Source organism: Sparus aurata, chromosome 13 (assembly GCF_900880675.1).
Source record: "Sparus aurata chromosome 13, fSpaAur1.1, whole genome shotgun sequence".
NCBI lineage: Eukaryota > Metazoa > Chordata > Actinopteri > Spariformes > Sparidae > Sparus > Sparus aurata.
The window spans coordinates 29,591,232-29,719,172 of NC_044199.1; the positions used below are offsets into that span (position 1 = coordinate 29,591,232).

General features: G+C 41.4%; 8 protein-coding genes, 1 long non-coding RNA gene and 1 pseudogene across 13 annotated transcripts; 5 read left to right on the plus strand and 5 right to left on the minus strand.

Moving 5' to 3' along the window:
* Positions 1-367: 367 nt before the first annotated feature.
* Positions 368-1,579, plus strand: LOC115594551 (uncharacterized). The gene is made up of 2 exons (XR_003986514.1): positions 368-440; positions 1,029-1,579. It is a non-coding gene; the product is annotated as an uncharacterized LOC115594551 (long non-coding RNA).
* A 7,036-nt stretch (positions 1,580-8,615) lies between these two features.
* On the minus strand, positions 8,616-21,334 carry sar1b (secretion associated, Ras related GTPase 1B). Of its 2 annotated transcripts, none has more exons than XM_030437359.1 (7): positions 21,275-21,334; positions 16,794-16,869; positions 13,040-13,159; positions 12,732-12,797; positions 12,424-12,527; positions 11,756-11,887; positions 8,616-10,332 (listed from the first exon to the last, which is right to left on the minus strand). In XM_030437359.1, exons 2-7 carry the CDS (start codon positions 16,849-16,851, stop codon positions 10,216-10,218), a joined length of 597 nt encoding a protein of 198 aa, XP_030293219.1. In that variant the 5' UTR covers positions 16,852-16,869; positions 21,275-21,334; the 3' UTR covers positions 8,616-10,215. The 2 variants fall into 2 exon arrangements, with proteins under 2 accessions (XP_030293219.1, XP_030293218.1); XM_030437358.1 differs by lacking the exon at positions 21,275-21,334 and adding an exon at positions 19,841-20,032.
* LOC115593741 (protein transport protein Sec24A-like) lies at positions 20,516-40,628 on the plus strand. 2 transcript variants are annotated; one of them, XM_030437356.1, is made up of 24 exons: positions 20,516-20,897; positions 24,074-24,694; positions 27,301-27,465; positions 27,957-28,034; positions 28,854-28,916; positions 30,083-30,249; positions 30,631-30,818; positions 31,258-31,360; positions 31,972-32,098; positions 32,715-32,824; positions 32,911-33,023; positions 33,405-33,523; positions 33,686-33,741; positions 33,960-34,166; positions 34,485-34,608; positions 35,129-35,287; positions 35,754-35,927; positions 36,036-36,146; positions 37,576-37,751; positions 37,899-38,036; positions 38,331-38,435; positions 38,761-38,853; positions 39,064-39,167; positions 39,271-40,628. In XM_030437356.1, exons 1-24 carry the CDS (start codon positions 20,837-20,839, stop codon positions 39,383-39,385), a joined length of 3,477 nt encoding a protein of 1,158 aa, XP_030293216.1. In that variant the 5' UTR covers positions 20,516-20,836; the 3' UTR covers positions 39,386-40,628. The 2 variants fall into 2 exon arrangements, with proteins under 2 accessions (XP_030293216.1, XP_030293217.1); XM_030437357.1 differs by lacking the exon at positions 27,957-28,034 and having other exon boundaries at positions 20,517-20,897.
* Positions 40,629-45,408: 4,780 nt separating this feature from the next.
* On the plus strand, positions 45,409-51,815 carry camlg (calcium modulating ligand). Its single transcript, XM_030438548.1, has 4 exons — positions 45,409-45,758; positions 46,936-47,393; positions 47,576-47,641; positions 48,283-51,815. Exons 1-4 carry the CDS (start codon positions 45,605-45,607, stop codon positions 48,472-48,474), a joined length of 870 nt encoding a protein of 289 aa, XP_030294408.1. The 5' UTR covers positions 45,409-45,604; the 3' UTR covers positions 48,475-51,815.
* A 1,627-nt stretch (positions 51,816-53,442) lies between these two features.
* On the plus strand, positions 53,443-69,440 carry ddx46 (DEAD (Asp-Glu-Ala-Asp) box polypeptide 46). Of its 2 annotated transcripts, none has more exons than XM_030438395.1 (23): positions 53,443-53,601; positions 53,867-54,037; positions 54,566-54,685; positions 55,071-55,158; positions 55,254-55,422; positions 55,770-56,011; positions 57,037-57,147; positions 57,377-57,542; positions 58,798-58,918; positions 59,282-59,457; positions 59,843-59,964; positions 60,993-61,071; positions 62,249-62,331; positions 64,310-64,474; positions 64,631-64,793; positions 65,136-65,329; positions 65,434-65,571; positions 66,581-66,730; positions 66,865-67,092; positions 67,303-67,521; positions 68,502-68,646; positions 68,754-68,827; positions 68,988-69,440. In XM_030438395.1, the coding sequence occupies exons 1-23, from the start codon at positions 53,585-53,587 to the stop codon at positions 69,033-69,035; spliced, it is 3,189 nt and encodes a 1,062-aa protein (XP_030294255.1). In that variant the 5' UTR covers positions 53,443-53,584; the 3' UTR covers positions 69,036-69,440. The 2 variants fall into 2 exon arrangements, with proteins under 2 accessions (XP_030294255.1, XP_030294254.1); XM_030438394.1 differs by having other exon boundaries at positions 53,479-53,619.
* Positions 69,441-69,755: 315 nt separating this feature from the next.
* Positions 69,756-79,194, plus strand: c13h5orf24 (chromosome 13 C5orf24 homolog). Of its 2 annotated transcripts, none has more exons than XM_030438628.1 (2): positions 69,756-70,055; positions 73,859-79,194. In XM_030438628.1, exon 2 carries the CDS (start codon positions 73,865-73,867, stop codon positions 74,480-74,482), a length of 618 nt encoding a protein of 205 aa, XP_030294488.1. In that variant the 5' UTR covers positions 69,756-70,055; positions 73,859-73,864; the 3' UTR covers positions 74,483-79,194. The 2 variants fall into 2 exon arrangements, with proteins under 2 accessions (XP_030294488.1, XP_030294489.1); XM_030438629.1 differs by having other exon boundaries at positions 73,862-79,194.
* A 969-nt stretch (positions 79,195-80,163) lies between these two features.
* On the minus strand, positions 80,164-81,820 carry LOC115594515 (E3 ubiquitin/ISG15 ligase TRIM25-like; annotated as a pseudogene).
* A 4,320-nt stretch (positions 81,821-86,140) lies between these two features.
* LOC115593625 (tripartite motif-containing protein 16-like) lies at positions 86,141-88,972 on the minus strand. Its single transcript, XM_030437207.1, has one exon. The coding sequence runs from the start codon at positions 88,938-88,940 to the stop codon at positions 87,267-87,269; it is 1,674 nt and encodes a 557-aa protein (XP_030293067.1). The 5' UTR covers positions 88,941-88,972; the 3' UTR covers positions 86,141-87,266.
* Positions 88,973-95,065: 6,093 nt separating this feature from the next.
* On the minus strand, positions 95,066-97,493 carry LOC115593564 (tripartite motif-containing protein 16-like). The gene has a single exon (XM_030437120.1). It carries the CDS (start codon positions 97,451-97,453, stop codon positions 95,780-95,782), a length of 1,674 nt encoding a protein of 557 aa, XP_030292980.1. The 5' UTR covers positions 97,454-97,493; the 3' UTR covers positions 95,066-95,779.
* A 15,329-nt stretch (positions 97,494-112,822) lies between these two features.
* Positions 112,823-115,090, minus strand: LOC115593629 (tripartite motif-containing protein 16-like). The gene has a single exon (XM_030437213.1). It carries the CDS (start codon positions 115,088-115,090, stop codon positions 113,417-113,419), a length of 1,674 nt encoding a protein of 557 aa, XP_030293073.1. The 3' UTR covers positions 112,823-113,416.
* Positions 115,091-127,941: the final 12,851 nt, after the last annotated feature.

Genomic DNA, 127,941 nt, shown 5'->3' on the forward strand with positions numbered 1-127,941 from the left:
GTCCTGCAGTGTGTGGATGCCACACTTGCTGACTCAACAAAAGCAATTTGGCTTCATATTATCAGTTAGAATTATCGGCTATAATATCGTTATCTGCAGATTGTCATGATTCCCGATTTTGCCTTGTGTTTTTTGTGTTTGGATTTTTCATGCTTTGTCCCTTTAAGTTTTTCCTGTGGTCTGCCCTTTGTCTCCCTCTGTCTGTCTGCCTTGTTCCCTCCTGGTCTGCTATTCTGTGCTCCTCCCCTTCGTTAACACACCTGGCTTCCTCCCGCCTCTCTCTCCTCACCTGTTCCTCGTTTGGTAATCAGTGTCTGTGTACTTAGTCTGTGTGTTTCCCTTCATTCCTCGTCTGGTCATTGTATGTCTTCCGTTTGGTTCCTCTGCCCCTGCGCATACCTGCTACTGTCTCTGTTCCCGTCGGCTCCCCATTCCTTCTGGTATGTGTTTTGGGATTTTGAGTTTTGCATTTTGCATTTTGATTTGAACTTTGGTTTTGGTTTGTACTTTGCCTTTTTCCTTTGCACTTTGTTGTTTCGCTGTTCAGTTGCTACTTTGTTCTTTCGTCCCTGTTTTGTCTGTTTTGGGTTTTTACATTCAGCCTTTTGTTCATCCCTGATCCTGCCTCTTGTTCCCTGTTTTACTGGGTTTGGGTCTAACCCCTTCCTCCTGAGTATCTCCTGTTTCCCGCGAACCTGACACAGATGAATAAGATGATAACGTAAATGTTCTGTTATCAGGGCAATAATTTATCCATCTGCCTTATGTATCATGCATCCCTAGCTAGTAAATTTAGAGGTGAGTTTAAAGTTGGCGTTGTATTGACAAACTTGACTTGTCCAACCCTACCTAAAACACAGAGAAGCAGGTCCTAACACTGTCCTAACAATGTTTACATCAAGATCATAAAGTGTAATTACTGTAGCCAAACAGAAAACCTGAGGAAAATGACCCTAATCATCGTTATCATACGAGAAACTACAATTATAACCTACATCCTCTTAATGAAGTAAATAAATCTGCTGTAGGAATGAATGCTTCGGACAAACAAGTGCCTCATCACTCACAGCCAAAAGGGACAGCTGCAGAAGGACTACAAAGATGGGCGATGATGACAGAGATCCTCAGCTGCCTTCCTGTACTGCCCTCTGGTGGCAGAACACGATATGATTGCCTGGTGAAAAATACTCTTTCCCCACAGATCCATCAGCTAACACTGCAACACCCAGTGCCAAGAACACAAAGCCAATCATCTTAATATAGCATTGCTGCGGAGACAAACAGCTTACAGGGATTTGTTCTACATGCTTAAAATGGAAATACAAAAGGACGCCACAGCATGAATACAACGATCAGTGCATTCTGTAACCCCTGTACAAGAAGCTATATCTCCTGTCTTTATTGACAAAATGTTCCTATGATGCTGCAAAAATGTAATGAGGGATAATGTTTCACAGTTAACATTAATTTGTCCGTGCGCACCTGAACACAACTCATTTGAATGTCTGTATGGTGAAATGTCACAATTAGATTGTAAATCATTGCTATGCAGATGCTTTACACAATATCTTCATCAGAATCATAGAGACAAGTATTCATATATCTCAACAATATGCTTTATTTTACAGGTCCCGTCATTTCCCAGTAATTTTTGTTTCCCGTTGGTATCACGGAAAATGTATTCAGAATATGAAGTTGAACATTAGCTCTTAGTAGAACAGTATGGTACCCACACAAATACAATTTGACCCATATTTGGCATAAATTGGACCAATCTGCTGCACAAAACTTCCTAACCAAGTTGCACGGGGTCAAGATTTCTCAAGATAATAGTACTTTGAGGTCATTGCATATAAAATGAACACCTACAACAATAGTAACACCCGTGCAATGATCCTCTATTCCTGTGTTAGTAGCTTATCCCCATGGAGAGTAAACTTCCAGGGACACAGACGAACAACTCAGTTTTTTACATTCATATTTTTCGATCTTTCTCAGCCGGTGGAAAAACCGAGCTCTGCGTGCATAAAAGTTGTCTTGCCTTTCAAGCGTGTTGTGTGCATGTGTGCAAGTCTACGGATGTCCCTTTACTTGATGAATGCTGCCGTCGTATGTCGTATGCCTGTACTGTCATCATCACACCAACCTAACTGAGGTCCCTGCATGTCTCTGTTGAGCTCGGGCGTATCTGTGAGTGTGTTTGCGTGTTTTGTTTGTGAGTCTGGCAGGCAGCATTGTTCACAGCGGCGGTGAAGGACACATCTCCATGGCCTGTGTACCTTTCCCCTCCGCCTGCCACTATAAATAGCTTCAAGTGTTTCTGCAGTGCGTGTGTTTGTGTGCCTGTGCTGTGTGTGGCATATGTGTGTGTTACCCTTGCTTTCAGAGATGAGGGATGTTTACCACACTGTTGGTTAAGGGAAGGTGAAAGAGACACACAAGGAAAGAAGGGGAAAATACAGCAGAGAACATCAGAGCCCAACAGCAGGTCTATTTAACTGGCTGCCTGCGGACCACATCCAGTCCAGAATAAACCTCCGAGTGGTATAATACTGTTATATGATTGTGGAAACTAACTGTGCAGGGCATGTGTCCATCTACAGTGGGGTCAAATGTCTCAGACCACATTGAAAATCTCTAATATTGTCATGTAAACCTTGAAATAATGAGTAAATCTGAGGATTCAGAGAGTAAATGAAAGTGTCGGAAGTCAATTGTTTTTTTCTAGGCAAAGAGGAGCTTTTCTGTCATCAAATCATGGCTAACCCCCTGAGAGATAAAAAATAAAAAGTAACTTTGCCACAGATTTATAATTTGCTAAATGAAAAACTCCTATTAGCAGACGTACTGTCAGAGGAAAGATGTATGTAGTCGTCTTAGAGGACAAGGAGCAGTTTCTAAAACCACTTCTGAGGAGGGATAATAAGGCCAAACGCTTGAGGTTGGATAAGAAATACCAGAATTTTACAGTGGATGACTGAAAAAAGTTATATTCATTTATGAATCCAAGTTGGCATCTGACTGGTTGGCATCTTTGGAGAGAGAATTCATACTGCAGCTGGACAATGACCCCAAACATATAGCTCAAAGCTTTGCAAGCACTATTTGAAGTACGGCCTGACCAAGAAGACGTTTTTGGGCCAGAGTAGGTAAAATATCCCAATACCAATATAGCGACCGCTATATACACGTTTTTTGCAATGATTCCTCGACTGTGGTTATCAAACACTTGTGCCAAAAATGTAATGGAGGTGGATGATTTTACAATTTAACAAAATCTTTGTCTAAAGTGACATCAGTGAAAGTGAAATCCCTCCAAGCATTGTTTTGTTGTGGTTGTTTTTTTATCCAAAGAGTTTCCATAACGACAACATATACGCTGATACCGATAAATATCTATATATGCTAGGCCAATATCGCCCAATGATATTGGTCGGGCTTAAATATAGAGACTAAAAATGAAGGGAGTCCTGACTGTCATGGACTCTCCTCCACAGTCATCTGACCTCAACCCCCATGAACATTTATGGGGGAGCTTGTAGATTAAGCCGGGCATTGTTTGACACTGTCTAATCAAGCTGGGATGCATTATGGAGTCCAAGCAAGCTCAAGTGCATGCTGTTATTAAAGCAAAAGGGGGCCATACCAAATACTAAAAACACAACACAACACAATTTAGAGGTCTGCTGATCAAAAGTATAGTGAAATATCTAAACAGTCTGTTTGTTTTTTCATCGTTTGAGGATGATTTTTAAAATCCCTCTGGCTGGGGATTCAGATCGCCTGGGTTGGGAGACTGACTCCTGATTGAGGAGTGGAAGCAGCTTAGGGGATTCCCCTCCCAGCCAGTCATGGTGTGACAACGCCCTTTTTGTGAAGGCTTCAAAGAGGTGGGGAGTGGCACCCAGGTGGCTCTCACACTCTTTCTGAATCTGTCACTTAATCACTGAGAACATCATTCTCTTAGACTGCCAGCCAGTAACTCTAGTCTGTTAAGGTCCTATTGTGTTTACTGTGTTCATTCTTGAAACCCAAGATCCTATACAACTTCAGTTTTGACATTTTATTTCACTGGGGCTTGTAGGAGCACCTTTCAGTCTGATTATTCCTGAAGAGGCCTTTGTTTACTGGTTTATAGTCCAAGTAGCTGACATTTGGCATCCCGCCTAGATTTACATGTTTTTTTCCTTATATTCTTATGTAGGTTGGGGCTGGCCATAAGCATTGTACTGCTAGTACTGCCACAGGTCAAATATAATTTCAAATCTATAACTTTAAATGGGTGACAGGAGGACAATCATTCAAGCCATTTCAGGGCAGGACAACATGCAGTACTGTTATAACGGGTAATTGGTTAACTGACAATAATAGCTAGTTTTTAAAATAGCTGCATTTCCAGAAGGCCACATGGGATCTGTGGGCGGAACAGTCTGTTCCTCGCTGTATGTTTATACATATTCATTAAGACACATTATACGAGGATTTGCAAGTGTAGCTGCTGTTTTAATCATTTAATTGCCTCGCTTTTCATGTACGGTAATGTTTCCATCGTTTGATACGTGATGATGCATGATGGATGCAAACAGCCATGCTCACAGCATCAGACAATTTTCTCAGTAAAAAAAAGAAGTCCCACGCTTCCTCACCCTCTCCATCTGAAGCAAGACTTTGTTTCGAGAAGGAAACGAACAATAAAAGTGTTTATATTATCTCTGTCTCTGTGTGTCAGTGTTTTCTAGGTCAATTTGTTTTCTTTCTTTTTGTGTCCCAATGAATCCCTGTCATCCTCTGTCACAGCCCGACTCAAGGCTGGATACAGAAAGGGAGGAAGTACATGAAAAGAAACCAAAAGTGAGTTTATTTGTCAAAACTAAAAGAGAAAGGAAATAAAAGAAGCTACACAGGGGGGAAGTCAGTGGAGATGTGATTCATGTCTCAAGTCCAAAGTCATTTTTTTCTCGGGCAGATTAAGTCAAGATGAGTCCTTAGTTAGGGTCCTTAGTCAAGTCATATTGTTAATCACCTGAAGTAATTGTGCTCCAGTCCCCTTTCTTCGTCTGCATTTTTCTGGACAATGTGCAGATAACCCTGTTTCTGATGTTTGCTGTTTGGTGGCCAGTCTAGTTAGACTGTGAGCAGAGGGCCCGTGGGCCTCATATGTTAAAATGTCCTGTAATTGAATGTTCTACTTCATCTCAGGATCATTTTATCAAACCGTACATTCACCTGATTTATAAGAATGGCTTCAGATGAATATAGCTGCACTCGCAACATTCAATCCATAAATTGAAAGTACCTCAGGAGTGTGAGGGCTTCAGCTCCCAGGGGGAAATTCTTTATGTCCCATTCAAGCACTATAAATAAAGGTATTTCCACTTACTCACATTTCTAGGGATGATCTTTAGCCATAGTAGCAATGGTCTGCAGGGATGGTAGTGTTGGTCTCAGTCTGTCTGACGGTCCACCATGTCCAGACTGAAATATCCCAACGACTGCTGGACGGATTTAGATGAAAATCTGTACAGGTATTCATTCCATAAGCCTGTTGGTGCCATTTAAACATCCTCTGTCCATGGACACTATCAGACCATCCACCAGGCCGGGGTAGGTGCTCAAGGTTCCACGTTCCTCTCAGACCCATCAGCCGCGTTAACAACTACATTTTCCTCGCAGGCAATATGACGTCTATCCAGACTGTGCTTCAGCCAAAACAGCAACAGGGGTCGCAAACTAGTTCCAAACACCCACCGACAATTTCTTGACCTCACACTGAACCCGGAGGCCCGGGAGACAGGGACAAAGATGCAGGAGCAGCTCAGAGAAAGAAACATCACTGTGGGGGTGTTTGGGCATCTGCTGCTGGCCGCTGGCCTGGCTGTCTTCTCCCTGCTGGTAGCTGTGGGAGTCTGTGTGACAGACATGCATACTGGAGAAGCTGTAATGTGCACGGGAAAGACGTGGATGGCTTTATATTCATATGGAAGAGATTTTCAAAGTGGCAGACAAACCTCCCCCAGGGGGCGCCGAACAGTTTCAGAAGAGGTTCAGTTGAATGGAAATTGAGAAATCTCACAAAATGCCAATTTCTACATAATGTGACTTTTAAGAAGATACAGTAGTTTGGGAGAATTTAACAGTTTTCAGCTATCTAAGAGGCAAAAACTAATAAATGCAGTAGTAGGACAGTCCTTCCTGATGTATTTGGTGCAGTCTCAAGTTATGTCAAACAGCAATATTAAGTTATCTTGCCTCAATTGTTGGGTGTCTATGTGATCAAATAACATAATCATGATCTCAAAGGCATCCAACAAGTGAGCGAAACTAAGCAAGGTGTTTTCGAGCTCACAGTCTCATAAACAGCTCGCTGATTGGATATCCTGGTGTGGTCTAGTATTACTGCATGTGACCTAACAACAAAGTTCTGCCTTTTACCAACTATTTCTGAGCACTGATAAAGATTTACATTTTTTAGATAGAAAAATCTAAATTGCAGAAACTGATTTACGAACTTTCTGCTGTTTTGGTTGAGCACTGTATGAAAACCAGCTTGCAGAGACTTTGATTGAGAGGGAGTCCACTGCAGGTTTCATGTTAAAGCAGAGTTTGACATGAGATCCATGTGATGCATTCAGGTAACCTCCAACATTCAAGTACATAGAGTGGGCTGTACAACATTATTGCTTACACAGGTTTTGCCACTGGAAAGGGAAATCTAGAGAGAAAAACAGTGACACCAACTGACACACCAGCTGTATTACTGTGTTTGTTGCATTACTGCATTTTTCTGTGAATGGCTGCCTGGGACTTGATCTAAAATGAACACGAACGAGGCGTTTAAGATTAGCATCTCATTCAGATAAAAAAAACAAAATGCTATGATACTTTTCAGTTAGTGGTACACCTGTGACAGATTTGATCTTCTCAGCAATTTTATGCTGCACGTCTAAAAATACACTTCTCCATGTCATGTGCACCACCCAGTGGCCTGATAGTACAGAGATTGTATTGAGGCTAAATTACATGGTGCCAATATGGGTTTTACATAACCTCCAGTTAACTGTCTGTACATGCTGCTGAGTCATCCTGCCCCATTCAATTCATTTCTAGCTGTCAGATTAGGATAAACAAATATATCATCTCATCTCACTCAGTTGTGGGGAGTAACTTAATACATTTACTCAAGTATCATACTTGTGTAGATTTTTAGGGTACTTATACTTTCATATAAAATGATACATTAACACAATTCATACAAAATACAACACATCATTGAAGATTAACCCATTGCTTTCCAACATTCCCCTTACAAAAAACGCTGTGTATGAATTGTGTCACTTTCCAGATGTTACTGAGCTGGTATTTGTGGGATTTCCCGTCCCAGTTAACCCTAACCCTGACCCTAACCCAACAACCAAGATTAATAAAGAACTCAAACGTCAGAACACAGTTGTGTTGCAGAACCTTGTTTTTTCTTTAATCCCACCCTATTTATCATCTTGTAACTCCTTTGATTTGTTATTTGTTTGGAACCCACTGCACTTAACTACCATAATGTAAAGTAGTTCTAAGTAGATCTGTCTTGACCGGCTACAACAGTTGGATGAGCACGCAGCGATGCATCAATATCAACAATCTATCATACAAGGTACAATAATACAGTATATATGTCACTGTGGTATTTTTACTTTTAATACATTTTGCTCATATTTTATCACACTGTATTTTAACTTACTTAACTTACGTGTTTTACCTTAAAATAACAGTTTCAAAATCATCTTGATGGTACAATGTGGTGAATGGTGTCCGTCACAGCCACTCAGTCCCTCAATCATTTATTGTTTCAGACCCGGGATTCATATTTATGACAGTTGTGCTCCACTCAGAAGCTGTTGAGGGGCACCTAATCACAAAATGACGATCAATGATTTACAATCCAATGTTATGGAATATGGAATGTGGAATAGTAATAATATAGTAGTAGTTTTAATATTTCTGGCTAAAACAATTTATAGTGTATTATTATTATATTGCTGTAATAGTTTTAATATTTCTGGCTAAAATAATTTATAGTGTAATATTATTATATTGTTGTAGTTGTACTTTTACTTTAAGTGGTGAACAGTAAACCTTTATATTAAGGTCATTTTAATAAGTCTACCATAATAGGTAATAAGGTCCTAATTAAAGGTCCTTATAAGATGCTTAGTTGCATAATAAAGGGTTTATTTATCTTGATTAGGCATTGTTCTCACTTTGACAACAAAAAGCGTAGTTAACTACAAAGTTATGCATAATTAACTGTATTTTAATCTTACTAAAGCAACAAAAAAGCGTACTGACTGTTTTACCGACATAACAGGCAAGTTTGTTTGACTCAAAAGTGTTTTTAACAGTATTTCAAACATTCTTACACATATGTGAAATGTGTAAGTCTGTTAAGTGTTAATGATTCTATTGTTAACAGTTATATAGACTTAATGTTAATAAGCACTTTATAAGGGTCTTATTGCCTATTAAGGACCTTAATATGAAGCCTTACCAAAGGAAGTGAATATTTACTACCCGTTATGAACAAAGAAAATTGACCAAAAAGAAAAATCAGTCTGCATTGTGGATCAATGTTAAAGCCTGTTATTCATTGAAAACATTTATTACATTTTTTTTAAGATGCAAACAACAGCGAGAGTCCCACCCGTTGTTGGAACAGCTCATCACGTAGTCATGAGGGAATGAAAGAGACACAAAGGGACGGGGACAGAAAAAAAAAGTGTGTATTAAGCGCAATTCCATTGTTTCCGTTAAAAAAAACAAAATGACAATCAGCTCTCTTTGTAAATTTGGCATCTTTTCCCCTCCTGTTGTAGTCTCTGGAATATTGGTCATTAAAAATCAAAAGAACAAGGCATGCATAATAGGTTCTGGTAATGCACATAGATCAAAGGATACCACTTATAAATACAAAATCCATGTACGGTGTTCATGTACATTTCATATATATGGTCCCTTTCTTAGAGGCGTCTGAGGCCAATCTACCTGTTCCCGCTGCGGGACTGTGTCTTCCGCTATCTACGCTTGGTCACTATATTCACCCTGTAAAAAAGGTCTGCGCTGGAAATTACATCGATAGGATGGACTTCGCAAATTGACAATTACTAGATGTTACAACCATCTGTTCATTCCTCCCTTCATCTCTTACTGCATGTTTTTATCCCATTTATCTCAAAGTTTGATTCACTTAAATAGTTTCATTTGCACCCCCTGACCATTGTGCTATCTACATGATTTCGTGAAAACTCGCCTGGGTTATAGCCAGTATTATTTTCTATTAAAAATCTTCTCCCATCTGCTATACTACCACCCCATGCTAGTCTTTAAAAAAAAGGTGGGGGGGGGGGGGGGAGGGGACCGGCAGACTACTTGGATCCATTCAATGCTACTGTGCCCATGAGATGGAAGTCTGGAACAGAGGGATTTTAACTTCCAAGTAACCTGAAGAAAATGATTTAATTTCTGATACGCTAAGTTAAATGCACTGGTCCATTTTAATAAATGGGTGAGACAGCCATGCGTCTATAGTGAAGGCTGGATACGTGGCCACACATTTTATTTACTGAAATGTAAAGAAAAAAACCCAAGACAAACCAAAATGCATTGATTAAATACAATGTGGAATGAATGTCTTTACTGTTAAAAAAGTGTACTGCAATGTATACAACTATGTCACTCTATCTCATTGCTCGAAATGAGTTGAAGAGGGGTAAGAGGCATCAGGGATTGTTGATATACCAATGGAATCATATACAGATTTACAGTTATAATGCATCTATCATCACACTCAACAGATGGCAGGAAGGGAGGGGGAGCAAACGACAGACACAATATAGAAAAGATCATCCGTTTGAATTTGAAACACCCTTTGCTGTGGTACCAATGCTATGTTACTCTCTTAGAAAAAGACAGATGGAAACGAGTGTGTGTGCGTGTGTGTCTCTGTGTTTACAGGTATGAATTCTGTAAGTGCAGAACCAAATGTTCGACCAATAAAAGTCTATTGGGATCAAGTTGTACTGGTTTCTCTGAAGGTGGAGGCAGACTTGTTTAACCAAACATGGGGCTGAGTATGATGGTACTGGTGGCAACGGTGGGCGTCTTGAGTGGTTGGGTTTAGCGCCCCCCTCCTGATGGTGGTGGTGTCGGTGTTGGGGCTCGGCAGCTTTAGTCGATGTACTGGGAGAGCCAGCGAAAGCCCTCTCCGTAACCCTGCCTTTTCAACACACTGCACATGAACACCTCCAGTGGTCTTGTGTTCAGCTCCTTCATGGGAATGTTGCCCTGAGAGAAAAGCAGGCAAAGTCATACTAAATCCACATTCTTCTTTTTTTTCCCCTGAGAAAATTAATACAGAAAGCAATACCCTTTTCTGCCTTAATCAGGGACTTTGTAGATTTTCCACCAGCTTTGTATAACTACAATTTTGGTAGTACATGCAACTCAATAATGGTAAACCTCATCATTCTGCCAGCGCCCAGAGCTCTGCATTTTTGTTGTTACGTCTGTATATTTGTATGCCCGCATCCACAGACACAAACAGTATAGCACAACATCTCCCTCTCAGTGAGGCGTGTCTCAGAAAATGACAAACTATCAAACTGTTTAAACTAGGCAGTGCTGGATAAACTATATACCATGTTTCTGTAACTACATAGCCTATTTTTTTTTTTTAACCTAAAATGCTTTAAAAAAAAAAAAACAACATACTTTAGCATCCTGCTACATTAGAGAATGTTTGTCGAATGAAACAAGCATTATATTGTTCCTTGGCACCAACGCTGACATTTTGTACATCTTTAATAGACAGACAGCCCAGTTTATACAAGAGTCATGCTTCCAGCGATTCAATAACTCATTTAACTACTATCCAGTGTCAGATTGACTCTCATTATCAAAACATATAAAACAGATATCAGCTCTTGTTGCGTGGCTTGGCATTGTAATTTATAAGGATTTCAAGAGTGGGTTTGTTAATCAGCTCCCTAGCAGGTAAAGAAGGCAATACTTTAACTTAGCAAACTTAAACTTGATGTTTGGTCTGTGTTCTAAAGCTGCTTCAACATGAGTGAATACGTTTTCAGTGTGTGTCCCTCTTTACAGCGGCATTGGGTTTTTTTTATACTGAACAAAAAACTGTAAGATATTGGCACCCAAGTGTGTGGTCCAAGAATTAAAAGAGGCATGATGTGTAACAACAGTGTTGGCATTAGATGTGACATTTTAAATACCTAAAATTAGCATTTCTAACGATTTTCTATACCATGACATAACATGGCAATAACAATAATTTACAATCTCTGTTATATGCCCCTTGATCTTGTCCTCTGCTCTGAAATTAAGTTGCTCTGAGACATCACTGTCTTCCCAATTTGCAGACATTTACTCTTGCTATTTTTCTTCGAGGTAGTCTTGAGGTAGATTCAGTTCTGTTATTAACTCTGCTGATGGCTCATGGGCAGAACAATAATGGTTCCCCCTTCCGTCTTTGTACTATTTATACGCAACAATGAGGAGCAACATTCCCACCTTGAACAGGCTGTGTAAAAGGGGCTGTATTCTTTCTCCAGTCTAGTCTGGGCAACAGTTACAGGTGATATTTCTTTTCTTTTTTTGCTTTACATAACTGAACTATAATCCTTACGATCAGATACCCAACAAGTAGTAAAACGTACTGTCCTGACAGATACGTTATACGTCCACTCACCTTGCCTATTGTCTGTCCATACAATCCAAACAATTCCCTCAGCTTCTCCTCGCTGATGGCCTCTGGTCTGTCGATCTTGTTGCCCAGGATCAGGATAGGCACGTTTCCGATCGTCTCATCTGTCATTAATGCCTGGGAAGGTAGACGATATATCACTAGGCATTACTTTCATTTTTATTTTTTATAATAAAAAATAAATAAAAAGACTCTCAGTCACCACTATGTTATAATTCCTTAAAATGTTAATGATAACTGGTGCCATTTTGTGAGGACTTTACAACTTTTTACTTCTGGAATATCTCTATGAACTTAAAGAATTGGACAGAGCTATATATGAAAGTGGTAAAGAGCAAGATTTTTTTGTTAAGGACAAAGGCTAACAGTGAGGCTGCATTTCTGAAAAACTGGGTTTAAATCTCTTGCTTGAATACAAAATGTCTTGCACCACCTGCATTGCTCGCATAGATACATCCGCCCCCCCCAAAATTTCAGACGTTTTTTTAATCTCTTCATATTTTATCTTCAACAGATAAAAAAAAAGCCTTTTTAAAAACTAAACTTGAGAAACCAAGTACTTGACAAAACTGTTGTTTTTAATGGTTAGGAGAGTTCTGAATGCTGTCAAATACACTACTCTACCATCTCGCAGTGATCTAGCAGGTACTCACATCAAGTTCTGCTTTTGATTCCATCAATCTGGTCAGGTCTGCACAATCCACAAGGAAGACGATGCCATTGATGGCAGGGAGGTAGTTTTTCCACACTCTGCGGGCTGTTTAAATCAACACACCAACAAACAAGAACAAACATTAAGGTCAGCCCTGTTTGATTTCAGTGTCACCTCTGTGAAATATCATACTGTCAATATGTTAGTCGTAAGAAGTCAGTCATTTTATTTCCAGATCATAGAAGCAGAGAAAAAAGAATCAAATGGAGCTTCACCGAAACAGACTATGACATGTAAACAAAAACATACCTTGTGCGTGGCCTCCAAGGTCGAAGGTGGTGAAAGTCATGCCAGCAATTGTCAACTCTTCCGAGGCTAGAGAATGAAAGGAAAAATTATCAGGAACAAATCTGAAAAGTTAGACAGCTCAAAAATCCCTAATCCACAACAACTGGGTGAATATATCAAATCAAACCTTTGTATTACTTAATCAGACTGCAGTTGTTTGTCTAAAAATGGCAAGATAATTATCTGTGAAGAATCTGCCTGATTGTTTTTCAGCACACGAATGAGCATGTGTGAATGTGCATGTGTATTAGAGAGAACCACCAACTCACTTGGATGTAAAGTTGGCACATGCTGTCCCAATCTGTCATCTTTGAGCATGTGCAGTAGCGTCGTTTTGCCAGCATTGTCCAGGCCAAGGAATACTAACTTGCCGGATTTCTTGTACAGTCCTGAAACAAAGCCAGAAGTATTTCAGACTACAAGTCTGGACATTACAATTGCTTTTTTTTTTTTTTTAATTCAGATCATTTAATGCGTCACATTATACAATGCTTTATCTTGGAAAATTTCACACATGTGAAAACGTCACCACGTGTGAACTCTGGTGAAGTCTGTTACATCAGCGATGGCAGTGTGACACTTAACCTGCCCCCTACCCCCAAAAGCCAATCATCTGCTTCATAATAGCCAAAGCAGGAAACATATCGGCCAATCATGCTGTTGCACTGAATCCAGCACACAGTTAAGATTCACAACAGTTATAGACAAATGAATGCAGCTGCAGCTGGACTCCTTATAAGCACTGAAGAGGAGGATATTACACTAATGTAAAGAGTTACTTTGATGAAAGGTGAAGTTATTCATATATTAGGCATTAAACTTGCATTCGTTCTAATGCTTGAGTGGGATGAGCTGACTGAGTCCCGTCGAGGCACTCTGTATTGAGCCAGAACATGTTGGTGTTGTGAACCCTCGCACATGTGTTGGAGAAACAAAACCCGTGTTTATTTTTGGATAAATTCACGAAACTCTTCCACAAAATTGTATTAGATGTGACTAGTGATTCTATACATGCGTTTTTTATGTCACAGTGACCATTGAAAGCGAAGTAATTGCTCTCTTCCCATTCCTTTAGATGGAGCTTGGTCTTGTTAGTCCAAAATAACGGCCTGAATGCGCTGCCAAGATAGTTGCCGAGTAGAAAGACTTGCCTAAAAAGGACTTGGATGAAGGTCTTAAAAGCATGAAGATGAAAATCAACAAAAGAATTGCCAAGCTCAGACTTGTTCTCAGTCATGCAATGGATAATTAAGTCACACATATAGTTTCTTTGATGCATGATAAAAACATGCACAGGAGGCCGTCTCTGCTCGACATTATCAGGGTTAAATGAAACAAAAACTATTCCTGCCCAAGTTAATACACATTCTTGCATCTTCTATTGTGTGAAATAAAAATAAAACTACCTTTGAAATGAAAATGCATAAAAGTCTTTTCTGCTTCAAAACGAAAAACCTACATTGTTTTACTCTTATTGTTGTTTCTCTTAGGTAGGTGTACTGAATGAATACAGGAGAAAGGGTGCAACTTTGGTTACTGCTTTACTTTCCTGACAAGAATACAAGGCTTTGTGTTTAGCCACTGAGTCAGTGTAGTGATACCCAGCGGATTTGTGAAATTTCTCACTGTGTCAGCTCTACTAGATGTCACCATTACTCACAGCAGCACTGATACCTGTCCAACAGGAAGAACAGGAGAGACTGCTTCACAGGAGCATTGCTAGCCTAGAAACTATAACAGTACATGTTGGGTAGAGGAGCAGTTGGTACATAAGACAAGAATTTTTACCAGATTTTTTGTATGATCACACCTATCACATTTAAAAAGCTGAGGTGAAAAGTCACAGAATGTTTCTGAGAGACATTTGTTGTGTTTCCTTCATGTTCACATAACATTACAGTTGGGCAATTTTTCTGTAGTCAATCTGATCGCCTCAGGTTGAGGCAGTATTTATGAGCAGTGAAAAAATGTTAAACTACTTTCAACGTCTGACAACAGAAACTGAAAACTGTGCATGTGACAAACTATGCTGTGAATTGATTTCATCAAAACACAACGTGTGTGATCTCTTTCAAACATGACTGTGAATCTGTATTAAGACAAAGTCAACTGTCATGCATATATATGCTTTCACAAACAAAGTTCATACTTGAGCTGGTGCTGCAATAAATAGACATGTGGTAAAAAGATGAAGTGAGAAGAAGTGTTTCTGGGGTTAACTGTAAGACTCTCTCTCCTGACAGAATCTTGACTCTGTCTAATTCTTCCTTCACACATCAAAACAGCTCTATTGATGGGCATGTTACTAGCAAATAAACATATTCTCATACAATTCCACACCAATTCCACCATGGTTTAGAAAATGGTCGCATGAAATTAGAAAGCGAAAGGGGATCGCTAACAGGCTGTTTAAAGTTAAGGAGCAGAGTCACTTATACTGATCAACGTTGATCATCGCCTACACACACACAGATCCACCAGAAACATCTACTGTAAATACACAGTAGGAATCGGACTTTAGATTTTATCTTCTACAACAATTTAGTTTATAGATAGATAGACAGATAGACAGATAGACAGATAGATAGACTTTATTGATCCCAAGCTGGGAAATTACGGAATTATCATTATGGGCAGAAAGATAAACGATGAACAATTGTCTCTTCAGTTGTCAACAGTCGATCAGGTCACCAACCAGCACAAGACAACATTGCATAAACCATTTGGTAGATGCTTTTAGCCAAACCACTTTACAGGAAACATAAGCAGCATGTGTGGCCCCACTGGGAGTAAAGCTCATAAGCAAGCTTGTGTTGGTGCTGTAGCCATAGAGCTATCAAGGTTGTTTAATGCCAGCAGTGATGATAGAGATTCATTCCATTCTTACAACATGATTAGAAACTTGTCAGTGTGAAATGGCCTTGCAATGTCTCTGATTATGAAAAATAAGCACATGTGTTTTGCCCAACAAGGGGGATATTCTAGGATGCCCCTTAACATTAGGATGAGCGACTGCTGATGAACACTAGATGTCCAGCTAACTTGCGTGCATTTACATTTGATGCCTGTTCATTAATGTACACTGTTGCTAATCAAAAATAAAGATTTAAAGCTCAGGAGGAAGATTTGCTGAAAATATTTTATTACATGAAATCTTGGAGTGTGGATAAGCAGTTAAAGGGATAGTTTGAGTCTTTTGGTGTGGGCTGTTTCAGGTACTTATCCCTAGTCTGTGTATAACCTGCAGTAGATGACTGTCAGCTCTCAGCAACATTCCCTCAACTGTACAAGGTCTGTATTCCTATGCACAAGTGGAGGGCAGTGCCAAAAGAAAAGGCTGTTTGACGGCAATGTAAAGTACTAAACATATTTCAAAAAATAGCATACACTTCAACAGCTATATATATTTTAGGTCTGATTTTATCTTATTATCTTATCTTATTTTAGGTAGCTAAATTATGTCTTGTCTTATGGTTTGAGCAGTACACTGCCCCGCTTCCTGCTGCCTCCCTTGCACTCCCACAGAGGCGGAGAGATGGCAGTCATCTACTGTAGGTAATAGTACTGAGAGGGATAAGTATCTCATACAACGCCACATCAAAAGACCCCAACTTTGCTTCTTTCATGAACTTCTAACAGAACAGGGATGGATTTCTACAAAGAAAGCTGACTTTTGTGCAGAAGACTGTTAATCCCACTTTAACTGAACATTTTAGGACTACGGTGTGGGACGGACCACTTGTTTAAACAATTAAAGTATTTCTTGTGATCACTGAGGACATTAATCAATCAAATTACACCCCGACTAAATCCTCCCTCAAATGAACAACCGCATTACCACGTTATCTAACACTTTTAAAAATAGCTTTGTGTTTCACACTACAGCCACACCATTTTGATTCATAAACTTAACTTTAAAAGCATTAAAAAACTGTTTGCAATAAACTGTTGAAGCTTTAAAAACTTAATTTGTATGTGTTAGGGTGTGTGTGTGTGTGTGCGTGTGTGATCAGCAGCACTTACCTAAGAACTGTAATGCACTACTGAAACTGCTATAAATCCAATCAAATATGAATGACATATCCGGAGCTGTTGAATCCTGAAAAACAAGAAATGGAGACAAAAATCAGCGGGAAGAATACATGATTGCACACAGAAGGAGAAATAGAAGAGCTGGGAAGAATAAAGGCAACATTTTGGCTTTGGCATCCATAATTATCACATGGAGCATGAGCAAAGCTGAAGCAAGACCACATGACAAAATCTCCTTAAACAAGTCCTCTATCATATTTGGGCTTTTATCCATCACTTTCCCACTAAATATTTATCAACAAATTCAGTTTATGGAGCCTGTTCCTGCCTACAGACAGAGGTTGTATCTAGACTTTGGAAAGAAACAAATGTCAGCATTAAAACTTCTGCGTTAAGACAGTGTCCTTCATCTCCAGCATGAACAGAATCGTTAAGTGCAAAACAGTTTCCACAATGGCTTACAGGGAACACTCGTAAAATCTCTGAAACTGCAAGTTTACGTTTTCATGATGCTCTACAGATCACATGCTTAAAACACTGGACAGTAAGGAAAGCCAGATGTTTAAACTTATCATGTAATGTGTATATGTGAGATTCAAAATCTTGATCAGAGCATAAATATAGAGATAAACTGGCAAATTTCAGAACAAATTTGGTTACCTTTCGATCTATGGATGAGGATACTGTCTCAATGCTATGATTATAACTGTAACTGTTATTTACGTAAAAAAACATATCCAGATGTATTTACTATTCATTCCTAAAACCTCCAGGGGGAAAATACCACCGAATACCAAGAGACAAACAGACTCAGTTGAAAGTATCAGGAGACAGACAGTATGATCAATAGGAACCAATCAGGAGCCCTCACCACAAACCCAAGGCACTCAGTCTCTACATATGCACAGCTTCCACCTATCAAACAGATACTAGCAACTAGTGATAAGAACAATGATTGGCTTTCTACAGCCAATGATATGCTTGTTCCAGTAGGAGTCTTTGGACAGCAGGACTGGAGATTTGGAGCACTGATCACATACCATCTGACAGCTCCTCAACAGGCAACAGGAGGGTTTGTTCAACAATACCCATCAGCAAGGGACTTGGAAATGGGGCCTAGTCTTAGCCTTTCATGAAAAGCTAATCAGATTGTATTTCAATCAAAACAAAATGGATCTGAGATAAGACCAGCTGTAACTGTGTGAAATAAACAGTTCTGACTTGCTACATGCAACAGCTTGCTGTTTCTGGGTAAAATAAACTCTGGTGATGATCATTTGTTATTGTAGTTCACACAGGCTTCTAATTCTCCTCCTTTTAAGTGACATGTGATCAAATGTTTCATCAACGGTTATGAAAATCTGAGAAAAGGAGAAACCTTATCCCTTTGAACCAACATTGGCTTGCAACATTAGACATACACACACACACACTTTGACTATTACAGAGGAATCTGCATAAGGTAAGCTGATGTTGACCTCTAGCCCTGATTACGTAACATGCAAACAACTCAAGGGCTAAAGTATAAGGCGGCCAAAGTTCAAGACCACGCAAATACAGCTGAACTACACGTCAGCTGCTGTGACACTCCAGTCCCATATGCTCCAACGCCTGCACCTATTGGCTACTATGACGGTGTGGGCAGGCATTACAGAATCCCTACGCTCCCACGTGTGGCGTGATGCAGCTGTGAATGTGAACAGTTTGACAATATCTGACAACTACCACGGAAATTACAAGTTTATACAGATCCAATATATACACGGGAGCAAACAAAACCGCGCATGGCAATGACAAAGTCTGACTGAAAGCAGGAGTCATTTTTGGTTGTTGTTGACATGGTTCAACAGTGCTAACTCATCAACAAAAGCATGACCAGCCACATTTGAGTGACAGTAATTTAATGTGTGACCCAAACTGTTAGTTTACCAAGTAAAAATCGTGAGGGGACTTTGACTAGAAATGCTCTAAGATCCAACCTAATCAGTGAGACATCTGATATGAATGAAATCTCTAACATAATGAACATTATTTCAAATAAAGTCTTTCAGCACAGGATTATCTATGGCTGAAGAGGGGTATGCTTTCTCAAAAATCACCAAGCTACATGTTATGGCATTTTTCCGTTACCCATCCTCTAAACTAATTCTTCAATGTCTTCCAACAACTTGAAATAGTTCCCAAAATTCAAATAAGGAGGACCTGAAAATAGGTTAACTATACAAACGTGTCAGTGATATTTTAGATATGTAGCTCAGTTTTCAAATGAACATGATCAGTAATAGTTGGACCCATTTTTTCTTTAAGTTTCCGTTTATTAATTCCTACCCAATATAATACTTAAGGTGGGTGTTGTTAATCCTCATGGTTTAATGGGAAAACTGTAAATCCATTATCAAGTGAAAGGCGCCGGATGCGGCTTGACACGGCTGTCAAAAAAACTGTCCACTGTCAACGTAGCAGCAAAGTTAGCTAACCTTTACCTTCGCGGCTAACGTTACATGGATGATTGGTCTCCGACAGGCTCCGCGCAGGCCAACAAAACACCCTAAATGGTCTTAATATTAAAATAATATGAAGTCAAATCAAAGCCATGAATATAAGTCAAGTGTATTTTTTAAAAAAAAAGCTTGGGTGAGGCCGGCTAGTTAGTTACGCTAGGTTGGCTAGCAGGAAGCCAGTAGCTACGTGTCATATTCTCCTAAAGGCGACGTTGCATCGAGGGGTTACAGGCTACGTTAGCTAACCAGCAGTTAGCTTAGTAAATACTTCTTATACTCTAATAACAACAGGTACTCGTAATAGTGACTGTTTTCCTTCCAGAAAAAAAATAAAACTGTTAAAAAATACATAACAGCGGGTCAACTTCAGCTTTTATTCAACTCCAGGTTTTTAGATAACAAGGAGTTAGCCAACTTGGTGTTAGCAATGCTAACGTAGCATCGTACGGAGCCGGGACAATTTGCTAGCCGAGATGCCGAACGTTCACACAAGACTCTTTTCACATCATTGTTGAGAAAATGATACAAAAAGCTTACCCGTTATTCACGTGTAGAGTAATTTGCCGAATGTGTTCGCTCTTACAGTCATGTAAATTGGTCTCCCGGTCGAAAAATAGAGAGCCTGCGAAATGCCAGGTCTTCCTCTCCTTTTTCGTGTTTTGTTACTTAGCCACGACACTGCAATGGCTGTCCAACAACTCCCCTAAACTCTGCCCAGCCGCTTCCTGTTTATGTTTCACAGTCATCTTTCCGGCAGGTGAACTGAACTAAACCGATGGTCGAGTTTGTTCTTATTTTACAATTTCCACATATATCTTTTTTAATGCAATATTTTATTAAGGTAGCTGTAAATCTTTTATATAAACCGTGAAAGATTACCCACAAAATGATGGCTCGCATACTGTCAGATTATAGTATTTGCTGTCAAGCCAGTAAAGTCATAAAAAAACTAAAAATATCGGGTTAAATGTCACTTTTTGAAGATAGCAATTACTCTGGGGATCGATCCAAATAAATGTTGCTTTATTGGCAGGTATTTCACCAATCCCGCAACAACAACAACTAAATAAGTAAATGCTTTAAAAAGGCATTAATTGTACATCAGAGATTTTACTCCCTGCTCTTGTTTCCAGTAGACTGAAATATCGAGAGCACCAGAGGAAATGCCACGTGTACACACTGCGCATGCCCGACGATTTTTACGTTGATCCTGCTGGGTGATCCCAACTTCCGGTGAAAGAGGAGAAGTGTCTTACACGATTACTCTGACAAGGCCTATCGTCACTCACCCGTAGCTAGTTGAGCGGGGTCTCGGTAATAGCCATGGCCCTGTGATCGCCAACAAGTCAGCTAATTAACTTTTTAAGAAATTAAGAGACGTCACCGTAGACGCCGCTTTGACTAAACGCCACATCGTCAGAGCCACAGGTTTAAACGTTACCCCGCGACTGCCAGCTAGGTAGCTAGCTAAAGACGCAGCTAGCTTTTCGCCAACCAAGCACCACTAAATTAGATCCTGGTGTCTATTTCAAGATGTCAACTGCGGGGTTCAACTCTCAGAATGGGACAGGGACAGGACAGACATACGCGAATGGTGAGTAACATTCAAAATATGACTAAAGAAAGTCATAAAAAAAATGAAGCTGACATTAGCAAACTAACAAGCTAATACTAGCAGCAGTTCTTGGATCTTGCCCCACTGGCTATTTGCTAGCGGTTAGCTAAGTGGCTTGCTAAGTAACGCTATGTTAAGGTGGCAGAGGAATAGCCTGCAGGTACAGTTACGCCGGGATAACTGAAGTTAATCTTGACCTGTGTTACCTTACTGACTTAAGAAGGCAGAGAATAGTGTCTATCGCTACGACAGGCAAACCTAACCCCCCGCTAACTAAATTATGCTAGTATTTGCTACCATAGAATTATCCAGGTGGAAAACCAACAGGTTGACAAATAGTCAACAGGTATCGTTACTTTTAAGCCAGGTGTCGGGATGTCCCATCTTCTCCCTGTAAACAAAACGGCGATGATGAGATCACATCAAAAGCTAGCACGTATTCCTCTCCTGTCAAGCTGCTCGGATAGCCAGCCAACTTTCCCTGTCATATAAACGTCTAACGAGCTTTGACTTGCCTTTTCCAATCTGCCTGCGTGGGTTTTTTCCCCCCCTGTAGTTTCATTGCCAGTGAGTAATGCACTTTTCTGGTTAATTTGTCATCTCATTATCGTGCAATGCCTATTTTGTGAGCTGGCAATATAGCTCGGGGTTGATTGCCTTCTACTTTTCACTGTACATGTGGCATATTGGGGATGATCCAGATATGTCACTGTACCGCTTTCTCCAGGCTCAACCAGTTTGATATTACTCACACATCCCTATAGGGTTCCTATGAACGCTGAGAAAATAAACAACAATCCAGTCGTACTCGGCGGCAGCTGACAAAAGTTTGATTGTGCGCAGCCTTCAGTGGCCTTTCTTATCGCTGCATGTGAGGGAGCTCTTTAGTGCTGTGCGGATGAAGCAACTGCAGCTCCAGTTTATAATGCCTCCGTGGTTCACTTAATCTCTAGATGCGTGTATCCAAAGTTATTATTGTTAATTACTTTCCCCCTCAATCTCCCTTGAATCAGAAGGGTCACTGAAAGGTGTTAATCCAACTCTGTTCATTGATCAATCTGCGAACAATGTGAAGGCATGTCACTCCTTAAAACTGAGTTTGTAAATTAATTCCTATCACGGATTATGTGTAATGTGAATGAACAACCTAATGGGATTAAGGGCTGTTGTAAACAATCATGAAGAAAAGGGATTAGTGTTTATATATTCCCACACCAGGCTGGTTCAGTGTGTCGCATGTTGTCACGAGTAACACACAGTAATGACATGGTTAAAGTGTCACGTATAAAGAATAGGTCTGCATGATAAATGACGAAATGGCTATTGGCTAAGTGCGATGTCCAGATCACAAGAAGCTGCTTTTTTTTTTTGATATAGGTAAATGTAATGCAGAGATGTCCTGCCCTACAAATCTGGTTCTCCAGATAAAAGAAAACATGTTAGTTTGGTGCAGGCCCCAGCAAATGTCACATGATAGTGACACACAAATGATAATTTCCACAAATCTTGAATCACATTGCAATATCTGTCAGAATAATCTTAGTATGATTTCTTCACCATAGGACGCAGCTTTCATACAGACTGAAAGGAACTAAAGTGAACCTACCTACTGTAAACAAGCTCACACCAGAGGATGTCATCTGTTGGCTGATTTCCATTCTGTTTTTATCATACAGCCTCTTGATCTCAATGAGGCAACTAGTTGTAGTGCGCTATACCTGTGCCAAAGATTAAAGTAGCAAAGGTTTACTTGATTGCTTTACTATACTAAGCAGAGTAACACGTTTGCAGGCAGTACAGTCTTTAAATTGTGAAGAAACAGAGTTGAATGGTCCCCCTCCCCATTTGAAAGCTCTCTTATTTGAACAGGATCAGTTTTCGGAGTAGAGTTAATTTATCAGTTATTTGAACATACATTAATCAAGTGCTCACCATTCCAAACTTTTCTCACAAGTGTCTTTTTTACATGACCCTAGCAATAAAAGGGTCTCTGAAGGTCCTTTGTTTCTCTTTAGCTTGTGTATTTGCTGCCTCAACTCTGGATTTGCAGTTATCTTTATTTTCTAATTCCTGTATGTTTTCCCTTTTCAGTGAGGTGGTTTGTGATTGGCTGAGAAGTGTTTTTCCAAATCCTGCTCTTTCTGATTGGACAAGGGCTGTAATTGACTGGGGGCTTTAGTTCTTACATTTCCCGCTTTCAGGAAGGACAAAGATTTGACGTGGATTATGGACCTTCATCTATCTTTGCACATTGAGAAGGGTTGTTTTCTAATCCCTTCTCTCTCTGCTAATTTAGCTCTGTCCACTTATGTCGTGCTGCACTGAGTGGATCACAGTGAATCTGTTTGCATTATGTAACCATTTAGGATACAAACAGCGATATGTTGATGCTGCAGTTTAAGTGATGTGGCCTGTTTATTATTGGATTTATATTAAGGTAACATTTATTGCCACTCTGACCCTGTCTCTCATTTGTCTTACGGAGTCTTGGTTAACTATTTATTAGTTGCTATTGGCAAGATCTCACATTGTTTGTTTGCTAGTTAAAAAAAGAGTAAATCCTACTTTGATATTTGGAATGACAACGTGCATCTGGGTATTGATATATGGCATTCATAAGATTTAGAATCAAGTGCAACATTTCAGTCTTGGCTCTGCCATCAAAGCATTCTTTATTGTGCAAAATTGCTAAGTCAAGTAAGGTGGCTCAGAGCCCCACACTCACTGTCACTGAAGCCAGATCATTGGAAATTAAATCCAGGTAAAAGGATTAGACCCCAGGCTGTTAGTTCATTGGTCGTTTGGTGGATTGGAGTGGTAGTCACTCCTAGTGCTGTGCCATCTGTTTTTCATTTTAACGTATTGAACTGAACAGATTTAAACCCAAGGATTTTCTTTAATTAAAAGACACTTGAATCACAAGCAAAATACCCTTTCAGACATAGAATCAAGTTGCAGGAGTCATCTGTCTGGGATGCTAATGCTTTTGAGCTTTTGAATGTAAAGCTACCTTACAGAAGTTTTGCATAATGGCTTTGGTCAAGCAGGACATGACTGGATCTGTGTGGTTTTGGGTACATGAAATATGCAATGACTAAATAAACCTGTTGTATAAATCTCTTTAACATGTCTGTATTTCTTTTTGTCCTCATCAGGTCCGTCACAGAATCCAGTTGCCCTGCAGCAACTGCCAGGGGTCAACTATGGTATGACACACCAACCACCCTACAATCCAATGCAGGCCAAAGCTCCCATACCCCCCGGCCCTGGACTCTACCCCTCTGGGCCTTACCAGCCTGGTCCCCCAGTCAGCGCCTACCAGCCTGGCCCACCACCCACGTCCTACCCAGCTCCTCCAGGCCAGACACTTTTAACCAGGCCTCCAATGGGAGGCCTTCCACCCCACACCCCTCCACAGTCTGCCAGCCCCAGCCCTGGGCCTCGGCTGCCCCCTGCACAGGCCACACCTCCACCTCCACCTGTGTCCTCTAGTAGCTACTACCAGAACCCACAGCAGCCTCAGCCCATGGCCCCAGCTTGGCAGTACAACACAGCTCCCCCAATGATGGGGCCACCCGCATCCATGAATGCACCTCTCCGCGGCCCTGTGGCTAATCATGTGAACCCAGCTGCAAGCTCGACAGCAACACTGCCACCACCACCGTCATCAGCAGCAGCTTACAGCTCAGCACCACCAGCCCAAGTGGCCCACGGTGCCCCTCAGCCACCAGGCCCAAGCATGCCCCCGACCTCTGCACACGGATACACCCAGCAAGGTAGGAATTCAGGATGTTGCTAATGATTAATTTCCCTAAGTAAAATATCCTGCCTCCATCTTTTTTGGATAACCACATTTGAGGGATCACTGCAAAAATGTGTGCGTGTGTGCCAATACATTAATATGAGAATTCTTACTCAATAATGTCTGAATCACCTTAAATTATGAGATGTTGACTAATGTAAAAGACAGAAAACACTTAGAAGGCAGCCAAAATTGAACATGGTTTCATCACTAAGGTTGTTGTCCATTGTCCAAAAGATGTATATGTTACAGTAGCTGGTGGCTGCGTAACATCTACATACATTCTGTACATCAACAATAGTACTGGAATAAAAAAAAAAGTAATACATTTGACAAGGAAAGTATGACATTTCAGTGCAAATTATGCCAATATGTAATTTAAAAGTGTACATTCGTAAAAGAAACGTTAAAAAAATTACCGATTAGTATTACTGGTGCCACATTTAATTGACTAGTCTACTTATTACACATATCCTGAGTAGGAATACAAAGGCTCTTCTGAAGTCCAAATGCATTGTATACATTTATTTTCCAACAAAGGATCAAATGATTGCAGAGAAGAGTGGATCATTCTAGCCGTAGCAAATGAGAAACTAATGATGCACCCACTCCTTGGGTCAGATCAATAAAACGATGACTCAGGTTCAGTAAAATCAGGCCAGTGAACTTTGTCCAATTAATTCATGGGTCCTCATCATATAATCACTGTGATTTTGTAAAACATGCAGGTTTTTTTAAATATCCACCACTGTGCCCCTCCAGTAACTCTTCAGAAGCCGGACTCCTGTGTCTTGTACCTTTTCGTGGACACTGTCGTCTGTTACTGACATGTTCTGCAGATATGCATATCTAGAAAGCTGACATGTTGGAGCTGGACATTGCCCTCTGCTCCGGCACTGAACATGTCAACCCACTGCTGCTTCTGGCTCCCTTCCAGGCACAGAGACTCGTTTGCTCTGAATTGGTACAAAGTTCGAATTAGAATTTTATTGTTTCCAATGCGAATCTTAAGTTGGAGTGTGACGTGGCTTTTAAGCCAAATTGTAATTTCAGTTTATGAGGCAGCTTGTGTTGCTGAATTCAAAGCTTTCTACTGGTGATATTTGCAGAATGCACACACACGTTTTGTCTTTATGGCATTTTTAGACATTCTGATATTCTTTTAATTTCTTGCTCTGGGAGTTTATGGTTCGTCTCCACAGAAGTATTCAGATCAGTGTCAGAAACAAAAGACCGCTTTCAATTAAATCTCAGTAACCTTTTACTCAAAGTTGTCATTTCTCTGGAGGAAGTGGTTTTGTTAAGTCATATAAGCATTATAGAAGTTGTTGTGTAATCTGTGGTCAAAGTGTCTGGATGATTCGTCATGGCCTTTTGTAAATTAACTTAGATTTTTTTTTTTGTCTTCAGTGCAGTACTTCTGCATTGAATCAGAGGTCACATGATTGACTCTATCTGTCTGTTATCAGCATGTCTCTCGATCTTACGGTCAGTTTGGCTTGAAAATTGCTGTTCAAAATACTGTTCACAAGTCTGCTTGATTTTTAGCGACCTTTCCCCCAGCTGCACCATCAGGGCGTATCTTCCCAGTACAATGGTGACAGTGAAAGTAGCAGCTAACTGGAGAAATTATCAGGTCTTCGTGGAAATGTGTACTCTGTTGACTGCTTTCTTGCTTTAAAATGCCACATGTCACAAGCAGTTCTAAAATCTCACATTATTTCACCACCAGCCAAAATAATCAATTGCCTGTTTTTGCTCTACTGAGCTGCTGTTTCATAGTGTGGTTGAATACAGTTTAATCCCTATTATCAAAAGTCTGATCTAAAGGGTATGGGTGGTCTTCAAGGGGGAACAGTGGAATATGATATCCATAATTATGTTTTCATTAGTGCGTAATCACCTTTAAACTAAGAATCTTGTTTTCGTTATCTTGGAATGAGCACAATTATATCTACAGACGGAGCGGGTCTTCTTTCATGGAGTCATTCGTCCATTTGGCACTTACCATGTTCTGTCAATGATGGAAGAATAATCAAACTTAACACATGTTCCGTCTTTATTTACATATAAATTCTTCAAGGGAATATGTTAAGAGTTCAGACGCATCTGATGTGGAGATAAACACACCACTGTCACTGTTCTGACATTAACTGGCTGTGGGTCAGTCAGGCAACCAGCTGTTGTCGCCTCGAGTCAGAGCTGATAATGTTACACATCAATGATGCCTCATATATCTACATAATATGCGGCAGCAACACGGGGTGCTCTTGTTTGACATGACACTAGTGTTGACATCATTTTACATGTCATATCTCTGCCTAAACAAAAATGACTGCTGAAGCGAGAAGTTGATTGAAAGAATATGATTCAATAAAAAATTTGATTTGTGATTAATTGTCATTTATCAAACAACATTTAGAAAAAATGTTTTTTTAGCTTTTGAAATTTGAGGATTTCTTGCTTTTTCTTTGTGGGAATTGTTTAGTAAATAAAATGGGACAACATTTTAGCAATTTTCATCGCAAGTATTTAAGAAGCAAGACGGAAAAGAAGAATTAATGTTGTTGATGTCACCAGGCACTGTCCCTCCACCAATGAATCCCATGGCCCCCCACGCATACCAACCAAGCAGAGCTCCCTATGGCCCCCCACCTACAGGTCCACCCCCAACCATGAAACCGACACCTCCTCCCACCGGACCCCCAATGGCCAATGCCACACCTCCACCCCCCAAGGCAGATGGTAAGTTTTTGTTGGTTTCTTTTAATCTTGTCACGTTTGATATTTGGGCATGGCAACCTTATGACAATGATTGCCACATCCAAATGTCTTTATACTCGCTCTTCTACAAATTGATTTACATTTTAGATTGTTTGATTTATTTTGAGTGGTCTTAAAGGTGCCACTGGTGGCCCTGGTTCGAGCTCAGCATAAACATCATGACCAGTCGCCCAAGTACAGTTGGCATTTCAGGGCAATGGCACTAGGTTTTAACTGGTTTAACAAGTATGGGTAACATTGGTAGACACAAATTAGGTGTATCTGCCAATGTATAGTAATAGTATAGTATATTACTGATACACAAACATATATGTTGTGGGTCTGTGCTGATTGTAAAATCAGAATGCTGTCATTGATGATCTTGAATCACGTTGGGTCTTTAACTGTATGTCCTGTTTATAAGCTGGCCATTTTTGTTCTGATCACCTTCCGTTGTTTCCTCCACATGCCAGCTCAGTGTGGGGGGGTTGTTAACCACGCTCTGCCCCCCACTGAGCCCAACTGCCAGGAGGGAGATATTGAATGTCCAGGTGTGGCCAATCTGTCAGTAGTTATTAGATGTTGTATCAGTGCTCTAGTGCCCATCCTGTCCTCTCCGTGCTGTTGTTCATTGTGTCCAAGGATGCACTCATTGTTCTTTCATTCTCAAACTGATTCCACATATGACGTTCTGCAGAATCCTCAGATACAGGGCTCCAAGATGTTAGTTCTAGAGACCCATGCAGAAAAAAAAGAAAAGGTATAGAAAGAGATATCAGCCAAGGTTTTTTCGATCTCTGTAACTGTCTATTACAGCTGCTTTAGCTCAGTATCTTCTTTAGAATCAGTGCTGGGGCAGTTTGTCAAAGCTTCATTTATAATTCGGACCTGGATCAACATTTAATTGTTGTGCATTTTTTTTGTCTCTGTTTAATCAAGTCAAAGCGGTGCAATAAGATGTCATTACTTTCCTACCATAGGAATTGCCAGTTAGGTCAACTAATCTAATCAGATGACACAGCTTTAGATGCAAAAGAAATGATCATTGTTAGAGCCCTCATCAGTGCATCCCTGGTAGCAGATTTCCTGTTGGTAGTTTGTCTGCATCGCTGTCATCCATTCCCTCCAAGTCAGCCATATGCCCTTAAATATTTCTTTAAAACGCCATACATCACTTCTTGTCATCATCATCATCGTCGTCATCGTTGTTGTTGTGCTTCTGGTCTCCCTTGTTCCAGTCTTTATATCTATCTTTTTCTGTAGGTCAGATCATTCCATGTCCATCGCCTGTGGTTAGCAACGCTGTGACAGAAATGGTGAAAAATATCCCTAAAATTATTCACTTCACATCTGTGTTTGCTTTGAAACAGGAACTGTGGCTGGCAATGGCCCACAAGCACCAAACAGCTATAATCATGTTGACAACAAAATGGGTAAGGCCTTTTCCTGCCACATATTAGATTCTTTTCACACTGACCACTTTATCAGTCTGACTTTACCAAGCAGGGGTTCATTGCAGCTACACACTGTTGCCAAGTACAAACGGTCCCCTTTGACTTCAGATCAGTTTTTGGTTAAAGGCAAAGCATTTTATAAAAAGCTTTTGCCTGACATTTTATTTCACAACCGTTGATATTTAATCTATTTTTGTTTACGTTTTTACAAATTAAGACCTGTTTCATTTGATGTATTGGTACTTAAATTCACTTAAGCTGAAACTGGCATGCTGTCATTACAAGAGATCTTTTATGATATAACTTTTCAAAGAAAAGACCAAAACCAACAATGCCATAGAGCTCTATTGACGTCCCCTAGGGGTTGGCTGGGGGCACAATTTTTTTGTCCGTGTCCTAGAAAGTAATAACTGAGCCTGACCCAAACTGGAAAACTTGTTCTGGTTTTTGCATATTAACCTGACTCGAGCCAGTTCATGTAACCTGCAGCTTGAGTTTGTGTAATCCTGTCTCGCATGTCCCACATGACGCCCTGAAAGTAACACAAGGTCTCTGTGTTACATTTAAAATGTTACATTAATAACAAAGCGCAACACTTAACAGGACACATAGCCCCAACACAGACAGTAGATCTATCACTTAATATCTGTGATCACTTAGTATCACTTATCACTTTATTTAGAAATGTATCTTAAAATGATTTTCTTTTACTAAAGAACTTGAAAGTACTATGTAAATTCAGCAGGGTTCAGCAAGGTTCCTTCGTTTCCATTAAACCCTGCTACTATTTTGATTTAACCCTTCAAAAACGGTGCTGCTGCTGTAATATAGCATACAGCATGAGATCAGCGACCAAATGTGTACTTATCTGCAGCTAAAAATAGTCCCCACCTAATTCAACATTTACTCCTGTCTGTGTTAAATTTGCTTAAAATCACAGTGCTCCATTTTAGGAGATTACAAAGTCTTTTGAAAAAGTTGAACTCTTTATGTAGGAGTAATCGAATAATCTAATAATAATAAAATCGAAATCTAAAAAAATTTTTTTGTTTGATTTGTTAAAAGCAAGAAGAAATATTGAGCAAGTTTACTTTTGCAGTAACTTAATTCAAACTGAGCTAATTTCTGCCTCTTTTCTTCCACAGCTGGCCAGCCTCAGCCTGGACCACCGGGTCGGCATTTGGGTCACTACCCCTCCCTACCACCCGGGTACCAGAACACCTCAACCCCTCACAACGCCACCTCTCCAATGCACCCTGCGATGCAGGCCGCCACGCAGCCTTACACTCAAGCACCTCAGCCATACCAGCAGGTGAGAGGAGAGTCAGTCCTGTGCTAACTCAGCATCGTCAGAGCTTTTTGCATACACTGTTTGTTGGCTTGTCATGGTCATGGCGGAAAGATGTGTTCTAGCATTTCTGTCATGCACTTGCTTTTCACCTTGTGCACATGCAAAACCCTTCTGTCTGTCCAAGCTCTGTGGAAATTTTAAGTTGCCATTAAGGTATAACTTCTGAGCATTTGAAGAAGCAAATCTTACAAAACTAAGAGCAGTAAAGAAGACACTTTAACACTTTAACACACATTTTTCACACACTTTATGCCAGCAGATTATGACTAGGTTGACCAGTTGGTATAAAAAGAGTAATAGTAAATAGAGACCCTAAATAGCTTGTTGTTTCCCTTTCCTTAGCCACACGGTGGCCCAGGGCCGGCCCAGCTCAGCCCGTCCCTTGCGGCCATGAGCCTCCAGTCCAGCACCCCGGAGGCCCTGAGAGTGGTCAACCTGCTGCAGGAGAGGAACCTGCTGCCACCAAGCCCTATCCCTGCCCCAACACCCTGCCTCCCGCAGGACTTGCAGAAGATCAACTGCCACCCAGAGTACGCCATGGAGACCTACTATTTACAACATGTGTCTATCTTTATTCTCTCCCATTTGATTAAGTTATTAACATTTAAAACTGATGTTACTGTCAGTTTTTCAAACTTGTTTAAAGAAGATTATGAAGTGCACTTGCTTTTGCATCAATGCTTAAGATGAGGAACAGCATGTTAGCTTTTAGCGCAACTGTACACATTTTTTTACAGTACACAGCGTTAGCATTTTTCTGTCCGTTCACATGTCGCTCTGCATGTTGCTCGGCTATATTTTTCCTAAACAAAGATATTTAAAGCTTGGCAATAAAGGGAACTATCACTGTTGACCTAACCAAGTTGCCAACATACTCTGCTAGTATTTGTTAAAATACTGGGGAAAACATGAACGCTACATGAAATTAAAGTATCAACTATAAATATCTGTTTTTGTGTGTCTCTCCAGGGTTTTTCGAAGTACACTAACCAGCATCCCCCAGACTCAGTCTCTGCTCAATAAAGCCAAGATGCCCCTGGGGCTGCTGCTCCACCCCTTCAAAGACCTCTCGGTAATGCCCCAGTTAAATATTTGATGTGCACACACTGAAGTCATTACAGTTATATCAACTTAAATAACCATCGGCTAAACAATTTAACCTAACCTTTACTAAATTGTGGCAATGGATTAAGAGGACCACTGTAAACACACATACATTTCTCTCTGGGGAAACTACATTTTCTGGCCATGTTTTGTGCTAAAGCAGGCTCGAAAGACTTCAGACAGGGAAAGAGTCTCTGAGGCAGCTATGTGAAAGGGTGAAATGGAACATCATAGCACATGGCTGTCTGGAAGTTTAAAAATCATCTACAGCCTCATCCTCAATTAGTTTCTTAGATTGAGATAAAATACCACAGCTACTGATTACTGATGAAACTTTGAGAATCCGCCCAACACTTTCAGAATAGGTTGTGACTAAATCAGCCCCCTTGGCAAAATCTGTCGGATTGAATTTGTGTTTGTTGCCGTGTTAATCAAGGTCACCAATGACAGAGTTATTGCACAACTTGAACAGCGGCAAGCAAGTCTTTATTAAAGTGCCAGTCACAGCTAGATGCAAACGAGAAAATGAGTTTTCCCTGTGGCACTTTTCACACAACGGTTGTTTTTGTTCTGCCGCAGCAACTACCTGTGGTGACATCCAGCACCATCGTCAGGTGTCGGTCCTGCAGAACCTACATCAACCCATTCGTCTCATTCCTGGACCAGAGGAGGTGGAAGTGTAACCTGTGCTACCGGGTCAATGATGGTAGGAAAGGGGGGAGGAATGATGAAAAAAATAATTCCTTTCATTTTCACATTGATTTTATAAAAATCACGTTTTCAAAAAAGTGCTTGCTAACAAATGTTTAAATGAAACCACAACGGTTGTCGGGGACAATAAATGTCATAACACCAAACACATGGACTCATCTCATTAGATATTTTTTATTTATTCTCTTTTGTAGAGTGTGAAGGTCATCTCAGTCTATTCGTGTTTTCACACTGTTGTTTATTTGCCCTCCTCGTGAATCAAGTCTTCCTTTATAGACTTTTTACATGGTTTGCTGAGGAAAAGAAACAGAATCTTCACTACATTACTTGATAATTTTGTAAAGATTATATAGGAATAATGCAGTATATGAATTAATGCATTTAAATTGAATACAGTTATTTGTAGTAATTAAATAATTTTAGTTTGCATGCACAAACTCCACTATCCCAATACATATTTTCACCTTAATGACTGTGGATTTTCTTTCTCTGAGTCATAAAAATACTCTCCCTTCCTTGTCTTTGTGATTAAATATTGAATTATGTACAAAGTAAACAGTGCACCATTAAATACTATAATCTCAATAGATGTTATGTTTTTCTGTGTGTAGTTCCAGAGGAGTTTATGTACAACCCAGTCAGCAGATCGTACGGAGAGCCGCACAAAAGACCCGAGGTCCAGAACGCCACCATTGAATTCATCGCTCCCTCAGAATACATGGTAGGTTTCAACAGCTGTGTGTGTGAATGTAATGGTGTGTTTTTATTGAAGTTGACGCTTTTTTCTCCCCCCTTGTTTAAACCCAGCTGAGGCCACCACAGCCTGCTGTTTACCTCTTCGTTCTTGATGTATCCCACAACGCAGTGGAGACGGGCTACCTGAATGTGTTCTGCCAGTCGATGCTGGAAAACATCAATTCGTATGTAAAACATTATATTTTCAGTTATTTGAGACACTGAGAAGACAGACGACTATTTATGTACTGGTCCTGTTATGCTTTTAAAGTGCTCAGCGTGCCAATACACAAATTCAGTTTAAATGTCGACATTTCATGTGTAGATAAGTCAACTTCCTTAGTCCTTAATTTATTTTACGATTGTTTTTGATGGTTTTTCATTACTTAACACACAGTTCCTCTGAAGAAAGTGGCAAAATCTAGAAGAAAATTGTTCGATTATTATAATAAGTTGAAGTCAAAAAAGTAAAATAAAATATCGAATGGAATAAAAATATAGATGTAAGAAGATGATCTCTTGTAAGCTGAGTGCTATCTTTATTTAATTGTGTGTCTGTGTCCTAGGCTTCCTGGAGACTCGCGGACGAAGGTAGGCTTCATCACCTTTGACAGCACCATCCACTTCTACAACCTCCAGGAGGGACTTTCCCAGCCTCAGATGCTCATTGTGTCTGACATCGAAGGTGAGATGCAGCTGACAGCAAAGGTCAAACGCTCACTTATACAGCAGCTCGGCCCCAGCTGTGTGCCAGCTTACTGCAGAAATGTAGATGTAAAAAATATGTTAGGTATCGAGGGGTCAGAGCCTCTTATTTGTTGTAATAATATCTTTTTGTGCTCCACAGATATCTTTTTACCAACACCAGACAGCCTTCTAGTAAACCTCAATGAATGCAAAGAGGTAGGAACTTTGATTAAAGCAATGTGAACCAGAATATTGCATGATCTTTATTTTTATCTATCAAGACAAACATTAATAACTATTGTGTATTTAGACCATATGGCACTATTGTGAATAAAGAACAAACCTCATTCTGACCTCCTTACAGAGGGAAGGTGGAATGAGAAACAAACGTTTTTCCTCAGGGATTAATAATGGGCCATATATTTGTTTTCCAGCTTGTGCAGGATCTGCTGAAGAGCCTGCCAAGTTTATTTGAAAAGACCATGGAGACCCAGTCGGCGTTGGGTTCAGCTCTGCAAGCGGCCTTCAAGCTGCTGTCGCCCACCGGAGGGCGCATGACTGTCTTTCAGACCCAGCTGCCTAACCTTGGTGTGGGGGCACTCCAGTCCAGAGAAGACCCCAACCAGCGGGCATCTGCCAAGGTGAGAGCTGTTGTGTTCGACGTCATTCGGCAGGATTATACAGCTGTTTGCTCAGGATTTAGGAATTGGAGTATTATAAATCAGCCAAAGGTCAAATATACTAAACATTATTCTCACTGCTTGTTTTGACATTTTCACTGAAACTGAAGGCAGATTTTCTTTTTTTTAACCGCACTAAAAAAACATCACCAACAGGCACAATTGGTTTAGTCATGAAAGCGCTCTGACGTAGTTGTGGAAAGTCATGGAAAAGTTAGTGATTCAAGAGAGATTGTTTCTTTCCTGAGCCTCATGGCCCTACCTTGTGTTTCCCTTCAGGACATCCAGCACTTATCCCCAGCAACAGACTTCTACAAGAAGCTGGCTCTGGACTGCTCTGGCCAGCAGGTGGCGGTTGACCTGTTCCTGCTCAGCACTCAGTATTGCGACCTGGCATCGCTTGGTAAGTCCCGGGCAGGGTTTATTGGATAGTTTTTGCTTATTTTCATGTCTAGTACTCAATAAAGAATACGCAGATCTGATATTGCGGATTTAAGTTTAGCCATGAGAGTCGAATTTCTAGTTAGTTTAGGATTGTTTTAGTCATAGTAACAGTGAAAATAAAAATACATTTTAAGTGTAGTGGAAAATATCAAGATTTCATTATTATGGGATGATTTTTTTTGTTAGGCTTATGGCAACAACAGGCCTTAGTTTCCTATTAAATCCATCTGTGGAGAAAGAACAGCTTTGGGAGTCTTGTGTTGGACCATCCGAATTTTAAAACACTAAGTGCTAAAACAGTTATTTCGTTTTTTACAATAAGTGAAAAACACAACACAGATACTGTGTCTATCATTGGTAATGGCATAACACCAGATGCAGGCACAGGAGGAGAGAGTGGTGGAGCGTCTGTGAATCTATTTTTGTTCTGTCAAAAATGAGACGATCAGCATCGCATCGTTGCCTCTTCTCTCTCCCAGGTTGCATATCCAGATACTCTGCAGGGAGCATTTACTACTACCCCTCCTACCACCACCAGCACAACCCCGCTCAGGTGGAGTGCTTCCAGAAGGATCTGAAGAGATACTTAACCAGGAAGATCGGCTTTGAGGCCGTCATGAGGATACGCTGCACCAAAGGTCCGTCTGAAAACACATTCTCAGATGTGACTGTGAAAATTAAACATCTGGAATTCTCATTTCTTTCTTAATGTATTTCAGTTTGTGCTTTTTTTTCCCACCCATCATAAATTCTGCAGACTTTTAACAGGTTATCTGTTGTCTTCCTGGAGATAATGGTGCCAGCTGCTGTGTAAAACTCTTTATTGTTGTTAAAAGTTGGAAGTATTATTTAAATGTTTTGCACAAACAAATATTTCAGTAATTTTGATGCTGTCCTCACAGACAGTACAGCCTCTACAACCCCGAAATTCCTTTAAATATTCCTGATGTATATTTGACCTTAAAGTTTGAGCTCATGTCTCTAATTTTTAAGAGTTCAGGCACATTTTTGTCATTATTCTGGTTAACTTTTTTTTGCAAATAAATGTTGTGTTTTAGTGTTTTTGGTTCAGTTTTATTGATTTTTGTCTCTCCATCTCTGCAGGTCTGTCCATCCACACGTTCCACGGAAACTTCTTTGTGCGCTCGACCGATCTGTTGTCCCTCCCCAACGTGAACCCAGACGCTGGCTTTGCGGTTCAGATGTCCATCGAGGACAACCTGGACGATATGCAAGTCGTCTCTTTCCAGGCCGCGCTGCTCTACACGTCCAGCAAAGGTACTAACACAGAGCCAGGGTTGTTTTTTTTTTTTGCTTGATAGCCATTGTGAAATGAAAAAAAGTAATTAAACTGTCTCTTGTTTAATAACATCTTTTCTCCTACAGGAGAGAGGAGGATCCGTGTCCACACATTGTGTCTCCCTGTGGTCAATTCTCTGTCAGACATCTTTGCCGGAGCTGATGTTCAAGCCATCACTGGACTGCTGGCTTGCATGGGTACGCACCACGCTATCTTACAGCTTTTGTAGCATCCCGACAGACATATAAAAAAAATCTAATTAGGCAGTTAAAGCTAAAGTCAACATGCTTAGCTTGTCACCTCTGCCTGTGTCCGTTGTTTGGTTGTTTGGTTGTTTGGTTTGTCAGCAAAATCACACAAAAAGTACTTCCAGGAAACTTGGATGGATGGTGGGTCTCAGTCCAAAATGGACCTAATTAAACTTTTGGTGTGGATCCAGATAAAGGGGCCAATCCAGGATTTTTTTTCCTTGCATTTAAAATTGCGAGATGGAGGTTTTTTTTTTTGACATTTTCTAAAATTTCTCAGGTAATAATGCATGGATATGGATGGGAAGAATCTTGCATATTAAAGTAGCTGTTATCTATGAGTACAAGTTGATGTACATCAAAACCAAAGTCCTGATCTGGTAGATTTAAATTTAGTCGATAAGATTGAATTAGGCTCGACTGAATTAAAGTGGACTGAGTGCCATTCAAGCTGAGAAGTGAGACATCATGGTTTTGCTCATAATAACTGAATATCATGTCAGATTATTTGCGTTTATTAACGCTGTCAGTACCTGCAGTAGAATCTAATTATCTACCTCCAAATAGTTTTCCAATTTGAGAACTGAAAAGGCAATGTTTGCCCATGTATCGGAGCTCTTTCATTTATTTTGTCAATCTATGAAGCCTTATTAACAATTTTCTGGATATTTAATTACATCACAGGAAGAATGTTTTCTACTGAAATATTTTCCCCAAAAGAGAGAGGTGTCAGTTTGGTGTACATGCACGTGTAATATGGATGAAGTTGGATTTCTATTTAGCATCACTCTGAAATGATTCCTCATTGTTTCAGTTAATAGTCTTTTGATTGACTTGACACTCAAATCATTGCAGGGTTTTCATCCACTTCACTGTTATTAGCTCTGACAGATGGAGATGAGTGGCGACAGCTGTGGTTGCCGAGCAACCATCACATACTGAGCAGTCAGATCTGTCCTGGCTCATCACACATCTTACAGAACAGACGCTGATCTTTTGCTTTCTTCATAATATGGCACAGAATAGCTCTGACTAATAGCCCACAGCTGTTCAAGATTGCCTATTAATGCACACAATACTACAAGTCTTACCGTTGAGTTGGAAAAAATGTCGAACTGTTAACATTTTCTTAGATGATCATAAATGCATAAATCACATTTTGTCAGGTTCACAGTTGAAGAACATCAAAAGCCTTCCATTTTGATACAACAGCAAACTTCTTGTACTTTTTGATGGTTTTTGTTTCCAGAAAAATGAAACGAATACATGTGAAGATTAGCGAGATATGTGCCACACTCCTCCACATTGGCGATAAAGAATAAGATTCCAACTCCTCCTCCTGACACCTGCAGATGTGTGTCTCTCTCTTTCTCTCCAGCTGTGGACCGCTCGGTGACAGCCAGTCTGAGTGATGCAAGAGATGCGATGACCAACGCTGCCATTGACTCGCTGGCGTCGTACCGTCAGTCCGTGTTGACCATCCAGCAGCCCGGCCTGCTCTCTCCAGCCTGCCTCAGACTCTTCCCCCTCTTCATCCTCGCCCTGCTCAAACAGGTTAACACCTTAACTTCATTTCTTCACCCATGAAATTAACACAAAACACAATACACGGACTAGTCAGCAGTTTTCCTCTCAGGATCTTGTGTTGTAAACCGTTCTCTCAAACCCTTATTGATCCTGTTTTGTGTTTGTGGCCTGCAGAAAGCCTTCAGGACAGGCACCAGCACCAGGCTGGATGACCGGGTGTTTGCCATGTGTCAACTGAAGTACCAGCCGCTGGCCTACTCCATGCTGATGATCCACCCTGCACTGTACCGAATCGATGATCTGACTGATGAGGTAAGAAGGAGGAAATGTACCCTCAGTGCCTTCGCGTATTAGATCCATGAAAGTAGTAAGTCTGGTAAAGTAAAGCATTTTTGTTTGTTGTTGTGTTTTATTGCTCATGAAGATTATATGATCACAGTAAAAATGAAAAAAAATAGGTATAAGAAAGTGCCCTTAACTGCTTAAACTCTAAATTCTAGGTGTTTTAATTTTAATATTGGACTGAACCAGAACAGTCAGTTTTTTGCAACATGATTTTGAGTGTCTCCGTTTTACTGAGTAATTTCCTCTTTGCTGCGTCCTCAGGGAGCTTTGAACATCAATGAACGGACCATCCCTCAGCCCAGACTGCTGCAGCTGTCTGTGGAGAAGCTCAGCAGGGAGGCCGCCTTCCTCATGGATGCTGGAACGGTACGTTGCTTTTTAGCTCTCATAACAAGCCAACAGAAATACAAAGCTTATTTCCCAAACCTGGCCTGAAATCTGAGGAAAAGTGTCATTTAATGAGTCGCCACATTTTTCTGAATTGATTTCGCCCAACACTAAAAATAGTTTGAATATAGCTGTGGGTTACAATATTCAATTAAGAGTGGGAATGATGGCAGAACAGAAAATGATGTTTTAATACTTTAAGCACCCAGTAAGGAAGGTAGTGTACAGTCATAGCTCTCAGTACTAAATCACTTCCTGTTTACTGGTGATTATTTTTGATATATGCCTTATTCTGGTCCAACAGGTGATGTATCTGTGGATCGGACGTAACTGCAACCCCAACTTCCTCACACAAGTCCTGGGAGTTCCCAACTACGCTGCCGTGCCTGATAACCTGGTATGAAACCTGCTGCAGGAGTCACAATTATTTAACACTGTTTCCACCTGCTGCTTTTTAACTCATCCACTCCATCCTATAACCTGAATATGTGTGCCATGTTTTTCCAACAAATTGTCTGAAGGATGACATAACAGTCATGTACAGTTCAACCACACTTTCTGTCCTCCCTGGTGATGAAAATGTGATCCTCGCTCTCTCCTCTCACAGTATCTGCTGCCAGAGCTGGACACTGCCGAGTCACAGAGAACCAGAGCTTTCATTGGTTGGCTGAGGGATCAGAGGCCGTTCTTCCCCTCCCTGCAAGTCATCAGGTGGGCAAACAATATCTTGCTTAAAAGAGTAAAGAATCAAGTAGCAAGAGAGCACAGGAAACAATTAATTTAATCAAAACTCTTGATCATTTGTCTCTCTCAGGGACGAGAGCCAGCGGAAAATCAGCTTCATGCAAAACATGATCGAGGACCGGACAGAGTCGGCCCTGTCGTACTACGAGTTCCTTCTTCATGTCCAACAGCAAATCTCCAAATAATCTTCAGTGGGACTGCTGGGTTGAGGGAGCACTGAAGTGAGGACGTGCATTGGTGTGTGTGTGTGTGTGTGTGTGTATGCGTGTGTGTCTGTATGTATGTGTATGTGTGAAAGCAGTGGGAGGCGGACTGAAGGAATCTCCAGCTGTGATGCACCATCTCTCTCTGAGGAAAAAACCCCGAGCTGAACTGATGTAAAGCGTCACTCAAATCAAACTACGTGACGGACAGTGCGAGGACGGACAGTGACTTAGAATCGATTCTGATCCTTATTTGGCACTTTTTACCCAGCTGAAGCGACGCTTTGAAAGAGAAAAAAAAAAAGGCAAGAAATCCACAACGAAGATGATGATGATGATGATGATGATGATGATGATGTATGTCAATGATTAAATGAATCAGTGTTTATTCTCATAGAACAATGCTATCTTACAGAGGTATCTTTCAGATACAGTCCAGGCAAGCGGATGTGTGAAGTGTTTTTGTTCCAAAAGCACAGTCGTCTTTACTAAAAACAAGTATGTGTGTATGTATGTTTAAGACTAGAGTAATGAGGATGTTTAGTATGTTTGCGCTCAAAGACTGTTATTGGGTGTCACCAGGAGTGTTTATACACAGAACACCTGAGCTCTAACAACACTCTTAATATCGAACCCGAAGGACAGAACGTGTGCTTTTTATTTCTCAGTCATTATAATTGTCTGTCGAACAAATCCGTAGAGTCTGACGTAAAAAGGCGGAAATGTTAAAGGTGTACGAGGGCGGATCGACCTCGCCGTCACCGCTGCCTTGAATGTGTGGACTCGGCAGTGGAAAGTCATTTTCGTTTGGTTTGATCTGTCCTTCAGAAACTCTGTCATCTTTTCTGTCTCTGGACATTCAGAACACCTCTGACGACATCGCTGTTCTGTTTGTTTCTTCTTTTTTTCCTGATAATCTAATAATTTATGAGACTCCCAATCTGATTAAATTCTATAATTGCCTTGTATGGGAACTCACTTTTTATCATTAAAACCTCTGTTCAAATACAGACTCTATATATATAATATTTTAATATAATAGGATATGGGAAATTCTTTAACACAGACATAACAAAGCCATTGTGATCTTTTAATCATGCTTATTGATACTTGTATATTGAAAAGACTGCATTATATAAAGGTGAAGAAATGCTGATGATTTTAGTATAAACATTAAGGTGAAATGATGCTAAGAGAATAAAATGTTTGGGACTTTTTAAATGTAGTTTTGTGTTTGGTGGCTGAACAGTGTTTATTCAGTGGAAATGAAGACAACAAAACACAATATGGACCAACACAGTCAAATTTTATCTTGACTGAGCGCAGATGGAAGGTTTTTTGATTTGGTCTGATTTCATACAGTTTGTAATTTATGTATTATATGAGCAAAAATGTATTTAGGAACAGATAAATATGTTTTTGGTCTTCATGCACAAAATTGTGTTTCATAAAAAAGAAATCTGATGGAAATAAAAATAGCCTGTGTTTGTACGGAGTACAGAGCAGAGGCGTGGACTCGAGACTTGAGTCAAGATCTGCAACTCAACCTAGGCTTTAACGGTGCTATATTATCCTCATTTTCAGGTTTATGTTATTATTTTGAGTGTCTTACAGAAAATATGACACTTTACTTTTGTTGTGCTGTCCATTGCTGCAGCACCTTTATTCCCCCTCTGTCTGAGTGCCTCTCTCTTTAAGGCCTCCACTACCAAAAAAAAAAACCAGTCTTCTCTGATTGGTCAGCTCTCACAGGCCTGAGCAGACACTAGAAGCTGTGTTTCTGCATCAGCCCTGCTGCTGCTTTTGCAACCACAACTCAAGGAAGTCCTGACGGCTTGTTTAAGGGCACGGTTTTTTCTACGGGTCTGTGGATTGAGCGTTTTGATACTTTCTTTATATTTATATAGAACCTAGATCTTCATTTCTACAATATGGGACCTTTCACACCAATGACCTGTGACCTCACCTGTCCACAAGAGAGGGAATGTTTGTGTGTAAAAAAAAAAATCAATATCATGACCTCACCTCACGTGGACTTTTGATGTAGAATAACTTAAATATCCTCTGCAAACCCCAAGATTAGAAATGATGTAATTAAAAAGTGTGCAAGTAATCAACTCATGATTTGCTTTATTACCCCTGTAACTTAACTAAATGTTGCTCCGTTAACCCTCTCAAACACGGTGAAGGTGCACATAATAACTTGTTTAGGACCTGAAACACAAAGTTCACAACTTCAGCTTCACATGAGACTTACCACAATTTGCGAAACGAGGGTTTCGCTCCACCTCTGCTAAATTGTCATCGCCCATCAGCTCCAGGTAGTGAATGTCCAAAAGATGATTCAACAGTACAGTTCTTGATGTTAATAATCAATATTTTCCTCACCCTGTTTCTACTTACACAGTGGGTGTATATCTGTAAATCTTGGAACATGTAAAACAGATGAAGTAAAAAAAGAGATGTATTTTTTATTTTCTGAAAAAGGAATGTTAAAAACGCCAAATGTCAGCAATAAATTATAATATTTAAACAATATGATGTTCCTTTATAAAGCTAATACCAGTCAGTATAAATAATGTTTCTGTTTGTAACAGTTAAAGACACATTTTTATAAAGAATTCTGCTATCATATCAAAAGGACGGGAGTTCAGAGACATGAAGTCAACTTTGACCACAGAACTGACTTCATTGTCTTAACGTAACTGGTGAACAACGGTATATATTCTTCTTTGAGGTGAGGTGAATCAAACTGAGTAGTGCAGTTTATTTATTTCTCATTTTATACACATTTACTTTCTTTAAAGCTGAAAACTCAACGCAAGACAAACTTCTTATGAATCTGTCCCCGTCCCTGCAGCTCTGCCAAGTGGTCACAGAGCAGTAACATCAGATAGTTACCAGCCTTATCAGTGCACTGTTTGATTATAAAGTTCATTGCTCTTTCAACTTTAATTTGATGCATTTGTAGTTCTCCTTCTTGTTTCTCTGTCTGTAGTTCAGACAGAGAAAGTATAATGAGTTTAATAATAAAGCCTCTGTATTTTTTAATTCAGATCAGGATTGGTCCTCTATTTTCCAACCCAGTGTAAAAACTCTACTTAATTTCATTTTCAGTCCTTATTTCTCCTGCACAAATTTGCAACTACAGGTACTGCGATAGTTTTGATAACAATGCCAAAGTGCTTATGGAAATGCTTCAAAGCGAGCCACCAACCTGGGGGGTCATTGGGTTGCAGTAAATACTAAAGGAAAGCATAAAAAATAAAATCAAACCTGTTTCACAATACTAAGTTTGTTTCTCTGATTTTTTTTCCCCATTTTTGATATTTTCTTCTAAAATAAAAATTCTACAGTTTTCTCGCATTATGCATTATCAAAAAGTATCCAGTTGAAGGAAAACGTCAGTATTGTCAATTGAAATCTGAGCAAATTGGGTGGCATATTAAAGCTCCACTGCCTCAAAGGATGGAGCTGAAAATAGACAATGATTAGCATTTGGCACGTTTTCCAGGATAACATTAGGAATTAATTTTGTCAGATTTAATAAGACGTGATACACACGGTTCTGTTTCGTGAATCTAAGTTACTGTGAAAATGGGTGTACATGCACAGGCTGGATTTCAATAGAGTTCAGCCTAAATTTAGAAGGTGCAAAAAGGGACTCTGAGGAAAGAGAATTGATTGTTGAGTCTCATTTGCAGGTCATCAAATACTGACACAGTAGGATGAACCGTTTACCAACAAATCACGTCATGTCCGTGGATCAACAGGAAATTAGTCTGCAACTGATTTAATGATCAATTAAGTCTTTTTTAAAAACGCAAAACAACTTAAGTCTCTGATTTTCAAAATGTCCTATAGCTTAGTAGTGAACTGAATATCTTTGGGTGTTCTGCTTTTGTTTGCTGGAAACTCTGGTGGACTTTTCTCTCTGTTTTCTGACATTCTATGAACCAAATGATTTATCAGACACTTGAAAACATAAACAGTAGATTCACTGGAAATTGCAATAATTGCAGCTCTAATTTCGTCTGAACAGCTTGGTGCTCACACACAGTCAAAGTTGATGGACAGTCAACCCGACCACATTATCGCCACCATCTCGTTGCAGATCCAAAAGATGCACTACATGTTCATGTGTATTTCTACATTAATAACTGTATATATGTCTGTACATTTGTGTAGAATGAAGGTATTTCAACATTTCAAAAAAGTACCTTGTGCCATGTATGTGGAATATGCATTGTTTTGGTGATAGCAGGCCCAAGGTGTGGCCTCCAACCAGTAGTAGAGTTCTGATTGTCAGCAACCAACCTCAACCCTTGTAATCTGCATCTGTTTTAAAATAAACTAGTGCAGTGCCCGTAAGAAAAATGTATTGCTATAGAAAAGTGGGAGGTTAAGCAGCTTTTTCATGGATGGCCAAATGAGGCTGTGTTTGAAGGTGGGATGTCAGGGATATTTAGGTTTGTTGTGAAATCCGATATTCCAGGGTATAATTGTCCGTTTTTGACTATTCTTGATTTTGCCATTTTACTTCCCCTTAAAAACTATTTACTTGGTGTCATTATTTTTTTAGCACAACCTCACATGTGTGACTGTACAGCTATTTTTTTATTTTGACATACTGCATTAACACAATGGACCTAAAATCACAAAAAAAAACATAAAATCAGAGTAGAAAAAGTTAGATTTTTTTACTGTGAAAACCACAAATATGTTTAACAAACCATTTTTTATTACTTATAATGCAAATATAAATTGTTGTTTGCTAAATATGTGCATACACCTTAAAAATTTACAAAGTTACATGTAACTATTAACATTTAAATGCAGGCAATCTGCCTACGTCCCTCCCACAACTTCCTGTTCCTCAACAACCAAACTTGCTGCTTGGACACTTTCGTGACAAAAGCCCGTTTTTACCGTTTCTTCCTGCACCAGACACAAAGCAAACGTAATGGCAATGTTCGCGAAAAAGTGTGGCGGACATTATTTACCCCAAGTCCGGTTTTGGACGTGCCGATGCTTCCGGTCCGTTGCCTCGATCGGGAGGTGGGCCGTGTAGCTAGCGGCTAGCCGCTAGCTGGCGGCTAGCCGCTAGCTACACACGAACATCCACAGATCTGATTCCACTTTGTTGTCCGCGCGTCTCCGGATCTCCTCAGACCCGAACAGACTCGGTCCGGACTATTTTAGTCTCATTAATACACAACAGTCAGTTTAGATGCACCGAACAGAACGGACCGAACCGCCAGCAAAATCCAGGTCCAGCTCGCGCTGCAGCAGGTATAAATGTTGTTTCTTAAGGTGGGGGGTCGCGGTGAGCTCTGCAGTGATTGGCTCTGGTGCGCACGTGGCCACGGTGTGCAGAGATTGGCTCTGGTGCGCACGTGACTGTAGTGGCTCCGGTGGACAATGCTCGTGGAATTTGTAAAGCATTTATGAAATAATTTATTGACGGTATCATTGCAGTCCAAACAAATGCGAAATTGCACACCCTTGAACCACGCAGCAGCCATGTTGAAACTCTCAGGTCAGTCTGATCCTGATCCACAGAGATATTTGAGGAATACACACACACACACACACACACACACACACACACACACAGACAGAGATTCCTTGCTTTTATAGAGAGATGAAGAAAAAGTAAATGCTGGCAGTCAGCAAAATATCACAATTCTTTCCGAGCCAAAGGTGGTGTCTTCAAAATTGCATATTTGCTCTTCAGGACATAAACATATTTAATTTACTGTGATATTAAATGAAGAAAAGTGGCGTATTGTTGTATAATGAAGATGTGCATTGTTTTGCTGATGGGTGGCATGGGGTCACCCTTTAAATCACTCAGCCTGCCCCTGTTCATTTAGGTATTTTTTTAGTTTGGCCTGTTTTCTTTCAGTTTCAGGTGCAGTAAAAGCAAATTTGCGCACCTCATCAAACAGATTAACGCCTCTGTTTCCTGCAAGTCAGCGTTGAGGGCTTTAAAACAGCCTAAACCTCTTTGTCATGCTCTGCGGTGACGTCATCACCGTGCGCCCCCTCCTCAGACAGAGCTCACTCGTGTTTACCGTTTAATTCAGTTAGCCGAGGCTTTTGTGTCTTCTCCAGTGTGCACTTGAAACGCCGTTTTGCGTGTATGTGTGTTAAATGTGCGGTGAATTACATTTGTAGTTAACGTTTATCTATTCCAACATGGAGTCCGCAGATGCCAGCATCGAGGAGAAGGCAGGCTCCATGTCGGCGGCGCAGAGGAGAGCAGAGATCCGGAGGAGAAAATTGCTCATGAATTCAGAAGACAGGATGAACAGAATCGTTGGATACACCAAAAACGAGTCTGAAATTAACGGTACGCTATGTAACTGATCGTGTGTTTTCTACTGAGGCATATTACCAAGCCAGGTCAATTTTTATCAACGTAGTCTGATATTACTAATCACTAATTTTCCTCAAGGGGCAATGATGACATGTCAGGAAGAGTGGAGCGGTCCCCCTTCCAACATAGAAAAAAAATTCAGTATAGACAATCAGGATGACGTGATTGTAGATGGCCGTGCAGATCATCTGCAGGTCAGACATGGATTATAAGTACTAGGGGTGTAACGATACATCGATCCGGATCGATATATCGATTCAGTAATAAATGATCCAATAGCATCTATGCAAAGTGAAAACAGAGTCGCGTCACCACCATCCTTAAAATACGCATTTATTTTGAAATTCCCATGGCACGTCTGTGTCACCGTCTTCCCTCCACTCATAACTCCTTTCTAAACAGTGCTTTGTTTTTATTAAAAAGAACAGATTGTTTTCCATTTAAATGTCTGAAACCATTAATGAAAATAAGGTTATGATAAAATTGTCAAATCATATCTTAGTTGCTTTTTGTGAGCGTATATAAATGTAACTGATTGTGTTAAATGGGCATATGATAGAATCTCATACCGATTTTACGCATTGAATTGTGTTTACAGGTCTTTACCGTCACAGAGTATTAATGTATACGAAACTAAAGTAGTATAAAGCCTTTTGTGGCTCCAGAGGAAGCTGCATATAATCTGATACATTTTCCCCCAGTGATGTCATTCAGTGGATAAGTTGCATTGTGGGTGATGTAGGCACCAGGTTTCGAAAAGGTCGAAGGATCAATGGAGCAAAAAAGGTGACCTGTCTGGGATCAGTAGTGTCATACGAGGGCAGTGTTAGAGTAGTGGACGCTTTTCAAAACCTGGCTAAACACTAGATAATGTTTGTCATTTTCCTTGATAAACTAAAATGGCACTCAGTAGAGTGCATACCTCCACTCACTCATAGATACCAGCCATCTAAATACAGCTGATTTCTTTCATCAAGATCCATGTTTTATTCCCTGAGAAATTAACAAGAATATCAAAAAATGCGCAATCTTGCAATGTTGAATGAAAAGATTAAGATTCCTGGATTTGTTCTCCTTAATGCAGTCTATTCTGGGCCCGGGCCCAGACGCATCCTCACTAGTTAAATCTAAACTTGTCTTCAATCTGCAGCTGGAGCGACCCGGCGTCCCACAGAGCCCCACTTCCACCTCGATCTCGACAGGACAGAGCCGTGGTCTTCGTCTTCTTCCCCGAGACCGTCACCTTTCCTGCCAGAGGCTTCGGGGCTCAGCAGCCGCTCTCAAAGCGCCACCCCAGAGAGGAGGGGCTCCCCTCTTCCAGGCATCTGTGAGCCACACGGAGGCTCACTGGATGATGACATAGGGATCCGACAGAGGCCGAGGGGGGAGCGGGTGTCAGACGACATCAGCGGCTCCCCGCGTCGAGGCCTCCAGAAGTACCTGTCCCGATTTGATGATGCTATGAAACTGCGGGGTCAGCTGGCCAACGAGAAGCCGGCCCAGGATGGAGGGTCGGACGCAGAGGAGTTTGATCCCTTCAGAATCTTCAGGCTCATCGGCAGCATCCTCCTCGCTGTTTTTGTTAGGGTTTTTGTCTGCAAGTATCTGGTGAGTCTGCTTGCTGTAGACACTGTGTTGATATGATGAATGTGAGATAAGCTCATGCCTCTTTTTGCATGTTAACTGATGACAGTGCAGACACTGAAGTCACCCAAGGGCCTGAAATAAAAAATTCATGATGTTGTTATAATGTGACTCTCATTTTTTTATTTTTTTTATTTCCATTCTAGTCAATATTTGCTCCATTTCTGACCCTGGAGCTGGCCTACATGGGGTTGTCCAAATACTTTCCAAAGGTGAGCTTGCACTTGATATTTCATGATCTCTTTCTCTTACAGACTTAAGTGTAACATACATGTGGACAGGTTGATCTGGATGCAGAAAGTTCATTTTAATGATGGATGTGAAGAGACACTTTGGAGGTGTCAATGTGGAAAGTGACATACAAAATTTTGGCAAAGGTCCGATAAGGTTTTCTCATAATTACGGTCCTGTCTAGATATGACCCATTGTTGTTCCTCGGATGTCCTTGTGCTATGGCTGCCGGTTATGTCACTGCTGGACACACCCACCGTGATTATCATTGTTATTTTAGATTATTTTTCAATGGGGGGGGGGGGGGGGAGTGTGCTTATTTGCTTTCTTTCTGAGAGTCAGATAGGAAGACTGAAACAGCTCTTGTTCCTGTATGGTAAATATGAAGCTAGAGCCAGCAGAAGCTTGGCATAGCATAAGTACTACTAGCTGCCTGTTCGGTTCTTTGTCTCTGTCTCTCTTTTTTGTTTATCAAATATCACCTGGAGGCTCCAGGAAGTCACCGGTTCTGCCAAGAAGTAGTTCCTGAAACTCCCTCTGAAACCAGAACATATTTTTATGTATGTATTTAAACTGATTAAACTGACAATTAAATTAATCTTAAATCTTCTTGTTCCTCCAGGTAGAGAAGAAGGCCCAGACCACTGTGCTGACCGCTGCCCTGCTTCTATCCGGCATCCCCGCTGAGGTCATCAACCGCTCCATGGACACCTACAGGAGGATGGGTGACGTGTTCGCCGACCTCTGTGTTTACTTCTTCACCTTCATCATCTCGCACGAGATCCTGCAGCTCGTTGGTTCAGAGACTCCCTGATGGACCAGGAAGATCTCTTTAACCTCGCCTCCCTTTTTCAACATCCCCTCCGTACGTCTCCCATAGCAACGAGACAGGGTCATTTACGCCGGCTGACGTCGTGTTGTCGTCGACAGTCTGTCAACGAATCCTCGCTGCCTTGTCATCAGGGAAGATTTGCGCGTCAGCTGGACGAGTGCTCATTAATTCAGCGCTTCAGGATTCCACTAAGGTCGAGCAACACGTGAGCAGCGAGTTCAGAGTTTGTTACAGATCTTCAAGTCATTCTTTTTTTTTTTTTTTCCCGCACTGAAGCTGAGAAACAGAAAAGTGTTTGTTTGTGAGAAAGATGTACAGTGGAATTCATTGTGCTGAGTGATGTTATTATGTAAGGTCGAGCACAGAAAGCGGTAAATGTTGTATCTAAGAGTGGACAATAGTTTAGTTTATCATCAGTCTGGGAGCTGTTTAACATGTGAATGGGAAACACTGGAGTCCCTCAGGGGCTGACATCTGAAACTGACATGACCGATTCTGCAAAAATCGGATGTTGATTCACATCACAACCTGGCAGATGTTTGCTAAATCACACAGAATGATCAAACCGTTGTCCTCCAGTGCTTTGCGTTACATAAGAAAAACTCTTCACGAGTAACTCGTCATCAGGCTGAATGACAGTGCATTGCTGCTTCTCTGATTGAAGATTTAAGGGCGTTTTGAGTGTAACCACCATACTTGCCAACCTTGATAGTGCAGAAATAGGGAGGATTAAGAAATCAAAGTGGGTTTTCTGAAAAATTTGAGATTCAAGGAACTGTGTGTTCATTTAAATAATCGATAATAATAATAATTGTCACATACATATATTTTTAGTTTGAATTCTCGTGAAACAGTGTAGTATACTTCTCTAGCGTAAACTTGTGTAAATCTGTGGCTTAAAGTAACATGTAATCGCTTTGAAAAATTGGGAACCCGGAAGAAAAGGAGGGAGAGGGCAGTGGAAATTGGGAGGGTCAGCAAGTATGGTTACCACATCCGACAGTGATGTCACAGTTTACGGACACGTCTTTGAGTACGCTTCTACATCACTGCAGCAAAATGAGAAGTTAAACCAATACAGGGTTGCAAAAACACGACTTTCCACGCATGAAAAACTCATTTTGTAAGTGGGAAACATTTATTTAAAGTGAGATTATGTAACTTTTACTAAACAGCTGAAACCTGAATCTAAAGTCTGATAGCCTGCTGAGTAACGTCGACCTTTCAGTGTAAAAGTAACTGAACTGACTATATGACAACTAAATGAACCACACTGACTCTTGGAGGGAAGAGGTGTAGTGAGGTTTTTGATCCGTTATGATTAACAGTCAATGACTGAATTAAGCTACAGGGTTAGACAGTAGGAGCATCAGTAGACGGCTTCTTAGTCCCTTATTAATAATCTCATTCCCTCTGCTGATCTGTCACAATGTTGACAACCTGGAAGCTTTGTAGTGTCAGAGATGGTAACCGTCACGGAGGTCCGACAAAACATTTGCGTTGTAAAACTCTCTGCTCTGAGATTAGTCTCAAGAGGACCTTTAATTATTTCTTCTTTTTTGTGAGTTCTGTTTAATCTCAGATCTGGCACTTTTTAACATGTGGTCCTTCCCTCTGCTCTGCCATACAAACATCAGCTGTATGCAGGTCGACGCTGACATCCTACGCGGCTGCACAGCCACCTTTTATAGCCATCTGTGGTCATTTTAACACACTGACGATCTAGTTGAAGGTGAAACCGCAGTATGATTCTGTTTGTTATGTCAGAGACTGCTGAATTCTCTATATATTCATAACGATAAGCTGAGATCAAAAGCTTTGATCACTTTTTTTAATATCTTGACATGGGGGTAGTACAGGAGAGAGAGATGGCAAATTGAAGACAAATGAAATTTTTCTGCATAGGGTCGCACTCGGCTCATTATTTGGAGGTCTCTGAGTGAAAGAAACATTTAGACACACGTGGCCCTCCAGCATGTGGTTGTTTTGAAATTAAAAGTGGTAAATAGTTTGAGTAATTAAGGGGAGACACTACAGGTGAATAGGGTAAAAAATGTTAATTCAAAAATATCACCATTAAACTTCCCCACTTGATAGCTTACATTAAATATATTTTCTATTGCACGTTTCGTGAAATTTGGCATTGTCAAATCATCTAGTTAAAAATGCACCGATTTGCATATACAGAAATCTGAATATGGAATATAACCAGGCTCCAAATTCCCCTTTTGATTTTAAAAGTCAAAGGTTTTTACAGAGCGAATGTTGGATAACTTTTTTGTCACTTCATAAAACAGAAACATTTTCTAAAAACAGTCGACAGCCTTTAAATAAAGTAAGTAAGCGCTGAAGATGGAAACGGCCATTACAGAAATAAACACTTAATTATGTATTTTGGATGTTGAGATCAAAAATCTACACATTTGACTTGTGCATGAAGAAACATTTTTCCATGTGGTGTCTCCCCTTATGATGTTTTTGTTTTTGTAGTATTGCTGTCTTGCGCAAACAAAAGAGGCTGAATTCTTCATCCATCAACTGAAGAACTCAACTTTATCGATCAAGCAACAGTCATCGGTTCCTAATGTTATTACTTTACTGGTGTGAGAACTTGAACTCTCCTTTAATTGGTGGATAAGAATCATATGTGTTTGTGTCGTGACAGATTTCCTCATGGACGGAACTTTATGTCATATTTTCTGTTAAAATCTATTCTCCAGTGTTCAGAAGGGTCCACCTGTGTTACGGACAAGTTTTCCTCCTTTAGTTTACGTCGCGGAGTCAGAAGAAGCATTTAATCCTTGAATGTGGAGTGTGTTAATTTGCACGGCTACGAGCTTGAACACGCAGTAAACCTCCCACAAGTGTAAATACGTACCGAGAAGTGAGATTGACGGGAATGATTTGGGTTTTCACTGGAAATAAATGTGAGCCAGAGGGAGTTTATTTGTGTTGAGTTATTCTGGTGATGTGTCCCGCTCTGCTTCATTCGTACATACTTCATATATACTCTACTTCTGTGTGGTTATGTCCTCTCTCTGTACCTTTTAACGTCATCCAAATTAATTTATTAGTGTGAATATATATTTTTTTTCATGTAAATGAATTTGTGTGATTTATCCTACGACTCGTCTGACCTACTTGATTGTTTTTGATAATGTTTACAGATTACCTGTTTTTAATGGCTCTTACACTATCATACCTATTTGAACTTCAGTAACAACTTCAGTGTTGACATGATGTAAACAGTCTCTGCTTAAAAATGTACACCGGAATGATTTACTGAAAAATTCATACCAAATAAATACTACTTGTGTGACGGACTTTTTTTTCTTGACTCTCACTTGCTTAATGTATTTTATTTATGGGGTTATATGACTGAGACAGTGCACAATGATAAACTTTCCCTTGATAGTTAAATACTTGAGATTGCAGCTACATTACAGTTTAATTTGACTAATTTAAAAACAGGGATGTGTGAGTGCCACCAGCAAAATGAAGAAAGTTTCGCTATATTTCAATGGTTATAAAAAGTTATCTTGTAAGAGGATTGAGATGTCCGGACATTTTGAGGACAGTGAACCATTATTGGATCATAAAATGCGTTGTGTAATTTTGCAAAGATTTTACATACAAAGATATAAATCAATATTGGTAAAATAATCCTCCATCTGTCTTTAAAGGTGCAAAATGTAAGAATTAGTGGCCTCTGTCATTCATACTCCAAACAACAGGGGGCAGCATATCTCATATCTCTCACAGCATTCCCTTTGGACAGCTATGCCTGTTGCTGCAGTTGGCTAGTTAGCTCTGTTAGCAGCCAGCCAGACTACCAGGTTACCGCTGGTAGTCTGGCTGGCTGCTAACTGAGCTAACTAGCTGAGCTAACTTGCCAACTGATGTTGATGATGTTTACACTGCTAGCAAAGGTGCTTTGGACCGCAGGTAGAAGGAAGATTTCAGGGTTGTGGAGGCCAGGCTAAACTATCAGACCGTCTCTTCCAGGGGCATAAAGTGGTATTATAAGACAGGGGGAGCAGTATCTAACGGCTATTCTTTGTAGAGCCATAGGGCACTACATGGTTTTGCACCATGTAGTTTTTGTGACTGCATCACACAAATGCATTTCTATATTATATTATATCAGAGTCCTGCACGGGTTCGGGTGACCCGCACAATTTGGATGAAACGGATGAAAAATAATGTCCTGTGTCAGACACGGGTGCGGATCGGGACGCCTACAGAGCGCGGGTCAGGTTTTGTGATTGTCATTTTCATGGCGTCATGTGCAAAAAAAACAATACAAAAAAATCATTAGCGACACATCTACAAAAATATGCCTGCATTTCAAAATGATAAGCATGTATATTTCATATGAACTCATTCATGTGTGCTTGCACCCTCCCAGAACTCCCATTCCCCTAGCTGGCTTACTTTCCTTTTTAAAAATTGCGTCAGTCTAATTTTGCTTCGGGTGCGGGTAGGGCGTCGGTATCAATTTATAGCAGGTCGGCTCGGGTGCGGAATGTAATTTGTGCTACTGTCGGGAAACGGGTCGGATGCAGTTTTAAGTACGACAGGTATGGGCGGGTGCGGGTTTGCAAAATAAGACCCCTGCAGGACTCTGTATTATATTATATTATATTATATTATATTATAATCTGTATTGCTTTCTATATTTTACTCTTAATCTTTTATTAACTATTCATTTCATTGCAATTGGTGTGCATTATTCTCTACACCTGTTTTTGATTTCATAATATACCATGTTTTTTTAAGCACTTGTACAGCACTTTGCATTGCATTTGGTGCAATATAAATAAAGTTTGTTTGATTGGTTGAAGTTTGTTCCAGTGCCACCTCAGATCCGAAGAGGTCTGTGGTTCTACCTGTTTCTGTTCCTCTTGGTGTTCTGACCTCCCGCCGCGGGGTGGCGCTCTACGCTGGTCACTGCACGAGTTTGTGCATTGGAGTGTCGCAGTTTTCTTACGTGCAGGTTGAAAGGCACAAACAACCGCTTACCGCACTACAGTCGTCATTTTCTGTTAACTACATTGAGTTTTATTAAGACACCTAACTTGGTGGAATAGCGATGGGGCGCGAGTCGAGGTATGTCGGAAATATCAGGTCAATAAACTGTTTTTATCTTCACTTGAACCGACTGTGACTAACTGCTATGGCTGCTAAATTTAAGCCGTTTTAATTTCGATGGCTAATTTCGATTAGCATGCTAGCTACGACAGTCTGATGTTGGTGCATATCAGTCAGCAGTCAATCCCACATATCCGCGGAGTCTCAATTAATATGAATTGTAACTATCTAAAATTCTAACTATCTATTAATTAAGATGATTGTTATTCTGCTTGGTCTTCAGACACTACAGGAAGCGCTCGGCGTCTCGTGGAAGGTCAGGCAGCCGATCAAAGAGTCGCTCCCCGGACAAACGCTCCAAGAAAGACGAGCGGGACCGAGACCGAAGCAGGAGAGAGCGGTCACGGAGCCGGGACCGCCGCAGGTCCCGGTCCAGAGACAGAAAACGAGCCAGGTGGGTGCTCTGTGCTGTCGCTTATTGGCAACACATGAGTGACAAAGAGAGAAACTGCAGCTGTTTATAGAAATGGTGTCATGGCTGCAAGTGGAGTCAGGTCTGTTTGTGTTTACAACTTTACAGGGCTCCGGTGAAGCGCTGATGAAATCTCAGACCTCGTGTTGTTTTCACTACAATTTCAATGTTTGCTTTCAATTTTATCAGTTTCATGCAGTTTTGACTTGTGCAGTGCTATTTATTCTATATAAGACTGAAGAAGAGGCATGGAAGAGAACTGTTTTGCTGCAGCATCATCACAACTAGATTCATATTTATTTGTTGTACCTGTGACATAATAAACCATGATATCTGCAGCAGGCATCATGAAGTTTTACTTTTAGATGCTTGTGTTGATTACAGTAAACAGTTTTTGGTGGATTGGGCCTGTGTTGTGTGCACAATCGTCAAATCAGTTGAGATTAAAAAGTGAAAAGGATCAGTGTTGTCGCGCTCTGTTATTTATGTTTTCATGTCTTTGCTGTTCAGGCGCTCCAGGAGCAGAGAAAGGAGGAGGTCCAGGAGCCGAGAGAGGAGGAGGTCGGGCAGCAGGACCCGAGCAAGGAGGTCCCGATCTGGTAGCCCCAGCAAGAGCAGAAGAGAGGAAAAGTGAGGCTTATATATATTTAAAAATATCAAGACAGACAGTGACGGCAACACCTGAAATCATTGAGTGTAATTTATGAATAAATGCATCTTTTTGGTGCAGCGTTCATATTTTAGAAGCACACATGGACACACAAGGTGACACATTGAAGTTTGTCAAAACAGCTCGCACAGAGTCAGATACTGTATGTACAGCAACCATTGGTGACAGATAAAGGTAGTTTACCCCTTTTTATGAAACGGCAACAATCTTCTTGATAACATACTTGAATATGATTGTTATAAGTAGGTTTTCTGTCAAAAGCCTTGCAAATTTTCTCAAAATCAACATTAATCTTAACATGCTACCCTTTTACCCCTATTCTCTTTGATGCCATCTTTCCCACAGGTCAAGGAGCAGAGAGAAAGACAACGTTGATCCTGTGTCTGACAAGAAAAAGATTAAAGAGGAGAAAGAGGATGAGAAAGTTGAAGATGTAAGTGCCATGTATTCAGTTGTTGATAACCTCTTAAACATCACCATATAGTAGATGGTTGAAATATTTATGATCTTAATTTTTTTGCCATGCAGCAAGACTTTGACCAGAACAAGCTGGAGGAGGAGATGAGGAAGAGGAAGGAGCGTGTGGAGAAGTGGAGGGAAGAGCAGAGGAAGAAGGCCATCGAAAACATCGGAGAGATCAAGAAAGAACTGGAGGAGATGAAGCAGGGCAAGAAGTGGAGCCTGGAGGATGATGATGGTGAGGAAGCACTGTTATAAACAACTTACTAGGAGTGAGCTGTAGTAACTCAGTTAAATTTATCCTGTAGTTAGAGTATTTGTTCTGGAAGTGTAAAATTTTGAGTTCAATTCCCCCTGCTGAATAAATGAGATGGCACATTCTCCTGATTCCCCAAAATGCTGTCACTTCTTAAGAATTTTTTTGATTGTCAGTTGAACCTTTGATTATTATTATTTCCCATTACAAGTTGTTATGTTTTACTGTTTTTTACTTGCAAATGTTAGGTATTTGTAAGTAGTTAATTAACACGATAAACTTATCAGCACAAACATTAGCCTTACATTGCATCTGACTCTTCATTGCAGACGATGACGAGGATATTTCAGCTCCAATGGAGGCCGACGACGATGAAGAGGTGGAAGGAAAGGGGGAAATGAAAGAGAAGGAGATAAAGGAGGAGAAGACAGAGGAGGGTGAGAAGGAGAAGGAAACCCCAATGGAACAGCTGGCCGAGGAGGACGATGTGGATCCTCTGGACGCCTACATGGAGGAGGTGAAACAGGAGGTGAAGAAGTTCAACATGGGAGGCATGAAAGGAAACGATAAGGTAAGTGTGAGGGGAAATTGCGTCATCACTTAAGCCTGAGGACCAGTCCTCTGATGTTAAATGTTGTCATGGTTATAAAATGTTGTTTTTTAAAGGGTGTTAAAGGGCGATTTCACATGCAGCCACAAGTAGCAGCTAATCATTTAAAAAACTTTGAATAAGGGGCGCCGTTTAGCTCAGTTGGTAGAGTGCGCGACCCATGTGCCGAGGCTCTGCAGCGCACCTGGGTTCAACTCCCAGCCCGGGTCCCTTTGCTGCATGTCACTTCCCCTCTCTCTCCCCCTGTTTCCTGTCATATCTTCAGCTGTACTTTCAATAAAGCCATAAAAAGGCCAAAAAAGTACTTAAAAAAAAACAAAAAAAACTTTGAATAATTAGGATTATGGTTGACCTCTATAAGAAACTGGAAAGAACCACAGAAACACTGATAACCACATCCTGTCACCCTAATTTACTGTACACAGTTATCAAAGTATTTTTGATACCATGTGTTTAGAATGATTAAATATCCAAAGTCAATTTGCGAAATTGTTTTAACTGTAATTAAAACACATGGACAATCCGATTTTAACCCAAGGCTGCACAGCATTCAACATAATTACAAATGTGTTGGAACGTGTTCAGTGACTTTTTCTGTACCTGCGTATCTAGGTTGTTTAATGAGGGAAAAAAAAAAAAAGAAGATCTTTCTTTCAAAAGAGGTATCATTGTTTTTGCAGCCTTACAGAGACAGGTGTAATAACTAATTGGTTCACAGAGCAAACAGAAGAACATATCAAAATATGCATTAAACGGTGTCATTTAAAAGCCAAAAGTACACACATTTAAATACAATCAATTCAAATATACAGTTTTAGTTTTAGTTGCCAGGCTGTTGAAGTCCTACATCTTACCATATGCAAGCTGTGTGTTATCCACACTAAAACACACTGTCAGTAAACCCTTGCATTGACTGTAAAACATTTGCATTCTATACTGTCAGTTGTCAACACATGCATGTGTTTTGTTGTTTCAATCTTCAACAGAAAGGAGCAATGACAGTAACCAAAGTGGTGACAGTTGTTAAAACCAAAAAAGGACCCCACACTCACAAGAAGAAGGGTGAGCTGATGGAGAACGACCAGGATGCTATGGAAGTGAGTTTTTTGTTTGTAGCCCCTAACAATGTTTTGTTGTTTTGTCATCAGCTAAAAGTTATCCTTTACCAAAGCAACATGAGTCCTCTCTCATATTTAAATGTTAAAATGATTTCTTGCTGTTTCGTGAAAAAAGTAGAGATTCTGATTTAACTTCTAATCAGTCACAAAACTTTTTCTGATGGAACACACTTCGAGCTATTCACAACGTTAACAATGTGTTTGACAGTACTCATCAGAGGAGGAGGAGGTGGATCTGCAGACGGCTCTGACGGGCTTCCAGACCAAACAGAGGAAGGTCCTCGAGCCTGTCGACCACGGGAAGATCCAGTACGAGCAATACCGAAAGAACTTCTATGTGGAGGTCCCCGAGCTCACCAGGATGACTCAGGAAGGTCAGTTAATAAAACTGATTAGATCTTCTCCCACCACTGAGTATTTAATACAAAAACGCCTCATAGAATTGAGAGGACATGCATATAGCATGTGTGTTGTACAAATGTTATCTAGCTGTACACATTCAAATACAAGCTTCTGCTGTCAGTGTGTACAGAGATATGTCTGCCAGTTTATCAGGCTATTTGGGCTGTGTATGAAATGTCAAGTATCAAAAGTGAAGTTTAAGTTTATTACTTGAGCATATTCTTAGGCCTGTTTACTTATTCTTTGATCAAATATTTCCTGATCTAAGTGAGAAAACCTTTTTTTACTTTTGTTTTGGAGAAGTTCTTTAACTCTGACACATTCAGTAATTTTTTCGATTGTGTTTAAGGGGCGAAATGGGACAGAAAATATTTAAACTCAGCTATCATAGTGGATACAGTGTCAAAAATGTTAAAGCTAGACAATATGTGAAGTAATATAAAATGCTCAGACTGATATCAGTCTTCAAACTAAAGTGAAGGATTCGTTCTGTTTATACAGTGGCAATAATTTAGTCCGTCAGTGGTGTTTATCCATATTTTGGTTTAATATATTCATTAAATGTTTTCCGTTGACATTGTTTCTGTCGACATTAAAATAAACAAATTTCAGGACAAACAGAAGTCATCTGCTTCAATAAGAGATGGTATTAAATCATCAAGAACTGAAGGGATCAGGCTTGTATATTAGAGCAACCTTACTGAGCATTGATGTGATCTATTAAATAGACGTGTGAATCTTCAGTGGCCTCACGATTCAAGTATGATTCAGCTGTCAGCGATTTGAATGCAAAACAATTCTGCGTGCATCTCTGTGTGGCATCCTCAATGATCTATTACTACTTTTCATCATTTAAATTCCCATTTCATTCAGAAATAATCAGACTACAGCAGTCTACAAATTAAGAGCTGCATCTATTCAACACATCACATTACAAAAAACAAAAAATGTATCCACTGCAGTGCCTTATGTGCTTGTTGTAATTTACAGTAATGTTGTTTTCACGTGGAAGCTTTACGATGAGGCATTCACTGACTCTGCTGCACACACCTTTTTATTAATTTATGGTGGAAATATTAAATTACTTTTTAAGTTTTCACAACTTTTCATCAGTTAATCAAGAAAATCCCTTTAGCACATATGTATTGTATTGTTTAGAATATCTTTATTTATAAGCATTCACTACCTATTTAACATCTTTTTTTTGGCATGTTTTGATCACTACAGATGTGAATGCATTCAGGCTGGAGCTGGAAGGGATTATCGTCAAAGGGAAGGGCTGTCCCAAACCCATCAAGACCTGGGTGCAGTGTGGAGTGTCCATGAAGATCCTCAGCGCTATGAAGAAGTGAGTCTGACTCATGGTGACTGCAAGTGTGATGACCTTTGTTTTTTGAGTGGCAAGAGAGTGATTTATCAGTGATCTTGCTAATAGATAGTCAAAAAAAGATGATGATCCTAAAAAGATAGTGTGGCAGTCCGTTTGTGTATAAATGGCTCAAGCACTGATTTAGGTTTACGTGCAGGAGCTCATGTTTTTGAAATATTGAATAAATTCAACTGGACATGAATTTGCAGGTACAGGACATGTCTTTTGTGATAAACATAATTTAAAAAAATCAGATGCAGATTGTACGCAATATTTTAAACCTTCTGACCATAAAACAATTCATCATATTTCTGTAAATTCCTTTCTCTATAATGCACGTAGGCACGGCTATGACAAGCCCACCCCCATCCAGGCTCAGGCAATCCCTGCCGTCATGTCTGGCCGAGACCTCATCGGCATCGCTAAGACCGGCAGCGGGAAAACCATCGCCTTCCTTCTGCCCATGTTCCGACACATCATGGACCAGAGGCCTCTAGAGGAGTCTGAGGGACCAATCTGTAAGGAATAAATCATTTCATACTGCCATCACTCTAACAATAATGTTTCCTGTTTTTATTGATCATATTCAAATAGAATAAATGAATAACTGAAGTAGGTTGAGACAGAAATTAAGAACTGGGATTGCAGGATGTGGTTTAAGGCCCAAATATAGGTCAAAGGAAGACTAAAATAGGACTCATTTTAATAACCCTCTGGCTGTTTTGTGCTTCAGTAGCATCGCTAATCTTCATCAGCCATCCTATCTCATTTTATCTCAGTTAATGTTCTTGGTAAAATATATTACATCAAATTTTCACACATATTGTGAAAACAGAAGTGCTAAAGATATTCAAAAATGAACATGTACTCTATTCTCCTCATTTTTTCCTTCTTCTGCCACAGCGGTTATCATGACTCCAACCAGAGAGTTGGCTCTGCAGATCACCAAAGAGTGTAAGAAGTTTTCCAAGCCGCTTGGACTCAGGGTGGTGTGTGTTTATGGAGGCACGGGTATCAGCGAACAGGTAAACACACACGCACAATAATGAAACCTTTTTGATTTTAGATACATAGGGCTTTTAATCTCTTACAGTGATTCAATTTTGACGCATTTAGATCAAAATTTTAACACTGACCAAACTCTGAGAAGTTGTTGTTTTATTTTCTTGTTTCACCAGGCTTTTTCTCTGTCTAAAAAGATAGTCTGGCTTCAGTGCTGAAGCATTCAAACTCAGAATCAGAATCGCTCCTTGTATGCTTTCTAGAATATATATTTTAAACAGTGTCTTCATGTAAAGCACAGACTTCCTGAATGTGGCTGTTCCCTCAAAAATTCCCAAATTGTAAAGAAAAAATATAATGTCCAAAGCCTGCACTTCACACACAATAATCATCTCACAGTGCACCGCTTTGCCTAATCTCCTGTGATGTCGAGCATGTAAACAACAGTAATGCCAGCTACTCAGTTGTGAGGCTAAACACTGGTATAAGTGATCCAGAAAACCACATAGCATTACCCTGACTATGATCCTGGTAGTAATGGCTTTGGCATGGTCAGTAAACGCATAAAAACAGAAAAAAATGATGTCACTTGGGCTAAAGACCACAGTTCAAAAATGGGGGGGGGGAGACCCCTTAAAAAACTTGGAAAGTGAGCTTTAACATACCTATGAAGCCCGCTCCTCATCGCTTGCGGCTTGTGTCAGCTTCAACCAGTACAAGCATAACACACCCAAATCTCTGACTGATCTGTTGGTGGTCAAGTTGCATCGTTGGCACCATGTATTATTTTCATTAAACGTCAGACAATCATGTACTTGTGCAATGCTTAATTGGCGAAGTACTCTTTTAGATGAAACAATTAATTCATTAATGAAGAAAAACACCAGCAGATTAATCTAATGAAGTAATGGTTGGTCGCAACCCAAACTTGGCAACATTGATTTCCAACTAAGATGTTCTGTAAAATAAGTAAGAACTGCTATTTTTCGTCAGCTTTTACATTTGGACTTTGAACATTGCATTAATACTGTCAGTTGTTGTCGGTTTCCAGATTGCTGAGCTGAAGAGAGGAGCTGAGATCATTGTGTGCACACCGGGAAGAATGATTGACATGTTGGGGGCCAACAGCGGTGAGTTCACACACCTGGACCCTCTCACTTCTTTACTCTGATTGGCTGTGAAGCACTTTTAATGCCTTGTGAACCTTTTGCTCATTACCTCGCATGTATTAAATGTAACAGTATGATAAATAACATAATGATCCAAGTCAGTACCACTTACTAAACTGTCGACATTATTTGACCACCTTTGGGATCAGTCATATCCACAAGACAGTGATGTGTTTCCTGAAGATCAGGGCAAGTGCAGGTAGGTGCATCTGGTGCTGCTCCCTCTGGTTCCTCACACTTGTGACTTGATCATTGTTCACTTGCCAGTGACGACAAAAATGTTTGATAAGTGTATTGTAACATTCTGTATCAGGATATGTAATTTGTGATGTTAAGTCAGAGTAGCTTGAATTCTCAGCCAGGGCTCTACGATGTTATTGTGTTACTACATACTGTATACTCGCATGATTAAATTCAAACTGCCTAGAAGAGATAAAGGTGCATCTTAATATTCAAAGCACAGCTGGAGATTTTCCAGTTATTTCCACAAATCTCACATCCATAATATCTGAGCTGTCTCCCTCATTATCTTTAATTTGGAGCTCATGTTGCTCCTGAGAATAAATTTCATTGTAGAGCCCTGCACAGCGCTGAACATTTGCATAAAAATGTGAAGAAATACTTGGAAATCGTTTTGTGATATTGTTGTTGCTGACCCTGTTTTATTGTACGTGTGTGAATCTTTAATGACTCTCTGAGCACTCATTGTACTGTAATAGAAGGGCTTTTTGGTGTTTCCACACATGCGAGGTAATCTGTAATATGTTTCCCTTGTAGGTGAAAAGGCGCTTGGTCAGATAATGCTTGATGGGGCTCCATCTCTTGTATTGTATCTTGAGGCTGTTTTGTGACTTTTACAGGTCCCTCATGCCCCTGAGATGGTACGCAAGATCAGAGTCAACCAAAAACAAATAAAAAAAAAAAAGAGAAACGTTTTGAAGTATTAGTAAAGATAAAACCCTGGCCGGTTGAAACTAGTTCTCAGAAGAATGTGCTGAAATTTTGTCAAGTAATGTTGAATAGTTGTATCCTGAAAAAGGCTGTCTGTTTTTGGTAGTTAGTGTTTTTTGAAGAAAGCAGCGCAGACTTTGACTTGTGGTTAACTGTTTCCATCTCGCTCCTCTCACTCGGTCTGTAGGTCGGGTCACCAACCTGCGCAGAGTTACATATGTGGTGTTGGACGAAGCAGACAGAATGTTTGACATGGGCTTCGAGCCACAGGTGGGTGTCCCACTATATTTAATAATTTTTCTGTATCTCCTGCTGACATTCCTGGGTACTCAATTAAAAATTTTGAAAACAAAAACTGTTAAACTGGAAATACACACATAATGAACCGTGTTTCCTCTAGGATTTTTTTCAGCAGCGGGGGCAGGCTCTCTGGGGAGCCGTGGCGGCATAAACAAATGAGACTTGACTGCAGATTTTACTTTTATGCCCAGCATAATCCCCCCTTTTATTGAATAGCTGGCATGGAAAATGGCTTTTTAAAGGCTGAATGTAAAAATAAAAAATAACAAAAAATACAACAATAAAATATTTTTTTTTTTTTATTTAATTTTGATTTAATTTAATTTAGGGTCCCAGCCTGATAGCCTGTGCTTCCCTTTAGGTTTTTCTCCTCTACTCTCATCTCTCTCTCCTGCACCATCACTTTGCTCTCCTGCTCCTTCACTTGGCTCCCCCCCTGCTGTACTCTGCTCTCCTTCACTTTGTTCCACTGCTCCTCCCTGTCTAATGTTACTTGTCTTATACGATTACATAAAACATTAACATTAGATAATTTACACTCACATCACATCTGATTACAAGGGTGAACACAATTTTTTACCATCATCATTTGAGTCAGTAAAAGGCTAATGATACCTGACCAGCGTCATCTTCATCAGGTGTCTTTCTCTTCTTTGAGAAATATTTGAACAAGCTCATCTGAAGATGCAGTCAGCAGATACATCATGGCGTGTATATATTCGCTTAATGCTATCAGTTAGTTTACTCACATTAGCGACACTGAGTTGAGTTGGCACCGGGCCCAATTAATTAAGCTACCGATATGTTACATAACCTTAGCTGGCCATCAATATTTTGCGAATGTCTATTGAACTTATAAAATCTATCAGAGTTTTCTTAAGCTAATAAGTCTACCTTTTCTCCGGTGAGTCGTTGCCCTATTCTCAAGATGACACTCCTCTGACTCTCCGACCTGGTGCCTGGGTGCTTGACGTGATGTCACTTTCAAGGCCGCGCTCTCGCAAGTAATTAACGTCTTCTCCAAAGAGTAGATACTGAGCAAGATAGTTATCTAGTTTACCTCAGCACTCGAGACACCCGACCCAGTGCAGGACTCTGCTGTGAAGGTGGAGATATGATGCGGCGGTGGTGTTTTTGCGACAATTAAAAAAAAATAAAAGAGAGAAATTTGAAGGAGCGGCGGCTGGGATTTAGATGAATGTAGAGGAAACACTGATGAATCCAGCATAGTTGCAAAGATGAATTGGTCAATAAAACATTTAATTTACATAACAATGATGTTAAACAGTCTTCATGTAAGCCGTTATCTCACATAGTCAGTAGAAACTAGTTGTATAATGATGGTGTCCCATGGGTGCTTGAAATCCTTGAAATTTTGTGAATTAAAAACCAAGGCTTTGAAAGTTTTCAATAATAGACATAAATAAACACAGGTCATTGAAAGTTCTTGAATTTATTTATATACTTTGTGCAAGGAATTATGTTAAAGTTTGTTAGATTTTTGTTTTCTTAAATTGTTCTCCGTGTGTCTCAACCTAAGTTGAGTTGAGTGCTTTCATTTGACAGAATTGGGCCTGGACAGTCCTTGAAAAGTCTTTCATTTTGATGTGTAAGGTGGTGTTGGGACCCTGATAATGGCATAAATACTTGAACCCCCCAAAAAAGCTCCTTGGTTGCTCACCAGTTAGAGAATGTGCTCTAGAAGGCTCAGTAGCGGCCTGTGTTCGAATCCAGCCTGTAGCCCGTTGCTGCATGTCATCATCTTTGTTTACCTGTTCTCCTGTCTGACTGTACAAGCTTTCCAATAAAAATAAAGTCTAAAAGCCCATAAATGTTAAATGTATTATTATTGTTATTATTATGATTCTTATGAAATACTCTAAAAAGAAAAAAAAATGTAATTGACAGAATTCAGTAACATCTAGTTGCCATCTGGTCCCTCTCCCAGGTGATGCGTATTGTGGACAATGTGCGTCCAGACCGTCAGACGGTTATGTTTTCGGCCACCTTCCCCAGAGCCATGGAGGCGCTGGCTCGTAGGATCCTGGCCAAGCCCATTGAGGTCCAGGTGGGGGGCCGCAGTGTCGTCTGCTCTGATGTCGAACAGCACGTGGTAAATCTACGTTTCATCTCTATCTCGTTAATAATGCTTTATTTATAGGCCATATTTGGATTATCACATATTATTCTTTTTATGATAACACAGTCCATGTCAGATCCTCATCTCTCTCCATATCCCCCTCTCCTTTTTTTGCAATTGTTTCTGTAGCTGGTGATTGATGAGGACAAGAAGTTCTTGAAGCTACTGGAGCTGCTGGGTCACTACCAGGAGAAGGGCTCAGTCATCATCTTTGTGGACAAGCAGGAGCATGCAGACGCACTGCTGAAAGACCTGATGAAAGCCTCGTACCCCTGCATGTCCCTACATGGAGGTGAGTGGTCACATTTGGGATGCAATCATAACATCTTGTTGGCTGGATGTTTTTACCTTTCACAAGTTTCTATCCAGAATTAAACATTTTTGACTGAACTTCACCAAAATGTCAATGTAAACTGTATTAATCTCAGAGTAAGGCATTAAGGATAACATGGGCAAGATGGCTAGATTTCTGCTGAGGCAATGGTCGATTAAGAGAACATTTCTGAGCTTGGATTCCTCAACATAAGAAGAATATGCTTGTGTTTGGAAATAACTTGATGAGGAAAGAAATGCCACTGGACAATCCTGTCTAATATTTGGTATTTCATAAATTCCTTTCCTTCTGTACTCTTAGGAATTGACCAGTATGACAGAGACAGCATCATCAATGACTTTAAGAATGGAGCATGTCGCCTGATGGTTGCCACCTCTGTGGCAGCCAGAGGTCTGGACGTCAAGCAGCTGATCCTGGTGGTCAACTACAACTGTCCTAACCACTATGAGGACTACGTCCACAGAGCCGGACGCACAGGCCGAGCAGGCAACAAGGTCGGCTTCTTCAAACTGAATTTGTGTTGTGTTTCTGACGCTTATTTTTAGGCCTACGGATGTTTATATCTTTGTATGTCTCTACGTTCTGTCCCTTCTTTTAGGGTTATGCCTACACCTTCATCACAGACGATCAGGTACGCTATGCTGGTGACATCATCAAAGCCTTGGAGCTGTCCGGCTCTCCTGTCCCACCTGAACTGGAGCAGCTTTGGGCCTCCTTCAAAGACCAACAGAAAGCGGTAAGATGAGGGGAAAGGGTGTCTAAAACAGTTAACAGTGTGTGCGCATCATGAGGCAGTGGGAGGAGGAAATTGTTTGAATTTCTGAAATCTTTACCAATGTAATTATAAGAATTCATGTATGGTGAAAATGAAGCTGTCCCTTGATTTAAATTTTGTATTTTTTTTTCTTTTTTTAAATGCTTCAACCAGCCAGCTTGGCTTCCTTTACACTTACAGAGCACTGACTCACTGTTGCATATTGCACTCATCATTTGCTCATTATCTCTCAAGAAGATTTGCTTAGAATGAGTACATCAGTATAAAAATAAACATATGTAAATATGTTAAAGCTCTGCTGTCTCAATTATTAAGTAGGCCCAGTTTGATAATTTGGAAACTCTTGACAAAGACATTAATTTACCAGGGTTCGTACGGGTGCTTGAATTCCTTGAAAGTGCTTGAATTTCATTGTTGTGTTTTCAAGGTCTGAAAAGTGCTTGGATTTTAGCTTAAGTGCTTGAAAGTGCTTGACATTATAACTCTGTGTCTTGGCAACATTGGGATCAGACTGGATAGTTTTCTTATTACAAAGAGAAATAAAACCAGTGTGTGTGTGTGAATCATCACACATCCAGCCTGGTAGCAATAGAGAAGGACGGCTGAGGAGAAGGTGAATTTGATGCAATTTGGACTGATGACACGTTCGATATTAATAAACTTTGATATATAAGCGAAAAGCTTATAAAAGTTTATGTCAGAAAAGAAAATTACAGGGTGCTCTCAGGTCTCTCTTTGTCCTGGTGCAAGTGTACCTGAAGAACGCCAAGTGGCTTCCCTTTTTTATTGTGATACATTATTGTGATAAAAATTGAAAAAATAATCATGAGTATATATATTCCTGTAGATATGTATTTTAAATTGTGTAAATGACCCTTAAAAGTGCTTGAAAAGTGCTTGAATTTGACCTTGAAAAATGTGTACGAACCCTGATTTACTGTTTTTTTTCTCCTGTCCTTTTTCTATGCAGGAGGGTAAGACCATTAAGAGCAGCAGCGGCTTCTCAGGAAAAGGTTTCAAGTTTGACGAGACAGAGCATGCCTTGGCCAATGAGAGGAAGAAGCTGCAGAAAGCTGCTCTTGGACTGCAGGACTCTGATGACGAGGACGGAGCCCTGGATGTGAGTTACATTTAAATTTCACAGTACTGGCAAACAAATCTTTGGTATCTTATGTTTCCCAGTTACAATTTCAAAATTATTCTCGTTAATAATATCACAGCTCAAATCTATCTGAATCATCTCTCTTTTCTCAGATTGAGGAGCAAATCGAGAGCATGTTCAACTCTAAGAAGAGGGTGAAGGATCTGTCTGCTCCTGGGTCAGCCGCCGGCCCTGCAGGAACCGTTACCTCAACAGCATCTGTTCCCGGAGGGCTGCCAGGCCTCGGACCCACGTCTGCAGGAAACATCCAGAAACTGGAGATGGCCAAGAGGCTGGCGCTCAAGATCAACGCTCAGAAGAACCTGGGCGCCGAGGCTCAGGTAGGTCCAACTGAGGTTAAATGTGTCAGTGCAGGAGGTGTGTTTGCATTCATAGCGAGACGTGGAAAGCCAGAGGAACAAACTCGAAATATCCAAACGCTGTCAATGCCTCGTTTCTTTTGCCATTTATTTCATTTTTTTGGTTTGTTTTATTTTTCTGTATTCTTTCTCTCCAACAAATATCAAACTTGTTTTTCTCTTCCTGTACAGGACGTGATGCAGCAGGCCACCAACGCAATCCTGCGTGGAGGCACCATCATGACCCCCTCGGTGTCAGCCAAGACCATCGCGGAGCAGCTGGCGGAGAAGATCAACGCCAAGCTGAACTACACCCCCGTGGAGAAGCTGGAGGAGGAGCGGCAGGCGGCTGAACAGGCTGAGACCGTCAAGAGATACGAAGAGGAGCTGGAGATCAACGACTTCCCTCAGGTCAGCAGTGCGCGCTTTGTCATGAGAGGTTCTGCTAATACCACAAGCTGTAGTCTTACTCAGTCATGTTCAACTTGCCTTCACAAGTGTCCAGGAGCCACAGATAATAGGAAATATAATATATATCATATTTTGGTTTAAATCCGAAGTTTCATTTTTATGGAGCACACTTTATCAAGTATCTTTGACAGTCCCAGATATCTTTATTTGATCCTAGATTCCACCCTATATTAAATGAGGACACAAAAAATAATAAGCAAGGAATCTTATATGTGAAAGTGTTTAGCGCTTGAAAACTCAACTAATCTGTTTCATCAGCAGGCCCACACAAACTTTGACGACAACGCCGCAGATTTTACAGAGAGAGATGCTGCTCAAAACGTTAACACATCTCGCCCCCTTGTGCATCATGGAGACAGTCGAGTTGTCAGTGTTAAGATCAAAGTTTGTGGTGCAGCTAAGGAACTAAGAATTAAATATTTATTTTCCCCGTGCTTGAGATCATTTTAGGTTGTTGTAATCTATACTTTTTGTTTTATTTATTTATTTTAAAAACAGCCTTCATTATCTTGGAAAAATAAATATCTTCTGTCATTTTACAAGTAAACAATCCCCCTGAATTCCACAGATTTGTTGTTATGGGTTACCGCTGAAAACGGTGAAGAGGAGAAAAAGGGAATAAATCCAGATTCTATTTTGGTCAGTTCATCATGAATGTGTCGATGTGATTTGATTGACAGTGGAGGCTACACAAACAACAGCCTCACAACTGTCATCAGACAAACATGAGAAACCATCAAAACGTTGGATTACATGGCTCATCATAAAAACTAATTACATGATTTTGATTTCAGGGTGTTTTTTAAAATGTTGAAAAACGTATTTTAGTAGCAAGTCACTGCTGATTGTGTTTAAATACTTTTGTTAAGACTTTGGTATCATGCTACTATTTTCCTTTGTCTTTTTCTGTTCTTCCTCAGACGGCCAGGTGGAAGGTGACTTCTAAAGAGGCTCTGCAGAGGATCGGTGAATACTCTGAAGCCGCCATCACCATCAGAGGAACCTATTTCCCTCCAGGCAAAGAGCCCAAGGAGGGAGAACGCAAAATCTACCTGGCTATTGAAAGTATGTGCCAGGGAAATTATATTTCAGTTTTACTTTCCAGAATGCATCTCCCAATATTTCATGTACCTCTGATGTCTAATACTGTACATTAATGTGTTGTCGTCTAGGTGCAAATGAACTGGCTGTACAGAAAGCCAAAACAGAGATTACACGGTTAATCAAAGAGGAGCTCATCAGATTAGTAAGTATCAATCACACTGATGGATGTCACGCTGATATCAAGATAAAAAGGAGCCCGTTTGAGAGTTTGTCTGACGCTAGATATGTAGAGCAGGTGTGTGTTCAGCAAATATCTATGAAAGATGTCACTAATTCTCTTTTTCCCTCCTTTTTTTTTTTAGCAAAATTCGTATCAGCCGACGAGCAAAGGCCGGTACAAAGTATTGTAGAGGAGGAAGCGAGGCTCTCTGGAGGCGTTTCCATCTCTCACCAGTCTCCTGTCATCTCTACTGTTGCATCAAAGTGGTTGAAGAATATTTTAGTCTATATTTTTTAAAAATGTTTCCTCCAATGGCCTAAGTTTAGTGAATGTTTTTTTTTTCCTTAGTTTCAGTTGATTTTATATATTGACAGACCATAAATACCAAAAGCATCAGACCTGATGCTGTGTAGACCTCTGGTGTCATTGAGCCATTTGTAATGTCTTTAAATATAAGACCTGTTCTCTTTAATGTTATTTTTTTGTTGTCATATTTCCCCCTGTTGTATGTACAAGAAAACATACCACTCATTTACTAAGAGATCCCAGATGTTTTTACTTTTCCTCACAATAAAACAGTGTGTTGCTAAGGAAATGAGTTGTTTTTTTTGTCCAGCTGTTTGCATTAACGGGTCTAATAGATGCTGTGTGCCCTTACTGAATGTTTAAATTATTCAACAAGCTTTCGTTTGTATATTATTCATCAGTAGTGGGTCGTGCTGCTTGCACTGAAACTGGATTATGTCTCAATTTCGAGACTATAACATTAAAACATACATTTAAAAATGTATATTTGTTGTAAATAAACAATCTTATTTGTATTTAAAGTGAAAACGTTAATTGTTTGGATGTAGTTCAGGAGGGGAAGGAGGAAAAGCCTCTTCTCGTCCTCCCTCCCCACTGTTCGCTGCTCTGCGCATGCTCAGACTGCGCTCCCGTCTTATTAATTTTTAATGGAAAATGGCTGCGTTTCTCATCCAAACCGCTGGAGCTGGGATATAAAAAAAAAAAAAACCCTGTCTGTGTGAACCATTTCACATCTCGTCCATAAACAATCCGACGTGCTGATTAAAGTCCATCCAGCCGACTTGTCCTGCGGCGCGACAATAATCGTGGGGGAGAAAAAAAAATGGATCGACTCTCGCTTTGAGGGATGAAAGATCATTTTTCTCCTTAACCCTTTCTGCTCCGAGATCTGCGAACAATCGAGGTACAGTAACCTTTAAGAGCTGATGTTGGTGACAGGAGGCTCTGTTTGTTTGCTTCGTTGCGTTGGCCTAATGTACAAGACGTCCAATCGGCTATTGTCGGACTTTTCCGCCCTCTTCGTCAAAGCTTTTAAACCCCTTTTTCTACAAAACGAGGCCAGAAACGAGGCTGAATTCGGCTGTTTGTGCTGTAACGTTACACGGATGCAAAGTGACACGGAGAGTAGGGGGGTTTTTGTCCTCTGGATGCAAAAAGATGAGGAATCCATGTGCATATTTTTTGTGAATGAATATTACTACAGGCAGTGTATGTGATAGTAAAGTCCACACCTCCCTGCAGCCTGTGTCCTCTGCAGAAGAAGATCTCAGCAGCAGCAGCAGTCTGTCTTGTTGTGCCTCCTCGTGTGTGTGTAGTAAATATTAATTATCAGGATTACATTGCTGCAACTAAATGCACGTGTGAACAGTCAGATTGTGAGCTAATTGTGATCACATTGCTGTCCTGTGTGTGATGATGTAAGAGAAAGTAGTCCTCTCACTTACCCCCTTCTGCACATGGAGGTCAGAGGTCAGCTGCAGACCACCAGGTAAAGGTGCAGCATCTGTCAGCACCGCGTTATTAAGCTGTATGTTTTGTTCTCGTGGTCTTTGAAGGATGAGTTCACCCAAAAATGAAAATTCACTTGTTAGCCGCTCACCCCGACGGTGGTGGAAAGTCAGGTGATGTTTCGTGGTCCGCAAAACATTTCTGGAGTTCACAGCAAAACAGTATTGCAGCATCTGCCTAAAAATAAATGAGGAAGTTTGGGGACCTGTTTTAAAAAAGTCAAACGTGCCCAAATTAATCCCAAATTGATTTGAAGAGAGGTTATATTACCTGTTTGTTCGTTGGTTGGTTTGTTACCAGGCTTACACAAAAACTAAACAACCCATTTCCATGAAACTTGGGTGCAGGATCTGTCTCAGCCCAGAATACACCCAAACAACTTTTGGTGCGGGTCCTTGATAAAGGAATAGATTTTTTTTCTCGTTTTCTTTAAATTTGGGAGGTTAACATAAACATTCTTTCTTCAGTTTCTCAGGGAATAATGCACGGATCATGATGAGTAGTTTTTGGGTGGTTTAAAATTTTGAGCTTTACAAGGCTATCAAGTTTGATATTGGATTGAGCTTGATGCAGTAAAGTGTTGAGCACTAACACCCCTTTTCAACCAAAGTGCTGGTTCTGGGCTGGTGCTGGTTCAAGGTTGGTTCAACCTGTGAGCCTTTAAGAACTGGTTTCTATTTCCATGGGCATGAGCGCCACTGTAGAGTGATTTTTTTCGGTCACTTTAAGGCCCCGTCCAGACGACAACGCTCTTTTGCGAAAACGCACACGTATTGCATCGTTTTGGCCGACCGTCCATACGGCTCCTGAAAACGCAGCGCCTGAAAACGCACGTTTTTGAAAACGGGTCTCAGGGTGGAGAAATCCGAAAACGCAGCCCTCCCGTTTTCATGTGGACGGCGAATCCGCATACTTTCCAAAACGATGACGCCATCGCCCCACCCCGCGACGTCCATAACAACAACAACAACGATGGCCGACTACATGCTTGTGTTCGTGCCGCAGAAGATATTGAGCCTTTCTTGCAACTTACTCGCCTTGTAGTTGAGTGTGAGTCGCAGCAGCAGTTTGACCTCATTAACGGTCCACACAAACGATTCTGGTTTCCTTGCACTAGCCATTTTCATTTTCTTCTTGTAGTGTTCAGTTTCTCCGTCTACTGTCTGTTTACAGTGCGCAAGCTTAATGCGCATGCTCCGTGTCTTCTTCTCCGTTTTTGGTGAATGTCAAGCGCCACCTAGAGGCCTGGAATATGCACTGCAGCGTTTTCGGTCGTTTTCAGTGGATCCGTGTGGACGCAACTATTCTTGAAACGATGCCGAGGAAGATGGAGAAAAAAAAGATCGTTTTCGCCCATCTGGACGGCCCCTAAAAGTGTCTCCAATTTCTGAGCATTGTTAAGAAAAAGTATGGAAATGTGGATCTCTTAGTAAATATAGCTAAACTGACTCTTTGCTCCGGACTTTGCGTGCCTACACTGGCATCCAAACAGGGACTGGTCCTCAGCCCACTGTCGCTTCGATTAGTGAAGATAGTTAAAATCTTTTGTTTATTTGACAGTGGATGAGTGAGAACATACCCGCTCGGATTGTTTGAAATGGCGGTCATGGGTGGTTCTAGTTGGTCCTTGGTCACGATGATCCTTGGTGTAAGCAGTACTTTGTTCTAGACGCAAAGAGTGTCTGTGCAGCTCTAAAAAAAGTTTTCCTGATCGGGAGAACTGGTCGGGAAACTGGTTCCAGAGTAGCACTGGCTGGCCCCAACTGGCTCCAGAAATGTTTTGCGGACTACGAAGCTTCACTCAACTTTTAACCGGCATGGGGCTTAGTAAATAAAGACAGAAATACAAATTTTGGGTGAACTTTTCCTCTAACGCAGCCCTCACTGAGTAGAACCCGACCGATACTTTTTTTGAGGTCGATATCGATATATCAGCTGTTACATACAAAGTTTTGCAGTGGCCCCTCCAGCGTGGTTATCAAATGCTTGTGGCAAAGATGTTGCTACAGGGGAAGGATATTTTGAATTTTAACAATACATTTTTTAAAATAGCATCAGTGCAGTGAAGCGATGTGTCTCACAGGGAATTAGAAACATCTTTTTCTGCATAATGATATCTGAAATAAGTTGCAAATCTGTGCTTTTTAAGACATATACGCCAATATCAACTGTCCAAAGTATATATTACTTATGTACACAATTGGGTCAGTGTATTTAAAATCAGTTCAATGAGTTAAAACAAGGCAACATTAACTCACTGACCTCTAAACTCTTATATTTTTTGCTTGTGAGGACTCAGAGTGTAAAACAAAGCAACAAAACAAAGGAATGTATGGGTTCAGATACCCAGGCCCGGAGAACCCAGCATAACACAGAAGATTAAAGCATCTTCAGCATTAACATCCAGACACACTGACAGAACAAAACAATGACAAAACATCATATATTGACACAGTTGACTCGTTCCCAAAATCCACTGCAGGGCAGAGTGACGAGGAATGAAACCCGTTTCGGAAAGAAAACGTCTAATTGACGAGCAGCTCATTCTTAGCGAAAAGAATCCAAAGAATAAAACAAAAAGGAAAATAATTTTGAATGAACGATAAAACAAACTTATGTTGATCACACCTTGAGTGTTTCCCTAAAACAAATTGCTCAGGCACATTTGTTTTGGAGATTCTGGTGCTGTAGTGCGACATCTAGTGGCTGAAAAGGGAGCGAGCCCCAAATAACTCCCATAGAAAAGCTTGATTGAGCGGACTGAGCATAAATATCATGTCTCACTTCACTAAAATAACATACATTGTCAGTTTTAGGGCTTTTGGCCTGAGGGTGACAGTAATGAGCCAATTATTGCTTTGTGCATCACAACAAGGAAACGGAGTAGCACAAGACTTATTCAGACGAGCCCCACAAAGATGATTTATGCTTTATCGGATGTGTTTTCAATCAGATACTTTTCAGATTTTTAGAGAAAACACTTTCCTTGGACATCAAGTTAGCACACGGCCTCTTCCCTAATTTTTTCTATGGCAACCGTCAGCGATCAGATTAGACTATGGCATCCTTTAGACTAGGTTAAAACTCAGATCAAAGTTATATTTATTTTATTTAGTGTAGCTGAAGAGGTGGCTCTACAAAGAAGTATTTTATCTGTGTGTGATATTAAAAGAGTTGCAACTTATTTCTGACTCCCAGCAGAAGATGATGCGCCAGGTGACCAGCAGTGACTTCTGCATGAACAGCAGGCCGTCATGCCTAGCAGAGGACGGACACCACCCCGCCTCCCACTTTGAACTGTGCACCTCCCAGTCCAACAAGTTCTACCCTCCTCCCCCCTCCCTCCAGATGACGCTGGGTCCCATGGCTTTGCCCACCCAGAGCCACAAGCCCATGGTGTGCCAGAGACAGGAAGTGCTCGGGGGTGACCCCCGCTTGCCTGGAAAAATACCCGGCGTTAAAAGCACTGATCAAGCGGCGGATGAAGGCAAGAAGAAGAACAAGGCTGTGGGGAAGACGGGTAGACGCGGTAGGCCTTTGGGAACCACCAAGCTAGCCGGATACAGAACCAGCACAGGGCGACCCCTCGGCACCACCAGAGCTGCCGGATTCAAGACGAGCCCGGGAAGGCCGCTGGGTACAACCAGAGCGGCGGGGTACAAGGTCAGTCCTGGTCGGCCTCCCGGCAGCATCAAAGGCCTCTCCCGCCTCAACAAACTGGCTTATGGTAGCACCTGCAGCGGAGCGGCTTTCCCCTATCCTCTACCACACAAGGAAATCCTCTGTGAACCTTCCTGCAAAGAGAAGACAGCTAATGAGTAAAAGCTCTATCTGTTTCTACTCCCCCTCCATCAGCTGAAGACAGAGACGCATGAGCGCAGGTTTCCTGACAGATACTGGTGGTGGTGATTGTAATCTTTACCAGTCTGCTGTGAGGCTGCAAGGAGGAGATTTTTCTATTATTCGTGTTGGTGTCATCCGTGTGCCTGCCACCTGATATAATACTGTTAGTTTTTCAGTGCAACTGCTGGAGATCTATGGTGTGTGGAAGCTCTCACTACACGCTGCTGTGTCTGTTCTCTTAGCGGGAAAAAAGTAACACCACATGAGCAAGAAGTTTTATGTTGCTAACTGTAGAGGTATCTCAGTGTGCTTCATGAAGCATTTGAACACAGCTGAGTGATGGAAACGTTCATTCTAAAATGTTTTATTACTGTAAACAAAGGAGACCATCATGAGAAGATGACCTGAGCTGAGCTGGACACACATTTTACTTTTCTGTTCATCACACTACAGTTTGAATTCCTTATTATCTAATGTCGTTGGATATTCGCTCTCATTCTTGCTCTTTAAACAAACACAAGCAAAGCAAGAAAGGAGGGAAACACTGACACGTAGCAACATTGCCTTTGCAACAGGATGGTTTGCTGTAAATATAGTCTTTCATTTCAAAAACAAAATGCTATATGTAGCACCTTTTTAATGTGTCGTATTCGTTAGACTCCGGGTTGAATCTCTTTATTTCGAGTGTTCTGCTTTTGAGAAGATTCAGAGGAACAGTTGGGGGTCAAGTGCCTTGCTCAGTGGCACTTCAAAGACAGATGTACAGATAATCCTCAGAAACCCAATTAATCCAACTTTTTCCACTCTGCACCAGAATCAACTCTAATAAAACATGACTCCTGCTAATAGAATATATAGTTCGCTCTCTAAATGTCACCTTGCAACATGTCTACATATTATCTGCATGCAAATGTCATCAAAGCAACGAAGTCATCATACAGATTGTTGTGAGGAATAACACTGTTATCCAAGTCTTTTTTATTTTTTAACCAAAAGTAAAAAACTTAAATAATGCACAAACATTCCCATCAGCACAGTTCACCTCCTGCTTTTCTTCTAACGGGCTAAAAATGGGCTAACATGGACAATTTTGTCTCGTTTGCTCCTTAATCACCTGTAAACGTTTAGATGAACTGTGTTTGTATGCTCTGCCCCTCCTTACAGTTAAATCTGAGGTATTTTAATCTCGACCGCATGACAGTTTAAAACCCCGACCACCAATCTGTCAGTTTCCCTCGATCTGAGTGTCTTTTTAGATATAAATTTTGATAAATTCTTTACCAGATATCAAAATCTTAAATGTTATAACTGGCTCAACACAAAGCAGCTGAAGAAGAGGTTTGCTTAAAGTCTTAAATTTGGCGACGTTTTGATTTACATTAGGAAATCAGTATCAAGAAGAACAATGGTTCTTCTAACATGTTCTTGTCACGTTGTAGATGCGTATCTTTTCTGTTATTTACCAAAACCACTAATTATTTCAGTGTAGAATTAGACATAGCTACCGAGCAGAATTTGATATATTTTTCTTAAAAGTTAAAATTGTCCCTCTTGAAAATTCAAAATGCAATCTGATCTGTTATATGAATGTGTTTCTGAATGCACTGACTTTGCTTGATCTGGCACTTAATATTGTAGTTACACAAAAGCATTATTTTTTTGATGTCATATTTGTGTGAACGTTTCCCGACCAAAGCCTCAAAGATCTTATTTGTATTCTTGCTTAAAGAAAAAGAAATTACTTGAGACGCTTTTGTTGATTTGCATTTTAAAGCTGAATCATAAACAGACGAGACCGTCACTGACAAGACTGTCGGCAGCTGCTGGCCTCTATTCTGTGTTCCTGCACTGTGAGCCAGCAGGTTCTGTTTGCTGGGGAAGCTGCAGGTGGTGCTGTTCCTCCAGAGCAAACAGCCAAAGCTGGAGGAGATTCATTAGAAGCAGAGGGGAGCAGTGAACAGGCCAGTCAACATTTCTACATTGTAAAGTCAGAGTACAGCTTATCAGACTTTACAGTTTTGGTTTTTAAAGATGACGAGGTCAGATCATGTCTGTTTTTGATGTTTCTATTTATTATGTTGTGTTAGGTACATTACCACGGCCCTGTAGAGAACTTGAACCTGACTGTTGGGGAAGTCTTAATAATTAATAAGAATAATTTATTGCAAACAGGCGTAAAACAGAATATAGAGATGCAATTTTAAGTATAAATCACAAAGGAACAGTTCAGCCAAAGTTAAAATTCAGTCAATATCTACTCCACTTCCTGCTGATGGAAATTGAGATGAAGTTTCCACAAAATGTTTCTTGAGCTTCAAAGCAAAAAAAAGAAAAACAACATCATAAAATGTCTCCTTACAGCTCGTCCAGCTTAAAACAAATGACTGGAAGCCCCAAGATCCCAAATTGTTTTAGACACTTTATTTAAAGCCTTTCTTAACCCCAGTTCTTCAGCTGCTAAGCTAAAAGTTTTAGCGTGCCCCATTTGAATTGGGCACACAAGCTTGACCGCGAGTCGAGGGTAGAAATATAGTGTTTCATATCAATTTTATATCTCAGGGCTTCTAAATTACACCCGACAAGCTACATGGAGCCATTTTGTGTTTTTTGAAATGATAAATGTTTTGCTGTGAAGCTCCAGAAATGTTTTGTTGAGTATGAAAATTCACCCGACTGACTGAATTTTCATTTTGGATTGAACTGTTCCTTTAAAACTTACCCCAATGAACATTCAGTTTTTGGTATTATATTTATATACAGGCATTTCAAACCCTGATAGTGAGGAGACAGTATTTCTTCATTGTGTTTCTCTCTCATGACAAAATTTAAGACATTTAAAATTCGGTGCAATAATTTATTGTACGTATTGTACTGTGAAAACTTTGATACTATCACTTTTTATTATCGTTGTATTTTTATACTTGTGTAGAACAACTTCTGTCACTTGTTTTGTTGATGTGTGTGGTGTTAACAAAGTTTACTGAAATGTCAGATACAGTACAAACATCCTTTTCACCTCCTTTACCAAAGAATATGATGTTATCTAACCTGTAAGCGTTTATGCTATTTGACTTTTAAAAAGACTTCAACATCTCACAAGTTAATCTTGGCATGAAAATGACTGTGTAAAACATAAATGAAGAAGCACTTGGAGACCATGATCCCATAAAAGATAGTCTGATTGTTTGGATTAGTAAAAATAAACCTTTAAATTGTTTCATAGTAAGCAGGTCTTTTGAATGCATTGTAAATTGCTATGATGTAAACTTATTTCCTTACATTTTATTGTATTTATATTCATCTGTTATTCTACTTTGAAAGTAGTTCTCTTTTTGTATAATTCTTATGTAGCCATGTTTGATATTTAACTAAAGGTCATGGCTGACATGATTCCTGGCTGTCTCATATTCTGAATTTTGTGTTTTGTTTCTTTTTAATATAGGTTTTATTAGTTATCCGTTGCATGTTATCAGGCCCAGAAGCTTTACTCACATTCACTCTCAGCTGTTTGTTTCTCATCCTCGCTGTGGATAATGACAATGGGCAGTCCTCGTGAGGCAGAGTAGACCGTATAGCGGATTCACTGACGTCAAAGTGAGCATAAAATGTTTCAGTTCATCTGGGAACGTCTTCCTCCTGCATCCTGCATTGCTAAGGATCACCTGCCACATATCTTTAACATTGTTGGTGTTGCGGTTGTTTTTTGTAGGATTTAGTTGCGCATGATGAGGTGGAGCCTGATGGGATAAAAATGCTGGAAGGATGCACCGTTAGCTGGGTATCCCAACAACAGCACAGGTGTAAATGATACAATGAATGATGGCTCAGTTCCATTTAGCTCCGTCAGTTTCAGGGTCGTTGCTGTTACACTATCATGGATTGTTCAGACACTTGAAAAGAGTGTTAACGTCACCAGTAACACCTGTGTTTCAAGTAAATGTTTGCTGTGAAAAGATGAAACATTTTGGCTTTTTTACATGCTTGATTACTTTGTCAACCTTCAACAGCTTCAGCTCCCATGAGGCTTCGACAGAGGAACAGTGACAAGCCTCTCTGCCACTAACTCGTATAAATCCATACAATCTCTCATTGATTCCCTCATAGAGGTCCAAAATGAAAAAACCTTAAAGAGTGTGATTAATACAGTATTTGTATTTTTTTCTGTGTTGCTTTAAGTTTTTATCTGAAATACTATTTTAAATGTATGGACAAGGTGTAAAATCATATATGTGACAAAAATATTTCTTTCATGACTTTTGTTACTTGATGGAAGGCTCTGACATTCTGGATGCCGACCCTCCAAAGAGGACATCGCAGAAGGGAGAAGGGACAAAGTGATGATTATGAAAAGTAGATTACCTAAAACAAACTCACTGACACGGTTAATTTATTGATATTCCTGTCATTTTTATTTTATATTTCTGCTTTTTTCCTCAGTTGTTTTGTGCGATTGTTCTTTTTCTCTCTCACCATCTTCAGCATTCAATCAACACACGGTCTGTTGTCTGTAGACGATGATTTCCAAAAATATTACCTCACATGTTGAAGACGTGAAGCCCAGTTATTCCTGAAGTGTGATTGGTCGAAGCCTGTAAAGCTTTGTATTATTCCCATTTTACTCCTGCATGATTGTTGTGGAATGTTAAAAAAAAGTTGTGTAATAAATCTGAAAGTAACACATTCTCCTGAAATATTGTCTTGGAGTGTTTTCCTTTATGAAAGAGCCAATATGTCAGAAACTTTAAATCATTTCTGTCTTTATTGATCTCCCTGTGTGTGTTTCTGTTCCCACAATATCTTGAAAAACTGATTAATGATTTAATTACATTTTGTAGGAAAACTAATTGTTTTGGTGATATTCTGACAGTTAAAGGAAGAGCACAACTTTTCTTTTAAAACACGTCTCCTATTGATTTATGTTTATATTCATTTGTAAGTTCTGAACAAAGACTTTTCATAAATGCTTCTTTAAAATTGTTACCAGATATTGACATAATATCACTGTTAAAAAGACGATCAACAAACTATTTTTAGAGGGTCTATTTTGAAAGTATACAAGCTGATATTTTACTGATAATTTTCATGCAGGTTCTGGTTCCATAAAATAATAGAAATTTGATAAGAATAATATTGAAAACTAAAAAGTAAACATAATATTACATGAATTATGTTCATGGAGATCTGGCACATATATAATTACATACAAATCTCAAAACTCAAAAATACACATTTTAAAAAATGGAAACTAAAAAGTAAACATAAAAATACACACATCATATTCATGAAGATTTGGTACAAACAAAATTACATAAAAATCTCATGACTCAAAAACACTCAAATTTACACAAGACAGATTTAAACATTGTACACACCACATAACAAAAGTCTAAGAAACCAAAAAGAGATTTGTCATTTTACATCTTGCATGATAGATATAATGTTCTAATCACTCTGTAGGAAACAATCACAGTTTCCCAAAATTGAGGAAAAAAAACAATATAAAATCAGAGAAAAACATTACAGTCCCACCCACCATGTTTGATCAGTGCAGTGCAGACACACCTCAACATGTACAGCACCACAGATGAGTCTCTCTTTAATCTCCTGTCTACTTGAGCTCACACAACTCTGCTGTGCTACCAGTACCAAAAGGAAGCCAAAATCCAGCATAGAGAGGCTGAGTGAACGTGGTCTGGACTCTGTGGAGGAGAGTGATGGTTTCAGAGATGCTGTAGTAAGACAGAGTACCTGCACTATGATCCAGGTAAACTCCTATTGTGGAGGACTGAGGGCCTGAGATGGAAGTATCAATATTATTATGTCTGAATCTATAACCTCCACTGTCACATCTTAATGACCAGGATTTGTCATTATATACAAATCCACATTCAATCTGTGTCCCTGTTCTGCTAATGTTCTTGTATGCAGCTGCTATATGAACTGTCCCGCTCCACTTCACCTCCCAGTAACAACGTCCAGTCAGACCCTCTCTACTCAGGACTTGAAACCGTTCACCAAATCTGTCTGTGTGAGCTGAATATACCTGGTCTACTGACATTAATGTTGCTTTTCTGTTCCTGTCACTTAATAACAAACGTGTGTTTGCTGTGTTTGGATCCAGTGTGATTTCACAAGAATACTTCAGCAGTTCAGTTCTGGTTCTGGGCTCTGCTTGAGGCAGTAAAACATCCACTTCAGTCACTGCCAGTGAGATCTTTGTCCACTCCTCACTCAGGACAGCCTGAAGTTTATCTCTGGCCTCCGACACAGCTGCTGTCACACCCTCAAAAGAGGGCAGAGGACGTATATCAATGCGGGGTAAGTCTTTAGGTTCGCTCAGACGTGACAGTGAGACGTAGTTGTTCAGGAAATGGAGATGATCTTCAGTGTGTGAGAGCTTCTCCAGCTCAGTGTCTTTCCTCCTCAGCTCAGTGATCTCCTGCTGCAGCTCCTCCTCAAGATCTTTAGCTCGACTCACTTCAGTTTTCTGCTGTGATCTGATCTGCTGCTTCACTTCAGAGCTTCTCTTCTCAATGAGACGGATCAGCTGGGTGAATGTCTTCTCACTGTCCTCCACAGCTTTGTCAGCAGAGAGATTGACAGCCTCCACCCTCCGCTGAAGCACCTTGATGTCTTTCTCTCTGTCCTGGATTCTCTGTTGGATTTTTTGCTGACTCGCCCCGAGCTGCGTCTGCCTCTCAGCCCTTTCTGCTGCAGCAGAGACTGTGTCATGGCCTTTATGATCATCCATGGAGCAGAGATAACAGATACACTGCTGATCAGTGCGGCAGAAAATCTTCATCACCTCGTCGTGGCGAGAGCAGATGTTCTCCTGAAGCTTTAAGGTGGCTTCAACCAGCTTGTGTTTCTTTAATGCAGCCACACTGTAGTGAGGCTGGAGGTGTTGCTCACAGTAAGAGACCATACACACCAGACAGGACTTGAAGGCTTTCAGCTTCTTCCCAGTGCAGTAATCACAGGCCACGTCTCCAGGTCCAGCATAGGAATGATCAGGTGAAGCAGCTTGAAGTTGTACTTTCTTCAGTTCCTCCACTAACTCTGCTAACATGGTGTTTTTCACCAGGACAGGCCTCGGTGTGAAGCTCTGCCTGCACTGAGGGCAGCTGTGTGCTTCCTTGTCATTCTCCGTGTCCCAGCAGTCTTTAATACAGCTCATGCAGTAGCTGTGCCCACAGGGAATAGTCACCGGATCCTTCAGAAGATCCAGACAGATTGAACAGCTCCGTTTCTCTCGATCCAGCTGAATCACTTGCCGCGCCATTTCTCCTCCAGACGACAGTGAATGTCAGTAAGTTTCACTTTCTGTTTCCAGATAAAAGCTGAGCTCATTTCCCTGATGTTTACTCACTGGTCTGTAGTGTATGAGCCTATCAGCTGTTACAGTTCATCACATGGTGTTTAGACCCACCCTTACACTGGCAGATCTATGAAAGGGGAGGGAACTACCAACGTCAGAGCTGAATGTGCTTTGAGAGTTTCTCAGAGCAGGAGGAGCCGAGCCGGCCCGTCAGTAACGTCTGGGTGGGGTTAAAAAGTTGTGCTTGATCCAGGAAGAGGAGGGATGTGAGAGTTGCATTGTGTATGAGCCCTCAGATCAGTACACCTGGGACTCTCTCCACCTTTACCTGCAAGACCCTTGTGAGGTCAATCCATGTGCCTGCCACCTGATATAATACTGTTAGTTTTTCAGTACAACTGCTGGAGATCTATGGTGTGTGGAAGCTCTCACTACATGCTGCTGTGTCTGTTTTCTTAGCGGGAAAAAAGTAATACCACATGAGCAAGAAGTTTCATGTTACTAACTGTAGAGGTATTTCAGTGTGCTTCATGAAGCATTTGAACACAGCTGAGTGATGGAAACATTCATTTAAAATGTTTTATTACTGTAAACAAAGGAGACCATCATGAGAAGATGACCTGAGCTGAGCTGGACACACATTTTACTTTTCTGTTCATCACACTACAGTTTGAATTCCTTATTATCTAATGTCGTTTGATATTCGCTCTCATTCTTGCTCTTTAAACAAACACAAGCAAAGCAAGAAAGGAGGGAAACACTGACACGTAGCAACATTGCCTCTGCAACAGGATGGTTTGCTGTAAATATAGTCTTTCATTTAAAAAACAAAATTCTATATGTAGCACCTTTTTAATGTGTCGTATTCGTTAGACTCCGGATTGAATCTCTTTTCGAGTGTTCTGCTTTTGAGAAGATTCAGAGGAACAGTTGGGGGCCAAGTGCCTTGCTCAGTGGCACTTCAAAGACAGATGTACAGATAATCCTCAGAAACCCAGTTGATCCAACTTTTTCCACTCTGCACCAGAATCAACTCTAATAAAACATGACTCCTGCTAATAGAATATATAGTTCACTCTCTAAATGTCACCTTGCAAAATGTCTACATATTATCTGCATGCAAATGTCATCAAAGCAACTAAGTCATCAAACAGATTGTTGTGAGGAATAACACTGTTATCCAAGTATTATTTTATTTTTTTTAAACCAAAAGTTTAAAACCTAAAGAATGCACAAACATTCCCATCAGCACAGTTCACCTCCTGCTTTTCTTCTAACGGGCTAAAAATGGTCTAACGTGGACAATTTTGTCTCGTTTGCTCCTTAATCACCTGTAAACGTTTAGATGAACTGTGTTTGTATGCTCTGCCCCTCCTTACAGTTAAATCTGAAGTATTTTGAACTCGACTGCAGGACAGTTTAAAACCCCGACCACCAATCTGTCAGCTTGCCTTGATCTGACTGTCTTTTTAGATATAAACTTAGATACATTCTTTACAAGATATCAAAATCTTAAATGTTATAACTGGCTTTGTTCTCAAACAAACCCTATTTTTTCTGCTTTACAAAATACTCCACAGTTCTTGAAAGCATCAGTGTTTACTTTTGTATCAATACAAAGCAGCTGAAGAAGAGGTTTGCTTAAAGTCTTACAGTTTTTATTGATTGCTTTGACCTCCTTAAACAAACTGGGATCCACTTGGTTTTCATCATGACTGTCTCAGCAGAGCCCAAGACACCTCTTGCAAATGTGTTAGCCCTTTCTAATTGGATTGACACATTTTCCCCACCCTTTTGCAGAACAGTTAACACGGATGTCATTCAAGCAGTCCAAACTCCATTGTTTTAGCTATGGTAACCAAACAGAAACCATTTATTCCTAACTATTAGAAACCACCTACATCAGTATGAAATCACTAAAGCACCTGTTTGACACTCCTAAACACAAATCTCCAATGAGCAATCAGTCTGCAGGCCTTAAAAAGTGCAGCGGCTGTGTTGTTCTTCGCCAACATGGGTTGAAGAGGTCTAAGGCGGATGAGAGTGAGAAATAGGTGCAGAGGAATGTCAAGGTTGGACGGCATGCAAGAAGATTTTTCCCCTGGTTCATTGCAAGAGAGGATAATGAATGTGATGTGGATGAGGCCATGTGGCCCCATCGTCAAGACAGAAGAGACTGAGTATCAATAGTGGCTATTTCTTATACTCTACAGTAATACTTTACTGTAAAATTTTATATCTTTAACTTCTTTTCTGTTTTAAAACAGGTCAGTTGTTCAGGAAAATGCTTGCTGTGAAGCTGCAGAAATGTTTTGTGAACTATGAGACTACCAGCTTCTTTATTTTCTTATACTCTAATAGATTTTATTTTGGTTTCCATGTATTTTGTGTAATATTTACAGTATTTCAGTTTTCAGCCACAGTTCGAAAAAAAGAATCAATGGAATCAAAAAATGCATCAAAGCATTTCTGATTCTGGATTCAATTCTTTGCAAGAAGGCAAATTTGACAACAAATGGCATGAAAGCTACGTAGAGTAATAGGCCACAATGGCAAGCAATGGTGCACCGATTCAACTGAGTGCTGTATTTTGTATTTTGTTGTCCACTGTGTAATGGTTGATTGGAAGAGCTCATACACTTTTTTGCAAGTTGTGTTGTTTGAAGGCAAAATTAGCTTTTGTTGCATATTTTAAATGTTTTGGCACGGTTAGAGCCTTTTGCAAACAAAATGAGTCATTTTGACCATGAGTGCCACTGTTTCGGCCTGTGTGTTAACTGTTTTGAAAATGTGGCGTTTGAGTTGACTGCTGCATCAAAGCAATCAATAAAAACTGTAAATTGGCGACGTTTTGATTTATATTAGTAAATCAGTACCAAGACTAAATTAAATGGCATTCAGTTTCAACTTTCAGTATCTGACAGTTTATGGTTCTCGTTGGTACAGAACAATGGTTCTTCTAACATGTTCTTGTCACTTTTTAGATGGTGCGTATCTTTTTTGTTATTCATCAAAACCACTAATTATTATTTGGTGTAAAATTGGATATAAACATAGATACCGAGCAGAATTCAATATATTTTTCTTAAAAGTTACATTTGTCCCGGTTAAAATTTAAAATGCAGTCTGATCTGTTATATGAATGTGTTTCTGAATGCACTGACTTTGCTTGATCTGGCACTTAATATTGTAGTTACACAAAAGCATTATTTTTTGATGTCATATTTGTGTGAACGTTTTCCCGACCAAAGCCTCAAAGATCTTATTTGTATTATTGCTTAAGGGAAAAGAAATTACTTGAGATGCTTTTTTAAATTTGCATTTTAAAGCTGAATCATAAACAGACATGCTCACCTTTGGTTTGGGAACCTCTCTTTGAAAAATAAAAAGTCACTTAACCAAATAGTAAAGTGGTCCAGCAGGCTGATTGGTGAGCCACACAGCTCAATGTGGAGACCTTGTATGCAAAACAGCTACAGCGTGTATGTGGTTCAGTTTTACATGACAGTTCCCATCCATTGCACACTGAGCTTCAGCTTCTCCCCTCTGAGCGCAGGTTTAAAATCCCCAGGTGTGGAACAAAAAGACACAGAAACAGCTTTTGTCCCTGCAGCCATTCCACTGAGGTACAAATTGTGAAGATGCTAAAAATGGTGAAAGGTGAAACAACAATCTGCTCACCAGAAAAAGAGATTAACAATTAACAATGAGGGGGTAAATAGGGGAAAGCTTTCTGGGCTCCAGCCTCTAGGGGGGGCTGTTGGAGAGCAGCATTAATCATGTTCATCCTAATGTAGGTGTTGATGACCACATTTCACCTTCACTCATCAAAAGAGTAAAAATAAACATATCATTCATTGTTTCTTTTGTGTAATGTAGCATGTTTCATAATAAATATCATCTCCTGAGTCCAAAGAGAAGTATATATTTTGGAAGTATATAAATAAATATATACAGATATAAATAAATTGAAGTACAAACAAATGCAGGTGCTTATCATTACACTTATAAAATATATATTTCATTATTTGTCTTATATTTAGACACTCATCTATTATTTTATTTCTTTTTCTTTGCAACAGAGACAGTAAACATATCATGATGTTTCTGCTTTTTCGGATAAAATGACCCATCAACTCCAACATGAAGTGGATGTTATTTGATTAACCTTCATCACCCTCCCTGTGTGTTTGTTACCAAAACTGATTGATTGAAGAAAAGAGTTAGAAGGCAAATTGCTCCAGATATAATATGCTGGCATACTGATTTCTCAAAGAATAGAGGTTTACTGTTAAAATGATAAGTCAGTTATTTATTCATGTATGTATTCATTTATTTGAAGGGTTTTGAACAAAGACTTTCAGAGATGTTTCCAAAGAAAATTACCTTGTAAAGACATTTTACAACCCTTCAAAAGATGAGTAGAAAACTCTTCTTCAGAAGGTAAAATTTTAATCATATCTATTTCTACAGCATCACTAATTTTACGGAGTAATGAGAATTTCCAATATCATCACAATAACAACATAGTATACAGTACAGACGGCAGTATGTAAACTACTAAAAAGAAAACTAATGATACAAATCATGTTCATGAAGATGTGGTACAACTTGATGTTATTTTCAAAATAAAAAAATGACTACTATTACTTACAATACATGCATACACAAATTTTATTAATTTTGTGGTTTTTGACATAATTGAGCGCATTTATATGATAACAAAAGTCAACTTAAGTAGGACATCAACAGAGTTCTAGTCATACATTTTGTTTAACTAATATTTTCCACACACAGTGTAAAATGGAAATATTTTAGTAAATTTCAAATTTCCACAAACAACAGTTTAATCCCTTAATTTCAACATTTCATTTAATTGACGAATAAACAAAAAAATAGATCAAATCCAAGAAAAACATCACAGTCCCACCCACCATGTTTGACATCTTTAGTGCAGAGATCAGACATTCTTGGTTTTGGTTACATCATCATTATAACAGAGGCACATTATGCAGTACAGACAAAAGTATGCGGAAAACTAAAACGTAAACATAAAATTACACAAAATAAATTCATGAAGATTTGGTATAAATAAAATGACAGGAAAAACTTAAAACTCAAAAATCCAAACAGATTAACACATTTTACACACCACATGTTTCTGATGTAAGTAAATCTGACAAAAAAAGATTTTTCATTTCACATCTTATGTAATATTTCCCAAATGTTCAGTAAATGTAGCGTACAAGTCAAATTTCAACAAACAAGATGTTCTAATCACTCTGTAGGAAACAATCACAGTTTCACTAAAGTGACAAGAAAATAAAACCCCAATATAAAATCATAGAAAAACATTACAGTCCCACCCACCATGTTTGATCAGTGCAGTGCAGACACACCTCAACATGTACAGCACCACAGATGAGTCTCTCTTTAATCTCCTGTCTACTTGAACTGACACAACTCTGCTGTGCTACCAGTACCAAAAGGAAGCCAAAATCCAGCATAGAGAGGCTGAGTGAACGTGGTCTGGACTCTGTGGAGGAGAGTGATGGTTTCAGAGACGCTGTAGTAAGACAGAGTACCTGCACTATGATCCAGGTAAACTCCTATTGTGGAGGACTGAGGGCCTGAGATGGAAGTAACAATATTATTATGAATGAATGTATAACCTCCACTGTTACAAATTAATGACCAGGATTTGTCATTATTTCCAAAAGCACATTCAGTCAAGGTCCCTGTTCTGCTAATGTTCTTGTATGCAACTGATATATAAACGTACCCGCTCCACTTCACCTCCCAGTAACAACGTCCAGTCAGACCCTCTCTACTCAGGACCTGCCACATTTCACCAAATCTGTCTGTGTGAGCTGAATATACCTGGTCTACTGACATTAATGTTGCTTTTCTGTTCCTGTCACTTAATGACAAACGTGTGTTTGCTGTGTTTGGATCCAGTGTGATTTCACAAGAATACTTCAGCAGTTCAGTTCTGGTTCTGGGCTCTGCTTGAGGCAGTAAAACATCCACTTCAGTCACTGCCAGTGAGATCTTTGTCCACTCCTCACTCAGGACAGCCTGAAGTTTATCTCTGGCCTCCGACACAGCTGCTGTCACACCCTCAAAAGAGGGCAGAGGACGTATAACAATGCTGGGTAAGTCTATAGGTTCGCTCAGATGTGACAGTGAGACGTAGTTGTTCAGGAAATGGAGATGATCTTCAGTGTGTGAGAGCTTCTCCAGCTCAGTGTCTTTCCTCCTCAGCTCAGTGATCTCCTGCTGCAGCTCCTCCTCAAGATCTTTAGCTCGACTCACTTCAGTTTTCTGCTGTGATCTGATCTGCTGCTTCACTTCAGAGCTTCTCTTCTCAATGAGACGGATCAGCTGGGTGAATGTCTTCTCACTGTCCTCCACAGCTTTGTCAGCAGAGAGATTGACAGCCTCCACCCTCCGCTGAAGCACCTTGATGTCTTTCTCTCTGTCCTGGATTCTCTGTTGGATTTTTTGCTGACTCGCCCCGAGCTCCGTCTGCCTCTCAGCCCTTTCTGCTGCAGCAGAGACTGTGTCATGGCCTTTATGATCATCCATGGAGCAGAGATAACAGATACACTGCTGATCAGTACGGCAGAAAATCTTCATCACCTCGTCATGGCGAGAGCAGATGTTCTCCTGAAGCTTTAAGGTGGCTTCAACCAGCTTGTGTTTCTTTAATGCAGCCACACTGTAGTGAGGCTGGAGGTGTTGCTCACAGTAAGAGACCATACACACCAGACAGGACTTGAAGGCTTTCAGCTTCTTACCAGTGCAGTGATCACAGGCCACATCTCCAGGTCCAGCAGAGGAATGATCAGGTGAAGCAGCTTGAAGTTGTACTTTCTTCAGTTCCTCCACTAACTCTGCTAACATGGTGTTTTTCACCAGGACAGGCCTCGGTGTGAAGCTCTGCCTGCACTGAGGGCAGCTGTGTGCTTCCTTGTCATTCTCCGTGTCCCAGCAGTCTTTAATACAGCTCATGCAGTAGCTGTGCCCACAGGGAATAGTCACCGGATCCTTCAGAAGATCCAGACAGATTGAACAGCTCCGTTTCTCTCGATCCAGCTGAATCACTTGCTGCGCCATTTCTCCTCCAGACGACAGTGAATGTCAGTAAGTTTCACTCTCTGATTCCAGATAAAAGCTGAGCTCATTTCCTTGATGTTTCCTCAATGGTCTGTAGTGTATGAGCCTATCAGCTGTTACAGTTCATCACATGGTGTTTAAACCCACCTGTACACTGGCAGATTTATGAAAGGGGAGGGAACCATACATGTCTGAGCAGAATGGACTTTGAGAGTATTGCAACGCAGGAGGAGCCGAGCCAGGACAGTAAAAGTATAATAAATAAAGTTGGGCTGGGCTGTGGTCATAAATTTGTGCTTGTAGGAGATATAGGGGGTCATCACTGACTGTGTTATCTGGTGTGAATGCAATCACCTGCATATAAATACCAGCAAAATGAAGATGGTGATCAATTTCCAGAGGAAGACACCACAGATCACACAAGTGAACATCCAGGGTTGGGACATAGAGATAGTGGCAAAATACAAATACCTGGGTGTTCACCTTCACAATAAACTGGACTGCACTGAGAACATGGATGCCCTGTACAAGAAGGACCAAAGACGCCTCCATCTGCTGAGGAGACTGAGTCCCTTTGGGGTGCAGAAGACATTCGTTGGAACATTTTATGACACTGTGGTGGCATCAGCGCTCCTCTATGCAGTTGTCTTCCATTGTTTTTGTTTTTTTTACCCTGTTAAAAGGTTTTTTTTCCATCAACATGTGAAGTTTTTCCTCACTCGAATCGAGGGTCTAAGGACAGAGGATGTTGTTCACTGTACAGATTGTAAAGCCCACTGAGGCAATGTGATTGTGATTTTGGGCTATATAAATAAAATTGATTTGATTTTGATTTGATTTGATTTGTCTGCTGGGGAGTAGCAGCACGGACAGGGACAGGAAGACACTAAACAAACTGGTCAGGAGGGCCAGCTCTGTCCTGGACTGTCTGCTGGATTCCATAGAGGTGGTGGATGAGAGGAGGATGTAAGCCAAGCTGACATCAATCATGAGCACCTCTCACAACACCACCTGCACCAGACTGTGGAAGTCTTGAGCAGCTCTGTCAGCAGCAGACTCTTACACCCACTGTGTAAGAAGGAGCGCTGCCGCAGATCATTCATCCCCACAGCCATCAGACTGTTGAACCTGAACAATCACTTTCCACTCACTTGTTTGTTTTTTGTAAATATCCTATTGTTTTTTTTTGTAAATATCTTATTTTTTTATATCTATTTTCTATTCAAGTTTATGCATATTTGATTATTTTTCCTGTACTTGCTGCATCTTGATCTGTTGTAACAAGTAATATTCCCCATTTTGGGATAAATAAAAGCCCATCTAATCTAATCTTCTCTCCAAGAAGAGAACCGATGTGAGGGTTGCAGCGTGACTCTAGCCCTGAATCGTGGTTCATCTGTCAGAGAGAAAGTTTTGGCTTTCAACTAATAAGGTAATTCTGAAAAAAATATATAAAAATAGAGGTCTCACGATTGGTGTCATGATCCCAACTCTTTATGTTCTCCTTTTTCCTGTTTTATTGTGAAATAGTGCCCTCATGTATTGCCTCTTGCTTTTAAGCGCATCCCTCTGTGTGTTTTAAAAGAATGTTACTTTTGTAACACAGCTTCCTGTTGTTCTTATATTTAGACTTACACTGATGAATCATGCACTCATCATATGGTTTTTTAGGGGAGAAAACTTACTGTTTCAAACCTGTTTCTCTTTTGTTAATGATTAGATGAATAAATGCCACAATATATTATAAAAAAATAATTATAAAAGCGTGAGATTAACGCCAATGCAGGATTATTCCTATATAGCTATATTTTACTAGCTTCAACACCTGAGGAGTATCGGCTCTGTTCACTAGCAATATTGCGTCAAAGGTATCCTGATCAATTTGCTGCCACTGCTTGAAATGCATACAATCAAATTACCTGCAAGGTATGTGATTATTATCTACAGAAAAGCAGCATTCAATCTAAAAACACCAACATGAATTCACTACACAATGTGTTCAAGTCAGTGTTGATGTAGTGGTTAGTGGAAACAGATGATTCTTCTGCCATCTGCTGTTTGTGTCTGCACATAGAGTTGAGATCAGTGAATATAAACTCCAGCACAACAGCTGCCAAAATAAACAGGCATTCATTAATAAACAGCAAAATACAAATCCAGTGACAGTCAGCAAGATCAAGTGACAAGGAAACAGCTTCTGGTGTGTTCATCTGCGCACTCCAGCAGACTAGTCTCTGTTAATGAGCTTTGTTCCCTCCACTGTGTAACTTACATTTCATTTTGCATTATTTTCCTCTGGTGCTTCACAGCATAGCAAAGGGACTGGTTCAGGTCTAATCTCTGTAGCACATTAAAGCCAGACTACATCTTTAAGAGTCCCCATATAGCTGGGTATGAAGGGAGTAACATAGTTAAATAATAACCCGGGTGTAAAGGAGGCAAAAGGAAACTTTAGCAAATAGTAACTCAAAAACGGCTTTATTGCCCACAAAAAAAACCACTCATAAGCCCACACAGCTGTAGTCACAAGAAAACACAATACACACTGTAGCTCAGGCTCTCTGGCTGTCTGGCTCCTGCATATCACGGCCGCCCAGCCCACTGGCATCCACAGCACCTTTATACCACATGGCCCAAGAGGCAAGTGGCCTCAGGTGTGCGATCCACACACTGACGAGGAGGAGGGGGAGGATGCAGGTGTCACCTGAATGGGTGAAATAAAACACAACACAAAATACACCCACAGCACTGGGGCCGTAACAGAGTCCTGCAGTTTAAACAGTGTTATTGGGTTCCTCCTGTTCTGTTCCCCTCCACTGTCGCCACGTTATTTTCAGACTCTCTGAGGAACAAATTGTGAAGATGCTAAAAATAGTGAAAGTTCAAACAACAATCTGCTCACCAGAAAAAGAGATTAACAGTTGAAAAAATTTCTTCTTTTGGAGCTTCATGCCTTCACAGAGACAGAGGGTGTTTTTTCACTCCTTGTCCACAGAAACGACAATGAGAGCTGATGCTCTTCATAGTTTGTACACTGATCATCTGGGTTTTAAAAGCAGATGGTATTTAATTTTTTTGCAGCCATCTTTAGGCTCTATAGCTGACAATGAGGGGGTAAATAGGGGAAATTTTTCTGGGCTCCAGCCTCTAGGGGGGCTGTTGGAGAGCAGCATTAATCATGTTCATCCTAATGTAGGTGTTGATGACCACATTTTATTTTGATTTCAAAATACTTACCTTCACGTCATCATCTCACAAGCCTCACAAAAAGTATATATTTTGAAGTATATAAACAAATATATATGTATGTATATATATATATATATATATATATATATATATATTTATATATTTAGTCTGCTGGGGACTTTAATCATACAGACCTGAAAACTGTGCTTCCTAAAATCCACCAGCACACTAAGTGTGCAACTAGGGGAGAGAACACTCTGGACAAGGCCTACTCTAATATCAAGAGTAGCTATAGGGCTAAGCCACTACCACACCTGGGCCAGTCCAACCACCTGTCCCTGCTGCTAATCCCAGCATACACCCTCCTCAGGAAAAGTGCTCCTCCCACAACTAAGTCTGTAAAAATCTGGCCTGAGGACACCTCTCAACAGCTCCAGGATTGCTTTGAGAGAACTAACTGGGGCATCTTTGAACAGCAGGACCTGGAGGACTTCACTTCATCCGTACTGAGCTAAATCAAGTTCTGCAAGGACATTGTTACCACCGAGAAGTGCATCCGGGTCTATCCAAGTCAAAAGCCCTGGATGACTGGAGAGGTCAGGACCCTGCTGAGGGAGAGAAACAAGGCCTTCAGGTGTGGTGATGAGGCACAGTACAGTGCTGCCAGAGCCAGCCTGAGGAGAGGCATCAGAGAGGCCAAGACAGCATACCAGTGGAGGATAGAGGAACAACTCAGCAGCAACAACACAAGGCAGGTGTGGCAGGGGGTGCAGCACATCACCGGCCAGAAATCCAACAACATCGCAGTGGCTGACGGAGTCGCCTCGCTGGCGGAGGAACAGAACATCTTCTTCACTCGCTTCGAGGCGGAGCAACTGCATGCAGCCACATCACACCCCTCAACCCACAACAACATCCTCATGTTGGAGGAACATGAGGTGCGGCGCACACTAAGGGGGTGAACCCGAGGAAAGCTGCTGGACCAGATGGCGTACCTGGACGTGTTCCGAAGACCTGTGCAGACCAGCTGGCTGTTGTCTTTACCAGGATTTTCAACCAGTCCTTGTCCCAGTACACCGTCCTACCCTGTCTGAAGTCCTCTGTTATTGTTCCACTGGCAAAAAAAAACAGCAGTCAGCAGCTTGAATTCATACCATCCAGTGGCACTTACACCGATCATTATGAATTGCTTTGAAACTCTGGTTCGGGGGCACATCATCTCAATTCTGCCACCTGCATTGGACTCTCACCAGTTTGCGTACAGGGCTAACAGATCTACAGAGGACGCTATTGCAACAGTTCTCAACACTGCTCCGAGCCACCTAGAGCAGCAGGGGAGCTATGCAAGGCTGCTCTCTTTGTTGATTTCAGCTCTGCGTTCAATACCATCCTCCTCCACAGACTGGTGCCCAAACTGACAGGGCTGGGACTGTTTTCCTCCATCTGCCACTGGATTCTGGACTTCCTGACAAATTGCTCTCAGAGGGTGAGAGTAGGCTCCCACCTCTCAGCATCCATCAGCATCAGCACCGGCTCCCCACAGGGCTGTGTGCTGACCCCCCTACTCTACACCCTCTACACTCATGACTACACCCCTGCCCACTTCAGCAACACCACTATTAAATTTGCAGACGACACCACAATAGTGGGACTCATTTCTGAGGGGGATGAGTCTGCCTATATGAATGAAGTGGAGCAGCTGACTGGGTGGTGCAGGGAAAATAACCTGGTCCTGAACACCACCAAGACAAAGGAGCTGATTGTGGACTTCCAGAGGAAGAAAACAGAAAGCATCCAACCACTGTGCATCAGCAGGGACTATGTGGAGAGGGCCTCTGACTTCAGGTTCCTGGGCATCCAGATCGAGGAGGACTGGTCGTGGAGTGCGAACACCTCATCGATCATCAAAAAGGCACAGCAGAGACTTTACTTTCTGAGGTCCTCAGAAAGAACCACCTGTCACAAAAACTGCTTGTGTCATTCTATCGCTGCTCAATAGAGAGTGTGCTGACATACTGCATGTGTGTGTGTCATGTCAGCTGCACAGCAGCAGAGAGGAAAGCACTCCAGAGGGTCATAAACACTGCCAAGAAGATCACTGGCTGCTCTCTCCCCTCCCTGGATGAACTGTACAGTGCAAGGTGCCTTAAAAAAGCTAAAAACATCATCAGGGACCCATCACACCCCGGACATAAACTCTTTGAACTGCTGCCCTCTGGCAGAAGATACAGGACAATAAAATGCCGGACAAACAGGTTCAGGAACAGTTTTTACCCAAGAGCAATAGTGTGGCTGAATACAATCAAGACATAAAAGAATATGTGTCTGACTGTCCAATATGACTGTGTAATAATCTCATGACTATAATGAGTATGACATGGTGCATGTAAGGTTGTGTGCTTGGTATTCATGTTTTTTATTCATTTTATCTAAGTATCAATGTTCTTATGTTTTTTATGTTTTATCTATAATTTGCACTAATAAGGAGTTGCTTCTCAATTTCGTTGTACAATGTACAATGACAATAAACTTCTATTCTATTCTATACAGATATAAATAGATTAAGGTACAAAAAAATACAAGTGCTAATCGTTACACTTAGCTTGCACTAATAATGTTATATATATGTATATATACATATATTTAACATTATTGGTCTTCATATTTAGACGTTTATATATTAAAACATCTTTCTTATTAATTGCAGGAGAGACAGTAAACATATCATGATGTGAAAATAATTTTATGATTTTGCTTTTTCTGATAAAATGACCCATCAACTCCAACATGAATTGGATGTTATTTGATTCATCACCTTCTTCGTGCGTTTGTTACCAAAATACCTAAAAAACTGATTGAAGAAAAGAGTTAGAAGGCAAATTGCTCTAGATGTAATATTTTGATTTCTCAAAGAATAGACGTTTACTCTTAAAATTATGACAAGTCAGTTATTTATTTATGTTTAAATTTATTTGAAGGGTTTTGAACAATGAATTTCATAGATGTTTCCAAAGAGAATTACACAGACACTTTACAACTCTTCCAAAGATGAGTAGAAAAATCTTTTTCAGAAGGTAAAAATTACATCTGTTTCCCCAGAATGACTGATTTTACTGAGTAATGTGAATTTGCAACATCATCACAATAACAACATAGTATGCAGCACAGACGGCAGTATGTAAACCACTAAAAAGAAAACTAATGATACAAATCATGTTCATGAAGATGTGGTACAACTAAATGTTATTTTCAAAATAAAAAATGACTACTCTTACCTACAATACATATTAACACACATCACTTTTATTCATTTAGTAGTTTTTGACATAATTGAGCCCATTTATTTTATAACAAAAGTCAACTATGAGTAGGACAACAACAGAATCTTTGTTATTATTATGCAATATTTTCCACACATGGTATGAAATGGAAATGTTTTAGTAAATATCCAATTTCAACAAACACCATAGTTTAATCCCTGTATAACAAAAATGTCATTTTCATGTCACCATTTCATTGAATCAACAAACAAACAAAAATCTAAAATCCAAGAAAAATACTGCAGTCCCACCCACCATGTTTGATCAGTGCAGTGCAGACACACCTCAACATGTACAGCACCACAGATGAGTCTCTCTTTAATCTCCTGTCTACTTGAGCTCACACAACTCTGCTGTGTCACCAATACTTAATGGAAGCCAAAATCCAGCATAGAGAGGCTGAGTGAACGTGGTCTGGACTCTGTGGAGGAGAGTGATGGTTTCAGAGACGCTGTAGTAAGACAGAGTACCTGCACTATGATCCAGGTAAACTCCTATTGTGGAGGACTGAGGACCTGAGATGGAAGTAGCAATATTATTATGTCTGAATGTATAACCTCCACTGTAACATTCTAATACCCAGGATTTGTCATTATTTCCAAATCCACATTCAGTACGGCTCCCTGTTCTGCTAATGTTCTTGTATGCAACTGATATATAAACTGTCCCGCTCCACTTCACCTCCCAGTAACAACGTCCAGTCAGACCCTCTCTACTCAGGACCTGCCACCATTCACCAAATCTGTCTGTGTGAGCTGAATATACCTGGTCTACTGACATTAATGTTGCTTTTCTGTTCCTGTCACTTAATGACAAACGTGTGTTTGCTGTGTTTGGATCCAGTGTGATTTCACAAGAATACTTCAGCAGTTCAGTTCTGGTTCTGGGCTCTGCTTGAGGCAGTAAAACATCCACTTCAGTCACTGCCAGTGAGATCTGTGTCCACTCCTCACTCAGGACAGCCTGAAGTTTATCTCTGGCCTCCGACACAGCTGCTGTCACACCCTCAAAAGAGGGCAGAGGACGTATAACAATGCTGGGTAAGTCTTTAGGTTCGCTCAGACGTGACAGTGAGACGTAGTTGTTAAGGAAATGGAGATGATCTTCAGTGTGTGAAAGCTTTTCCAGCTCAGTGTCTTTCCTCCTCAGCTCAGTGATCTCCTGCTGCAGCTCCTCCTCAAGATCTTTAGCTCCACTCACTTCAGTTTTCTGCTGTGATCTGATCTGCTGCTTCACTTCAGAGCTTCTCTTCTCAATGAGACGGATCAGCTGGGTGAATGTCTTCTCACTGTCCTCCACAGCTTTGTCAGCAGAGAGATTGACAGCCTCCACCCTCCGCTGAAGCACCTTGACGTCTTTCTCTCTGTCCAGGATTCTCTGTTGGATTTTTTGCTGACTCGCCCCGAGCTGCGTCTGCCTCTCAGCCCTTTCTGCTGCAGCAGAGACTGTGTCATGGCCTTTATGATCATCCATGGAGCAGAGATAACAGATACACTGCTGATCAGTGCGGCAGAAAATCTTCATCACCTCGTCGTGGCGAGAGCAGATGTTCTCCTGAAGCTTTAAGGTGGCTTCAACCAGCTTGTGTTTCTTGAATGCAGCCACACTGTAGTGAGGCTGGAGGTGTTGCTCACAGTAAGAGACCATACACACCAGACAGGACTTGAAGGCTTTCAGCTTCTTCCCAGTGCAGAAGTCACAGGCCACGTCTCCAGGTCCAGCATAGGAATGATCAGGTGAAGCAGCTTGAAGTTGTACTTTCTTCACTTCCTCCACTAACTCTGCTAACATGGTGTTTTTCACCAGGACAGGCCTCGGTGTGAAGCTCTGCCTGCACTGAGGGCAGCTGTGTGCTTCCTTGTCATTCTCCGTGTCCCAGCAGTCTTTAATACAGCTCATGCAGTAGCTGTGCCCACAGGGAATAGTCACCGGATCCTTCAGAAGATCCAGACAGATTGAAAAGCTCCGTTTCTCTCGATCCAGCTGAATCACTTGCTGCGCCATTTCTCCTCCAGACGACAGTGAATGTCAGTAAGTTTCACTTTCTGTTTCCAGATAAAAGCTGAGCTCATTTCCTTGATGTTTACTCACTGGTCTGTAGTGTATGAGCCTATCAGCTGTTACAGTTCATCACATGGTGTTTAAACCCACCTTTACACTGGTAGATCTATGAAAGGGGAGGGAACTACCAACATCAGAGCTGAATGTGCTTTGAGAGTTTCTCAGAGCAGGAGGAGCCGAGCTGGCCCGTCAGTAACGTCTGTGTGGGGTAAAAAGATGAGTTTAATTCCAGGAAGAGGAGGGATGTGAGAGTTGCATTGTGTATCAACCCCTTAGATCAGTGCACCGCTCAGATAACTATATGATAACCCGTGTTCCAAGAGGAACCTGATTTAGTTTAGTTTAGTTTAGTGTGTTTATTTCGGTCTTGTAAGAAAAAAGACAAATACAATAGACAAATATAAAAGTATAAATACAAAACAAAACAAAACAAACATCACAAAACAAAAACAAAATAAATCAATAACAAAAACAAATCAAAACAAAAAACACAACAAGCAATACAATACACTTTGACCGAAAAGGAGTAGGCTGAAGCATCAGCTTATTTTGCCTACCCTTCTTAAATTAACATTTTCCGTTTGCTCATTTTAAAAAATCTTTTGGAAGAAAAAAAAAACAAAAAACAAAAACAAAACAAAACAAACAAAAACAAAACAGAAACCTGCATATTCTACATACAGCAATTTATGAGCACAGTGGTATTTATAATTCAGTTTTATATTTATTAATAATATTATTTTTAAATAACTTTTTGAATCTGTTAAGTGTGTTGCACAGTTTGATTTCTAATTCTAGATTATTCCATTGATTGACTCCTTTAATAGATATACATCTTTGTTTCACATTTGTTCGTACCTTTGCTTTTGTATACACATAAGTCCCTCTTAGTTCATATCGACTGGTTCGAGTCTGAAACATCCTCTGGACACCATCTGGAAGCATATTATTATTTACTTTATACATAATTTGAGCAGTTTTATAGTCCACAAGATCATTGAATTTTAAGGTCTGTAGGTTTATGAAAAATTTGTTTGTTTGTTGAGTCTCGATAATCAGCCCTGTTAATTATCCTTATTGCTCTCTTTTGTAATATGAAAATTGGTTTTGTAATTCTCCTCCTTGAACCGGCACCTTATCGTGGTGGAGGGGTTTGAGCACCCGAATGATCCTAGGCGCTATGTTGTCCGGGGCTTAATGCCCCTGGTAGGGTCTCCCAAGGCAAACAGGTCCTAGGTGACGGGTCAGACTAAGATCGGTTCACTCGCCCCTGATGAATATAACAAGACCAAGGACGTGCACGTCGCCCGGATCGGCGTCACCGGGGCCCCACCCTGGAGCCAGGCCTGGGGTTGGGGCTCGCAGGCGAGTGCCTGGTGGCCGGGTCTCTGCCCACGGGACCCGGCCGGGCACAGCCCGAACGAGCAACGTGGGCCCGCCCTCCCGTGGGCTCACCACTCGCGGGAGGGTTCAGAAGGGGCCGGTGCAGAGGGATATGGGTGGCGGTCGTGGGCGGGGGCCCCGGCGGCCCAATCCCCGGATGGTGACTCTAGCCATGGGGACATGGAATGTCACCTCACCGAGGGGGAAAGAGCCTGAGCTGGTGCGGGAGGTTGAGCGGTACCGGCTAGAAATAGTCGGGCTCACCTCCACGCACAGCCTGGGCTCTGGAACCCAACTCCTTGAGAGAGGCTGGACTCTCTTCTACTCTGGAGTTGCCCGCGGCGAGAGGCGGCGAGCTGGTGTGGGCTTGCTTATAGCCCCCCAGCTCAGCCGCCATGTGTTGGAGTTCTCCCCGGTGAGCGAGAGGGTCGTTTCCCTGCGCCTTCGGGTCGGGGATAGGACTCTCACCGTTGTCTCGGCTTATGGGCCGAACAGCGGTGCAGAGTACCCGGCCTTCTTGGAGTCCCTGGGAGGGGTACTGGAGAGTGCTCCAACCGGGGACTCCGTCGTTCTCCTGGGGGACTTCAACGCCCACGTGGGCGATGACAGTGTTACCTGGAGGGGTGTGATTGGGAGGAACGGCCTCCCCGATCTGAACCCGAGTGGTGTTTTGTTACTGGACTTCTGTGCTAGTCACAGTTTGTCCATAACAAACACCATGTTCAAGCACAAGGGTGTCCATATGTGCACGTGGCACCAGGACACCCTAGGCCGGAGATCAATGATCGACTTTGTGGTCGTGTCATCTGACCTCCGGCCGTATGTCTTGGACACTCGGGTGAAGAGAGGGGCTGAGCTGTCAACTGATCACCACCTGGTGGTGAGTTGGATCCGCTGGCGGGGGAGGAAGCTGGACAGACCTGGCAGACCCAAACGTATCGTGAGGGTCTGCTGGGAACGTCTGGCAGAACCCTCTGCCAGGGAGATCTTTAACTCCCACCTCCGGGAGAGCTTTGACCAGATCCCGAGGGAGGCTGGGGACATTGAGTCCGAATGGACCATGTTCTCCACCTCCATTGACGCGGCTGTCCGGAGCTGTGGCCGTAAGGTCTCCGGTGCCTGTCGCGGCGGCAATCCCCGAACCCGGTGGTGGACCCCGGAAGTAAGGGTTGCTGTCAAGCTGAAGAAGGAGTCCTACCGGGCCTGGCTGGCCCGGGGGACTCCTGAGGCAGCTGACGGGTACCGGCAGGCCAAGCGTGCGGCAGCACGGGCAGTCTCGGAAGCAAAAACTCGGGTCTGGGAAGAGTTCGGGGAGGCCATGGAGGAGGACTACCGGTCAGCCTCGAAGAAATTCTGGCAAACCATCCGGCGCCTCAGGAGGGGGAAGCAGTCCTCCACCAACACTGTTTACAGTGGAGGTGGGGAGCTGTTGACCTCGACTGGGGACATCGTCGGGCGGTGGAAGGAATACTTCGAGGATCTCCTCAATCCTGCTGACTCGCCTTCCATAGAGGAAGCAGAGGCTGGGGACTCAGAGGTTGACCCATCCATCACGCAAGCCGAAGTCACTGAGGTAGTCCGTAAGCTCCTCAGTGGCAAAGCACCGGGGGTGGATGAGATCCGCCCTGAGTACCTCAAGTCTCTGGATGTTGTGGGGCTGTCTTGGCTGACACGTCTCTGCAGCATCGCGTGGCAGTCGGGGACAGTGCCTCTGGACTGGCAGACCGGGGTGGTGGTCCCCCTATTTAAAAAGGGGGACCGGAGGGTGTGTTCCAACTATCGGGGGATCACACTCCTCAGCCTCCCCGGGAAAGTCTATTCCAGGGTACTGGAGAGGAGAATTCGGCCGATAGTCGAACCTCGGATCCAGGAGGAACAATGCGGTTTTCGTCCTGGCCGTGGAACACTGGACCAGCTCTATACCCTCCGCAGGGTGCTCGAGGGTTCATGGGAGTTTGCCCAACCAGTCCACATGTGTTTTGTGGACTTGGAGAAGGCATTCGACCGTGTCCCTCGTGGCATACTGTGGGGGGTGCTCCGGGAGTACGGGGTCGGGGGCCCTCTGTTAAGGGCCGTACGGTCCCTGTACTGCCGGAGCAGGAGCTTGGTTCGCATTGCCGGCAGTAAGTCAGACCTGTTCCCAGTACATGTTGGACTCCGGCAGGGCTGCCCTTTGTCACCGGTTCTGTTCATTACTTTTATGAACAGAATTTCTAGGCGCAGCCACGGGCCGGAGGGGATCTGGTTCGGGAGCCAATGGATCTCATCTCTGCTTTTCGCGGATGATGTGGTCTTGTTGGCTCCTTCGAGCCAGGACCTCCAGCATGTCCTGGGGCGGTTTGCAGCCGAGTGCGAAGCGGCTGGGATGAGAATCAGCACCTCCAAATCCGAGGCCATGGTTCTCGACCGGAAAAAGGTGGCCTGCTCCCTCCAGGTGGGAGGAGAGTTCCTGCCTCAAGTGGAGGAGTTTAAGTATCTTGGGGTCTTGTTCACGAGTGAGGGAAGGATGGAGCGTGAGATTGACAGACGGATCGGTGCAGCGGCCGCAGTAATACGGTCTTTGTATCGGTCCGTCGTGGTGAAGCGAGAGCTGAGCCGAAAGGCGAAGCTCTCGATTTACCAGTCAATGTACGTTCCGACCCTCACCTATGGCCATGAACTTTGGGTCATGACCGAAAGAATAAGATCCCTGATACAAGCGGCCGAAATGAGTTTCCTCCGCAGGGTGGCAGGGCGCTCCCTTAGAGATAGGGTGAAGAGCTCTGTCACCCGGGAGGAGCTCAGAGTAGAGCCGCTGCTCCTCCACATCGAGAGGAGCCAGCTGAGGTGGCTCGGGCATCTGTTTCGGATGCCCCCGGGACGCCTCCCTCTGGAGGTGTTCCTGGCATGTCCCTCCGGGAGGAGACCCCGAGGAAGACCCAGGACACGCTGGTGTGACTATGTCGCCCAGCTGGCCTGGGAACGCCTTGGGGTCCTCCCGGAAGAGCTGGAGGCAGTGTCCGGGGAGAGGGAAGTCTGGGTGTCCCTGCTCAGGCAGCTGCCCCCGCGACCCGGCCCCGGATAAGCGGATGAAAATGGATGGATGGATGGATGGGTTTTGTAATTGTTTTCTATGCATGCCCCCAGACCTCTATGCAATAAGTAATGTATGGCTCGACAAATGTTCGGTACAATAAATGTAATGAGTATTTGTTGAGGATGTATTTTGTTTTATTTAATATTGCAATAGATTTTGATATTTTGCTCTTTATATGATTTATATGTGGTTTCCAGCTTATTTTGTCATCCATAATAACTCCTAAAAACTTATTTATATTAACTCTTTGTATTTCAATATTGTTTATCCTAATTTGTGTTTGATCTAAATTTTTACGGTCTCCAAATACTATATATTTAGTTTTATTTAAGTTAAGTGAGAGTTTATTAATGTCAAACCATCTTTTTATCGTTCCAAGTTCTCTCTCCACTGTGTCCAGAAGGTGCCTCAGATCTTTACCAGAGCAAAGTAAATTTGTGTCATCAGCAAACAAAACAAAATGTAATAGCTTGGACACATTGCAGATATCATTAATGTACATAATAAATAATTTTGGACCCAGCACAGAACCTTGTGGGACCCCACATGTTATCCTCCGCAAGTCAGATTTTTCATCATTTAATTGCACATATTGTTTTCTATTATCTAAATAATTTTTTAACCATGTATATGCTATGCCCCTGATCCCATATCTTTCCAGCTTCGTCATTAATAAATTATGATCAATGGTGTCAAATGCTTTTTGTAAGACCTACTGTGTATTCCCTTTTGTCTATTGCTGACGATATTTTTTCTGTAAGTTCCATAACAGCCATTGTGGTGGATCAGTTTGATCTGAACCCATATTGATGTTCACTTAATAAGTTTTGTGTTTCTATGAAATGATCGAGTCTATGGATAAATAATTTTTCAAAAATTTTTGAAAACTGTGGAAGTAGAGAAATTGGTCTGTAGTTTGAAAATTGATGTTTATTTCCATTTTTGTATATTGGAATGACTTTTGCTATTTTCATTTGGTTGGGGAATATACCGGTTTGGAATGACTGGTTGCAGATATGGGTCAGAGGTCTAGCTATACTATCTATAATATCTTTTACTAATGCCATATCAACATCAATACAGTCAGTGGATTTTTTATTCTTAAAGTTTTTTACCACATCAATTAGTTCCCTCTCAAATATCTTCTTAAGAAAGATGGTAATTGGGTTTATGTTAATAGTGCTTTCGTCTACATCATTTTTTACTACTGGGTTCACAATTTCCTTGGCTAAATTATAACCAACATTCACAAAATAGTTGTTAAAGTCATTTACAATCTCCCTTGTTTTGGTTGTGATTGATTGATTTTTTTAAATAAAATAATTTGGATAATTTGATTTTCCTATACCTTTATTAATTATACTGTTAAGCACTTTCCATATACCCTGTGTATTATTTTTGTGCTCTTCTAATTGTTTGTGGTAATAATCCTTTTTATTGAATCTCATTATACTTGTTAATTTATTTTTATATTTTTTATATTTATTTTCAGCTTCCTTTGTTCTCAATTTTAAAAACTGTTTATAAAGTAAGTTTTTCTTTTTACAAGCATTTTCTAGTCCCCTCGTAATCCAGGGCTTGTCATCATATTTCTTTTTTTTTGTTCTTATGGGACAGTGTTTATCATATAAGGTGGCAAAAACAGACAGAAATTCTTCATATGCTTTGTTTGGATCTTTATTTAAATACATGTCTGTCCATCTTTGCTCCCTTAAGTCCCCTTTAAGAGCTTCAATGGCTTCAGGTGTTCTATACCGAATCTTCTTGAGAGAACCAGGATTTGTCTGGGTTTGAATCTCATATGAATACTGCACTGTTGTAAAAACAGGAAGATGGTCACTTATATCATTTAGAAGCAGTCCACTTATTATTCTTTGCTCAATTATATTGGTGAAGATGTTATCTATTAACGTTGCACTGTCAGTTGTTATTCTAGTTGGTTGTAAGATGGTAGGGAATAAGTTTACACAGTACAATGTGTCAATAAAATTCTTTGTCTTACTGTGATCATGTGAGTTTAACAGATCTATGTTTAAATCTCCACAAACAAAAATCGTTTTATCATTCATCTTATCATACATGTCAATAATTTTACCTTTAAATGACTCAATACAGGATCCTGGTGTTCTATAGATGCAACTTATTATATTCTTGGTTTTATCCATGTCTATTTCCACTGTGACACACTCCATAATATTTTCTATTTGTACTGACATACTCTACTTTTTTACAATTTAAATCACAATTTACAAATAGTGCCACTCCTCCTCCTTTCTTATTCACTCTGTTGGTGGTAAATAGCTCATAGCCCTCCAGGTTAACATCAACTTCCTTCTCATTGTCCAACCAAGTTTCTGATATTGCAATCACATTAAAAGGTGGGGAATTTTTTTACATAGTCCTTAATTTTAGAGAAATTTCTATTTACAAGGTACAAAGTTCCTTTTTCTTTCTATCATCTTACAACAGGACTGTATATCAAAAAATTAGCTGAATTCTCTTCATGCTCCTCACTTAAGGAAAACAAATCTAACTGGATGAATGAAAAATAAGACACAACAATAAACTATTTCTTGTGGTTGAGAGCAGAGGATGAGTTCAGGAGTCTCCCAGCCTGAGGAAAGAAGCTGCTCTGTAGTCTGGAGGTGAAGCAGACTAGTGTCACGGCTGGCTCAAAACCATGACAAATAATAGGAGACAACACTAGAAGTTAAAGCAAGTAAATCATAATTTATTGAAACTAACTCAACAACCCACATATCAATGTGAAAACAAAACATTAAAGAGCATGGAGAGCGGAGAGCAGGATTTCTCCCTTGTCCTCCCTCTCTCTCGCAGAGCCTAGTGCGGTGTGTTCTTATAGTACTGGGAACACCGGGCCCAGGTGTTCGCCCGAACCCCTCCTGCTGTGCATCTGCAACACAAAGAATATCAACAAACAGCCCAACAGCACCAGAGGCATGGCCGTCACACCCCCCCCCCCCTCCTTAAAAACGGGGTGCCTTTTGGAACCATGACAATCCACTCAAATAAATAAATACATACAAGAATACAACCTGCACGCAGCACTCCTCATCGACCTCAGCATCAGGATCCTGTTAGTACACTGCATAAGGGATGAGAAGTTAACACAACACAGGCTGCTTTACATCACAGGGGCACGTGACAGCGCGTCCGCCACCAGATTCTCCGACCCCTTAATGTGATGCATGTCCAAACAATATGACTGCAACATAAGAGACCATCTGATTAACCTCTGATTTGGACACTTCAGAGAGCTCAAAAAAAAATCAATGGATTATGGTCAGTAAAGACAACAACTGGCATTCCTGAGCCAACATACACTCCAAAGTTACTCAAGGCCCAGACTAAAGCCAACGTCTCCTTTTCGATGACCGAGTAGTTCAGTTGATGCTTGTTAAATTTCTTAGAAAAGAAACTTACAGGCCTATCCATCCCCTGGCCATCAGACTGCATCAGTACTGCACCAACATGGCTAGCATCCACCTGCAGCTTGAATGGCTTGTCAACTCTGGGGGCGGCTAGCACCGGAGCACTACACAGAAGGGCCTTTACGTTCTGGAAAGCCTGCTGACAGATAGGAGACCACACATATTTGACACTGGTCTTTAACAAATCAGTGAGGGGGGCAACCACAGAAGAAAAATTCTTACAGAACCTGCGGTAATACCCTACCATTCCTAAGAACCGCATTAGCTCCTTTTTTGTTGTTGGTGTGGGAAATTGCGCCACAGCCAACACCTTTGCCTGCACTGGTCTAACCTGGCCCTGTCCCACAACATGGCCGAGGTATGTTACTGTTGCATGAGCAAATTCGCATTTTGCTAGATTAACTGTCAGGTGGGCTGCAGCCAAACGTTCAAATAACTGGCGAATGTGCAGGACATGACTGTTCCAGCTGTCACTGTAAACAACCACATCGTCTAAATAGACTGCACAGTTGTCCAAATCGCCAACCACCATGTTCATTAAACGCTGGAACGTAGCTGGAGCATTCCGAAGGCCAAAAGGCATCACCTTATACGAATACAGGCCAGATGCAGTGACAAATGCAGAAATTTCCTGCGCTCTTTTAGACAACGGCACCTGCCAATAGCCTTTCAGAAGGTCGAATCTACACAAACTTTACAGACCCAACCTCATCGATGCAATCATCCATCCTTGGAAGTGGAAACGCGTCCGGCTTGGTGACATTGTTGACCTTCTGAAAATCAGAGCAAAACCTGAGGGCGTTATCAGACTTTGGAACAAGCAGACATGGGGAAGCCCAGCTAGAAGATGATGGTTCAGCAATATTGTTTTCAAGCATGTACTTAATCTCTGCATCTAAATACTTGCGTTTATCCGCAGATACACGATAAAAAACACTGCTCGATTGGTTTTGCCTCCCCCACCTCTATGTCATGCTCTAAAAGATGAGTCTGCGAAGGTGTATCACCAAACAAACTTGGAAACCTGCCAGTTAGTTTAGCCAACTCTACCCGCTTTGACTCATGCAAATGGCCTAACAAATTGTCCAAGTTGCTAAGCGTCTCAGTGTTCCTTAGTCGACCACACAATAACCCCTGACCAAAACTCTGAGTCTCTTCCATCTCTGTCCCTGCCACGGACGGAGACGAGGAGTACACCATCGTGTTTGCAAAAGCTGCTGACTGAACATGCTCACACCTACTCACATTTACCAATCCTGGCTCAATGACACGTGAGTAGTAGGGCTTCAGCAAATTAACATGACAAAGCTGTGACTTCTTCCTGCGCTTTGGAGTAGAGATCAGATAGTTCTCCTCTGAGATCTGCTTCAGCACTCTGTGAGGACCTGTGAACCTGGCCTGAAATGGTGAACCAACAATCGGCAGAAGTGCCAGCACTTGATTGCCAGGACTGAATTGGCACCGCTCAGCCCGTTGATCATAAATATGCGTCATCTTCCCTTGAGCTTTAGCCAGTTTCTCTCTTGCCAGTTCCCATGAAACATACAACCTATGCCTAAACCCGTTCACTTAGTTAATCATGTTTTGTGGAGGATCACTATTCTTGAAATTGTCTCTCAACTCTGTCAAAGGACCACAAACAGAGTGTGCAAACACCAAGTCATTGGGACTAAACCCGGTACTCTCCTGGGTTACCTCCCTGGCTGCCAACATCAACCACGGCAAGCCTTCCTCCCAATCCTTGCCCAACTCAGTGCAAAAGGCACGCAGCAGTGACGTCAGCGTCTGATGGAAACGCTCCAGCGCCCCCTGGCTTTGTGCGTGATACGCTGATGACAGAGTGCTGCACTCGAAGTTGTTTTAACACTTGAGCAAACAGATGGGAAGAAAAGTTTGACCCTTGATCACTTTGGACAACCCTGGGGATGCCAAAGATGGAAATAAATTGCGAAAGTGCTTTAACCACCGACCTGGTCGTGATTGATTGTAGGGGATATGCAGCTGGATATCTGGTGGCTTGACACATGACAGTAAGCAGATATTTAGCTCCAGACCTAGAAGGAGGCAGAGGACCAACACAGTCAATAATGTGCTCAAAAGGCTCACCAATGGCAGGTATTGGGTGCAGTGGGGCAGGCTTGATAACCTGGTTTGGTTTGCCTCTTATTTGACACGTGTGGCAAGATTTGATGTACTCCGACACATCCTTCTTTAGCCGAGGCCGAAAGAAGTACCGTAAAATGCGGTCATATGTCTTCCTGACTCCCTGGTGCCCTGATTGGTCATGGGATACCTGCAGAACTAATTTACGAAACTTGGCTGGCACCACAACCTGAAAAAGTGGGCGTCCCACACCAACCTCATTGCAAGGCACCCATTTCTTCACCAGCACACCATTTTCCAGGAAATAGCCATGTGCCCTGTCCTTCACTTCTGCCTTCGACCTCCCACAGCTCCCTAATGGAAGGATCTGACTGCTGCTCTGCCACCAACTCTGCACGCGAAACAGACAATGGAAAGTCAGACAAGTTCATACATGGTTCCTCCATCACACTTACTTTGTCAGGATCACCACCAGCCCGCGCACCAGCACGTGTCACTACACATGCTGGAAACACGTCTGGAAACGTGCGATCACATTCATCTGGTCCATCACTAGTAGAGACTGGATTAACCACCGGAAGTGGAGGAACATTAGGCCACACACGTCCACCAGCCAGCCCATTCCCAAGAATGATATGGACTCATTTCACTGGCAAAGCCGGGCGCACCCCAATGGTCACCTCCCCCTGCACTAAGTCTGAAAAATATCCGCTTGATACAAAAGGCAAATAAGCGACATCAACAGGAACCTCCTTATGTACGTCAGGCATGTCTGAAACACACATCGCTGAAGCAGCAAATGCAGCGGGCTTCACACTCATTTGCTTGTTTCTTTTCTGTAGAGCATAGCAGTCTGTTTTCACATGCCCTTTTTTATGACAGAAGTGACATACCTTTTCCATGTCATTCCAACCAGACATCCTTGCCCCTACCACACTAGTAACACCTGTGATTGAAAAATAAAAGCTAACTTAACCGAATAGTAAAGTGGTCCAGCAGGCTGATTGTTGAACCACAGCTCAACGTGGAGACCTTGTATACAAAACAGCTACAGCACATATGTGGTTCAATTTTAAATGACAGTTTCCATCCATTGCACACTGAGTTTCAGCTTCTCCTCTCTGAGCGCAGGTTTACAATCCCCAGGTGTTGAACAAAAAGACATAGAAACAGCTTTTGTCCCTGCAGCCATTATACTGAGGAATAAGTCATAGCTATATTTTGCACTAGTGCAGTGGTTCCCAAACTTTCTCTGCTGGGCCCCCCTTTGGCTGTGAGAACATTTTCTTCGTCGTCCCCCCCCCCCCCTCCCCAGGGGATATGCAAACAAATATTTGGTTTTCAAACTCCATTGCAGTTTATTTCATATGTTGTAATTAACACAAACTGCTACTTTCTTTTAAACAAATAAAAGTGATATGCAATAAACTACATCCTCATTTGGAATAACAAATAAATAATAAGATAATAAAACACCTTTAACATTGTAATTATTTTCAGAGTAACAGGTTTTTTTAAACTGTGTAACAGTATTCAATATTGCTGACAAAAATTTCAAAAATTGCCTCTCTGTGCAAAAAAAATTTGTTTTAAAACATGACAAATTCCCTGAAAGGTAAAAAAAAACAAAAAACAAAAAACTAAAGATTTGTTGTGCAAAAATTACACCTTTAACCCCCACATCTTTTCAGTGACTGGTGTGGGCTTGCTTCATGCAGCACATCTTCTCAAATCTGGGCTGCAGTTGTGAGACTGCCACTCTGAGTTCATTTTCAATGTCCAGCTTTGATCTGTATTTTGTCTTGATTGAGGCCACTGCAGAAAAACCTATCTCACATAGGTAGGATGTGGCAAAAGGAAGAAGAATGGTCAGGGCTCTTTTACCTAGCAGTGGGTAATCTTTCTCTGCTCCAATCCAAAATGCAGCCAGTGTCTTTGACTTAAACTGCAGCCTCATTGTTGAATCAGAGGTGACATCAACAAACTGTTCCTCCTCAGCTGTGCTGAAGTCGGCAGGTGGTGTTGCACTGAAGGGGTCACGGATCCAGTCATGTTCTTTGGGATCCTGCACCGGAAAATATCTCTGGAAATGTTTCTGAAGGGCAGAGAAGTGTGCTTCCATGCATGGGATCACTGTGTTCTGCAGCTTGTTGACTTCAATGAATGATTTCAAGTTCTCAAATGAGTCAATATTTCCATTTTTCACTCGCTGCTGCCACATCTCAAGTTTTCTGATGAATGATGTGATTTTATCTGCCAGATGTGGAAGGTGTGTGTTTTTGCCCTGCATCTGCAAATTCACTTCATTGAATTTCAGAAACATGTCACTGAGGTATGCAAGTTTCATGAGGAACTTGTTACATTTAAACTTTTGGGCAAAATCGCTGCCCTCTTCCTCCAAAAAGATGCAGATTTCATCTCGCAGTTCGAAGACCCTGGACAGCACCTTCCCACGTGACAGCCATCGGGACTCGCTGTGAAACAGAACAGCTGTATGGTCGGAGCCCATTTCATTTCATAGTGCTGAAAATATCCGCGATTTGACCGGTCGTGTTTTGATGTAGTTGACTGTGGCAATGACGTCGGTCATTACATCGTTCAGCTCAGGACTCAGCTGTTTAGACGCCAGCGCCTCACGGTGTATCATGCAGTGTGTCCACTGCACATTTGGGGAGACGCGCTTGATGAGCGCTTGTAGCCCTCCACGTTTCCCAGCCATAGCCTGAGCCCCGTCTGTGCAGATGCCCACACAGTCCTCCCATTTCAGATTGGCCTCTTTCAAGTAAGTGTCAATGATTTTAAACAGTTCTTCTGCAGTGGCTCTGCCAAGAATTTTTTTGCAGAAAAGCAGTTCCTCCCTCAAATCATCTTCATCAATGAATCTGACGTACGTTATCAGTAAACCGTCTCTGTTACTGTCAGTTGCTTCATCCATCTGCAGCGCAAAGCGGGTGTCGCGCACCTTATCATTAAGCTGCTCCTCCATGTCCTTTGAAATATCATAAATGCGCCTGGCGATGGTATTGTCGGACAGAGGGATCGCCCTCAGCTTGCTGGCTGCTGTGTCATCAAGCATAGTTGAAACCATGTCCATAGCACAGGGAAGTATTAATTCTTCAGCTATTGTGTGCGGCTTTTTACATTGTGCCACTCGGTATGCAACTTTATACGAAGCGAGTTGGGCATTTGCGGCCACGGATGCAGCTTTAGTAAAGCGACACTGTTGAGCACGGCAGTTTATGAGTTTTTTTCTGAAAAAGTCAACTGACTTGTCTTTGTGCTCCGGGTGTATTGTCTCCAAGTGGCGCCTTAGCTTGTTTGGCTTCAAACTGTCACAGGCTAGTATTTTGAGACACACAACACACTGTGGTCTCTCTTCATTAGCCACCGTTGTACAGGTGAATCCAAAGGCGAGATATGTCTCGTCATATTTTCTTGTCTTTGCCTTGCCTTGTTTTGGGAGCACATCGGGTGACGGTTCATCATCTGCTTTACGTTTAGGTGGGAGCCCAGTCAAAAACTTGTCCATGTTTTGCTAGCAGTGTGCAAGCATGCTTCATTCATTTAGCCGAGTCGCAGTACCACGCCCCCCCGGCAATGGATCTGCGCCCCCCCTAGGGGGCGCGCCACCCACTTTGGGAACCACTGCACTAGTGATTGATTATTGCTGCTTTGACTTTTTTACTCAATGCTGTATTCATTTTATTTACTTATGTATTCATATTTTAAACATTATGAATATTTTAACAATCTAAATAATTCTTGAATAATTTGGTTAATTTTCTTTTTACTATTAGCATTTTAGTTCACTTAAATATCTTAGAATGATCTGGACATGTAAGAACTCCTTTAAGAACTATTAAGAACTTCTTAATTAGCCATCGTTTAATTTCCACTGTCCTAAGTTGAGGATGATGTGTGATAGTGCCTCTGTGTTTTTTCTATATGTGTGTTTGAGGACTCCACTACTGCAAACAAAATCTACCTCTGGGTACTAATGAAGTAACTTGCACTTGAACCTGCAGCAGGTTGCAGTCAGCACCTGCTGATGAAGCCCTGCTCTCCTCGCTACCTGCTTCCAGATGATTTCACATTTACATGGCTCCTGTTAGATCGTCCTTTTGTATGACTTCTAGTTCTTTCGTGTTCCTCTTTTGGAGATGTAACGTCTTTCATGTTCACTCTACACACAGTGTTCACCTGCACACCAACTACCAGTGTTTCCAGCTTCACCTGGGACTCTCTCCACCTTTACCTGCAAGACCCTTGTGAAGTCAATCCATGTGCCTGCCACCTGATATAATACTGTTAGTTTTTCAGTGCAACTGCTGGAGATCTATGGTGTGTGGAGGCTTTCACTACATGCTGCTGTGTCTGGTTTCTTAGTGGGAAAATACTACACAACTACCACATGAGGAAGAAGTTACTAACTGTAGAGGTATTTCATTGTGCTTCATGAAGCATTTGAACACAGCTGAGTGATGGAAACATTCATTTTAAAATGTTTTATTACTGTAAACAAAGGAGACCATCATGAGAAGATGACCTGAGCTGAGCTGGACACACATTTTACTTTTCTGTTCATCACACTTCAGTTTGAATTCCTTATTATCTAATGTCGTTGGATATTCGCTCTCATTCTTGCTCTTTAAACAAAGACAAGCAAAGCAAGAAAGGAGGGAAACACTGACACGTAGCAACATTGCCTTTGCAACAGGATGGTTTGCTGTAAATATAGTCTTTCATTTAAAAAACAAAATGCTATATGCACCTTCTTAATGTGTCATATTCGTTAGACGAAGGGTTTTGAACAAAGACTTTCATAGATGTTTCCGAAAAAAGTTACCTTGTAAAGACACTTTACAACTCTTCCAAAGATAAGTAGAGAACTCTTTTTCAGAAGGTAAAATTTTAATCATATCTGTTTCTACAGCATCACTAATTTTACGGAGTAATGAGAATTTCCAATATCGTCACAATAACAACATAGTATGCAGCACAGACGGCAGTATGTAAACTACTAAAGAAAACTAATGATACAAATCATGTTCATGAAGATGTAGCGCAACTTTATGTTATTTTCAAAATAAAAAAATGACTACTATTACTTACAATACATGCATAAATTTTATTATTTTGTAGTTTTTGACATAATTGAGCCCATTTATATGATAACAAAAGTCAACTTAAGTAGGACAACAACAGATTTTTAGTCAGACATTTTGTTTAACTAATATTTTCCACACACAGTGTAAAATGGAAATATTTTAGTAAATTTAAAATTTCCACAAACAACAGTTTAATCCCTTAATTTCAACATTTAATTGAGTTGACGAATAAACAAACAAACATAAAACTAAATAAAATCCAAGAAAAACATCACAGTCCCACCCACCATGTTTGACATCTTTAGTGCAGAGATCAGACATTCTTGGTTTTGGTTACATTATCATCATAACAGAGGCACATTATGCAGTACAGACAAAAGTATGTGGAAAACTAAAACGAAACATAAAATTACACAAAATAAGTTCATGAAGATTTGGTACAAATAAAATGACAGAAAAAACTTACAACTCGAAAATCCAAACAGATTAACACATTTTACACACCACATGTTTCTGATGTAAGTAAGTCTGACAAAAACAGATTTTTCATTTCACATCTTATGTAATATTCACCAAATGTTCAGTAAATGTAGCGTACAAGTCAAAGATGTTCTAATCACTCTGTAGGAAACAATCACAGTTTCACTGTAGTGATAAGAAAATAAAACCCCAATATAAAATCAGAGAAAAACATTACAGTCCCACCCACCATGTTTGATCAGTGCAGTGCAGACACACCTCAACATGTACAGCACCACAGATGAGTCTCTCTTTAATCTCCCGTCTACTTGAGCTCACACAACTCTGCTGTGGTACCAGTACCAAAAGGAAGCCAAAATCCAGCATAGAGAGGCTGAGTGAACGTGGTCTGGACTCTGTGGAGGAGAGTGATGGTTTCAGAGACGCTGTAGTAAGACAGAGTACCTGCACTATGATCCAGGTAAACTCCTACTGTGGAGGACTGAGGGCCTGAGATGGAAGTATTAATATTATTATGTCTCAATTTATAACCTCCACTGTTACATTCTAATGACCAGGATTTGTCATTATTTCCAAATCGACATTCAGTACGGGTCCCTGTTCTGCTAATGTTCTTGTATGCAACTGATATATAAACTGTTCCGCTCCACTTCACCTCCCAGTAACAACGTCCAGTCAGACCCTCTCTACTCAGGACCTGCCACCATTCAACAAATCTGTCTGTGTGAGCTGAATATACCTGGTCTACTGACATTAATGTTGCTTTTCTGTTCCTGTCACTTAATGACACACGTTTGTTTGCTGTGTTTGGATCCAGTGTGATTTCACAAGAATACTTCAGCAGTTCAGTTCTGGTTCTGGGCTCTGCTTGAGGCAGTAAAACATCCACTTCAGTCACTGCCAGTGAGATCTTTGTCCACTCCTCACTCAGGACAGCCTGAAGTTTATCTCTGGCCTCCGACACAGCTGCTGTCACACCCTCAAAAGAGGGCAGAAGATGTATATCAATGCTGGGTAAGTCTTTAGGTTCGCTCAGACGTGACAGAGAGAAGTAGTTGTTCATGAAATGGAGATGATCTTCAGTGTGTGAGAGCTTCTCCAGCTCAGTGTCTTTCCTCCTCAGCTCAGTGATCTCCTGCTGCAGCTCCTCCTCAAGATCTTTAGCTCGACTCACTTCAGTTTTCTGCTGTGATCTGATCTGCTGCTTCACTTCAGAGCTTCTCTTCTCAATGAGACGGATCAGCTGGGTGAATGTCTTCTCACTGTCCTCCACAGCTTTGTCAGCAGAGAGATTGACAGCCTCCACCCTCCGCTGAAGCACCTTGATGTCTTTCTCTCTGTCCTGGATTCTCTGTTGGATTTTCTGCTGACTCGCCCCGAGCTCCATCTGCCTCTCAGCCCTTTCTGCTGCAGCAGAGACTGTGTCATGGCCTTTATGATCATCCATGGAGCAGAGATAACAGATACACTGCTGATCAGTGCGGCAGAAAATCTTCATTACCTCGTCATGGTGAGAGCAGACGTTCTCCTGAAGCTTTAAGGTGGCTTCAACCAGCTTGTGTTTCTTTAATGCAGCCACACTGTAGTGAGGCTGGAGGTGTTGCTCACAGTAAGAGGCCATACACACCAGACAGGACTTGAAGGCTTTCAGCTTCTTCCCAGTGCAGTAATCACAGGCCACGTCTCCAGGTCCAGCATAGGAATGATCAGGTGAAGCAGCTTGAAGTTGTACTTTCTTCAGTTCCTCCACTAACTCTGCTAACATGGTGTTTTTCACCAGGACAGGCCTCGGTGTGAAGCTCTGCCTGCACTGAGGGCAGCTGTGTGCTTCCTTGTCATTCTCCGTGTCCCAGCAGTCTTTAATACAGCTCATGCAGTAGCTGTGCCCACAGGGAATAGTCACCGGATCCTTCAGAAGATCCAGACAGATTGAACAGCTCAGTTTCTCTAGATCCAGCTGAATCACTTGCTGCGCCATTTCTCCTCCAGACGACAGCGAATGTCAGTAAGTTTCACTCTCTGATTCCAGATAAAAGCTGAGCTCATTTCCTTGATGTTTACTCACTGGTCTGTAGTGTATGAGCCTATCAGCTGTTACAGTTCATCACATGGTGTTTAGACCCACCTTTACCCGGGCAGATCTATGAAAAGGGAGGGAACTATAAATGTCTGAGCAGAATGGACTTTGAGAGTTTCTCAGGACAGGAGCTGAGCCTGGACAATAAAAGTATTATAAATAAAGTTGGGCTGGGGTTATAAACTTTGCTATCTGGTGTTGTAATAGGGTAGACCTGTATCAGTAATAGATTTGGTGCATTTTGTGTGACACTAGTGGTGGATTTTGTGGCGCATGTGTGGGTGTGGCTTTATAGAGTGAGTGTGTGTGTGTGTGTGCAGTGATTTCATGGTGATAGGCTAACCTGAAACAGGTGTGCTGAGCATGACTGCAGTCAGCTTATCTACCCCCACACACAGTCTCCTCGAGTCTCCCTCTGCTCTTCTCTGTGACAGGTACCTGTGTGCATGTGTTCTGAGGCCTCTCTCTACCTAGGAAACTGTAAGTTGAATGTCTTATCTTGTGTTGAGTCTCCCTCTGCTCTTCTCTGTGACAGTGTGTGGTGTGTGACATGGGCTGGAGTAGTCTTAGGACGGTGGGTTGACTGGAAGCAACTGTAACAGCTGAGCAGCAGCAGCATCTTGCAGCCACACAGTGGAGTGCAGCAGTCATCAGCAGCACAGCATGCGGCGTCAGCAGCAGTAGCACAGCCACACCGAGCCAGGGCATCAGTCGACCAGCCGGATCCAGCCTGATGACAGTGAAGCCCGGCCACTCGCCAAGCCACACAGAACCCACACCTTCAGCTATCCCTCTCTAGTATCTTTTTAATTAATTTCCCCCGGACTCAATTTAGCCTTTTAGGTATTTATGGATGTGAATAATGAAGGACTCATTTAAATTATACCTCTGTCTTGTTGTTGTCTTGCCCACTATCCACTGGCTGGTCAATTGCACGAACCAAAGAACACTTCAGAGTGTAAATGCAACCACCTGCATATAAATACCAGTAAAATAAAGGAGATGGTGATCAACTAAAACATTCAGGGTTTGGACCAGGGGCGTTGCCAGACACTTTTTTTAAACATGCGCCCCCCTGTAAAATTCCAGATGAAATTTCACATCGAGTCTATTTTTCATCGCGGACAGTTTATGATCACAGATCATGATGGTTTGGACATAGAGATAGGTGCAAAATACAAATACCTGTTTAGACCCACCTGTACACTGGCAGATCCATGAAAGGGGAGGGAACTACCAATGTCAGAGCTGAATGTGCTATGAGAGTTTCTCAGAGCAGGAGGAGCTGAGCCTGGCCAGTCAGTAACGTCTGGGTGGGGTAAAAAAGTTGTGCTTGATCCAGGAAGAGGAGGGATGAGAGGGCTGCATTGTGTATCAGCCCTCAGATCAGTGCACCTCTCAGATAACTATATAATCAACCCATGTTCCCAAAGGAACCTGATTTACTATGGAATTTAGATTTGTGCCAAAAGAAACAAACAGAACTTCTTAAATGTCAAACAAAAACGGGAATTTGAGAGAACATAAAACTCATTTCAAAAATAAACCTTAGAACTTGCAATCAAATAATTTGTCAAATAGTGTAAAATATTGGTCTTTTACTCTTCTAATAATGCATTATTTTGTTTACGGTTCCCTCTGCTGGTCTCTCCCCGCTCAGACTTTTGCGCTGACTCTCAGCTTTGCGGTCTCTCTGCAGCTCTTTCTCGTTTGCGCTCTCTGACTTTTTGTTTGCGGTTCTGGCACAAACCTCTCAGGTGGGCGGGCCTTTTCAGCAGAGCGTCACCATTGGCTAGGTAGATTTTGACTGACACAGCTCAGAACCTATGTGTAGATAGCTAGCGCGCTAAACGACCCCGGCTTTAAAACGGAGAGAAGAAAAGATGACGACGACAATAAAGACCAACACTAACAAGCCACAACAAGAGAAGATATTGTTTTTCATTGTCGTTGTCGTCCTCGTCATCTTCTTCTTCTCTCCGTTTTAAAGCCAGGGTCATTTAGCGCGCTAGCTATCTACACATAGGTTCTGAGTTGTGTCAGTCAACATCTAATTAGCCAATGGGGATGCCCTGCTGAAAAGGCCCGCCCACCCGAGAGGTTTGTGCCAAAACTGTAAACAAAAAGTCAGGGAGCGCAAACGAGAAAGAGCTGCAGAGAGACCGCAAAGCTGAGAGTCAGCGCAAAGGTCTGAGCGGAGAGAGACCAGCAGAGAGAACCGTAAACAACATAATGCATTATTAGAGGAGTAAAAGACCAATATTTTACACTATTTGACAAATTATTTGATTGCAAGTTCTAAGTTTTATTTTTGAAATGAGTTTTATGTTCTCTCAAATTCCTGTTTTTTGTTTGACATTTAAGAAGTTTTGTTTGTTTCTTTTGGCACAAATCTAATTCCATAATTTACAGAGTATATCAGGCGTGTTCGTTTCTTTGAGATTTGAGAATAAACAGACTATAAGAGAAGACGGACTACGACATACTGTTAACTATTTATTAAGAATTGTATAATTAAGGAAAAGCAATAGCTTGGTCAACCAAGGATCTTTTCTGTTTGAAAAATCGCAGGCAGCAGAGTAGGGTACACTAATCTCACGATACGATACAATACACGATATTCAGCTCACGATATGATATATATCACGATATTCAGCCAACAATACGATTTGATACGATTCGATACACTTACATCATTTTCTGAAAGATTTTAAAAGGGACAGTGTGATTTTGGTGACATCTTGTGAGTGAATACGCCAATACAACCATTGAATTAATTGTAGGGCTGGGTATCACCAGGTTCCTCGCGACACAATACCATCACAATATTTTGCCCTCGATAACAATAATATCACGATACAGCGATTCTGCAATAATCGAAATATTGCAAGAAATTTCATCCACGATACATCACGATATCTGTGTCACTGAAGAAATTCAGAATTTATTGACTGCACTGAATCCATTTCACAGGAATTACAAAACATTGTCAATCAATTTCACATGAATGACAGCCAAGTAAACAAAGAGTATATTGCACAGTGTCTCTTCTTAACACACACACTGACTACAACTATCATTAAATATCTATATGTGTGGGTTTCAGAGCTACTTAAACCATTTTTTAAATTTTATTTGGTTGTAGACCTATGTTTGAATAAAGATAAAGCTGTCCTCCGAAGAGGGGTGGTGATGGTGGGCCAAAAAAAAAAAATAATTATTATTTATTTATTTTTTTTACATTTTTAAATATCAATATTTGGCACCAGTGTATCGATAACGTACCTCAAGACGAAATATCGTGATATATCGTAGTATTGATATTTTGGCACACACCTACAGCAGAGCCCTAAGCAGCAAAGCTGTTAACTGCAACCAATCGCCCAGAAAAGATGCACAATTTCAGTTTACAATGCATTATATGGCTTCAGTTGAAACAAATGTGAATTGTCATTGGTCGAACAAATAGATAAGATGAATAGCTTTAATTGACCCAGTAGGTAAATAGGTGGGGAGGACTGTGGTTTAGACTTTAGCCCTCCCATTGGAGGTGTGCAAACTGGTCCCAGTTTCTTGGCACATGAAACCTGATCTCCTGGTGACATCACCCTGTTGGAGGAAAAAGAAAGGAAAAAAAAGAGAGAGAGAGAGAAAGTCCTTGTCCTGTCTTCCAGCATGTCTGCCCTTGTTTTATTGTTATGGCTACCTCCCTATCTCTGGCCTTGAGGCCTCTGCAGTGAATGTGTGACATGTAAATGAATGTAGTGAATGTGTTCTCTCGCATACCCTGGCTTTGGCATTGTAATTGAGTCATGGTGTGGCAGACCTCACATTCCAATGGGCGATGACTGATGTGCAGGTTTTATGGGCACACACTATTTGGGAAAAACAGGGTCACAGGGCCAGATACTAAGTGGTCAACAGAACAGACAATACTCTGGGGGGTCATAATGAAAATGTATGAATCCTAAATGTAATCATCTTACAACAGGGTTGTATAACAAAATGCTTGCTGAATTCTCTTCATGCTCTTCACTAAAAAAACAATCTGTAAATGGATGAATAAAAAATAAAACACAACAATAAACAATTTCTTGTAGTTGAGAGCAGAGGATGAGTTGAGGAGTCTCCCAGCCTGAGGAAAGAAGCTGCTCTGTAGTCTGGAGGTGAAGCAGACTAGTAACTTCTAAATGTTTGTTGTGAAAAGATGAAACTTTTTTTGTCCATAGTCTAACTGGGTTTATTGTCACGATTGGTCAGATTCTGTGGTGGATATTTTGTGCTTTGTGTTTGTTTCATTTTCTGTTGTGCTTGCAGCGGTGCATTGAGGGAACTTCCGTCATTCTTGTCAGCAGCAGTTAAACAAAGTGGGCAGTGAGGTAACATCAGTCAATCCAATCGCTCTAACAGCTGGGTTCAGAAAGGGGATTGGAGAAATAGAAATGTCAAAAATATTACGAGATGGCAGTCTGATAGTAGGGGAGAGGAGAGGAACCAGGGGAGTGATAACTGGAATCCCTGTTGGAGAAAATCTGGAGGAGCTCAGGAAAGTGTTGAAAGGAGATACAGTCACATAAATTAGACGGCTCCAGGCCTCTAGAAATGTGGAAAAAGTTGGTGGCGAATCTGTTCTACTACAGTTCAAAGATGAGGTGCTTCCCGGGAAAATTATGGTCAGATATATGAATTTTAGCATAAGAGAATATGTTCCTCTTCCACTAAGATGCTATAGATGTCAGTGATATGGTCATACTGCTAATGTATGCAAAGGAAAGCAGATATACGAAAGATGTGGAGGAGAACATGCATATGGACAGCTTGGCAGTGAGGATGCAGTTCAGTGCTGTAATTGTGGAGGGAAACACACAGCAGCATAAGGCGGACGTGTTGTCAGAAAGCAGGCAGTTGAAATTCAATTAACATAATCAGAGCGAAAAGTGACATATGCAGAGGCTGTGTAGATATGTGACAATGAAAGAAGACAAGAACGCTTTAATGCAGGCACATGAGGAAAATATAGGAATGCCAATGAACAGATTAGTGCTGTTCTTAGCCTACATCAACAACTGTTCAGAGCAAGCAAAAACCAAGACAGAGAAAATCAAAATAAGCAGCTTAATTCCTTGACATGAAAGATTTATCATGGGAAAATATACATGCTGACCTTAACCACGGAGAAGGGACCTCAGAGGCAGCTTCACAAATCGTAACATAATGTTGATACTACAATGGAACGCCAGGAGTCTGATAGCAAACGGACAGGAATTTAAAGAAGATATTGATAAGCTAGACAGCATAATGCATTCAGGAAACATGGCTCTGGATTTCATTATTAAGGGACATACATTTATATGCAAATATAGGAATGGTAATGGAGGAGGGGGTGCAATATTTATTAAAGAAGGTATAAATTATACAGGGTTCGTACGGGTGCTTGAAATCCTTGAAAGTACTTGAATTTCAATGTTGTGTTTTCAAGGTCTGAAAAGTGCTTGGATTTTAGTTTAAGTGCTTGAAAGTGCTTGACATTAAAATCTGTGTCTTTTACAAAATTGGGATCAGACTGGATAATCAATTTCTGAAGTTTTTGCTATTATAGAATATAATTTTAGATGTTTACAGCATAATACAATGTACATAATTGTGATAAAAAGTGAAGAAAAAAATCACAAGTATATATATTCCTTTAGATACGTATTTTACCCCAGCAGTAAGGTGCTGGAAAATCTTAAAAATTACCCTTAAAAGTGCTTGAAAAGTGCTTGAATTTGACCTTGAAAAATGTGTACGAACCCTGATTATAGTGTTAGGAGTCCATGGTAGGACAAGTGTGGTTATTAGAAATGAATGATTATGAATAATAATTATTCAAATTAAATCAATAAAAAATTATAAAATTATGATTGAGTCAGTAAAACGGGGCACCACCCTGGAATCAGGGACAATAACCAGACCAAAATAGTCTCAAAGAAGGGCACCAATAAACAATTTCTTGTAGTTAAGAGCAGAGGATGAGTTCAGGAGTCTTCCAGCCTGAGGAAAGAAGCTGCTCTGTAGTCTGGAGGTGAAGCAGACTATTAACACCTGTGCTTCTAAATGTTTGTTGTGAAAAGATGAAACTTTTTTGGCTTTTTTTGAACGTATTCTACTCTAATTGGGTTTATGTACTGAAGCACCGTGTCTATCATGGCCTTTATGATCATTCATGGAGCAGTAATAACAGATACAGTGCTAAGAAGGGATAAGGGACCGAGGGATGATGAAGAAAATTGATAACCTAAAACAAACTCATTAACATGATTAATTTATTGATATTCTGGTCATCTATAGCTGTAAATTGTTGACACGAGTCACAGGAACACGATAGTTTAAATGAAGTTTTATAACTAGGTTTCAGGAACAAAGACCACGCCAAGACGCCCGGCGTTCGACCGACACTCCTTCCTCCAGCCGCTCCGGGCGAAGCCTCCGCGACCCAGCCTCACCTTGCCGTCTCGCCGATCGTCCCGCGGCTCCAAACATTTCAGAGCGGACGGTCGTTCGCCTTAAGCGCGCCCTCACAGAACAGAAAATAACCTTCCACCGCACCGACAACAAGGCGAAGCTGTTCCAACTCTGTTGTTCAGAACTCCACGGCCACTTCCGGGTTCATAACCTCGTGCCCACCGCAGCACCGATGACGTCATCACGCACCCAGCTCAACCTCCCTCAACAGCCCTCCCAGAGGGCCAGGTCGTACCAAACCCAGAGCCTGCATTTCTCGCTCCTAACTCATCTTCTTCCTTACCTCACACTTTACAAAGAACCTGAGCACACGCATCCCTCCATCCCAGCATCCTTTCTTCTTCTCTTTTTCCTAACTTGCCTGTCCCTCCTGTTTCGGCTACAATACCCATTCATATTGCCTCAGCCGCACAGAGCGTGCCTACAACAACAGCCCATGGCAACATTGTCAGCCAAAACCCTTACTTTCCTCCTGTCTCCTATCGTAGCTATTCTCTCTTTCCTAACTTTCCTGTCCCACCTCCTCCGGCTACCACCGCCCCCCACATTCCAACTTCAACCGCTTCAGCCACACAGAGCGCGCCCACTACAACGGCTCTCGGCGGCACCACCAGCCAAAACCCCTACTTTCCTCCCGTCTCTTCTTTTCCCCCTCCCCCCCCAACCCTACCCCTACCTTCCCCATCACCCATATGTAACTCATGTTCCTTGTCCTCCAACTAACCCACCTGCTTTTTTCACAGCTCCCCCCACAACTGGATCCTGGATTTTCCCCACCTATCCCCCCACTCACAATAACTTCAATCTAGCCACAGCACTACCTCCAGCACGCCCAGTCACTTCCTCTCACCCATCTCCCATGTCAGCCACTCTCCACCAACAGATTCTCGCGGGTAACTACGTCGACCTCGCCCACTTAATACATCCATCAACTTGCAACCCTCATATACCCAGAGAACTACAAACTGCACTCGGTCCAATCGAGCTTAAGCAACCCCTGTCCACCCGCTCCAAAGAACTCACCGCCGTAGAATTCACCCTCTCTTTCTCCCTGTACCGCAACATCATCTGCTCATCTTTCCCCGCACGCAGGCAAGAGCTGGACGACTACATGTCTCTGGTCCTCGACCTGGCCTTGCAGTTCGGAGGCAATGGTTTCTATACATACCACATTCTGTTCACTTCCCAAGCTGCCGGCCGCCCTCAACCATGGAACTTACTGGGGTACGCTGGACACAGAGCTCTATTGCCGCGTCTTTTCGGCCCGTGCTTTGCTTAATTGCGACCTGTGCGGCGCCCCATCACATCCCACCACAACTTGCACCCTCACCGCTTCTCTACCCCCTACCTCCTTCCATACTAACCACAAGCTGGCCGTTTTCCACAACATGCCCCCAACAGCCCCTCCTCCATCCATCACCCCTAAACCAGTCAACATTCAACTGAACGTTCTCGGCCCTCTCCCTAAAGGAGTTGACCAAAGAGCCAGACCAGTCCTATATCAGGGCGGGAGGATGGTCTGTAACAACTTCAACGACCTCGGTTGCAAAGTTTCAAGCTGCCGCTTCCTCCACACCTGCTCCTTCTGTGGCGGAGCCCACGCCAGATCCACCTGTCCACATAACCCCACCAAACATGGCCTGTGTAAGTATGTGAACACACCCATCAACATCCACGCTCTCACTGATGCTTTAAAATGTCACCCCGACCGCAAGTTTGTTAATTACCTCATCCAAGGATTCAGAAACGGATTTCACCCAGGTCTACTAGTCACACCAGATTCCTCCTACACATGCCACAACCTACAGTCCATCACCTCCCAGCCCGACATAGTTGACAAACTCTTGGACCAAGAAATCAAAGACAGATTCCTGATCGGTCCATTCCCCGATCCACCATTCAGTCCATTCAGAATCAGTCCAATCGGCATCGCCACCAGGAAATATTCAGGAAAAAAGAGACTCATCATAGACCTCTCATCCCCCCACAGCTCCCCAGTCCCAAGCATCAACAGCCTAATCCCTAGCCCGGACTTTTCCATGCACTACGCAACAATAGATCACGCCATCTTCCTCATCAGTACAGCCGGCCAAGGAGCTTGGTTGGCTAAAGCAGACATCACCAGCGCATTCAAAGTCATTCCCATCCACCCAGACTTCTGGCATCTCTTCGCCACCTCAACTACGCAATCCGCATCATCCCCCAAGGTCGATCCTTCCTGTCACACCTGCTTTCCATAGCCTCCTCCGTCCCATCACTCCACGACAACGTCACACTGGACAACTCATGCAAAATAGAGCTCAAACTATGGCACCAGTTCCTCTCATCTTGGAACAGCATCTCCTTCTTTTATGACACACACATCACTTCACCAGAAGACATCCAACTATCCACAGACGCAGCTCCTTCCGTCGGCTTCGGCGGCTACTTCAGCGGCAAGTGGTTTTCAGCCAAATGGCCCCCCGAATTCTCATCGCTCTCTCCTTCCTCCGCCATCTACGAAATGTACCCAGTCATCATGGCAGCTACTCTTTGGGGCCACAAATGGTCAAAGAAAATCATCACCATCCACTCCGATAACACCGCCGTCATAGACATCATCAACAAGGGACGTTCACACTGCCTAGACATCATGCAGTTTGTCAGGAAACTCACCCTAGTCTCGGCACAACACCAATTTATCATCCGAGCAGCTCACATCTGGGTTGCAGAAATTCAGACAACTGGCGCCAGCCTCCGACGCTCTCCCGACTCCAGTCCCACCGTTTTCTGCCACCATCTGCGATTGACTCCTGAGTTGCAAAACCTGGTTTCCATTTCCCAAGACGCTATTCTGAACAGCGTCGCTCCCCGTACACTTTCATCGTACATGACCGGATGGAATTGCTTCAAAACCTTCCACGCCTCACATAATCTTCCGTTTCCTTTGCTCAACGTCTTGACACTGTCGAGCTTCATCTCATTCGCCCATTCCATCCTGAAGATTAAATCAACTACTATCCACGCCTACATAATCGGCATCAACTTCTTCACCAGACTAACCTCCGTGGCACCATGCCAAGCCACTTCCCATACTCACATAACCATGTTAATAAAAGGTCTCCGCAAGACAGAAGTCATACTCCACCGAAACGTTCGCCCCTAACCTCAGATCTCCTCATCCGATGCATCAGAACCCTCCGCTCAGGCTATTCATCCCCGCACGTCGACCAGGTCCTGGAATCCATGTTCCTATTAGCATTCTTTGGCTTTCTGCGCTGCTCCGAATTCACAGCTTCTACCTCTAAATACAACCCATCTTGCCACGCATCCATTTCAGACATTTCCACTCCGTCCACCGACACCCTTATTTACCACCTTAAATGCAGCAAGACCAACCAGTCCGGTCCACTTCAACCCATCTACCTCTTTTGCCTAGACTCTTACATCAGTCCCTTCGGACCTTTACAAGAATACACCAACTCTAGGCTAGCCAGCAGAGCCTCCCCCCCGGATCATCTGTTCGTCACGGAAACAGGATAAGTAGCCACACGTCAATGGTTCCACCGTCACCTCTGCCAAGTCCTGTCTCAATCAGGAATATCCCCAGATCAGTACTCAGGTCACTCCTTCCACATCCGAGCCGCCTCCTCCGCCTCCAAGCAGGGGATCCCCGACCACATCATCAAATCCCTCGGCTGATGGTCTTCCCCCGCTTACTACACATACATCCGCAATGACATAAATGAAACGAAGAGATCAGAGACTGCTCCCCCACTCAGCGTCTCCCCACCCACTCCGTTCCTCCCATTCCTCTCGCCGAATTCCCCCCTCCATCCTCTCATCCCACCAGCTTCTCTCCCTTCCTATCAACCCTCACCTGTCCTTCCTAAACCCCCCCATCCCTCAACCCTCGACCCCTTCCTCCATCCCTCGAACCCTACCCCATCATCCCTTCATCCTTCCATCCCCTCCATCCCTCGACCCTTTCCCTCCCAGTATCCAACATATGTCATGAAAGGGAAACACTCGCAAAAATGCAACCTGGGGTCTTTTTGTGAGAGTCAAACGTTCATTTAAAAGTGCGATTATGAAGAAAGCGCCACTTTTAAGGTCACTGTTAGAGCTGCAATGATTCGCCGACGTTGTTGACAAAAATCGATAATATAAATTTGTCGCCAGACGTGTTTTTCCAACGGAGTGAGGCATCTCACTTCGTTACAATCTCTGCTGAGAGTCGCACCCGCGTCTCTGCCAAGCGGTAACGTATACAGAAATGGCGGCGTCCTACACAGCAGCTGCGCGTACCAAAACTTATAAAGTTTGGGAGCATTTTAGCCTGGATACGGCGAATAAAAAGATTACTTGCAAGGTTTGCAAAGCAGACCTTGCGTATCACAGCAGCTACTCGGTGATGCACCAACATTTAAAGAGCAAGCACGTCGGACAGTTGAACGAAACGGAGTCTGACTCGCCTCGGTAAGATTCAAGTAACAATCAAGCCAATACGTTTTGTTTTTGATGTACATTGTACATTTTATAAGCGTATTTTCGCTTTAAAAGAGAGCTTTAACGTTATGCCTGACTGTGCCTGACAAAAGTATTTTAAATTAAATGCATGCAGTCCGAAGAAGAGAGCAAACCATGGACCCCTTTCTGCAAAAGAAGCAGACGTGCACCCCGCAACAGGCGACTGCCCTCACTGAGTCAGTAGTGCAGATGCTGATCTATGTTATGAGGCCGCTCTTTATTTTCAGCTGTGTATCTACAAACGTCAGTCGTTAAAACCGTTAGATTTCAGACTGTTGAGAATTGTAAAGTTCTTCTGCAACAGACTGTGCAGTTGACCACTGAATGTAGTACTTCACAAAATGCACTTAATATTTGTTTTGTTTACTGTACATTTGCCTGTCCTTAAAAAATGGACAGAGGTTTATTTATTTATGGATTTATGTCTATACTGACCGAGCACTGTGCCTAATTGGTTTTAGATGGGACATTTTTTAAAAACTTTTTGTATGAACCGGCCTATCAGCGGCAAAGTTGAATAAAAGATGCATTTTTCATTGAAGTACCCATCTTTCTTGTGTTTTTTATCATTTGCCACATAATTAAAGCAACCTCATGCTAAATTTAAGAAAAATTTAATAATTATCCGATTAGTCGACTAATCGTTTCAATAGTCGGTGACTAGTCGACTATTAAAATAGTCGTTAGTTGCAGCCCTAGTTACTGTATTTTCATTTTCAGGTCAAAATCATTTTCAATGGAGTGCTCGGGGCATTTCTATGATAACATCAGAATCGCTAATTTTAAAACACTAAGAAGGCTCGACACAACATGAAACTTTGCTCGTAGTATCACCAGGGTCTCTACACAGAGGCGGTCCTGGCTAGATTTACGCCCTGGGCGAACCATCCCTTGGGGCCCCCCCCCAAGAAAAAAAGACTTACCCCCAAACCCCGCCACCAACACAACAATATATTATATTATTTTATTATATAATCTTAAATACAAAAAGGTAACAAGAACAGAGAAAAAACAAGATAAATAAATGAAATATATATGAAATACAGTATATAAACACTAATGTAAATTGCACAAATCCTATGTACTATGTACAACACCAGTTTTGTACATAGAGAAACATCAGATAATTAACATGATATGAATTTAGTGCTTAGACTGTAGCAGATTTTTCAACCTGTGTTTTTCACCCTGTTTACAACTGGCATTAACATTAACAACAGGTGTGAAGTGCAATCTAAAACTTGACTTGTCTAGCCTTCTTTGATGCAAAATCATCAATTACATCATCATACGAAATCTGTTGTGCAACTGTATGATTGATGCTGATGATGGCAAGTCCAGAGAGACGCTCCTGTGACATCGTGGACCTCAAGTACGTTTTAATAAGCTTCAACTTGGAAAAACTCCTCTCTGCTTCAGCTACTGTCACTGAAAGGGTCAAACCAATTCTGAGTGCAGTCCACAAATTGGGGTAGATTTCTGCGAGCTTTTTCTCATGGATGAAAGTCAGCAGCTCAAGCAGAGTCATGGATTTTGATGGGAGGTCAGGAAAGTCCTTCAACTCCTGCACAAGCTCTCTGCCATCCACGTCTGAGTGTCCCTTAAAGTGCAGTGTAGTTTGCAGGGTCTCACATTCTTTTTGCAGCTCTTTGTCTGGGAGGTTTCTGAAATTAGAGAGCACTCCAAACTTCTCTCTCACATTCTGCAGTGTGGAAAATCTTTCCTGAACAGCTGAAGCT

Excerpts from the sequence above, each read along its gene's own strand:
- sar1b (XM_030437359.1), bottom strand. The coding sequence starts at position 16,851 with ATGTCATTCATATTTGATTGGATTTATAGCAGTTTCAGTAGTGCATTA. Across the intron at positions 12,798-13,039 it reads TGTGCCAACTTTACATCCAA|CCTCGGAAGAGTTGACAATT; the intron begins GTGAGTTGGTGG and ends TTCATTCTCTAG. Across the intron at positions 10,333-11,755 it reads ATGGACAGACAATAGGCAAG|GGCAACATTCCCATGAAGGA; the intron begins GTGAGTGGACGT and ends CTTTTCTCTCAG.
- LOC115593741 (XM_030437356.1), top strand. The coding sequence starts at position 20,837 with ATGTCAACTGCGGGGTTCAACTCTCAGAATGGGACAGGGACAGGACAG. Across the intron at positions 24,695-27,300 it reads ACACGGATACACCCAGCAAG|GCACTGTCCCTCCACCAATG; the intron begins GTAGGAATTCAG and ends TGATGTCACCAG. Across the intron at positions 32,825-32,910 it reads TCGCTCCCTCAGAATACATG|CTGAGGCCACCACAGCCTGC; the intron begins GTAGGTTTCAAC and ends GTTTAAACCCAG.
- camlg (XM_030438548.1), top strand. The coding sequence starts at position 45,605 with ATGGAGTCCGCAGATGCCAGCATCGAGGAGAAGGCAGGCTCCATGTCG. Across the intron at positions 45,759-46,935 it reads AAACGAGTCTGAAATTAACG|CTGGAGCGACCCGGCGTCCC; the intron begins GTACGCTATGTA and ends TTCAATCTGCAG. Across the intron at positions 47,394-47,575 it reads TTTTTGTCTGCAAGTATCTG|TCAATATTTGCTCCATTTCT; the intron begins GTGAGTCTGCTT and ends TTTCCATTCTAG.
- ddx46 (XM_030438394.1), top strand. The coding sequence starts at position 53,585 with ATGGGGCGCGAGTCGAGGTATGTCGGAAATATCAG. Across the intron at positions 59,458-59,842 it reads GGAGTCTGAGGGACCAATCT|CGGTTATCATGACTCCAACC; the intron begins GTAAGGAATAAA and ends CTTCTGCCACAG. Across the intron at positions 67,093-67,302 it reads ACCTGGGCGCCGAGGCTCAG|GACGTGATGCAGCAGGCCAC; the intron begins GTAGGTCCAACT and ends CTTCCTGTACAG.
- c13h5orf24 (XM_030438628.1), top strand. The coding sequence starts at position 73,865 with ATGATGCGCCAGGTGACCAGCAGTGACTTCTGCATGAACAGCAGGCCG.
- LOC115593625 (XM_030437207.1), bottom strand. The coding sequence starts at position 88,940 with ATGGCGCAGCAAGTGATTCAGCTGGATCGAGAGAAACGGAGCTGTTCA.
- LOC115593564 (XM_030437120.1), bottom strand. The coding sequence starts at position 97,453 with ATGGCGCAGCAAGTGATTCAGCTGGATCGAGAGAAACGGAGCTTTTCA.
- LOC115593629 (XM_030437213.1), bottom strand. The coding sequence starts at position 115,090 with ATGGCGCAGCAAGTGATTCAGCTGGATCTAGAGAAACTGAGCTGTTCA.